Raw genomic sequence first — 141,180 nt, 5'->3', positions numbered from 1 at the left:
TACTTTTTTTCTGCATATATACCTTAGAAAGGTAGAAATAGGTTGTTTCTTGTTCATTTCAAAAGTAATTATCATAGCAGATGTTATTTCAAAGTCAAATGTACATTTACATATCCTACATGTAATCTTAATGCAGACAATTAAATAGAGGGGGGAGGGAGGGATTTTTCAATTATGTAAACACATCTAAATATCTTTATGAAATAAAAAAATAAAGGAAACATAATTGCATACTTTTATTGAAAAACAAATTTTCACAGCAATTATGAATTTCTTTAAACAGCCTTAATTTTGTTTTCATAATTTCTTATCAAACACAAACAACAACATGGCATGATGCTTTCTTCAAGTTCCATTATTGTTCATGCATTATTGGATTTAATTTGAATTACCGGTAAATAGTCTGTAGAACACAAGGAATATGCATGTGGATAGAGGTGACAGGTTAATCTCAGGAGCTGACCCACAAGAATCAACAGGTACCGGTAAAAGCCATGTGGTAACAAGAGTCTGTTTTCAGCTGAAATAAAAAAAAAAATAATTAGCTGTGTTTACATACATGTACTAGTAATAGCTGTGTTTACATTAACATATGCATAGTATTTCTGTAAAAAATACACTGACCATGCAGTGTAATAAGTATGACATATCCCAATACATGATATAACATTTAGGCAGTACAAGATCAAAAATTTGCATATCAAGTCATAATATAATATTAAAAAATTTTCATAGGTATAAACACTTATCAAATTGAGAGAGAGAGAGAGTTTGAGAGAGAGTTTATTATGGTACCGTACTTGTAGTGCAACAGTCAATATTTCAATTCGTAAATTACAAACGAATATTACCCACCGAACAGCGTCAAAGTACATGTACTGGTATTAGCTTCTGGTATACCATTTTTTATCAATTCTACTGTGTTTTTTTTTTTTGGCAAATAAATTTAGCGAGGGTTTTTGTTTATTTTCTTATAAATTACATGTTTTAAAAACAATACTATGTGTAATAAGCATAAAACATGTATGAGTAAACTTAATGAAGAATTTTTAATAAATTATTTTTCACAGAATGTGGTACATTACATGTATGTCAATCTTTATAAAACTAGCGTATATTTCGTGCGCCATAAATTGCAAGTTTTTTGTAAATATCATTTACTTGCATGATAGGTATATATGGCTAACCAAAATTTTCTTCATAAAGCTACAGCTGTATGTACCACATATATGTTTTGTCACAAGTATACATTTAAAAAAAAAATACCCAAATTCCAACAGATGAAATAAACTCAACTCATTCTCTGATAAGTTCATTGTGTTTTGTGCGTGCACATCTTATTTGTCTGCTGCAACAGCAGCCAATCAGCGGTAAGCTGAATCCACAAAAAGAAAGTTTGTGTTTTAGGAGCGGGTAAATTGTTTATGCGACACTGTCAAGAAAACCACACCAAATAATAACAAGAAACATAAATATTCACTTAAATGTATTTTGTTGTAAAGTAAAGGTTTTTAACACTTATTGCATCTTGCAAAACATGTGATGACCCTTAATCATCTGTCATATATCTGATATACATGTATATGTAAAAGATGGGAGAAATAACGATGGAACAAACTGGGATTCGAACCTGGCCCTCTGAATCTCTAGTCAAGTGCTCTACCAACTGAGCTACATGTATCTGGCACCGGTATTCAAACCAGTCTGACTGTCACATTCCTCCCCCCTTAAATGATCTTCACCCTCGAAGATCACCCCTGGCAGGATCGAGTTAACCTGTTAGTTCCAGGGGTTGGTCACAACACCAATATTGTAACAGGATGGGAGAAATAATGAAGGACCAAACCGGGATTTGAACCTGGGCCCCCTGAATCTCTAGTCAGGTGCTCTGCCAACTGAGCTATCTGGCACTGGTATTCAAACCGGTCTGATCGTCACATATATAAAGAATTATATTAAACAATGTTGTTCAATAAAAAATAACACTCGAACCTTCAGTTTTTGTCTGTAATTAATCAATATTGGCGTGCGATCAGTTCTCGCCGAGTACCATTTCTCACCAGTGCATTGTTACGTCATTTTATCAACACATAAAATTACATACGAAAATATGATGTAACAGTGCACCAGCGAGAAATGGTCCTCGGCGAGAACTGCTCGCACGCCAGTACTGCCAGTAGTCAGATTAAAAAAAGAGAATAAAAAATTACATTTAAAACATTAACAAAGACAATTTAAGTACACATCATAACTGCTAAACAAGAAAAATTATGTGAACTGGTAGAATGGTACGCATAGTTCTATAACTTGTAACCTACATGTAGAAGTACATGTACCGGGTACCTGTTGGTCTGCTAAACCTCTCTAATGATACAATGATTGGCATCATAAAGATATTAAAGTCATGTTTTAACTCTGAAGTCTGAAGTATACAATTTTATTTACTTGAAGTTATGTCTACAGGGTATTCATGACTACATTTGGAGTCTTCTGCACAAGAATATATGATATGTTTCTAATTAGACCCTGCTTTGAATTTTGAGTTGAAAATTCACAATCTGTTATTTTTTTAAATAGATAAATTCAGTTACCCTTTCCAGTCCCCCATGAACCTCGAGCGAGTCTAAACATCCATGAAACATGTAAAAATTACACGTTAGTAAACAAACACCCACATCATAACAAAAACATCTATAACAGTGTGCACGTACTTACATGTACATCCATACTATATACTAAATTTTAACCAGTTAACAAGAAACTTTAAAAGGAGTAAAAGCCTCACCTTCTTCAGTAACATCCACATAAATCACACACTTTAATGTCCATCTTTTCTCCTTTATTACTCGTAGCTTATCAACGGCTGATCGTCGACAGAAGTGTGGCTGTCAGAATTTCCTCGTAAACGATTCACACGAGAAAAATATCCTCCTTAAAACAAATATGTAGTATTGTTCCCTGTGCATGTTCATATGTTTCACAGTAAATTGAAAATGCATGTATACACCGAAAGAATACACAACTTCTCTTCTGCATTACGGCTCTCTCTTTTCTACAATGCCGTTCGTTACTGTTTACATTCGGCGCGCGCGCGGGGGTTACATACAGGGGCGCCCCGACAAAAAGTTGCACATAGAACGTTTAAATAATGTGTGTTCATTGAATTCATAAATGATATAGATGAAAAAAATGAAATTGAATCACAACAATTTATCTAAGACGCAACACAACGTAATGCAGTAAATGCCTGGGCCTTAAAGTGGCATTTGTTCGCTTGTGTGTCTATGTAGACATATTAACTCGTTCATGTACGATTCTCACATATTTGTTTTATGAAATTTGAAAAAAAATATAGTACAGAACTTGTTTAATTTGATACCAAATGACATTATTTAATATATTAACAATAACTGAATTCATTTTTTTTCATTAAATGATAATGATTTTTGCTATCAGAAAAATACGTGTATGAGCTGCTGACCCCTAATTATAGGGGCCAGCCCTTTTTTCTTAATTTTAAATGAAAGCTCTCGTTATTCTAAACAACTTTTGCTCTATATGTATTAACAAAATATTTTTAGTTTAAAGGTTATTATACAAAAAACAACAAAATTTCAGACCCCCCAAAACCTTATACTTTACCGGCAAATAGCTTAAAAACTAAAAAACATTTTGCCAAACTTTTCATGCCAGCAAAACTATAAAATGTTACCAACAATTCTTCTAAATTTCATGCAACTATCTTTTGTAGTTCCCGAGATCAACTCTGGACAAAAGACCCCTCAATTTTCCATTAAAGGGCAATAACTCATAACCGGAAGTGAATTTTAAAAATGTGAAAAAAACGTCCCGAGATATTAACATTGTCTACATACCCTGAAAGTTTTATAACAATCAGACAACAAATGTACGAGAAATGGCCTACACAAAATTTGCGGATAAAAAAAAAAAATAATAATAAGAAACAGTAGAATAATAGAAGGGTTTTCCGTTGAAAAACGGAAAACCCTAATAATAATAAAAAACATTACAATCACTAGAAGGTCTTCCGTTGTAACGGAAGACCTTAAAAACATTACAATCACTAGAAGGTCTTCCGTTGTAACGGAAGACCTTAATGAACAGTTCCAAAGTTTCTATTCACTAGCGCTTTCTGGAATTACATCCTTCTTCAGGTGAACGTACATAATATATATATATATATATATAAATTAAAGACACGCATATCAGTAATATTTAAGGCTGATACTACTTTATCAATATGTCTGCGAGTGGTTTTTAATGTAATGTAATTACGCTAATAATAATAAATGTAACTAGAGCAAAGCTCGTTGCAAAGCAACGAGTGGGTTTTCCGCTAATGTCGAAAGCAACGCTAGAAGTACGTCTAAGAAGCAGAGTTCTTAATCTAGTAACAAAGAAACCTAAGTACAAAAAGATGAAAAAAAATCGAATGATTCTTGGTACAACTTAACATGATCCGAATGTTTTTAAGTACGACTTAACCAAAAACCCTTAACCATTTCAAGAACGACTTAACAAAAAAAACCAATGTGTTTAAGTACGACTTAACAAATTTGACTTCATTTTAGGTACAAGTTTACTTTACCTTGAACTAACATCTTTTTTCTTAACCCAGAATGCAAAATTAAAATTTATGTAAAAAATCAATTTTGTTTAAAACATACCTCTTCACTGCTTTTAAAAAGGTTGACCTTTCGTACTGTGTGCTCGTTGCGTCATTAATTGTCAGAAACTTATCGATGTTAAGTTTACTTTACTGTACTTCTGTGAATATTTTCTATGTAAAATTACTATGAACCAGACAACATTGAAATGGTGAACATTTCAAAGGGCCCCGCTTATGTTATTTCAGAGAATTCTGCTTTGACCTTGACCTATAACTTGAAATTTTTCCAGCTATCATAGAACTTTTAATTCAATTTCATTCCCCCTAACATACATGCATTTTTGTTCAATCTGACCAAGATTAAGCATATTTGGAAAATAATCTACTATTTAAAACTAATTTTAAAAAGATCTGTTATGACCTTCACATTGACAGACTTGGTTCAAGGTCACTGCACGCCATTAACCAATAAACTCTGTAAAGGTAAAATTTTAGCCAAATAGGGGCTAAAAGGAGAGTATATCTATGCTCTTAAAATATGGATTTTTGTGTGATCTGATATGACCTTGACTCTTCATCTACAAATATCATTCGAGGTCATTGCATATATTTTGAACAAAGGCATCATGTGGGTAAAGTATGAGGCTGAATGGAGCAAAGGGAGAGAAGATATACTCCGGACAAGGATTTTTAAAAACATAATTCTGATATGACCTTCACAGTTTCTTTTCACTGAAAATAGGTTCAAGGTCACTACACACCCTTTCACCCTTTACTCAAAAGCTCTGCTTATGTGAAGTCTGAGCCAAATAGGGGTTAGTAGAAATTATATATGCTCTCAAAAAAGGATTTTTGCATGATCCGATATGATCTTCACCCGTTACCTAGAAATTTCATGCAAGGTCACTGCACATCGTTTAACCATAGAGACACTCTGTGAGTATTAGCCAGATTGGACCAAAGGGAAAAAAGATATGCCCCAGACAAGGATTTTATATATATAATTCTGCTATGACCTTAACCTTATACCTAAAAACATGGTTCAAGGTCACCGCACATCCTTCAACCAAAGGAACCCTGTGGATGAGGTATGAGCCAGATTGGGCCAAGGGGAGAGAAGCTATGCTCCTGTCAAGCCATCTCGGATGGACAGACCGACAAATTGATCACTAGAAGGCGCCCGCAAAAACATGCCTTTTTATCTAAAATAGTATCCATGCTATCTGCCCATGGTGAATAGTCATCAAAACCATTCATTAGCAGAATTTGATTTCCCTCCTTTTTAAGGTGGTATGGGACATCTGTCGATATTAATGTGGATTAAAGTACTATATAATTGAAAACTTTTCACCGGTTTAGAATTTTCAAATTTTACAATATTTAACCAAAAAATAGCTTTTAAAAATATTTGAAAAGGTAAAAATTGTAAAAACCCCAGCGGGATTCGAACTCATGACTTACAGGTTCCTAGTAAACCCTCTAACCCACAGTGCTAAGGAGTTAGGTGACCATTTTTGAGAAGAAACTTCATGTACTTATATAATTACACTTTATTTTATTGTTTATTTCGATAAACAATACGTCACAACATGGAAGTGTCCCATATCACCTTAAACTCGGAACACCTCTGACCTAATAAGATCGCGCATTAAATACAAAGTTTGATTTAACTCTAATTTGTTTATCATCAAGAAATTCTGCATCGCTGACAAATAAAGTTTTCTTCTGTATAATGAAATACCAATTAACTGACTATTCCGACAATAGCAAGTTTATTGTCCCATTCCACAGCAACTATTTCCCTTGGCTTTGCCTCATTAAATATTTGCTGTCTTGGGGGACAATAAACTTGCTATTGTCCTCATACCCAGTAAATACTAAATAGGCATATAATATCCCATCCACCTACATTTCATGTTATATAACCTCCCGTTTGTAACCTTCAATTTCACTGTAAAGTCAACATATCTGTCATAGCCGCAAGTTTCACAGTTTATTTCTGCTTCTCATGTACTTAAAATTAGGGGCCTTAATATTGCTTACCAATTCCAACAAGAGACATCCCTCTAACTATTGATAATCATTAAAATTCATTTCATGAATCTACGCAACAATGATAAACCTTCAAGTACAGTCACTCTCAATTTTACAAAAATATTGACGGTACTTTATCCGAAACTGTTCCTTGTATCTTTAACTTAGTACACTAACATTTTTATGAAAAGATGGTTTGTCTTAGAATAAGAAAGCTAATGCAATTCTGAGAAAAAGAATACCACATATTGCCAATTCCATTGAGGTTTAATAAAAATATGGCCATTTAAGTGAACCCACCATTTCCAATTTCCTTTAGTAAACACAGATTTACAGGGTTCTCCATAGTAAAACATCTTTATCTGACCTTTTAGAGGTCAACTTTTGTTCAACCACCTTTAAAAAGAAACCTTATTCAATACAACATATGCCTACATGATATAATCATGATAAAAGCTTCACATCACTTAGAAATACCCTTACATGTATACCCCCCCCCCCCAATCTTTTGATTTTCATAAAAAGTCATGGTTTGAAATGTTTTACCTAATTTTATGAAACATGTGGCAATTTCCTTGAGTCATTTCTCACACATATTTGAAAACAATCATCAATGATTCTAAAATGTGATCTTTATTTGTTTATTGTATGATTTGTACCATTTTAATTAACAAATAGACAGCTGTCCTGCTTGTGATTTCTTGTTTTCATGAAAAAAGTAAGCTAACAATCATATTTAGTGAATATCTAATCTATTCTGATTTCTAGTCTTCTTCTAACCATGCTAAAACAGTAAGTTACAACCTACAAGTTAGACATCTGCCTTATATTAGAATTAAATTCAAACACACCCAGGTAGCTGGAGACAGAGTTGATTTCAATGAAAAATGTTCAAATTTGACATGTTTTTCTAATTTTTTATGCATATATACCTTAGAAAGGTAGAAATAGGTTGTTTCTTGTTCATTTCAAAAGTAATTATCATAGCAGATGTTATTTCAAAGTCAAATGTACATTTACATATCCTACATGTAATCTTAATGCAGACAATTGGATGGGGTGGGGGGGGGGTTTCAATTATGTAAACACATCTAAATATCTTTATGAAATAAAAAATAAAGGAAACATAATTGTATACTTTTATTGAAAAACAAATTTTCACAGCAATTATGAATTTCTTTAAACAACCTTAATTTTGTTATCATAATTTCTTATCAAACACAAACCACAACATGGCATGATGCTTTCTTAAAGTTCCATTATTGTTCATGCATTATCGGATTTAATTTGAATTACCAGTAAATAGTCTGTAGAACACAAGGAATATGCATGTGGATAGAGGTGACAGGTTAATCTCAGGAGCTGACCCACAAGAATCAACAGGTACCGGTAAAAGCCATGTGGTAACAAGAGTCTGTTTTGAGCTGAAATAAATAAAAAAAATAATTAGCTGTGTTTACATACATGTACTAGTAATAGCTGTGTTTACATTAACATATGCATAGTATTTCTGTAAAAAATACACTGACCATGCAGTGTAATAAGTGTGACATATCCCAATACATGACATAACATTTAGGCAGTACAAGATCAAAAATTTGCATATCAAGTCATAATATAATATTAAAAAATTTTCATAGGTATAAACACTTATCACATTGAGAAAGAGAGAGAGTTTGAGAGAGAGAGAGTTTATTACCATACTTGTAGTGCAACAGTCAATATTTCAATTCGTAAATTACAAACGAATATTACCCACCGAACAGCGTCAAAGTACATGTACTGGTATTAGCTTCTGGTATACCATTTTTTATCAATTCTACTGTGTATTTTTTGTTTGCAAATAAATTTAGCGAGGGTTTTTGTTTATTTTCTTATAAATTACATGTTTTAAAAACAATACTACGTGTAATAAGCATAAAACATGTATGAGTAAACTTAATGAATAATTTTTAATAGATTATTTTTCAAAGAATGTGGTACATTACATGTATGTTAATCTTTATAAAACTAGCGTATATTTTGTGCGCCATAAATTGCATGTTTTTTGTAAATATCATTTACTTGCATGATAGGTATATATGGTCTAACCAAAATTTTCTTCATAAAGCTACAGCTGTATGTACCACATATATGTTTTGTCACAAGTATACATTTTAAAAAAAATACCCAAATTCCAACAGTTTAAATAAACTCAACTCATTCTCTGATAAGTTCATTGTGTTTTGTGCGTGCATATCTTATTTGCCTGCTGCAACAGCAGCCAATCAGCGGTAAGCTGAATCCACAAAAAGAAAGTTTGTGTTTTAGGAGCGGGTAAATTGTTTATGCGACACTGTCAAGAAAACCACACCAAATAATAACAAGAAACATAAATATTCACTTAAATGTATTCTGTTGTAAAGTAAAGGTTTTTAACACTTATTGCATCTTGCAAAACATGTGATGACCTTAATCATCTGTCATATATCTGATATACATGTATATGTAAAAGATGGGAGAAATAACGACGGAACAAAGTGGGATTCGAACCTGGCCCTCTGAATCTCTAGTCAAGTGCTCTACCAACTGAGCTACATGTATCTGGCACCGGTATTCAAAACCAGTCTGACCGTCACATTCCTCCCCCTTAAATGATCTTCACCCTCGAAGATCATCCCTGGCAGGATCGAGTTAACCTGTTAGTTCCAGGGGTTGGTCACAACACCAATATTGTAACAGGATGGGAGAAATAATGAAGGGATTTGAACCTGGGCCTCCTGAATCTCTAGTCAGGTGCTCTACCAACTGAGCTATCTGGCACTGGTATTCAAACCGGTCTGATCGTCACATATATAAAGAATTATTTTAAACAATGTTGTTCAATTAAAAATAACACTCGCAACCTTCAGTTTTTGTCTGTAATTAATCAATATTGGCGTGCGATCAGTTCTCGCCGAGTACCATTTCTCACCAGTGCATTGTTACGTCAGTTTATCAACACATAAAATTATATACGAAAATATGATGTAACAGTGCACCAGCGAGAAATGGTCCTCGGCGAGAACTGCTCGCACGCCAGTACTGCCAGTAGTCAGATTAAAAAAAGAGAATAAAAAATTACATTTAAAACATTAACAAGGACAATTTAAGTACACATCATAACTGCTAAACAAGAATAATTATGTGAACTGGTAGAATGGTAGGCATAGTTCTAACTTGTAACCTACATGTACAAGTACATGTACCGGGTACCCGTTGGTCTGCTATACCTCTTTAATGATACAATGATCGGCATCATAAAGATATTAAAGTCATGTTTTAACTCTGAAGTCTGAATTAACAATTTTATTTACTTGAAGTTATGTCTACAGGGTATTCATGACTACATTTGGAGTCCTCTGCACACGAATATATGATATGTTTCTAATTAGACCCTGCTTTGAATTTTGAGTTGAAAATTCACAATCTGTTATTTTTTTAAATAGATAAATTCAGTTACCCTTTCCAGTCCCCCATGAACCTCGAGCGAGTCTAAACACCCATGAAACATGTAAAAATTACACGTTAGTAAACAAACACTCACACCATAACAAAAACATCTAACAGTGTGCACGTACTTACATGTACATCTATACTATATACTAAATTTTAACCAGTTAACAAGAAACTTTAAAAGGAGTAAAAGCCTCACCTTCTTCAGTAACATCCACATAAATCACACACTTTAATGTCCATCTTTTCTCCTTTATTACTCGTAGCTTATCAACGGCTGATCGTCGACAGAAGTGTGGCTGTCAGAATTTCCTCGTTAACGATTCACACGAGAAAAATATCCTCCTTAAACAAATATGTAGTATTGTTCCCTGTGCATGTTCATATGTTTCACAGCAAATTGAAAATGCATGTGTACACCGAAAGAATACACAACTTCTCTTCTGCATTACAACTCTCTCTTTTCTACAATGCCGTTCGTTACTGTTTACATTCGGCGCGCGCGCGCGGGGGTCACAAACAGGGGCGCCCCGACAAATAGTTGCACATAGAACGTTTAAATAATGTGTGTTCATTGAATTCATAAATGATATAGATGAAAAAAATGAAATTGAATCACAACAATTTATCTAAGACGCAACACAACGTAATGCAGTAAATGCCTGGGCCTTAATGTGGCATTTGTTCGCTTGTGTGTCTATGTAGACATATTAACTCGTTCATGTACGATTCTCACATATTTGTTTTATGAAATTTGAAAAAAAAATATAGGACAGAACTTGTTTAATTTGATACCAAATGACATTATTTAATATATTAACAATAACTAAATTAATTTTTTTTCATAAAATGATAACGATTTTTGCTATCAGAAAAATACGTGTATGAGCTGCTGACCCCTAATTATAGGGGCCAGCCCTTTTTTCTTAATTTTAAATGAAAGCTCTCGTTATTCTTAACAACTTTTGTTCTATATGTATTAACAAAATATTTTTAGTTTAAAGGTTATAATACAAAAAGCAACAAAATTTCAGCCCTGAAAAAATCTTAAACTTTGGCGACAAATAGCTCAAAAACTAACAAAGAAATTACCAAAATTTTCATGCCAGCAAAATTATAAAATGTTACCGACAATTTCGCCAAATTTCATGCATCTATCATCTGTAGTTCCTGAGATCAACTCTGGACAAAAGACCCCACAATTTTCAATTAAAGGGCAATAACTCATAACCGGAAGTGAATTTTAAAAATTTGAAAAAAACGTCTAGAGATATTAATATCATCTACATACCCTGAAAGTTTCATAGCAATCAGACAAAAAATGTTCGAGAAATCTCGTGCACAAAATTTGCGGGAAAAAAAAAATAACTAGAGCAAAGCTCGTTGCAAAGCAACGAGTGGGTCTTCCGTTAATGTTGAAAGTAAAGCTGGAAGTTCCTGTAAGAAGCAGAGCTCTTAAACCAATAACAAGAGTAACTAAAATAAAAAGATGAAAAAAATCGAATTATTCCTGGTACGACTTAACAAAATCCGAATGATTTTAAGAACGACTTAACAAAAACCTTTCTGATTTCAAGAACGACTTAACAAAAAAACCAATGTGTTTAAGTACGACTTAACAAATTTGACTTCATATAAGGTACAAGTTTACTTTACCTTGAACTAACATTTTTTTTCTTAACCCAGAATACAAAATCAAAATTTATGTAAAAAATCAATTTTGTTTAAAACATAATTCTGAGCAACTTTTCCTCTTCACTGCTTTTCAAAAGGTTGACCTTTCGTACTGTGTGCTCGTTGCGTCATTAATTGTCAGAAACTTATCGATGTTAAGTTTACTTTACTGTACTTCTGTGAATATTTTCTATGTAAAATTACTATGAACCAGACAACATTGAAATGGTGAACATTTCAAAGGGCCCCGCTTATGTTATTTCAGAGAATTCTGCTTTGACCTTGACCTATAACTTGAAAATTTTCCAGCTGGCATAGAACTTTTGATTCAATTTCATTCCCCCTAACATATATGCATTTTTGTTCAATCTGACCAAGATTAAGCATATTTGGAAAATAATCTACTATTTAAAACTAATTTTAAAAAGATCTGCTATGACCTTCACATTGACAGACTTGGTTCAAGGTCACTGCACGCCATTAACCAATAAACTCTGTAAAGGTAAAATATTAGCCAAATAGGGGCTAAAAGGAGAGTATATGTATGCTCTTAAAATATGGATTTTTGTGTGATCTGATATGACCTTGACTCTTCATCTACAAATATCATTCGAGGTCATTGCATATATTTTGAACAAAGGCATCATGTGGGTAAAGTATGAGGCTGAATGGAGCAAAGGGAGAGAAGATATACTCCGGACAAGGATTTTTAAAAATATAATTCTGATATGACCTTCACAGTTTCTTTTCACTGAAAATAGGTTCAAGGTCACTACACACCCTTTCACCCTTTACTCAAAAGCTCTGCTTGTGTGAAGTCTGAGCCAAATAGGGGTTAGTAGAAATTATATATGCTCTCAAAAAAGGATTTTTGCATGATCCGATATGATCTTCACCCGTTACCTAGAAATTTCATGCAAGGTCACTGCACATCGTTTAACCATAGAGACACTCTGTGAGTATTAGCCAGATTGGACCAAAGGGAAAAAAGATATGCCCCAGACAAGGATTTTATATATAAAATTCTGCTATGACCTTAACCTTATACCTAAAAACATGGTTCAAGGTCACTGCACATCCTTCAACCAAAGGAACCCTGTGGATGAGGTATGAGCCAGATTGGGCCAAGGGGAGAGAAGCTATGCTCCTGTCAAGCCATCTCGGATGGACAGACCGACAAATTGATCACTAGAAGGCGCCCGCATAAACATGCCTTTTTATCTAAAATAGTATCCATGCTATCTGCCCATGGTGAATAGTCATCAAAACCATTCATTAGCAGAATTTGATTTCCCTCCTTTTTAAGGTGGTATGGGACATCTGTCGATATTAATGTGGATTAAAGTACTATATAATTGAAAACTTTTCACCGGTTTAGAATTTTCAAATTTTACAATATTTATCCAAAAAATAGCTTTTAAAAATATTTGAAAAGGTAAAAATTGTAAAAACCCCAGCGGGATTCGAACTCATGACTTATAGGTTCCTAGTAAACCCTCTAACCCACTGTGCTAAGGAGTTAAGTGACCATTTTTGAGAAGAAACTACATGTACTTATATAATTACACTTTATTTCATTGTTTATTTCGATAAACAATACGTCACAACATGGAAGTGTCCCATATCACCTTAAACTCGGAACACCTCTGACCTAATAAGATCGCCGCATTAAATACAAAGTTTGATTTAACTCTAATTTGTTTATCATCAAGAAATTCTGCATCGCTGACAAATAAAGTTTTCTTCTGTATAATGAAATACCAATTAACTGACTATTCGGACAATAGCAAGTTTATTGTCCCATTCAACAGTTACTATTTCCCTTGGCTTTGCCTCATTAAATATTTGCTGTCTTGGGGGACAATAAACTTGCTATTGTCCTCATACCCAGTAAATACTAAATAGGCATTTATATCCTATCCACCTACATTTCATGTTATATAACCTCCCGTTTGTAACCTTCAATTTCACTGTAAAGTCAACATATCTGTCATAGCCGCAAGTTTCACAATTTATTTTTGCTTCTCATGTACTTAAAATTAGGGGCCTTAATATTGCTTACCAATTCCAACAAGAGACATCCCTCTAACTATTGGTAATCATTAAAATTCATTTCATGAATCTACGCAACAATGATAAACCTTCAAGTACAGTCACTCTCAATTTTACAAAAATATTGACGGTACTTTATCCGAAACTGTTCCTTGTATCTTTAACTTAGTACACTAACATTTTTATGAAAAGACGGTTTGTCTTAGAATAAGAAAGCTAATGCAATTCTGAGAAAAAGAATACCACATATTGCCAATTCCATTGAGGTTTAATAAAAATATGGCCATTTAAGTGAACCCACCATTTCCAATTTCCTTTAGTAAACACAGATTTACAGGGTTCTCCATAGTAAAACATCTTTATCTGACCTTTTAGAGGTCAACTTTTGTTCAACCACCTTTAAAAAGAAACCTTATTCAATACAACATATGCCTACATGATATAATCATGATAAAAGCTTCACATCACTTAGAAATACCCTTACATGTATACCCCCCACCCCCAAATCTTTTGATTTTCATAAAAAGTCATGGTTTGAAATGTTTTACCTAATTTTATGAAACATGTGGCAATTTCCTTGAGTCATTTCTCACACATATTTGAAAACAATCATCAATGATTCTAAAATGTGATCTTTATTTGTTTATTGTATGATTTGTACCATTTTAATTAACAAATAGACAGCTGTCCTGCTTGTGATTTCTTGTTTTCATGAAAAAAGTAAGCTAACAATCATATTTAGTGAATATCTAATCTATTCTGATTTCTAGTCTTCTTCTAACCATGCTAAAACAGTAAGTTACAACCTACAAGTTAGACATCTGCCTTAAATTAGAATTAAATTCAAACACACCCAGGTAGCTGGAGACAGAGTTGATTTCAATGAAAAATGTTCAAATTTGACATGTTTTTCTACTTTTTTATGCATATATACCTTAGAAAGGTAGAAATAGGTTGTTTCTTGTTCATTTCAAAAGTAATTATCATAGCAGATGTTATTTCAAAGTCAAATGTACATTTACATATCCTACATGTAATCTTTATGCAGACAATTAAATAGAGGGGGGGGGGGTTTCAATTATGTAAACACATCTAAATATCTTTATGAAATAAAAAATAAAGGAAACATAATTGTATACTTTTATTGAAAAACAAATTTTCACAGCAATTATGAATTTCTTTAAACAGCCTTAATTTTGTTTTCATAATTTCTTATCAAACACAAACCACAACATGGCATGATGCTTTCTTCAAGTTCCATTATTGTTCATGCATTATCGGATTTAATTTGAATTACCAGTAAATAGTCTGTAGAACACAAGGAATATGCATGTGGATAAAGGTGACAGGTTAATCTCAGGAGCTGACCCACAAGAATCAACAGGTACCAGTAAAAGCCATGTGGTAACAAGAGTCTGTTTTGAGCTGAAATAAATAAAAAAAATAATTAGCTGTGTTTACATACATGTACTGGTAATAGCTGTGTTTACATTAACATATGCATAGTATTTCTGTAAAAAATACACTGACCATGCAGTGTAATAAGTATGACATATCCCAATACATGACATAACATTTAGGCAGTACAAGATCAAAAATTTGCATATCAAGTCATAATATAATATTAAAAAATTTTCATAGGTATAAACACTTATCAAATTGAGAAAGAGAGAGAGTTTGAGAGAGAGAGAGTTTATTACCATACTTGTAGTGCAACAGTCAATATTTCAATTCGTAAATTACAAACGAATATTACCCACCGAACAGCGTCAAAGTACATGTACTGGTATTAGCTTCTGGTATACCATTTTTTATCAATTCTACTGTGTATTTTTTGTTTGCAAATAAATTTAGCGAGGGTTTTTGTTTATTTTCTTATAAATTACATGTTTTAAAAACAATACTACGTGTAATAAGCATAAAACATGTATGAGTAAACTTAATGAAGAATTTTTAATAGATTATTTTTCAAAGAATGTGGTACATTACATGTATGTCAATCTTTATAAAACTAGCGTATATTTCGTGCGCCATAAATTGCAAGTTTTTTGTAAATATCATTTACTTGCATGATAGGTATATATGGTCTAACCAAAATTTTCTTCATAAAGCTACAGCTGTATGTACCACATATATGTTTTGTCACAAGTATACATTTTAAAAAAAAATACCCAAATTCCAACAGTTTAAATAAACTCAACTCATTCTCTGATAAGTTCATTGTGTTTTGTGCGTGCATATCTTATTTGTCTGCTGCAACAGCAGCCAATCAGCGGTAAGCTGAATCCACAAAAAGAAAGTTTGTGTTTTAGGAGCGGGTAAATTGTTTATGCGACACTGTCAAGAAAACCACACCAAATAATAACAAGAAACATAAATATTCACTTAAATGTATTCTGTTGTAAAGTAAAGGTTTTTAACACTTATTGCATCTTGCAAAACATGTGATGACCTTAATCATCTGTCATATATCTGATATACATGTATATGTAAAAGATGGGAGAAATAACGACGGAACAAAGTGGGATTCGAACCTGGCCCTCTGAATCTCTAGTCAAGTGCTCTACCAACTGAGCTACATGTATCTGGCACCGGTATTCAAACCAGTCTGACCGTCACATTCCTCCCCCTTAAATGATCTTCACCCTCGAAGATCATCCCTGGCAGGATCGAGTTAACCTGTTAGTTCCAGGGGTTGGTCACAACACCAATATTGTAACAGGATGGGAGAAATAATGAAGGGATTTGAACCTGGGCCCCCTGAATCTCTAGTCAGGTGCTCTACCAACTGAGCTATCTCAAACCGGTCTGATCGTCACATATATAAAGAATTATTTTAAACAATATTGTTCAATTAAAAATAACACTCGCAACCTTCAGTTTTTGTCTGTAATTAATCAATATTGGCGTGCGATCAGTTCTCGCCGAGTACCATTTCTCACCAGTGCATTGTTACGTCATTTTATCAACACATAAAATTATATACGAAAATATGATGTAACAGTGCACCAGCGAGAAATGGTCCTCGGCGAGAACTGCTCGCACGCCAGTACTGCCAGTAGTCAGATTAAAAAAAGAGAATAAAAAATTACATTTAAAACATTAACAAGGACAATTTAAGTACACATCATAACTGCTAAACAAGAAAAATTATGTGAACTGGTAGAATGGTAGGCATAGTTCTAACTTGTAACCTACATGTACCGGGTACCCGTTGGTCTGCTAAGGCCTAACAAAAAAATATGTTTGTTTACGGTTTCCCGACCGACCCTATATTAAATCGCCGACCCTAATTGTTTTTATCCATCGTTAGAAATCCGGAAGTCACACGTGGGTACGTTTAACTTTTATATTCATCTTAATCGGTCAAGCGTTTGAAATCGAAATCGAAAGTGAAAAAAAAACCAAGGTGATTATATCTATGTCCACATGTTCTCTGCAGTTTGAAGAATGCGCACACATAAAGCAAATGCAGTTAATAACGGCATTGCCAAATAACATGACATTTACCCAGGTGTTCGATCTATAACATGGGGGAAATGAAAAGGTTCCCGATTTTGAAGTACGAGGCAAACAACATGGAGGCAGGATAGTTTTGACCACAGGAGTCGGCAATTTTATCAATTTCTTGAAAATAAATGAGAGACTGGCAAAATCCTACCAGTGAGCGTAGCGAGCGAAGCGACAGGATGGCAACGAGTTTTCTAGATTTTCTTTATTTCGCTATCCAACCGATATTAAACACCAGACATCCGTGGTGTTATCTTTCAATTTCTTGAATTTATTTCCCTAAAATTATCCTCAAAAATCATTTTAAATCCATTTTTGCACATCTCTATCATGGCCATGTTTGATGCTTGTGATGTGCAATATCATGTTTTTTTTTTTAAAAATAATGGGTGTCTGTTTTGTATAAAAACTTAGCATATCGAGCCATTTTCAAGGAACATTCTGCATAAAAATATATAGTCTGTTGCTCTACTGATACTATTACTAGGTCAGGCGCAAATCGAAAATTAATCCCCAGGGGAGTTCTCTACTTAGCATGTTAATTGTTGCAACAGCAGACATAAACTATTTTTTTTGTATTGTCTTATTTATTTCTAGAACACATTTTATCCACCAATTAATGAAGATAAAGTTTAAGATCAATAAACCTCTAGATTTTATATTTGATAACAAGTACCTAGATTCTATGAAATAGACTATAAATACGAGGCACGATTTTTACTACGAAACTGAAAGGGTCAAATAAAACCACGTGGTCTAAAATTTAAATGACAATAACATTCACAGGGGTGCATGCATGTGGCAAACAAAAGTAAGCATGACACAATGGCAAAACAGTTTAGTATTATCAGTTTACGAGGGTTGTTCGGAAATTATTGAGACATTTTCTCTTATTCTTTTAGGAAAAGAAATAAACCTTTGAAATTTCACCAAAATGTAAATCATAATAGAGTTTATCAATGTAAAACTTTTCTTTTCCATGGCATGAATAGATCATTTTTGGTAAGTGGATCAACGTGCCTGCGTCCAGTGACCCAGCGCAACCGCAAACTTTTCGCAACGTCATTTTAACGCTTCTCATTGCTCCTGTGTTTAAACACCTTACAAATGACCGGAAATAAGAATTATTTTTTATTTCTCATATTTTGTTTTGATTTCAAGATGTCATCATTTACATTTTCTCTCATTCTTGATTTTTATTTTGAGTTCTGTTTACCCTAAAATCAAATTACTGTGAATGTCTCCTGCTTGTTTTTATTTTAGAACTGTTAACAACAGTTAGTGTGTAAACAGTACTGGATATTTAGTCTATTTGTCTTAATTCTAGTTAAACAATCAGTGAAAAAATATGATAAACTGAAGCTCTGTATCCCTGGTTATCGTATAATTTTGGTTTAAGGAATTGCGTGGCCTTAAAGGTCTTCTTCTGAGATTTCCACAAGTTTGATGTACGGGTATGTTCGCTGTGCCGTCTTGAGGTCATAATTCAATGTAATGTCGTCATATTTTCTATTGCTTGGTAAATATGTTTGTACCATATCCGTATTTCACCTCGAAAATTAGTGAAACGTAATCAAAAGTTAGTCGCAAAATATAGCAAAACATATTTAACATGAACATATTTAATTTGATTTCTTTTAACATTAACTGTAATTCTACTGACACTTTGAAATTTTTTTAGTTTTTTAGTCTCCGAGATTATGCCTGCGCCAGGTACCCCGTTTTTCTACCGTCATAAACAAAATATTTAATTAACTTTCAATATTACTTTGTTTAATTATTTGTTTGGGATTCCTCAATGTTTATGCCAATTTTCGTAAAAATTTGTCACTTAGAAAGTGATATATTCGAGTTGTCTCAATAATTTCATGTATGTGACATTTCTGAAGTTGTGTAAAAAAAAAAAAAAATAAATAAAATAAAAAAAAAATCCTACCTACCGACCCTATTTTTTTTCAGCATGTAACAGTAAACAAACATATTTTTTTGTTTGGCCTAAACCTCTTTAATGATACAATGATCGGCATCATAAAGATATTAAAGTCATGTTTTAACTCTGAAGTCTGAAGTATACAATTTTATTTACTTGAAGTTATGTCTACAGGGTATTCATGACTACATTTGGAGTCTTCTGCACACGAATATATGATATGTTTCTAATTAGACCCTGCTTTGAATTTTGAGTTGAAAATTCACAATCTGTTATTTTTTTAAATAGATAAATTCAGTTACCCTTTCCAGTCCCCCATGAACCTTGAGCGAGTCTAAACACCCATGAAACATGTAAAAATTACACGTTAGTAAACAAACACCCACACCATAACAAAAACATCTAACAGTGTGCACGTACTTACATGTACATCTATACTATATACTAAATTTTAACCAGTTAACAAGAAACTTTAAAAGGAGTAAAAGCCTCACCTTCTTCAGTAACATCCACATAAATCACACACTTTAATGTCCATCTTTTCTCCTTTATTACTCGTAGCTTATCAACGGCTGATCGTCGACAGAAGTGTGGCTGTCAGAATTTCCTCGTAAACGATTCACACGAGAAAAATATCCTCCTTAAACAAATATGTAGTATTGTTCCCTGTGCATGTTCATATGTTTCACAGCAAATTGAAAATGCATGTGTACACCGAAAGCATACACAACTTCTCTTCTGCATTACGGCTCTCTCTTTTCTACAATGCCGTTCGTTACTGTTTACATTCGGCGCGCGCGCGCGGGGGTCACAAACAGGGGCGCCCCGACAAATAGTTGCACATAGAACGTTTAAATAATGTGTGTTCATTGAATTCATAAATGATATAGATGAAAAAAAATGAAATTGAATCACAACAATTTATCTAAGACGCAACACAACGTAATGCAGTAAATGCCTGGGCCTTAATGTGGCATTTGTTCGCTTGTGTGTCTATGGAGACATATTAACTCGTTCATGTACGATTCTCACATATTTGTTTTATGAAATTTGAAAAAATATATAGGACAGAACTTGTTTAATTTGATACCAAATGACATTATTTAATATATTAACAATAACTAAATTAATTTTTTTTCATAAAATGATAACGATTTTTGCTATCAGAAAAATACGTGTATGAGCTGCTGACCCCTAATTATAGGGGCCAGCCCTTTTTTCTTAATTTTAAATGAAAGCTCTCGTTATTCTAAACAACTTTTGTTCTATATGTATTAACAAAATATTTTTAGTTTAAAGGTTATAATACAAAAAGCAACAAAATTTCAGCCCCGAAAAAATCTTAAACTTTGGCGACAAATAGCTCAAAAACTAACAAAGAAATTACCAAAATTTTCATGCCAGCAAAATTATAAAATGTTACCGACAATTTCGCAAAATTTCATGCATCTATCATCTGTAGTCCCCGAGATCAACTCTGGACAAAAGACCCCCCAATTTTCAATTAAAGGGCAATAACTCATTACCGGAAGTGAATTTTAAAAATTTGAAAAAAACGTCTAGAGATATTTATATCATCTACGTACCCTGAAAGTTTCATAGCAATCAGACAAAAAATGTTCGAGAAATCTCGTGCACAAAATTTGCGGGAAAAAAAAAAATAACTAGAGCAAAGCTCGTTGCAAAGCAACGAGTGGGTTTTCCGCTGATGTCGAAAGTAATGCTAGAAGTACCTCTAAGAAGCAGTGTTCTTAATCTAATGACAAAAGTAACTTAAGTCCAAAAAAAGATTTTAAAAATCGAATGATTCTTGGTATGACTTAACAAAATCCGAATGGTTTTAAGTACAAATTAACAAAAAACATAACCATTTCAAGACCGAGTTAACAAAAAAATCAGAATGTGTTTAAGTACGACTTAACAAATTTGACTTCATTTTAGGTAAAAGTTAACTTTATCTGGAACTAACATCTAATTTCTTGACCCAGAATGCAAAATTAAAATTTCCGTAAAAAATCAATTCTGTTTAAAACATAATTCCGAGCAACATTTCCTCTACACTGCTTTTCAAAGGGTTGACCTTTCGTACTATGCGCTTGTTGCATCATCAATTGTCAGAAACTTATCGATGTATAGTTTACTTAATTTTATTATTCCTCTGTGAATATTTTTATTTAAAATTACTATGAACCAGACAACATTGAAATGGTGAACATTTCAAAGGGCCCCGCTGGTGTTATTTTAGAGAATTTTGCTTTGACCTTGACCTATAACTTGAAATTATTCCAGCTGGCATAGAACTTCTAATTCAATTTCATTGCCCCTAACATATAGGCATTTTTGTTCAATCTGACCAAGATTAAGCATATCCGGGAAATATTCTACTGTCTAAAACTAATTTTATTAAGATCTGCTATGACCTTCACATTGACATGGTTCAAGGTCACTGCACGCCATTAACCAATAAGCTCTGTTTAGGCAAAATATTAGCCAATTAGGGGCTAAAAGGAGAGTATATATATGCTCTTAAAATATGGATTTTTGTGTGATCTGATATGACTTTGACACTTGATCTACAAATATCATTAGAGGTCATTGCATATCCTTTGATCAAAGGCATCATGTGGGTGAAGTATGAGCCTGATTGGAGCAAAGGGAGAGAAGATGTACTCCAGACAAGGATTTTTTAAATATAATTCTGCTATGACCTTCACAGTTTACCTTGAAAATAGGTTCAAGGTCACTACACACCCTTTACTCAAAAGCTCTGCTTATGTGAAGTCTGAGCCCTATAGGGGTTAGTAGAAAGTATATATGTTCTGAAAAAAGGATTTTTGCATGATCCGATATGATATTTCACCCTTTACCTAGAAATTTCATGCAAGGTCACTGCACATCGATTAACAATAGAGACAGTCTGTGAGTATTAGCCAGATTGGACCAAAGGGAGAGAAGATATGTCCCAGACAAGGATTTTATATATGTAATTCTACTATGACCTTAACCTTATACCTAACAACATGGTTCAAGGTCACTGCACATCCTTAACCCAAAGGAACCCTGTGGATGAGGTATGAGCCAGATTGGGCCAAGGGGAGAGAAGCTATGCTCCGGTCAAGCGATCTCGGATGGACAGACGGACAAACTGATCACTAGAAGGCGCCCACACAAACTTGCTTTCTATCTAATTTGAAATAGTATCCATGGTATCTGCCCATGGTGAATAGTCATCAAAACCATTCATCAGCAGAATTTGATTTCCCTCCTTTTTAAACTCGGAACACCTCTGACCTAATCAGATCACCGCATTAAATACAAAGTTTGATAACTCTAATTTGTTTATCATCAAGAAATTCTGCATCGCTGACAAATAAAGTTTTCTTCGGTACAATAATATACCAATTAACTGACTATCTGGACAATAGCAAGTTTATTGTCCCACCCCACAGCAACTATTTCCCTTGGCTTTGCCTCATGAAATAGTTGCTGTCTTGAGGGACAATAAACTTGCTATTGTCCTCATACCCAGTAGATACTAAATAGGCATATAATATCCCATCCACCTCCATTTCATGTTATATAACCTCCAGTTTGTAACCTTCAATTTCACTGTGTAAAGGCAACACAACAGTCAAAGCCGCAAGTTTCACAATTTATTACTGCTTCTCATGTACTTAAAATTAGGGGCCTTAATATTGCTTAGGCCTAAAAAAAAAAAGTTGTGTGTTTCGGGTAACCCGACCTAACCTACAAAAATGGCCCGATCCTCCCATTTTTAGATGCCTGATTTTATCCGACTGTGAATTTTATCTTATTTCCAATAAAAAATACGTTTTTAAATATGAAACAAACAAACATTCTTAGGATTCAGGCAAAAAAAATAGATAAAATAAAAAAAAATCCCCACCTACCTAACCTAATTTTTTCATTAGTGTTACCCTAAACACACTATTTTTTTTTTAGGCCTTACCAATTCCAACAAGAGACATCCCATTAACTATTGATAAACATTAAAATTCATTTCATGAATCTACGCAACACTGGTAAATCTTCAAGTACAGTCACTATCAATTTTACAAAAATATTGACGGTTCTTTATCCGAAACTATTCCTTGTACATGTACCTTTAACTGCAATTAGTACACTAACATTTTATGAAAAGATGGTTTGTCTTAGAATAAGAAAGCTAATGCAATTCTGAGAAAAAGAATACCACATATTGCAAATTCCATTGAGGTTTAATAAAAATATGGCCATTTAAGTGAACCCCCCATTTCCAATTTCCATTAGTAAACACAGATTTACAGGGTTCTCCATAGTAAAACATCTTTACCTGACCTTTTAGAGGTCAATTGTTGTTCAACCACCTTTGAAAAGAAACCTTATTCAATACAACATGCATCTACATTATATAATCATGATAAAAGCTTCACATCACTTAGAAATATCCTTACATGTATACCCCCCCCCCCCCATCTTTTGATTTTCATAAAAAGTCATGGTTAAAAATGTTTTACCTAATTTTATGAAACTTATGGCAATTTCCTTGAGTCATATCTCACACATATTTGAAAACAATCATCGATGATTCTAAAATTTGATCCTAATTATTTGTTTATTTTATGATTTACACCATTTTAATTAACAAATAGACAGCTGTCCTGCTTGTGATTTCTTGTGTTTACGAAAAAAAGTAAGCTAACAATCATATTTAGTGAATATCTAATCTATTTTGATTTCTAGTCTCCTTCTAACCATGCTAAAACAGTAAGATACAACCTACAAGTTAGATATCTGCCTTAAATTAAAATAAAATTCAAACACCCAGGTAGGTGGAGACAGAGTTGATTTCCATGAAAAATGTTCAAAATTTGACATGTTTTTTTCCTTTTTTATGCATATATACCTTAGAAAGGTAGAAATAGGTTGTTTCCTGTTCATTTCAAAAGTAATTATCATAGCAGATGTTATTTCAAAGTCAAATGTACATTTACATATCCTAAATGTAATCTTAATGCAGACAATTGGATGGGGTGGGGTGGGGGGGGGGGGTTCAATTATGTAAACACATCTAAATACCTTTATAAAATAAAAAATAAAGGAAACATAATTGCATACTTTTATTGAAAAACAAATTTTCACAACAATTATGAATTTCTTTAAATAGCCTTAATTTTGTTTTTCATAATTTCTTATCAAACACAAACCACAACATGGGATGATGCTTTCATAAAGTTCCATTATTGTTCATGCATTATCCGATTTAATTTGAATTACCGGTAAAAAGTCTGTAGAACACAAGGAATATGCATGTGGATAGAGGTGACAGGTTAATCTCAAGAGTTGACCCACAAGAATCAACAGGTAAAAGCAATGTGGTGCCATGTCGGAACAAGAGTTCGTTTTGAGCTGAAATAAAAAAAAAAATAATTAGCTGTTTTTACATACATGTACTAGTAATAGCTGTGTTTACATTAAGATATGCATATTATTTCTGGAAAAAATACACTGACCATGCAGTGTAATAAGTATTACATATCCCAATACATGACATAACATTTAGGCAGTACAGGATCAAAAATTTGCATATCAAGTCATAATATAATATTAAAAAAAATTCTTAGGTATAGACACTTATTAGATTGAGAGAGAGTTTGAGAGAGAGAGAGAGCTGAGTTTATTTCTTGTAGTGCAACAGTCAAGCATTTCAATTCGAAAATTACAAAGGAATATTACCATCTGAACAGCGTCAAAGTACATGTATTTCCTTCTGGTATACCATGTTTTATCAATTCTACCGGGTTTTTATTTTGCAAATAAATTTGGCGAGGGTTTTGGTTTCTTTTCTTTTAAATTACATTTTTTTAAAACAATACTATGTGTAATAAGCATAAAACATGTATGAGTAAACTTAATGAAGAATTTTTAATAGATTATTTTTCACAGAATGTGTTACATTACATGTATGTCAATCTTTATAAAAGTAGCGTATATTTCGTGCGTCATAAATTGGAAGTTTTAGTAAATATCATTTACTTGCATGGTAGATATATATGTCTAACCCAAATTTTCTTCATAAAGCTACAGCTGTATGTACCACATAATCATATGTTTTGTCACAAGTATACATTTATAAAAAATACCCAAATTCCAACAGTTGAAAGTAACTCGATGAATTTTTCATTCTCTGATATGTTCATTGTGTTTTGTGCGTGCATATATTATAAGTCTGCTGCAACAGCAGCCAATCAGCGGTAAGCTGAATCCACTAATAAGAAAGTTTGTGGTTTAGGAGCGGGTAAAATTGTTTATGCATAATGTAGCTGACACTGACTTGAATAGATCTGATATATATGTACAAGATGGGAGAAATAATGACAGAACAGACTGGGATTCGAACCTTGCCCTCTGAATCTCTAGTCAAGTGCTCTACCAACTGAGCTACATGTATCTGGCACCGGTATTCAAACCAGTCTGACCGTCACATCCCCCCCCCTTTAAATGATCTTCACCCTCAAAGATCACCCCTGGCTCTTCCCCTGGCAGGAGTTAACCTGTCAGTTCCAGAGGTTGGTTACAACACCAATATTGTATAGGGATGGAATGATCCACCGATGCACCACGGTATTTATTTTGACGATATTTGGATTGTTACATTTACCATTAATACGTTACGATACCTATGCGGACTTTTTTTTATTTTCCAAAAATATCTGAGCTTCATATATCGGCTATTTTTAGTCTGCGCGCCTAATATGAAAGTACAAAGATGGCGGAAAACCTCGTAAAGTTGTCAAACCTGTTAGGAAGCTAAATCTGGAGTGTGGACAACTTTTGGATTACTTGTTAATGAAAAAATAGTGTATATGAGACTTAAGTAATTTGTAAATTGTGCAACGCTCATTTTAAATATATCAAAATAACTTTGGACATGCGGTAATACATCGACAGATTGAATAAATTTTTAACCCTTATTCATGTTTTCATTTAGTTGCAATGTATCGTGATATGTATCGTATCGCATCTCATGTATAGTGATATGTACCGAATCGGCTAAGTACAGAAACGTCCAAGCCTTAATATTGTAACAGGATGGGAGAAATAATGAAGGACCAAACCAGGAATTAAACCTGGTCCCCCTGAATCTCTAGTCAGGTGCTCTACCAACTGAACACTGGTATTTAAACCGGTCTGACCGTCACATATATAAAAAGTTATTTTAAACAATGGTGTTCAATAAAAAATAACACTTGCAACCTTCAGTTTTTGTCTGTAATTAATCAATATTGGCTTGCGATCAGTTATCGTTGAGTACCATTTTTCATCAGTGCATTGTTACGTCATTTTATCAACACATAAAATTATATACGAAAATATGATGTAACATTGCACCAGCGAGAAATGGTCCTTGACAAGAACTGCTGGCATGCCAGTACTGCCAGTAGTCAGATTAAAAAAAAGAGAATATAAATGAAAAATTACATTTTAAACATTAACAAGGACAATTCAAGTACATATCAAAACTGCTAAACAAGAAAAATTATGTGAACTGGTAGAGTGGTACGCATAGTTCTAACTTGTAAACTACATGTACAAGTACATGTACCGGTTACCTGTTGGTCTGCTAAACCTCTCTAATGATACATTGATCGGCATCATAAAAATATTAAAGACTTTTTAGTCATGTTTTAACTCTGAAGTCTGAAGTATACAATTTTATTTACTTGATGTTACATGTATGTCTACAGGGTATTTATGTCTACATTTGGAGTCTTCCGCACAAGAATATGATCATATGTTTCTAATTAGACCCTGCTTTGAATTTTGAGTTGAAAATTCACAATCTAATTTTTTTTTAAATAGATAAATTTGGTCATCCTTTCCAGTCACCAATGAACCTCGAGCAAGTCTAAACATCCAGTAAACAATGTAAAAATTACACGTTAGTAAACAAACACCCACACCATAACAAAACATCTAACTCTGTAATTCTTATAAAATTCTTAACCCAGCAGATGTTTAATCATCAAGATATATTTGTAAATTCATACGCGATGGACATATCATAAGAAAATCTATGTACAGTACCAACTACATGTATATTTGTATACTGTATGTATGACTTTCGCCACATGTGGATTTTGTCAATAAATTGAATTGTAATTTACACAAAATTCTGGTAAAAAGGAGAAAAAAACAAGTGAAAGGTACAACATTTGGGATTCAATTCTGTTAAAAGGATTTATATTGTCTGGACTAGAAAAATAACATACATCAGTGACAGTGTGCACGTACTTACATGTACATCTATAGACTAAATGTTAACCAGTTAACATGCTGACATTTTAACCACTATAGACAAGAAACTTTAAAAGGAATAAAAAGCCTCACCTTCTTCAGTAACATCCACATAGATCACACACTTTAATGTCCATCTTTTCCCCTTTATTACTCGTAGCTTATCAACGGCTGATCAATGGAAACATAAACATCCGTCGACATGGTCGACAGAAGTGTGGCTGTCAGAATTGGGTCCTCGTAAACGATTCACACGAGAATATATCCCTCCTTATACAAATATGTAGTATTGTTCCCTGTGCATGTTCATCTGTTTCACAGTAACTTGAAAATGCATGTGTAAACCGAAAAATGCACAACTTATCTTCTGCATTACGCTCTCTCTTTTCTACAATGCCGTTCGTTACTGTTTACATTCGCGGGTCCGCGACAAACATTGCAAACATTTGTTCTGCGTGGCCGATTAGAACGTGTTAAAAAAGTAGTTGAATTCATAAATGATATAGCCTAGATGAAAAAAAAATGAAATTGAATCACAACAATTTATCTAAGACGCAACACAATGTAATGCAGTAAATGCCTGGGCCTTAAAACGGCATTTGTTCGCTTGTGTGTCTATGTAGACAAATTAACTCGTTCATGTACGATTCACACATATTTGTTTTATGAAATTTGAAAAAAATAGGGCACAGAACTTTTTAAATTTGATACCAAATGACATTATTTAATATATTAACAATAACTGAATTAATTTTTTTTCATAAAATGATAACGATTTTTGCTATCAGAAAAATACGTGTATGAGCTGCTGACCCCTAATTATAGGGGCCAGCCCTTTTTTCTTAATTTTAAATGAAAGCTCTCGTTATTCTTAACAACTTTTGCTCTATATGTATTAACAAATTATTTTTAGTTTAAAGGTTATTATACAAAAAGCAACAAAATTTCAGACCCCCCAAAACCTTAAACTTTACCGGCAAATAGCTCAAAAACTAAAAAACATTTTGCCAAAATTTTCATGCCAGCAAAACTATAAAATGTTACCAACAATTCTGCTAAATTTCATGCAACTATCTTTTGTAGTTCCCGAGATCAACTCTGGACAAAAGACCCCCCAATTTTCAATTAAAGGGCAATAACTCATAACCGGAAGTGAATTTTAAAAATTTGAAAAAAACGTCCCTAGATATTAACATTGTCTACATACCCTGAAAGTTTCATAACAATCAGACAACAAATGTACGAGAAATGGCCTACACAAAATTTGCGGATAAAAAAAAAAATAATAATAAGAAACAGTAGAATAACAGAAGGGTTTTCCGTTGAAAAACGGAAAACCCTAATAATAAGAAACAGTAGAATAACAGAAGGGTTTTCCGTTGAAAAACGGAAAACCCTAATAATAAGAAACAGTAGAATAACAGAAGGGTTTTCCGTTGAAAAACGGAAAACCCTAATAACGTCTAACGTATCTTAGACATTTTTTTGTCATTAAAATGGTTTGCGTCCGTATTTCGGACGCTTGTGTAAATTTGTTTAAAGTTGATTTATGTTATATCAGTGCCGCATACGAATTTGATAATATCTTGCCATCTCTGCTATCTAGCTTTTTCCATACATGCATGCTCTATTTGTGGATTTATATTACTTTATTTAAAGCAAATCTTTAAATTGTCTTGCTTGCAGCCAAAACAATACAAAACAACACACTATTTCATGTTTATTGGCATTTTCTCACAATAATACCAAAAAAATCATAGTGTTAAAAAATATAAAGCATTATTTTATCTTTGGTCTACAATAAATTTTAAACTTTTTCAAACCTAACACTGTAACAATTTAACCCAGTAAACAAAATGTTAGTGTTGCATTGCATCTTAATTACCACTCTAGTACGTCGTACTTTATGAATAAACACTCATTTGGCAAATATGCTTCCTAAACTTTCAACAATATAGATTTCTTAAAATATTTCATTCAATTTATTGAGTCGCCAACCATGTTGGCTCCCAACCATGGTTCATGGAACAAAAGCAGTGCAATCAAATTACAAAACAAGGACACACCTAAAATTAATCTAGGAAATCTATGAAGGTCATCATTTATCATTTAGCATTAAAGCAATCTGCGTGGTGATCAAATAAAAAAGAATATAAAAAAGAGATGGTATTTAGAAAACAGACGATATCCGGCATTCATGGTGAACTATAGCAATGTGATATGTAATTTACTAAATTAGGCTTAACACACTAACAATTATCCTGTTACACCTTGTAAATAACAATGAACCTGGTATACTAATAAGCTGTTCTGTATTCCATGGTAATATGTGGATACGAGTAAATGTATAGGACAAATTACAGTAATTTCAATGATAAATTTCTAGTACCCAGTGGATTTAATCCAATAAAACCAAAATAGCTGTATAATAGATTTGATCTTGCCCCAACCACAGCGAACACCTTCTCATATTCAAAAAGCGATTTTTTTTTCAGCAATTGTATATGTACCTATTAAATTGATAACATTTCTACGCTATTATCTTTTCGTATACAGGCATTTCATGCATACTCTTTTCAATATTATACTATGCAATTTAATTGATATGCTATATGTTTATGCAATGCAATGAGAAAATAAAATAAAGGGTTTAATGTTATGGCATGATATGCTATTTTATTGTATGCTATCAGATTTGAGCAAAAACTCCTCCTTATAGAGCAGGGTTTAAAACATTTTGAAGTAGAATGATTAAAAGCAAAATTTTACCACTAATATAACACTGTGCCGGATAATTATGCCAGTGCCAAGGTGGCATTTTTGCGCCCGCTTAAGGCGCATTTCTCTAAAATTTCATTTATGTCATATGATAGACCATAGCCTAGAGAATTAATAACCACCTTTGACTCAGGTATATCTCACCTGACAGGTGAGATATTTACCTTTAAACATAAATATCCCATAGGAAAAAAAAATTCCCCTAGGAGAAATCATGTTCCTGTGGGAATTTTACAAAATCCTATAGGATAAAGACATTTCCTACAGGATTTTTAAGTTATCCTGTAGGAAATATTTCTCCTGTAGGAAAATATTAAATCCTATAGGAAGTTTAAAAAAAATAATTTCCTATAGGATATTAAAATATTCCTGTAGGAAAATAATTTCCTCTAGGAATTTTATTTTCTCCTAAGGGATTTTTTTTCTCCCATAGGAAAAATATTATCCTGTAGGAGTAAATTCTCCCTTAGGAAATTAAAAATTCCTATAGGAATTATTATACTAGCCAACGATGTACATGGTTAATTTATACATCCTTAGCATGACTTAGTCCTAAATTGGACAATTTATATATCTCATTGAAGTTTTTGTCTAAATGTAGTCTGTAGTGTTGCAATAAAAAAGTATGCTGGCAATTAAATAAAGAAGACAATATTTCTAAAGGAAAACACTTTTTTTTAATCCTAAAAGAAACTGGGTCAATTATGCAATGTTCAACTACAGCATACCCATAGTCAGATACTAGTAGTTAGTCCGAAATATCTTACATTTTCCTGGCTTTTTTATTTCAATAGTCAGGAATACCTGGAAAGTAAATTTCAACTTCGTCAAAAAGGCCAGGTAAACAACAGATATTTCGGAATTACTCATAGTGTCTGAGATTTTCTGTCCATCAAGATGATGAACCCATGATATTATGAGAATGAACTACGAAACCAAGTTTCTCCAATCCTTCAAGCAAAGTTTGCAAATTATTCAGTACACAGCAGCACACAGGTGTCTTACATTTACAATACCAAAGATCCAAAATACTTACAGCAAATGAGTTATATTTGGCGATGTTTAGAGAACTGATTCACGACATCGAAAATTAAATTCTCGGAAAATCATCAACACGAGAAACAATTTACAAATGCATGATTCAGTCCAAACAGTGTGTCAGAGGATTGCATCGTGTTTGTTTCAGATCGTTCTTTCCAGACTAATAATAACGTAACAGTAAGCGCTTAAAAGACTACGACAGGTGTTGACTAAAATCCGAACATTTAATTGGGGGAGCTAATGCACGATACTATCTGTTTTGCTGTTATTTCGTTTTTTAAAATATCATAATAATCAATCAACAAATTGTCACGAGCAGCGGCGTTCGTCGTCTTCATAATGAAAAACAGTTGTTTTTTTTTTTCAATTTTATTAATTTTTTTTTTTTCATAAATTACATGTGCCGTTTATTAGAATACTATTGCAGTGTATTCATTGTTCAGGGCTGGAGCAGCAAAATGCGATTATGAACTCTGTTGTATACACAAACGTGAAGAGGGAGTTATACTTGGTTAGCGTATGTTGACAATTAACCTGGTATTTTACACATTGGGTATATCTTAGCAATAACTGCACTCGTGCAATTCTGTTATTTGATCAGGTGTAAAATTTTCTCTTACTTTTTAGCAAGAGGTTACAACTTTAAAACCCTGTTTTACGTACTTTCCACTCTAGTGTAAGTGCATGTATTTATACCAAAGTTAAAAGGAAATAGGAAAACCCCAATGAAAATATTTAAAGCCCCCCCCCCCCCCATTCCAAATCGCCAGCGCCCCCCCCCCCCCCCCAATCCAAATCTCCAGCTACCATGGCTACTGGGGTGTGTTTGAGTTTTAATTGAATTAAGTACTAGAAACCAGAGTTTAGATGGATAACATATCCAATAAATATGATTGTTGGCTCACCTTTCATGGAATATATATTTTTCACTGAAAATGCTACAAATCATCCAATTTATTAAAAATTTATGGTAAATTTTTAGTATTGATGATCATATTCAAAAATGTGTGAGAACTGACTCAAGGAAACTAATTGCCATAGGTTTTATGATACTATATGTGAAAGATTTTTAACCATGTTTAAACTGCACTTTATGAAAATCAAAAGATACAGGGAGGGTATTCATGCAAGGGTATTTCTTTGTGATGTGATGCTTTTATCATAATGATATCATGAAGATACTTGCAGTATTGCAGGTTTCTTATTAGAGGAGACTCAACGGCAATTGACCTCTTAACGATTATTAATTAAAAATGTTTTACTGAAGGAAAGCCTCATGAATCTGTGTTTATATATACTAGTGAAGTGGAGATGGTGGGTTCACTTAAATGGTTATATTTTTTCTTAAACCTCAATGAAATTGGCATTATGGTGTTTACTTTTTCTTAGAACTGCATATGCTTTCTTATTCTATTCAAAATTCCCTTTTATAGGATGTTAGTGTAAGGTAAAGGTAGCAAGGGTCAGTTTCGGATTATTTATACATGTTAATGACTGTATTTGGTGAAGTATAAGTGTTGCTAAAAGTCATGAAATAGTTTTTAATGATTATAATTAGTTAGAGTGATGTCTTCTGTTGAAATTGGTATGCAACATATGGGTCCCTAATGACTAATATTAAGTTCATGAGAATCCTGAAAGTACCGGAAAACTTTTCATCTTGCAGCTATGACTGTTGTGTTGGCTTTACACAGTGACATTGCAATTAAATTACAGACAAGGGGTAAAATATAACATGAAACATTTCATTTGAAGGGGAATAGTCAATGTTTTTACATTTTTACAGGAATTTACGCTTTCTTGATATAACTGATTGTAATAAAAATGACTTTTGAATAATTAAAAGTGGTCATTATTATCCTGAAAACCTTACAGAAACAGTTTAATTATTACAAGGTGATTGGTTCAGCCGGGAATTGGGGTGTTACTAAATCAGAATTAAATTAACTTTTTTATTTTTCAATTAAGTATGATCAAATTTAAAAATTTCTACTTTAAATTACACAACCTAGCTTTCTGATTGTAAAGTGTTTTTGTGAGAAATAAACTTCCAGACTAAATGTCAAAGGTGGCAGTGGATATTTATAGTTTTGTGTGAAAGACCGGTCAAATTTTTGAAAAAGGGGGGAGGGGGACCTGACATTTGAATGGTTACTTTAGGGGCATATATAGTCAGAATAATTATTGTTCAGTACAGTTCATTTATTCGCTCAAAACCATTTCAAACATATGGTACATGAAGAAAAAAATAACATTAAAACATACATATAAATTGAAATTGCAATCATTTGTTGGGGAGTGGGGCACATGTCCATTGTTGATCAATATACCAGTATAATTACACTTTAGTATTGGTAGTTTTTTTTATCAAATAGGGAAAGAAAATGCTACTGTAACAATGTTGTCAAAATTTTCACTTCTGGATTTGTGCTTGAAAAAGAGGATGCATGGGTCCCCTCAAATAATCGATAGGTTTTTGCATGGGTAGACAATATCCAGAGAACAGTTGCTTCTAGCAGTTGCTTGGGGCTTGTTCATGCCTGCCAGTGAAAAGGTAAAAAATGTAAAATTTTAAGAAAAAAAATTGAGATGGGGCTCTTCTAGTAAATGTAATCATATGGAAATCTTAAGAGTCAGGACTATGTTTACCTTTGCATGCAGAACAATTTTAACAAATTTTAACAACCCTGCCCCCCAACCCACATGTAAGAAATACACTACCCGGGCCACTACGTGTATATCTAATTGACATTTCTTTATTCAACAGAAAAAACTGTCACAGTGGTATTTAGAAAATTTACATACATTGTATCTCAATATGCATGTATGATGTATGTGATAAAATTATACCTGTATTAAAAAAGTACAACTAGTTCCAAATACTTGTATAGTTACATGTAGATTGCTTCAGACAACCCTTTATATTCTTTAATATATTATGAGGTGTAATTATATTTAAATTATCAAATACAACTTAACTGATCAAGAACTTCTAAAACCAGTAGTCACAAATTTCAATCTTCGTACTAAAAAAATGAAGTACCTTAAATTGATTGGTATTAATACAATTAAAAAGATTGATAAAAAAAGCTAGCCACTATGTCATTGAATGTATTTTCCTTCTCCTTGACATTTACATGTATGTTTACTTAATGAATAAAACCATGCATAGTCATTATTTGAATTTCATTATCTAGTAATCCTACTGGTATGAATCAGGAATATCAATTTTATAAATCTGAGTGACAAGTATTCAGTTGATTGTGAAATTCTATTGTGATAATACATGTACATGTTCATCTACATGTACCATCCAAATTCACCAATAGCCTGTTACTGATTACCTGACATAATAGCATATAGGAGGTTTTGTTTATTGCAAAAAGTATGTGTTTAATTATGATCTCCAATTTTGTGTGACCCAAATAAAGCTAAAGATACATGCAAATCTTAGTTAATTATAGCTGATCAAGTTTATAGACTTTTGAAAATTTAACTTGGTCAGTTTAGTATTATATATAAATAATTAGATTATGAAAATATTAATAATTTTAAGAAATAACCTCATCACTACAAATTAATGCATTGTATGATAGCATATACATGTTTCAAAGATGACAAAAAAATATCATGGTTTTTAAATTTCTGTAAGCTCTGGTTATATTTTTGGAAAAGCCATTAAGAAGCCTTAATTGGAGCAAAATTGAATTATTGTCGCCCTGTACAAAATTGCTCGGCCATATATATTCCTTATAAGTGAAATATTTCTCCTGACAAAAATTAATGATATTCACAAATCTTATCTATCATAAAAGTTTAAGTTACAGGCAGACTTATTATACTAACAGGTTTTTGCAGTAAAATAAATCTCTAAAAAATACAGCTCATATTGCTTTAAATATATAGTCTAATATTCTAATAATCTAAGATTTTCTATCATTGAAAAGTGGACCTAGGTGAAATTAACGTGCAGAATTTGGCGTTTGTACCTTTATAATATCTAAATAATTAGAGTAAACAAGTTAAAAAAAATCCGTAGACCCTTCCCAAATGAAGGAAAATGCAGCAAAGAAATAGCTCCATGTGCGTTTTAATAATTTTACATTTGTCTTTCAATACTGTGTTTGATTGAATAATTTAATTAGTAGCCCTGGGTGTTTTTGTTACGTAGATGAGAGTGGGCTTGCCTGAGATAAGCCAAGGAGACACACTGTGTATACCTCATTAGTACCTATTGTTCTTTCACAGACCTTGCAATTAACTAAGAATTCTTAAGTGTCTTTGTAACGGGCACGTTCTGTGTATACCAATTAACCACCCTATTGTTCTCCTAATGCTACAATCAACAGAGCAAAGGTACATACACACGACTCGTGAGAACAGGTGTCCGATCGAGCAGTGCACACGTGAAAGCAGGAACGAAGTAATCGAAGGGGGGGGGGGGGGGGTCTGCCATTACTCTGGATGTCAAACAACACCCTTTTGTAAAAAAAGAATGATTTATACACTTCTATTGAATTAATTGTTGTACATATATAAACGGAAAAAAGAGAAAGTGACCACCTTCTTCCAAATTTAATTTACTACATGTAAGTCACAATCACATTCTTGCAGTGTGCGTACCATAATTATGTCATCATCACCAATTTATTTATCAGGCACGTAGCATGGGGGGGGGCACTTTTTCTCGCAGCAAAGATTTTGTTAAAATTGAATTATCATGGAGTTGCCCCCCGCCCCCTCCCCCACTTTTTTTTGGGAGTATGTTAATCATTGAATATACATGTAGGTAGACTACGCGCTACCGCCCCCCCCCCCCTCCCCCACGGATTAAGATTTTCGTGATTTTGGGTAGTTTATAATGGACTTCTAGCTTTTGATATCTCAGGCATGAAAAGGGCGACGCATTCTAGACTTGCATTCATAATGGATATTAAAATATATGCACACTTGGACCTTTTCATATAATCTTGATTTGTGAACAAATCCAAACGGCTCTGATCAGTAAGCATATCACTTCTGAATTGGGGATTGGGATTTAAGGTGGAATAACACATCGTCATAAAATGGCTGACCTCTGATCAAAACGACATGTTGTTTTATTAAAAGGATTTTATCGACGGCAACATGTAACCTACTTCACAGCCGAGTGGATAAAGTGTCGGGCTTGTGATCCGTACATACCGAGTTCGAATCCCGCAGCTAGGGGCTTTTGTTGTTACTTACTGAATTGATTTTTTAAGATATTCCTTTTTTTATCCCCAATTTGCAAATTTTTCGCTTATTTGACATATGTATAGTTTATTTATCATTATATCTTTCATAATCAAAGAATTTAAAGTTAATTCGAAAGACTTTTTCAAGGTGTGTTATTCCACCTTAAGGCAATGGGGGTTGGAAGTAGATTTAAATATTAAAATAATTTTGTACTTGGTACAAGTATGCGATTGAAATTAATTCCAGTGTTTATTTAGTTGAACTTCTTCTCCTTTTGGTCACCCTCTTGATATAGGGACTATAAAAAGAGCGATATTTGAATGGTTGAACGACATGTTATGTTGATCATCTATTGTATGGCCTTCGTCGGATTTTTTCTGCAAAGATGTATCGCTGTTGACCAGTGCACCCATTTCCTCTAAAAAATAATTCGGCACTCAGAGCCATTATTTAATTAATTTATGTCTTTTTAATTGTTGGATCTCACAAAATATTCATACAAGTATAGGCACGTACTCGTAGCATCGTTATTGAAAATCGGGGCAGACTCATCCAGAAAACCTTAACAAGCAAAAAGAATACAGAATATATGCATGCATTTCCAGTCAAATTCGGTTTAACCCCCCCCCCCTAAAATTTACCGCCCGGGTATGAATACATGTGCCTTCCGACGCCCCTGGGTAATTAAACGAGAAACGATTATAAAATGATAAATCATAACTGATGAGTATAAAAATAGGTAAGGGGATTTTAAAATCTGCTAGTTAAAAAAACCCAACAACATTCATTTTTTCAATAATCAGTTAATGGTCCTTTATAATATCATTCAAATATCTAATTACATGTGCCATAATAAAGTGCGCCGTAGCGCATATGGTAGCGCGTGCGCCTACGGACCCAAGGGTCGTAGGTTCGGTTCTCATTGCCAGCGTTAATTTTTCTCCAAATTTTCCTTCGGTATAATGCCACAAAAATCAGAATTATATCAATCCAGCAATGCCCAGTAACAGTTCCCAATTCTCGGCTCGATACAAATTTGACAAATAAATTCAAGCATGCATTGAAATATGTAGTATACACAGACTTCCGTTGATATATATATATATATATATATATATATAAATATATACACATGAGGGTTGTTAGTTCGCAGACAAGTTCTTAATCTAAATCATGCAAAGTAAAAATCGCTTAATCTTTTGGAAAAAAAAATAAAGTGTGAAAAAATTCGTGTGATTTTTTGCAGACTTTTTTTTTTCATTTGGTAGTCAGTTCATAAAACATACTTCATCCTGTACACAGTAATTTTGCCGTAAATTACTTTGTCCACGAACTTCTCTAACAATCCTTGTAAAGATATACACGTGTTGAAATTAAATTGTCACACGCCTCGGATCGGCTTTGTCCACGAACTTCTCTAACAATCCTTGTAAAGATATACACGTGTTGAAATTAAATTGTCACACGCCTCGGATCGGCTTTGTTTCTTTGCTTCACCTCTGTATATAAGTAATTTTTTTCAGCCATGATATCTTTTTTTTTCACTTCAAACATTTTATATTCAAAGTAATATATTTATTATCGGTTCTGAGCATTCTATTATCTATTTTCACATCGTAACACTCTAATGAAAAGCAAAAATCCATCAAGTAATTAAGTACCCCCCCCCCCCCCCACACACACACCCTTTCCCCGATAATTCAACATAATTATACCGATATTTATACCTTAATATTGCCGCGGACGCCATGTAACAACCTCCTGCTAAAGTCAATTAGAACTAAATATTGGTTTTACTATAAAGATGTATGAAGCATTACACACTCTGGTACTGCATGTAACGTTATAATGCTATTTTAAAGCACCCCCCCCCCCCCGATCTACCCCTAATCCATCGTGTTCATAATTATAGATGTAAAATTGATAATATTACGGTGTTCATATGGACAAAGAAAGTAACTCTTCAGATTTTCAAGTTTTTTGAATGGCATTATTCTTATAGTACACCACAGATCGACTGTTCTAACCGAAACGTTTGTGCCCCGATTTGTCTGTAATAATAAATAATTACATCCGGTTTTCAACTCGGGCAAACTTGTGTTGCTAAGTTTGTATTTCTGTCCAGTTTTAAAGGTAATTCAACTGATTGCAACTCAGTTGCACTTAAAATCTAAAATACATCTTTTTGTTCTTTATTGATTGCTAGATGAAAAATAGATACTTATAGTAAAAAAAGCGAGATTTATTTGTTGTCCGAATTTTCTCGAATTACAGTGTCGGAGAGCTGTCTAATAGATTTAATGTGTAATCTCAAGTTTATGATCGCATATAGATCTATCGTAATTTTATGTCTTATTTAATAAGATTATATAATGTTGGTATATACAAACAATACTTTTGTTTTTAAACAGTTAATTATTTGTCAATTTTATATACAACCTGTCAGTTTTTGAAGAGTTGTGCACTAAGCAGGACAAGGATCGTGTTTAATTCAGATATTACTTCTTAATATGATTTACCTACAAAATTTCTATAATATTTTAGGCACACTAAAGAGACAGTGCATACTTTTTTGTGCTGACTGTCACACTTGTCATAAGAAAAAGAGATGTTTTTGGAAGACAATGCCACCATCAATGGATTTTTCTTCAATGCAGGTTGGAGAAAATCTAGAGACATTGAACTAATGCAAACATTCATAAGTCAGTCTCGAGTAACTTATCATTGAGAATCTGATTTATGTGCTTGAATTAGTTTAGTTAACACCACCTTAAATTGTCAGCATTGTGAGTATTTTAATTGAAAGGCAAAATATTAATAATTTTTCCTTTAAATAAATGGTGTAAATACCCTATATCATTATAAATCTCATGGCATTGTCTTTATAAAAAAATAAATAATTGCCACATCAAAATGAAATTTGGAAATAATATATTTGTTGAAGATTTTTGTGAATTATAGAGGCTAATATATCTTGTAGAGTAAAACAGCCTGACAAATATATCAATAATTAATGTTTTATAAAAAGTCCCATGGGAGTTTTCTTTTCCTATAGGAGTACAGAAAAATGTTACTGTGGCCAACTAATTCCTGTAGGAGAGAAAAAAATCCTAGAGGAAATATTAAAGAGGATTTTTTTCCTACAGGAAATTATAATATCCTATAGGATTTCTTTTTCCCATGGGAGATTTTCTTTATCCTATAGGATTTTTTCTTCCCATAGGAAATATAAATATCCCACAGGAGGAAAATTTCCTACAGGAAAACTTTGAAATCCTGTAGGAATTGTCTTTATCCTATAGGATTTTGTAAAATTCCCACAGGAACATGATTTCTCCTAGGGGAATTTTTTTTTTCCTATGGGATATTTATGTTTAAAGGTGAATATCTCACCTGTCAGGTGAGATACACCTGAGTCAAAGGTGGTTATTAACTCTCTAGGCTATGGTCTATCATTTGACATAAATGAAATTTTAGAGAAATGCGCCTTAAGCGGGCGCAAAAATGCCACCTTGGCACTGGCATAATTATCCGGCACAGTGTTATATGCAAAATGAACGTTTATTCTAATTAAGATCGATTAAAACCGGGTTGAAATTGTGTTGTATGCCACGAAATAACAAATGAGATTCTATGAGATCGTATGCTATGTACGAGATTTCAATGCTATGATTGATATTTAAATGTCATGCTATGCTGTATGTTGTAAAAGGTGTGTTCGAACTGACTGCGTTTATGCGGATCCCGCTTACACCCCCCCCCCTATAATAAGTAATTTGCATCATTGATGAAATGTCTTATACGTTACAAATTTGATTTGTAGTGTTATCACAGAAAGACTCTAGAAAATATAAATATATAAAAATGTTCATTGTTACAGTCACCCTAATAAAATTACATATCTATCATAAAAAATTATCATCATGTCACAAACAGGCTGGTATAATCTTTTCAAACATTTTTAGTACTAGTCTATGTGATCGCATCTCATTTTGGTTTAAATACAGCAATCTCTGCACAAAATGACTACGTCAACAAAATTATCCATGGCACAAGCTTTCTTTTAACAACATAGAATTTTGATTTCCTGAAGTTGCTTTAAATAGTTTGACAACTAATATTCAAACTTTGTTTGGTCATAGGAAATACATTGATAGAGTACTGTAAACATTACAAATTAAAATATTTAAAATTACAAAACTACAAAACTTAAAAAACGCTCAAACCATAATAAAATGTTATTTCTGAAATAAATAACATTCATAAAACCTTATATCTATCACAAAATAAAAAATCAACTCATGGTGTTTCTAAAAATATTAAAATCTATAAACTCAGGTAAAGGTCTTGCAGTGAATAAGCAGATATCAGAAATAAATAACAATACAACTTGACCAAACAAGTTTGACAATTATCCAAAGCTAAATATAACAACACCAGCTGATATCAGAAATAAATAACAATACAAATTGACCAAACAAGTCTGACAATTATCCATAGCTAAATATAACAACACCAGCTGATATCGGAAATAAATAACAATACAAATTGGCTAAACAGGTTTGACAATTATCCAAAGCAAATATAACAACACCAGCTGATATCAGAAATAAATAACAATACAAATTGGCTAAACAGGTTTGACAATTATCCAAAGCTAAATATAACAACACCAGCTGATATTAGAAATAAATAACAATAGAAATTGACCAAACAAGTTTGACAATTACCCAGGCTAGATATAACAACACCAGCTGATATCAGAAATAAATAACAATACAAATTGACCAAACAAGTTTGACAATTATCCATGGCTAAATATAACATCACCAGCTGATATCAGAGATAAATAACAATACAAATTGACCAAACAAGTTTGACAATTATCAATGGCTAAATATAACAACACCAGCTGATATTAGAAATAAATAATAATACAAATTAACCAAACAAGTTTGACAATTATCAATGGCTAAATATAACAACACCAGCTGATATCGGAAATAAATAACTATGCAAATTGATCAAACAAGTTTGACAATTATCAATGGCTAAATATAACAACACCAGCTGATATCAGAAATAAATAACAATACAAATTGACCAAAAAAGTTTGACAATTATCAACGGCTAAATATAACAACACCAGCTGATATCAGAAATAAAAAACAATACAAATTGACCAAACAAGTTTGACAATTATCCTTGGCTAAATATAACAACACCAGCTGATATCGGAAATAAATAACTATGCAAATTGATCAAACCATTTGACTTAATATAACAATACCAGCTGATATCAGAGAAAAATAACAATACAAATTGACCAAACAAGTTAGACAATTATCAAAAGCTAAATATAACAACACCAGCTGATATTAGAAATAAATAACAATACAAATTGACCAAACAAGTTTGACAATTATCCAAAGCTAAATATAACAACACCAGCTGATATCAGAAATAAATAACAATACAAATTGACCAAACAAGTTTGACAATTATCCAAAGCTAAATATAACAACACCAGCTGATATCAGAAATAAATAACAATACAAATTGACCAAACAAGTTTGACAATTATCCAAAGCTAAATATAACGACACCAGCTGATATCAGAAATAAATAACAATACGAATTGATCAAACAAGTTTGACAATTATCAATGGCCAAATATAACAACACCAGCTGATATCTGAGATAGATAACAAAACAAATTGGCTAAACAGGTTTGACAATTATCCAAAGCTAAATATAACAACACCAGCTGATATCAGAAATAAATAACAATACAAATTGACCAAACAAGTTAGACAATTATCAAAAGCTAAGTACAACATCAGCTGATATAAAAAAAAATAACAATACAGATTGGATTAACAATTTTGACAATTATCCATGGCTAAATAGCATCAGAGGCATAGGGGCCACATCACTCACTTGAGCAACTATAGCCTTAACTCTGATCAAATTAGCGTTACAGTTTTAAAATCAAAATATTTTGACAACTAAGTACAGTACATCATGCTAAAAAAAAATTAAAATCTAAATACCAAGCCCCTTTTGTTCTTGTACGTGGAAGATGATTTTTCTCTATTCCAATTCCCCCCCCACCCCCCCCCACCCTCATTTTGCAGCCCCACTTTTCTCTAGGGAGTCGTGGTTTAATCAAACTTTAATCTGCACAACCTGTGCTTTCACACAAGTTACTGCTTTTTGGACTGAAAACTTTCACAGAATATTTTTAAAGATTTTCTCTATATATTTCTATGTAAAAATTCATCCCCATTGCAGCCCCGCCCTACCCCCAGGGGCTATGATTTAGCAAACTTGAGTTTACACTACCTGAAGATGCGTCCACAAAAGTTTAAGCTTCTCTGGCTTATTAATATTAGTTTTTAAAAAGAATATTTTTAAAGATTTTCTCTATATATTCCTATATAAAAATTCACCCCCCATTGCAGCCCTGTCCTACCCATGGGGAATATGATTTAAACAAACTTGAATCTATACGATGATATCTGAGAATGTTTAGCTTTCCTGGCCTAATAGTTTTTAAAAGAAGATTTTTAAAGATTTTTTTTGTATATATTCCTATATAAAAATTTATGCCCACATTGTGGCCCTGCCCTACCCCCTGGACCCTGATTTGCACAAACATGAATCTACACTATCTGAGGATGCTTCCAATTAAATTTGAGCTTGTTTGGCGAAATAGTTTTTGAGAAGAAAATGTTTAAAGATTTTCTCTATACATTCTTATGTAAAAATCCATTTCCCCCATTGTGGCCCCACCCTACCCCCAGGGACCATGATTTGAACAAACTTGAACCTACACTACCTGAAGATGCTTCCATATAAGTAACAACTTTCCTAGCCTAATAGTTTTTGAGAAGAAGATTTTTGAAAAATACCAACAAATTTTCAAAAATTCTAAATTATCTCCCCTTTAAAAAGGGCATGGCCCTTCATTTGAACAAACTTGAATCCCCTTCACCCAATGATGCTTTGTGCTAAGTTTAGTTGAAATCTGCCCAGTGGTTATGGAGAGTAAGATGAAAATGTAAAAAGTTTACAATGACAGACAGCGGAAAATTTTTGATAAGAAAATCTCAGGTGAGCTAAAACACCAACTGATATCAGAAATAAATAACAATACAAATTGACCAAACAAGTTTGACAATTATCCAAAGCTAAATATAACAACACCAGCTGATATCAGAAATAAATAACAATACAAATTGACCAAACAAGTTTGACAATTATCCAAAGCTAAATATAACAACACCAGCTGATATCAGAAATAAATAACAATACAAATTGACCAAACAAGTTTGACAATTATCCAAAGCTAAATATAACGACACCAGCTGATATCAGAAATAAATAACAATACGAATTGATCAAACAAGTTTGACAATTATCAATGGCCAAATATAACAACACCAGCTGATATCAGAGATAGATAACAAAACAAATTGGCTAAACAGGTTTGACAATTATCCAAAGCTAAATATAACAACACCAGCTGATATCAGAAATAAATAACAATACAAATTGACCAAACAAGTTTGACATTTATCCAGGCTAAATATAACAACATCAGCAGATATCAGAAATAAATAACAATACAAATTGACCAAACAAGTTTGACAATCATCCACAACTACAATTTAACAACACACATAACAACATAGCAATGTTAATGAACTCTCAATAATAAACACAGTTGGTAATGCGGTAGATTTTCTACAAAAATCCAATTTTGTTAATGCATTGTTTGGACCTCCTTGCATCAAAATGTATTGATTGCATAGTCAATCGCTGATACGTATAATAATTCTTACAAAAAAATATAATCTGATAAGAAATATAATAGATTAATTGGATAATGGAATTATGATATGACAAACATTGGCACAGTTTGAATGTGGCACCAGGAATGCTAGATATACGAAAATTGCTGCTTTTTACAAAATTAACAGCATTGTTTATTTTTTATTTTATCTAGAAAGGCTTTTTACAATTGGACCCAAAAAGGCTGCAATTTTATGCAAAGAAGGTTTTGACAGTGCCAGTGACTAACTCCCTACATATCAGACATTTCCTAATGGCATGAGCACAGTCCTCACAGCAGGCGAGATGTCCACAGGGCAGGAAGGCAATGGACACGTTCTTCTCCATACAGATCTTACACATATTCTGAATCTTATCCTTAAGGCTCGTGTTCTCTTGTTTCAGTGAAGTCAATTCTGTCCAAAAATAAAGATGTATAGTTATATGAACTTTATGTAACAATTTCACTAATGTATCAGGATATCTTCCACTTTTTAAAAAATCCAGACAAAGGGACTAAGAATATAGCCTGATTTTCTTATATTTGCCATCTCATAACTTCATTGATATATATATAAAAAAACATTGCGAAATTTTCAAACATACTTCAAATATTTGTATAAATATAGAATTTATTTATTGCTTTTATTGCTGTTTTATTTGCTATGCAATGAGAAGATACATGTACAAGTGTACATTAAGTATGGAGGAGTTACCCCTCTTGAAATTTCAAACCACATCAGAACATTACTGTGGAATCATTTAAATTCGTGGGGGCCAATTTTTGCGGATTGTTGCTACACTTACCTACAGTTAGGGCTGTAGTATTAGTCTGATACACTTACCTACAGTTAGGGCTGTGGTATTGGTCTGCTACACTTACCTACAGTTAGGGCTGTGGTATTGGTCCAATACACTTACCTACAGTTAGGGCTGTGGTATTGGTCTGATACACTTACCTACAGTAAGGGCTGTGGTATTGGTCTGATACACTTACCTACAGTTAGGGGTGTGGTATTGGTCTGCTACACTTACCAACAGTTAGGGCTGTGGTATTGGTCTGATACACTTACCTACAGTTAGGACTGTGGTATTGGTCTGCTACACTTACCTACAGTTAGGGCTGTGGTATTGGTCTGCTACACTTACCTACAGTTAGGGCTGTGGTATTGGTCTGATACACTTACCTACAGTTAGGGCTGTGGTATTGGTCTGCTACACTTACCTACAGTTAGGGCTGTGGTATTGGTCTGATACACTTACCTACAGTTAGGCCTGTGGTATTGGTCTGATACACTTACCTACAGTTAGGCCTGTGGTATTGGTCTGCTACACTTACCTACAGTTAGGGCTGTGGTATTGGTCTGCTACACTTACCTACAGTTAGGGCTGTGGTATAGGTCTGATACAGTTACCTACAGTTAGGGGTGTGGTATTGGTCTGATACACTTACCTACAGTTAGGGCTGTGGTATTGGTCTGCTACACTTACCTACAGTTAGGGCTGTGGTATTGGTCTGCTACACTTACCTACAGTTAGGGGTGTGGTATTGGTCTGCTACACTTACCTACAGTTAGGGGTGTGGTATTGGTCTGATACAATTACCTACAGTTAGGGCTGTGGTATTGGTCTGCTACACTTACCTACAGTTGGGGCTGTGGTATTGGTCTGCTACACTTACCTACAGTTGGGGCTGTGGTATTGGTCGGCTACACTTACCTACAGTTAGGGATGTGGTATTGGTCTGATACACTTACCTACAGTTTGGGTTGTGGTATTGGTGTGCTACACTTACCTACAGTTAGGGCTGTGGTATTGGTCTGATACACTTACCTACAGTTGGGGCTGTGGTATTGGTCTGCTACACTTACCTACAGTTAGGGCTGTGGTATTGGTCGGCTACACTTACCTACAGTTAGGGCTGTGGTATTGGTCTGCTACACTTACCTACAGTTAGGGCTGTGGTATAAGTCTGATACACTTACCTACAGTTAGGGCTGTGGTATTGGTCTGATACACTTACCTACAGTTAGGGCTGTGGTATTGGTCTGATACACTTACCTACAGTTAGGCCTGTGGTATTGGTGTGCTACACTTACCTACAGTTAGGCCTGTGGTATTGGTCTGATACACTTACAGACAGTTAGGGCTGTGGTATTGGTCTGCTACACTTACCTAGAGTTAGGGCTGTGGTATTGGTCTGATACACTTACCTACAGTTGGGGCTGTGGTATTGGTCTGATACACTTACCTACAGTTAGGGCTGGGGTATTGGTGTGCTACACTTACCTACAGTTAGGGCTGTGGTATTGGTCTGCTACACTTACCTACAGTTAGGGCTGTGGTATTGGTCTGATACACTTACCTACAGTTAGGGCTGTGGTATTGGTGTGCTACACTTACCTACAGTTAGGGCTGGGGTATTGGTGTGCTACACTTACCTACAGTTAGGGCTGTGGTATTGGTCTGCTACACTTACCTACAGTTAGGGCTGTGGTATTGGTCTGATACACTTACCTACAGTTAGGGCTGTGGTATTGGTCTGATACACTTACCTACAGTTAGGGCTGGGGTATTGGTGTGCTACACTTACCTACAGTTAGGGCTGTGGTATTGGTCTGCTACACTTACCTACAGTTAAGGCTGTGGTATTGGTCCAATACACTTACCTACAGTTAGGGCTGTGGTATTGGTCTGCTACACTTACCTACAGTTAGGGCTGTGGTATAGGCCTGATACACTTACCTACAGTTAGGGCTGTGGTATTGGTCTGATACACTTACCTACAGTTAGGGCTGTGGTATTGGTCTGATACACTTACCTACAGTTAGGGCTGTGGTATTTGTTGGCTACACTTACCTACAGTTAGGGCTGTGGTATTGGTCGGCTACACTTACCTTCAGTTTGGGCTGTGGTATTGGTCTGATACACTTACCTACAGTTGGGGCTGTGGTATTGGTCTGCTACACTTACCTACAGTTGGGGCTGTGGTATTGGTCTGCTACACTTACCTACAGTTAGGGCTGTGGTATTGGTCGGCTACACTTACCTACAGTTAGGGCTGTGGTATTGGTCTGCTACACTTACCTACAGTTAGGACTGTGATATTGGTCTGATACACTTACCTACAGTTAGGGCTGTGGTATTGGTGTGCTACACTTACCTACAGTTAGGACTGTGGTATTGGTCCAATACACTTTCCTACAGTTAGGGCTGTGGTATTGGTCTGCTACACTTACCTACAGTTAGGGCTGTGGTATAGGTCTGATACACTTACCTACAGTTAGGGCTGTAGTATTAGTCTCACAGGGCGAAAAACCTTCCTAAGCAAGTCCTTAAAGGTGGCTTAAAGGTGACTTAAAGGAGCTTAAAGGCTATACAACCTTTAAGCCGCCTTTAAGTCACCTTTAAGCAAGTGCTTATAGGTCCTTAATGTCCAAACTTCTTTAAGCTACCTTTAAGCCACCTTTAAGCATCTTTAAGTGGCATTTACGCTCTCTTTACACTGCCTTTACACTGTCTTTAAGTGGCCTTTAAGTCAATATTGATCAAGCTGAACAATAAAAACATATATTAAATGCAAAAGCTCTTTTATAGAGATGGGAGGGGGTCATCCGAGTGATAATATAATTTCCAAGGAAGGGGGGGGGGGGTGTTCCAGGCGGTTTTAATCGTCGCTCCATTAAACACAGATCGCTATCATCAGCACCGCTCTGATGGACACAGATTGCCGTTATAAAATACTTTATAATTTTTTGGGGGTTTCAGAATTATTGTATGTATGAGCGCAGTCTCTGCATCTTACTATGTGCATAAAACTAATTAAAGTATGTTTGTTTCCTATTATAAATTAATCGGTGAAAAAAATCTCTCTCTCTCTCTCTCTCTCTCTCTCTCTCAGTTCATCCGGTTATTAAACAAAATAAAGATAATGAACCAAAAATGCATGATTTAATTTGTGAATCGGTTTAAGGTTTGTATTTTTTTTTCAATTTTCATTATTTCTAACTCTAGATCTGCTAGATACATGTTAAAGATGAAAAGACTCTCAACTGCCTTTGTTATATCGGGCAGGATATTACTGCTTTGTTTGTCTAGACATAGTTTTGTTAGTTTGTGTATATCTAATTAAGGTCTTCCGTTTCCAACGGAAGACCTTTCTATTATTGTGCGGGTTAAGATTATTAGGGTCTTCCGTTTCCGACGGAAGACCCTCTTGTTATTCTATTGTTTCTTTTCCTTATTATTAAGGTCTTCCGTTTCCAACGGAAGACCTTATACTGATTCTGTTGGAAATTCTTCATTATTATTAGGGTCTTCCGTCTTCAGCGGAAGACCCTTCTATTATTCTATTGTTTCTTTTTCACTTTTCTTATTATTATTCTTTTTTTTTCTTACCGATTTTGTGCAGACGATTTCTCAGAGATGGCTCAACGGATTTCATTCAAATTTTCAAGATTAACGTGACTTTATCTGAAGTTTATTGTTTTTTATCCATTTTTGAAAATACACTTCCGGTCGGAAGTTATCGTCCGTTTACGATTTTTAAAAGTCAATTTTGTCTGTCGGGTTTCTCAAAAACGAGTAAAGATAAAAAGCTGAAAATTTCAGAGATGATAGATCTACCGTTTTTCTGGTGCACCTCAGTCAAAAGAATGTCCGCCGTCACTTCTAATCGTCACCGGAAGGAAATTTGAAAAATTTAATTTTTCGACTTTTTTATTTTTTAATATTTTTCTTTGAAATTTTTATACCTTATAGTGACCCTTTTACTGATTAAGAATATGTAATTAGTTTTAAAATCGATCAAGGCATTCTCGAGAAATTAAGCGTCAAAGTTCTGAAGCGGAGTCCGAGTAGCTCAGTCGTTATAGTCGTGGACATGGCCCAGGCGACCCGGGTTCAAGCCTCGAGTGCCGCAAATTTTTTTTCTCTTTTTTTCGCTAAGATCTATGATTTTATCTTTGAATTGATAAGTTTAATCTTATCTATTCAAAAATTGGACGGAAGACCCACTCGTTGCTCGCAACGAGATCGAGTCTAGTTTTTCTTCTTCTTTTTCTTCTAGACGTTTCTTTAAACTGTAATATCTCGCTTGTTTGTCATTAAATTTTATTCAAATTTTCAGGGTTTATTGGCAATGACAATAGCTTACTATAGCACAAAAAAATTTGAAATCGCTATTTCCGGTTTTGAGTTATTCCCCTTTGAATATTTTTTTAGTGGGTCTCGTGTACCTGCAAAGGCTCCGAGTTGATCCGTAGCAAGTAGTTTTAATTTACAAATCCTTAATGTAAACATCTTGAACGTTGTCCTCCTAGTTTTAAAAATTTGATTAACCCACGTATACTTCTTAAAAAATTACATCGAAATTAATGTTTCAAAAAATGTTAAATTTTGCTTATATCTTTGCTCAATAACTTTTTAGTTGTAAATTTTTTCTAGACACATATAGAACAAAAGTTGTGCAGAATATTAAGAGCTTTCATTTGATACCATAAAAAAGGGGCTAGCCCCTAAAATGAGGGGTCTAGATCCCTTAAAAGTCTTTGCTTCATAACTCTAAAACGGTAAGTTTTTCGATATGGGCGTCGCTGCAAAAAATGTTGTTTGTGACTTTATTGATCTCATAAAACTGTTTTTGTGTTCGGGTATTGCATAATATGAGGGAAAGGGTAATACGTGTTGACCAGTACTCGCGGCAAGTTGGCCAAGTTAACGAAACTCCCCTCGCCCGTGGCCGAGAAAATCGGTCACCATGGTCGCGGCTGGGCTACCTAGCGGTCAGCGGATATCTAATACACGAAAGTTGCGTCTCTCATATACGAGTATATTTAGCCACCAACTCAAGAATTGTTTTAGTTTTGATTACACATAAAAGTTTATCGACTAAACGATTCGGTGTCAATTAAGAAATTGTTCAGTTAATTAATAAAAGCAATGTCATTCTCAATCTAAAGCAATATTAGACATAGATCAATTGTGGGTTTTAAGTTTAAAATAAAGAACTTTTATTTGATAGAATATGGTCATTATACTGCAAACTTTTCAAATCGCCCTGGTTCTGAGCTGTGCGTGTCTGTGCGTTGAACCTTTACGTAATCTATCCTTCGTCCACGGCCGAGGACATGAGTCACGGCTGCACTACCTAGCGGTAAGCGGTTATCTAATACACAAGATTCGCACACCGCGATGCACACTTAGATGAATAAGAATGTGTTTGAGTTTATATAGCCGTAAATACAAGAACTGTTTTAATGTTATGTTATAAAAGTTTGTCCATCTTGTATTTATTTAATTAAACATTTGAGTGAAAATGAAAATTAATGAACGATATTACTCCAAATCGGAAACATTGTCAGACATAAATTAATGGCTGGTTTGTATATCTAAAAAAATTTACCCCCCCCCCCCCCCCAATATCAAATGATGATCATCCCTCGCACATGGCCGAGGAGATATAGCGCGAGTGGACAAGTGATCCGCAGTCGGTTCGTGTTCTTCTACATGTACCTTATTACGCGTTCATGTTTCATATTTTGCACGGACAGAACTATACTTATTATGTTTTCAACTATTATATAGGATTAAGATGAAAAGATAAATTTATTTTGCTTGTACAGCTGATTGAGCATTGATTTAATTATACTATAGCGTACAAGGTAGTTTAAAAATCAACTCAAATTATAATCAAAGTTCCATGTTACATGTTTGTGGTAGGTGCTAGCACGATAAAAGAATGTCCTGAATTGTCCTGAATTGAGGCATTTGATGATTATTTGAAAGAATATTCACATGAGTTTTAAACAATTGAAGATTAGATTCTATCGGTCCCATATCAATCACTCTGTAGTTTTTCTAATACATGGTTGTTCGTTTGAGTGTGGAAGCGAATTCATTGCTGCGTCCCCACCCCCTCCTCCCGCCCCGCTGACAAGTGCTCGCGCTGGATTTTTTTTAAATTGGCGAAAAGATATCCAGATCTGTCGAAAATCATTTTTGGTGACTTCTTCTTATGTGTAACATTTTCTATTCAACGTGTTTCACTTTCCCACCCGATTGTTTATTCAGTCAGTCTGTGTTAATTCAATCGCCACGTGCGACCGAAAATCTTGTGTCGCTTTAGCACACACAACTCAGAACATATGTAATTGAGTAACAGTTGGAAGGTGCTTTTATTAACAATAAGACTATTATTCGAAGTCAATCATCTTTACATTAAAGATGTGGAATCGTAACCTGAGAGTGTGGCTAATAAATTAACCCGTTAAACACGCTAAACTTCTATAGTTATGAACAGAATAATTCATAATATATTATAATTGAAAGTTGGAAGTCAAAGGAAATTTTGTTCTTTAGAAATACGACTACATTATGCAATGCAGTCGATCGCCATAGAAATCATCAAAGTACTGCAAGTGTCGACAGATTTCTTATTTCTTTGAAAGACCATAATTGTTCACTTGACTTGCAGACTATAATATAGCGACATATCTGCCTCCAAAAAATATATGCGCTTCTCAAAGTTACACTTAAGTGCGTTATTGGGGATTTTATTTATTGCTAATTGTATGAAAATTGATATAAAAAAAATTAATTGAAGTTGTGTATTATGAGGTTGTAATGCAACTTAATTTACTTACAAGGTTAGCTACAGCCGGTGGAATAATACTTTTAGGTGAACAATGAATACCCAATATATTAAAATACAAGATAAATAGTTTCCAGAACTATAATACTATGCATGTGTATATGAAGGTTGCACCCTTATTTGTATGGATGTAGGTGAGAAGGTAAAGGTGTATCGATATACATACAATGTATGACTGCACATACGGATTCCAGACCGTGGCTACAAGACGATACACATAATAGTTTTTAATACATCAATGCGCAGTTTGATCTAGAAACTGACCGGTTTCATATACTTCTTCGAATTTCTCTAACACGGACTGTCTAATTCCTTCCCAGAATTCCAATTTACGCAAGCGCAATTGAAGTTTTTTTTTTCAATTTTATAAATCAACACACTGACATGAAAATAAGGATTTTGCATATTATTACATCGTCGAGAGAGGTACTATTCATTCTGTAAATAAGGTTATTTAATTACATTACGTTACATAGCGGTGTCTTTATGAAACAGAACCATCTGGTGTAAAATTGAGATGCTCGCTTTTTCATAAATTCTCCCGCTGCTCTTTTTTTTTTAGCTGATTATATATTATTTTGAATGTCCAAGTCTACTCGTATCATTAAATGATATCAGACGACACACATTTCCCTATAGAAAAGTTCAGAGATGCCATCAATTTTGACTAATTACTAAATTTTGTCCGCACGTAACAATTCTAAACTTGCATATAGTCTTCAAAAATTTAGAAAGATTTGAATAAAGGAGTTATCTTAGAGAAAAGGTTACGTGTTTTGTAGGCGTGTTCGGTTTTAAAAGAAAAATACAATTCCTGACATGAGTCATGAGTACATACTGTTTATAACAATGCTTGCTACCCTTTGAAAACTTAACTCGCCATATAACATGATGTCTCATTTTTTAAAGAATTTTTGAAATGATTACACAAACTGTTCGACAAATAGTTTTCATACAGCATTTTCTTCTTTTCTTTTCAAAACATGTTTTATATACAGGCTTTCAATCACAACACGTTTTTATAACAAAAGCAGAACTGAAAGTTTAGTCATTATAGTCGTTTGACACCATATCACATATATTTTCAACCCGCAGCAACCACGGAAGACCTACTCGTGGCTTTGCCACGAGCTCTGCTCTAGTTATTTTATTTTTTATTTTTTTTCTGGCTTTTTTCGAACGCTATTTCTCGTGAACTACATAACCGATTTGCATGAAATTTACAGGACACATTGAGCATCAAATATACTTGATATTATAAAATTTCTGGCTTATGACGTCACTTCCGGTTCGAGATTTTGAGGATTTAGTGAATTTTTAAGGACCATTTTGTCCACGTAACTTCTCAAAAACTACTTGCGATAGAAACGTGAAACTTTCAGGGATAGTAAATGAATGTCTGTAGATGATCCTATTTATTTGATATTTTGAAAAATGCGCAAGGCGGCGAAGCTCGCCCGAGCTCAAAAATAGGAACCAATTTTTTTCACGAAATTTTCGCACATTTTCGGCCCTAGCTTATAATGTGTAAATATTTTGTTAAGACATGTAATGCAAAAGTTGTTCAGATTAACTAGGACTTGCGTTTGATTTCAAGAAAAAGGGGCTGGCCCCTCAAATAAGGGGCCAAAATGGCTCTTAAGTCTTTTTGCAATAACTCTTTTCTGAAAAATAATTTGTTATCAATTATAGAACCAAAAATGTTCATTGTATATCTGTTTATTTATACAGTACCATGCTTAAGTCATATGTTACGTAATTAGGGGTTTAAAGGGGCCAGAAGTTCAAAACTTTGATCTTTAGTATCTAGAAAAGGAGAAATATTTTGATAAGCATTATAGAACAAAAAATGCTTAGAATAATGTTCTTAACAATATGCTACCTTAATAGTTTTTGTTGGTGGCCCCAGTAAGGATTTTAAGGGTCAGCCCCTAAAACACAATTGTTCAGATATCTTTAGAACGGTCAACAATTTCTGAACACTTGTTGAGCAAAATGTGTTTATATTTATAAGACCTTTTATTTGATATCAAGGAATAAGGGCTGGCCCTTCAAATAAGGGGCCAAGAGGGCTCTAAAGTCTTTTTATAATAACTCTTTACTGAAAAATAATTTGTTATCAATTATAGAACCAAACATGTTCATTGTACATCTGTTTATCTATACGGTACCATACCTAAGACATATGATACGTTATTAGGGGTTTCAAGGGGCCAGATGTCTAAAAATTTGGTCATTAATATCTAGAAAAGGAGAAATATTTTGAAAAGCCTTGTAGAAGAAAAGTTGCTCAAAATAATGTTCTAAACGATATGGGATCTAAAAATATTTTTTTGGTGGACCTGGTAAGGAGTTTAAGGGTCGGCCCCTAAAACACAGTTGTAAGGATATCTCTAGAACGGTTAACAATTCGTGAATACTTGTGTTACAAAATATGTTTATATTTACAAGACCTTTCATTTGATATCAAGAAAAAGGGGCCAGCCCCCAAATAAGGGGCCAAAAGGGCTACAAATTCTTTTCATAATAACTTATTTTTAAGCGATAATTAGTAATTAATCACAAGGCAGAAAATAAGAGCTTATTATTCATAATTCAAAACTGAAATCCGTTTTAAAATCGGACGATGCAATACAGAGATAAAGAGTTTTAAAAATTGATTTTTCCGGAAATTTTGATTCCACATTCTTGGTTAAGAAAATAGTTTTATGTTCAGAGTTAAATTAACTCGTACCTAAAATTAATCGATAATTGTTAAATCGTACTTTTACAGATTCGGATTTGTATTTGCTATGTCGTTCTTGAAATCGATAAGGTTTGTTAATTCGTACTTGGTATCATTCGGATTTTGTTAACTCGTGCCAAGAATAATTCGATTTTTTTTGGTCTTAGTTTCTTATGTTTGTTAGTTTAAAAACCCTGCTTCTTACAGGAACTTCTAGCTTTACTTCCAACATTACCGGAAGACCCACTCGTTGCTTTGCAACGAGCTTTGCTCTAGTTCTTATTTTTCTTTTTTTTTTTTTTCTTCCTAGACGCGAACTTTGAGGCTTCATATCGTGCTCATTTCTGAACGGTTTTTGCTCAAATTTTCAGGGCTAATGGACTTTACAAAACACTATCTTCATCAGTTCATAAAAGTTAGAATTCCCTTTCCGTTAACGAGTTATTTCCCTTTTAAAAATTTTTGGGGCCTTTGGTTTCCAGACAAAGGCTCCGAGACTATGATAGCAGGGAATGGGAATCCAACGAATTTGAATAACAAAGACATTGAAGTTGTATACATCGGTTTTTGTTTTTTGATTACGTTCCTTATTTAGGAAAAGGTAGGGGGTTAAAAAACAGGATTCGGAAAAGTGCGAAAATTTAGTCATATTTTCCTTTGTATCTTTTAAACAAAAAATAATTTGTTAAAACATGTAGAATAAAAGTTGTGCAGAATATCAAGGGCTCTCATTTGATACCAATAAAAAAGGGCTGGCCCCTTAAATTAAGGACTAATGGCCCCTAAAAGTTTTTGCTTAATAACTCAAAAACGGTTAGGATTTTGATATGGCTGTCGCTGGAAAAGTTGTTTGTTGGGATCTCATAAAGGTCGTTACAATGTTATTTTGTAAGTGATTTGTGTAGTATGAGTGTAACAAGCTTTACATGTTAACATGTACCTGTTTTCATTTGACAAGTTAACGAAAGTCTTTGCGCGTACAACTGGCATAAAGTTACTGCAGAAAGTATGCTGGTTTATACAAACGGCATTAATTCATAAGAATTTTTTTTTTTAGAATACGTGCTTTTTTTTTTTTAGGAGTTTAAGTCATTGTTGTTAATTTTTTATAATGCACAATCCTTAAAAACGGGATTTGGAAAACAAATCATTGTTAACTTTTTCTTTTCTAGTAAACCACAAAATATGGAATTAAAAACATCTATGTATGCATTACATTTTAGTTATAAACTCCATGCATTTAAAATCTACCTTGAATCAGAGCTGTGTGTGTGTACCATTACGTAAGCTCTCCCTCGCCAGCGGCCGAGAAAATCGGTCACCATGGTCGCGGCTGGACTACCTAGCGGTCAGCGGTTATCTAATACACGAGAGTTGCGTCTCTCATATATGTGTTTATTTATCCGCAAACTCAAGAATTGTTTTCGTTTTGATTACACATATTTATGGATTAAACGATTGGGTGTCAATTAAGAAATCGTTCAGTTAATTAATAAAAGCAATGACATTCTCAATCTAAAGCAATAATAGACATAGATCAATTGTGGGTTTTAAGTTTAAAATAAATAACTTCTATTTGATAGAGTAAGGTCATTATACCGCAATCTTTTCAAAGCTTCCTGGGTTATGAGCTGTGCGGGTCTGTGCGTTGTACCTTTACGTAATCTATCGTTCGCCCACGGCCGAGGATCTCAGCCACGGCTGCACTACATAGCGGTTATTTAATACACAAGATTCGCACACCGAGACGCACACTTCCATGCATATGAACGTGTTTGAGTAAATATAGCCGTAAATACAAGAACTGTTTTAATTTTATGTTATAAAAGTTTGTCCATTTTGTATTTAATTAAATTTGAGTGTAAATGAATATTAATGAACGATATTACTCCAAATCGGAAACATCGTCAGACATAAATTAATGGTTGGTTTGTTTATGTAAAATATTTTATAAACTATTCAAATAATGTTTTTAATCAACAACAACAACAACAACCCCCCCCCCCAAATATTAAACATTTAAATGATGATCATCCATCGCACATGGCTGAGGAGATCCGGCGCGAGTGGACAAGTGATCCGCGGTCGGTTCGTGATCTTCTACATGTACCTTATCACGCGTTCATGTTTCATATTTTGCACGGATTATTATGTTTTCAACTATTATATTGGTTTAAGATGAAAAGATAAATTTATTTTACTTGTACAGTTGATTAAGCATTGATGTATACGAGAGCGTACAAGGTGGTTTAAAAATCAAATCAAATTATAATCAATGTTTGCTGTATGTGCTAGCACGATAAAAGAATGTCCAGAGTTGAGGCATTCGATGAATATTTAAAAGAATATTCACATGAGTTTTAAACAACTTTGGATTAGATTCTATCGGTCACATATTAATCACTTCTGTAGTTTTTCTACATGTATACGTTTCATTGTGGAAGCGGACTCATTGCTGCCCCCCCCCCCCCCCTCCTCCCGGCCCGCTGACAGGAGCTCGCGCTGGTATTTTTTTTTTTTTGATTGGCGAAACGATATAAAGATCTGTCGAAAATCATTTTTAGTGGCTTCTTCTTATGTGTAACATTTTGTTTCACTTTCCCACCCGTTTGTTCATTCGGTCAGTCTGTGTTTAAACTTGAATCGCCACGTGCGACCGAGAATCTTGTGTCGCTACAGCTCAGAACATATATAGCACCGGGTCATCAATTCTTATGTAATTGAGTAACAGTTGGAATGGTGCTTTTACTACATAAAATAATAAATTAAAAAAATCATCCACAAAAAATGTTACCGTAACTCAATAGTCAATACCAAAAATAAAATCCGTATGATTACAAACTGAAATCGGTTTTTCAGTATTCGGCGGGATTTGATTTTTCTTCTAACATTAGTATTTTTATTGGTTTTAGAGGTAACGATGTAAAAATACAAACAGTAAATAAATCTGATATTATTAACATTCATAATGTTGAAAAATATTTAAAATTAAATTAGTCACATTCGTTAGGAAACAATGTTATACAAACATCCGATAATTTTTTTTCTATGTCGTATCATTCGCGTAAATAAATATGTCCTTTACATACTCATGTACCTCAGAAAAAATTCAAATGATTAAACAAAAAAGAAAGTTGTAATTACTATTTCGGATTTTTTTTCAAAGTAATTTAACATTGTATTGAAAAGAACAAGAAATAAAAATGATTTAAATTTTTGACTCAATCTTCGTATTTATTACCGGCGCTCCTTACATGTATAACGGCGTACAGTGTATAGATTATCATGATCTATTTGAATTAAGTACCATACGTAAAGATTCCCATAATAATTAATTGCATGACTGTGTACATTGTAGGCAAATCCCTGTGCGTTAATTACTTTTAAGACCTCTTGTTTTCCGTCAACAGTGGTTTAAATAATTAAAATGATTACTTGTAAAAATATCTATAATCGGGATTCCAAAGAATTTACTTCCCGCAATTCATAGAAATGATCAGTATGTTAATTCTATGTTTACATTTAATTTTGTTCAAATAATTAATAAATTTACTATCATTTAAATTGTGTGCTTCATCAAATGCTGCTTCCGAATACCTTGAAGTCATAAATTTTCCATTGGCTATTTGACAAAAAAAGAGACGCTTGACCATCCAATGAAAACAAATACACAGAGTTTGATTGACAGGTTCAGCCAGGTGCAGGTCTCACCCGATGTCCGAGGTTATGTGTGCCGCTTGCGCAAAGCCGAATGGTCTCAGTAAGAGTTATCGATGTCAATAAATAAAAAAAAAAATACATGCTTATCAAACCATGCTCGTGTAACTTAAAGTTGATTACGGCTTGTTCCAACAGAAATCATGTTTTGCTAACCGTATTTAATATTTTTTAATATAGCGAATTTTAATATTGTACAGTCATTTTACCGGTAACGAATCAGCATGCGGTTTCGTCGTGCATGCAACTATTATTATCGGAATTACAAATGTTTTTATTTTTTGTTTAAATCGCGTTTCTTTGTCCTTCTAAATTGTAGTATAAAACTTCCGAAAATATAAAGGATGAATTACGGAGACAGTAATTTCAACACCCCCTCCATTTTCCTAGTTTCGAATTTGTTTCCTAGTATCGAATTAAGCGCCCTTTATCACTTCTGGCCGAATATTTTGAGGCGAATTAATTTCCAAAATATACTAGAGGTACATGGACTTATAAATGAAGAAGGAAAACAATTGTGGGAATATGTCATTTAAACAAATAACATGCTCGTTATTTTCATCATACCGTTTTCCCGTCAAATTGAAACCGGACTTGAACAGTTTTCATTTGCGTTACTTTACAATATTGAATTTTCATAAAAACACTTTATAATAGTAATTGATGATAAGTAGTTGCCATTTTCCTTTGTTTTTCCCGTATATCTATCAATATATGCAGCCAAATAATACTTCTGTCGCAAAGAACCGAAACTATATAGGAAAACTACACGTGGTTCTATTTGAAGTCGTAATTTCATTCAAAGCTCCATTATAATTTGATATGATGCATTATCTTTTTAAATGAATTATATTTACTAATTATCCACTTAATAGGGATCAATAACAAACTTATTTTCATAGTAAGGCTTAATTGTTTTCACACTTTCGTTTTTTCTGCTTTGAACTTCCGGCAGCTCATATGTGGGTCACATTTTTAAATTGTAAACAATTCGGTAAATAATCGTACAAATGGCAAACAACTTCACGCACTGATAGAATATTTATTTCTGTTTTATAATTACCTAGCTAGGATTTTTTAAAACCTCAACTTCGTCTTCAACCAATAATTTTTCTAAAAATTATTCGATATTGGCAAATATTCGTTACCGGTAAAACGACTGTACATGTACCAGTACTGAAACATCGTATAACAAGAGGCCCATGGGCCACATCGCTCACCTGAGGAACAATAGGTATGATAAAATCAGCTTAATGGAGTCATAATACAAACTATCTGGACAATGTACAATAATACATGATGATCCTGTATAAATAAAATCCATTTTCCCCTGGATATTCTTATGTTTATAATCATTAGTCCCTTTTCTAACAGGACGATTTTATAGTCATATCATATGTTGAGTATTGCAGTTCTCAAAAAGATCCTTAACAATTGTTTATATATGGGATATAAACGTACATATACTCTGAACCTTCTTGTGAGGCCAAAGAATTGTCCTGGGGCCAAAGTCTTAACAATTATAAAGAATCATCTGGCTGATTAGTTTCTGAGAAGATTTTTAAAGATTTACCATATATATTCCTTTGTTAAACTTTGAACCCCCATTGTGGCCCCACCCTACCCCTGGGGATCATGATTTTCACAACTTTGAATTTACACTACCTGAGGACGCTTCCACACAAGTTTAAGCTTTCCTAGCTGATTAGTTTCTGAGAAGAAGATTTTTAAAGATTTACTTTATATATTCCTATGTAAAACTTTGACCTTCCATTGTGGCCCCAACCTACCCCCGGGGGTCATGATTTTCACAACTATGAATCTACACTACCTGATGATGCTTCCACACAAGTGTCAGCTTTCCTGGCTGATTAGTTTCTGAGAAGAAGATTATTAAAGATTTACTCTATATATTCCTATGTAAAACTTCGATCCCCCATTGTGGCCCCACCCTACCCCCGGGGGTCATGATTTTCACAACTTTGAATCTACACTACCTGAGGATGCTTCCACACAAGTGTCAGCTTTCCTGGCTGATTAGTTTCTGAGAAGAAGATTTTTAAAGATTTACTCTATATATTCCTATGTAATAAAACTTCGACACCTCATTGTGGCCCCACCCAACCCCTGGGGATCATGAATTTCACAACTATGAATTTACACTACCTGAGGATGCTTCCACACAAGTTTCAGCTTTCCTGGTCTTATGGTTCATGAGGAGAAGATTTTTAAAGATTTACCCTATATATTCCTATGTTAAATTTCGACCCCCAATTGTGGCCCCACCCTACCCCCGGGGGTCATGATTTTCACAAATTAGAATTTACACTACCTGAGGATGCTTCCACACAAGTTTCAGCTTTCCTGGTCTTATGGTTCATGAGAAGAAGATTTTTAAAGATTTACTCTATATATTCCTATGTAAAACTTTGACCCCCCCATTTTGGCCCCACCCTACCCTCGAGGGTCATGATTTTCACAAATAAGAATTTACACTACCTGAGGATGCTTCCACACAAGTTTCAGCTTTCCTGGTCTTATGGTTCATGAGAAGAAGATTTTTAAAGATTTACCCTATATATTCCTATGTTAAATTTCGACCCCCCATTGTGGCCCCACCCTACCCTCGGGGGTCATGATTTTCACAAATTAGAATTTACACTACCTGAGGATGCTTCCACACAAGTTTCAGCTTTCCTGGTCTTATGGTTCATGAGAAGAAGATTTTCAAAGATTTACTCTGTATTTTCCTATGTAAAACTTCGACCCCCCATTGTGGCCCCACCCTACCCCCGGGGATCATGATTTTCACAAATTAGAATCTACACTTCCAGATGATGCTTCCACACAAGTTTCAGCTTTCCTGGTCTTATGGTTCATGAGAAGAAGATTTTTGAAAATTTCTCGAAAATTTTCATAAATTCCTAATTATCTCCCTTTGCAAAAGGGCGTGATCCTTAATTTTCACAAATTTAAATCCCCTTAGGCTAAGGATGCTTTGTACCAAGTTTGGTTGAAATTGGCCCAGTGGTTCTTGAGAAGATGTTGAAAATGTGAAAAGTTTACAGACAGACGGACAGACGGACAGACGGACGGACAGACAGACAGACAGACGGACGACAGACAAAATGTGATCAGAATAGCTCACTTGAGCTTTCAGCTCGGTGAGCTAAAAACGTTATATATACATGTACTCTGTAACTAGTCGTCTTTTAATACATATACCTTTCTTTTGTTTGTTAAAAATAAATTAAATTTTGTAAAATGATAAGTATATCATTTCTTCTAGATTTTTTTTCATGAAAATACCTACAAAAGAGTTTTGCCAATCACAAACAGTTTAAAGTACATGTAATGTAAAACACGGGCGCCATTTTGAAACAAATTGTCAGAGAGTTCCGAATAAAATCTGATGAACGTTTCACATGGTTCTCGCACGCTTTGCTCGAAACGATTTACACGCTTTGACCGAAACTCTGCACGCTTTGTCCGAAACGCTAAACGGTTTACACGAAACGCTTCACGATTCACACGAAACGCTAAACGGTTAACACGAAACGTTTCTCGCACGTAAGTCGCACGCTTTTTTGGTGTAGTAGTACGTTTCAGGGTCTGTAAATTTTGTCAGCACGCAACAATTCTAAATTGCACATTGTCTTCATAAATTTAGAAATATTTAAATAAAGAAGTTATCTTAGAGTAAAGGTTACGTGTTTTGTAAACGGGCTCGGTTTAAAAAAAAACCACAATTCCTGACATGACACATGAGTACATACTGTTTATAACAATGCTTGCTATTCTCTGAAAATGTAACTCGCCATTAAATATCTCATTTTTTAAATAATGTTTGTTACGATTACATAAACTGTGTGCGACAAATAGTATTCCTAAAACATTTTCTTTTTCAAAACACGTTTTATATGCAGGCTTTCAATCACAACACGTTTTTATAACAAAAGCAGAACTGAAAGTTAAGTAATTATAATCGTTTGACACCATATCACATATATTTTCAACTCACAGCAACAACGGAAGACCTACTCGTGGCTTTGCCACGAGCTCTGCTCTAGTTAAAGTCTATTGTTTGTCCAACTTAGGAAAACCCCTGGAACTAACACAGAATATACAAGATATACACAACAGGTGTGTCGTGTGCCCAGGTGCACGTCAGGGTTTCTAAAGGCGTTGAATCTTAGTATGTACGAGTATACGATAAGTCTAGTGAATAAAAGTTAATTTACATTTGTAATTCATTTTCAAAGTATTATTTCCTAGCTCTGGGTTTCAAAGATGTTACGTCTACAAATTAACGATACATGTATGTAAAAGTAAAATCTTGAGGCTAATTAATTAATGTACCGGTGATCATAAATAGGGGTTGATTATTTAAATATATGTATAAGGGTAAATATGTCAAATATACCCGGCCTGGCACATCATACAATTGTATGTACAAGTCATTTGCAATTGCCACATGCAGTAAATACGTCACCGGTAATTGGTAATTTTGTTTGTTATAGAATTGATAGACTAGTTTAAAAATCATGTACATGTACATACAATTACATGTAAATATTTAAACATATTGGAACGGCGCCGCGATCATGAAATCCGGGAAATTGCGGGAAATTGAACAAGTACCCTAATAGTATCAATGCATTTTCATGATTTCATTTTCTTTCTTACATTTTTATAGCTATAAATTAGATGAACGTATATCTACTCGGTTTAAATTTATTAACTAAGAAAGCCTACTATAGTGAACCTAACGGTTTCCATTTAGGTATAATATATTTTTGTTCACTGAAGACCAAGTTCCGTATTTCATTCTAAATACATGCATGCATGTAATTTATAAATTAGATATAATTGATTGTTACAAACTGAATGGTTTGTCAAAATCTTTTCAAGTAAACACATTCAATACAGTGATTCAATATCCATTGATATATAGAATATAAAAACGCTCATATATATGTAAGTTGCCGTGGCGCAGAGGATGTGTGGTGATGCTAGTAAACTAAGGGTCCCGGGTTCAATTCTCGCCGTGGCCGTTTTTTTTTTTTGTTTTCTTTTTTTATTTTTCTTTCTAGAACAAAAACCGTTTTAATACCTTTTCTTTCATAAAGTTAATACATTTTGTTGGAAATTAAGCACAATATCGAATTAATTTTTTTTTTAATGGCTTAAAGGTGGCTTAAAGGTGGCTTAAAGGTAGCTTAAAGGTGGCTTAAAGGTGGCTTAAAGAAGTTTGGACATTAAGGACCTATAAGTTGTCCTTAAAGGTGGCTTAAAGGTGGCTTAAAGATAGTCTTTAAGCTGCCTTTAAGCCATCTTTACGCTTTCTTTAAGCCACCTTTAAGCAATACTTATAGCTTAAAGGTAGCTTAAAGGTGGCTTAAAGATCGTCTTTAAGCTACCTTTAAACACCTTTAAGCTATCTTTAAGGAGGACTTAAAGATGGTCATTCATCCTGTGTCTGCTACACTTACCTTCAGTTTGGGCTGTGGTATTGGTCTGATACACTTACCTACAGTTGGGGCTGTGGTATCGGTCTGCTACACTTACCTACAGTTGGGGCTGTGGTATTGGTCCAATACACTTACCTACAATTAGGGCTGTGGTATTGGTCCAATACACTTACCTACAGTTAGGGCTGTGGTATAGGTCTGATACACTTACCTACAGTTAGGGCTGTGGTATTGGTCTGATACACTTACCTACAGTTAGGGCTGTGGTATTGGTCTGATACACTTACCTACAGTTAGGGCTGTGGTATTGGTCCAATACACTTACCTACAGTTTGGGCTGTAGTATTGGTCCAATACACTTACCTACAGTTTGGGCTGTAGTATTAGTCTGATACACTTACCTACAGTTGGGGCTGTGGTATTGGTCCAATACACTTACCTACAATTAGGGCTGTGGTATTGGTCCAATACACTTACCTACAGTTTGGGCTGTAGTATTAGTCTGATACACTTACCTACAGTTAGGGATGTGGTATTGGTCTGCTACACTTACCTACAGTTGGGGCTGTGGTATTGGTCTGATACACTTACAGACAGTTAGGGCTGTGGTATTGGTCTGATACAATTACCTACAGTTAGGGCTGTGGTATTGGTGTGCTACACTTACCTACAGTTAGGGCTGGGGTATTGGTGTGCTACACTTACCTACAGTTAGGGCTGTGGTATCGGTCTGCTACACTTACCTACAGTTGGGGCTGTGGTATTGGTCCAATACACTTACCTACAATTAGGGCTGTGGTATTGGTCCAATACACTTACCTACAGTTAGGGCTGTGGTATTGGTGTGCTACACTTACCTACAGTTAGGGCTGGGGTATTGGTGTGCTACACTTACCTACAGTTAGGGCTGTGGTATCGGTCTGCTACACTTACCTACAGTTGGGGCTGTGGTATCGGTCTGCTACACTTACCTACAGTTAGGGCTGTGGTATTGGTCCAATACACTTACCTACAGTTAGGGCTGTGGTATTGGTCCAATACACTTACCTACAATTAGGGCTGTGGTATTGGTCCAATACACTTACCTACAGTTAGGGCTGTGGTATAGGTCTGATACACTTACCTACAGTTAGGGCTGTGGTATTGGTCTGATACACTTACCTACAGTTAGGGATGTGGCATTGGTCTGATACACTTACCTACAGTTAGGGCTGTGGTATTGGTCTGATACACTTACCTACAGTTAGGGCTGTGGTATTGGTCTGATACACTTACCTACAGTTAGGGATGTGGCATTGGTCTGATACACTTACCTACAGTTAGGGCTGTGGCATTGGTCTGATACACTTACCTACAGTTAGGGCTGTGGTATTGGTCTGATACATTTACCTACAGTTAAGGCTGTGGTATTGGTCTGCTACACTTATAAACAGTTAGGGCTGTGGTATTAGTCTGATACACTTACCTACAGTTGGGGCTGTGGTATTGGTCCAATACACTTACCTACAATTAGGGCTGTGGTATTGGTCCAATAAACTTACCTACAGTTAGGGCTGTGGTATAGGTCTGATACACTTACCTACAGTTAGGGCTGTGGTATTGGTCTGATACACTTACCTACAGTTAGGGCTGTGGTATTGGTCTGATACACTTACCTACAGTTAGGGCTGTGGTATTGGTCCAATACACTTACCTACAGTTTGGGCTGTAGTATTAGTCTGATACACTTACCTACAGTTGGGGCTGTGGTATTGGTCCAATACACTTACCTACAATTAGGGCTGTGGTATTGGTCCAATACACTTACCTACAGTTTGGGCTGTAGTATTAGTCTGATACACTTACCTACAGTTAGGGCTGTGGTATCGGTCTGCTACACTTACCTACAGTTGGGGCTGTGGTATTGGTCCAATACACTTACCTACAATTAGGGCTGTGGTATTGGTCCAATACACTTACCTACAGTTAGGGCTGTGGTATTGGTCTGCTACACTTACCTACAGTTAGGGATGTGGCATTGGTCTGATACACTTACCTACAGTTAGGGCTGTGGTATTGGTCTGATACACTTACCTACAGTTAGGGCTGTGGTATTGGTCTGATACACTTACCTACAGTTAGGGATGTGGCATTGGTCTGATACACTTACCTACAGTTAGGGCTGTGGTATTGGTCTGATACACTTACCTACAGTTAGGGCTGTGGTATTGGTCTGATACATTTACCTACAGTTAAGGCTGTGGTATTGGTCTGCTACACTTATAGACAGTTAGGGCTGTGGTATTGGTCTGATACACTTACCTACAGTTAGGGCTGTGGTATTGGTCTGCTACACTTACAGACAGTTAGGGCTGTGGTATTGGTCTGCTACACTTACCTACAGTTAGGGCTGTGGTATAGGTCTGATACACTTACCTACAGTTACGGATGTGGTATTGGTCTGATACACTTACCTACGGTTAGGGCTGTGGTATTGGTCTGATACACTTACCTACAGTTGTTAGGGCTGTGGTATTGGTCTGCTACACTTACAGATAGTTAGGGCTGTGGTATTGGTCTGCTACACTTACCTACAGTTAGGGCTGTGGTATTGGTCTGCTACACTTACCTACAGTTAGGGCTGTGGTATTGGTCTGATACACTTACCTACAGTTAGGGCTGTGGTATTGGTCTGATACACTTACCTACAGTTAGAGCTGTGGTATTGGTCTGATACACTTATCTACAGTTAGGGCTGTGGTATTGGTCTGATACACTTACCTACAGTTAGGGCTGTGGTATTGGTCTGCTACACCTACGTACAGTAAGGGCTGTGGTATTGGTCCGATACATTTACCTACAGTTAGGACTGTGGTATTGGTCTGCTACACTTACCTACAGTTAGGGCTGTGGTATTGGTCTGCTACACTTACCGACAGTTAGGGCTGTGGTATAGGTCTGCTACACTTACCGACAGTTATGGATGTGGTATTGGTCTGCTACACTTACCTACAGAATTAGGGCTGTAGTATTGGTCTGCTACACTTACCTACAGTTAGGACTGTGGAATTGGTCTGGGTCGTCACCAATCCTCCATCCCTCATGGACAACATGACAGCTGTAACAGCAAGCTCTATCTCCCTCTCCCAGCGAAACCCAACCATTCCGGGCAAGCCTGGTAGAGAAGATGGATGTCAGGGGCCATTCAGAGAATGTCCTTAGGCGGATCCATTCGTTGGCAAAAGCCTCGCTGTCTTCTGATGATATGCTGCTGAAGTTACTGCTGGGAGTACTAGCTGACATTGACATCAGAGACGTGAAGGGCGTGAAGTTTGACACTGAACTCTCAGTATCCCCTGCATCTATTGGTTGGGATGGGTTGTCATCTGCTATCACATTATCATGTACCTGAGGTTCATGTTGCATCCTAAGTGCACCATTATTGTCATCTACCGTAGTATTCTGATGTACCTGAGGTTCATGTTGCATCCTAAGTGCACCATTATTGTCATCTACCGTAGTATTCTGATGTACCTGAGGTTCATGTTGCATCTTAAGGGCACCATTTATCTCGAGACCAGTCTGAGTAGTCAGTCTAACTGGTCCGACATTTTGTAGCTCGGTTTCAGCTACCTGATCATCTAATACTCCTCTGCTGTCCTCGTAATTACTGGCACTCTAGACAAAATTCATGTCATGTCAAATAAATGAACCATGAATATTTCCGATTTGCTTTTTTCAGTTCGTATTCACCAAAAAATGTTTTATCCTCTTATTTCAAAATTAAATTGCTATTCCTATTTCATTCTATCAAGTGAACCTAAAATAATTTTTTAAAATGAAGTTCAACCTCAAAGTGAAGAAAAGGGAGGCAATTGTGTCTAAACTTCTATTAAATAAATTATTCAATTTTTAACGTTTTTTAGCCAAAAGAAAATTTCGTAATGTTTTCAGTAATAATGCTTGTGATTTTTTTTATTGTATGATCATGTCAATATTGATGTCAATGTCAATATTAATATTAATGCTTGCCAACTATGAGGTATTGGTTATGGAATCCTCATTGTTCGTGGGATACCAATGTTTGTGGCTTTTGTGGCTTGCCCACAAATGTACAACCCCACGAACGTATATTGTTAGACTGAATCTATCATGATACATGTACATGATATTTCAGAAATACTATGAGATACACAACATAGGAGAACTTACCACATTTTCTTCTGCTACTGAGCTATTTCTGTACTCCGACTGACCAGTGTGTTCCATTTGAATGGAGGGGAGTTGCTCTCTGAAACAGAAACTGTAGCCTGAAACATCCACTCATATTTTATAAATTACCAAAATCATCACGGATGAAAGGTCACGGAGGAAATGTCAGAATTGTAAAAATTAAGTTAATTGACAGACAGACAGACAGACAGATGGACAATGAACACACAAATTCATATATACATTAACAAAGGTGATCTTTAAAATAAGTATGTTGACCATGCATGTCTGCCAGATAGAAAAGCGTAATATTATATATCATGTTAAATACATTATAAAGTCTACCGCAAAGCAATTAGCAGAACAAAACACTTCAGCCATTAACATGATTAAGGTGGCAAAACACATCATCACAAAAAAGCTGACTGCTGATCCAAACAGCATTTTGTTTTATCAAAAGGATTTTATGGACTGAAACATGTAACTAACTCCATAGCCGAATGGATAAAGTGTTGGACTTGTGATCCGTACATCCCGAGTTTGAATCCCGCAGGGGTTTTTGTTGTTAATAACTGGGATAATTATTTTAGATATTCATTTTTTATCCCCAAACTGCAAATTTTTTGCTTATTTGACATTTGTACAGTTTATTTATCATTATACAGCCTACTCCAGATATATTGAAATTCAGGGGACCATGCAAATTATCTCAATATATCCATATTTTAATATAAGCGAAATTGACTGACGTGAAGCCGCCATTTTTGAAAGTTCAGTCCTGATGTAAGCATAGAAAAGCAAACCTGAACAAATTATTTGGTCATCATTTATCTATCACAGTGAACAGATAACATGAAATATTAGTCCTTCAAAGTTTGATTAAAATTATATCTATAAGTTTTGTAAGTTTCATCCGATCGCATTCTTTTACATTTACGAGAAAAATCACTAGACTCAAACGCTTAAAATTCTGCTGAACGCTGCTTGTATATCATCGTAAGCGTACTCGCGATAATCTCAAAATCCTTAGCTATTTTGAATTTAGGCTTTGTCCTTTTATCAATAGCCATAACTACATGTAGTTCGTATTTAGTGTCCGAAGATAAGGTTTTTCTTTTCCGTGGGGTTTCCATAATACGTCTAACCTCAATACATCCGTATATGTAAAAACAAAAATTCAACAGTGAATAAATTTTACTTTTCAAAAGAAGTATAAAAAAAACACATGATGAGAACTTATCAATAAACACCTTTGTATATCATTAACCGGGCAGTCTGGCATAATTATTGTCACCAACCGTGACTACAGCCGCCTGGGAGTACTTCAATATAACCGTTATGAAAACATCTGATTATCACCTATGGGGACTGATCAGTGGTTTCAATATAAGCGATATTTCAAAATAACCGATTTCATTTTATCCGTTAAATCAATGCAAAGAAAATGAGAGGCAAAAACTGGGGATTTATTTCTTTTTCAAAATAAGCGGAATTTCAAAATAAGCGATTTCAATATAAGTGGAGTAAGCTGTATCTTTAATTATCAAAAAATTTCCTGTTAATTTGAGTGACTTTTTCCAGGTGTGTTATTCCACCTTAAGGTCAGATGCAACCTATCTCCCATTTTTTCTACTTTTTCCTATCTCCACAATGTGAAGATCTCTACTTAGAAGTTTCATAATTATATATGTATTCCAATGCATTTAGCATGCTATTTTAAGGAAAATTCGACATATCTAGCTCCGAAAAATGCCTGGTTATGAACCCTGAATTTTTGGGAATTAACAGATTTAAATGTTAATATATAAGGAATAAAATATCAAGGAAAATTATATAAAAACGAGGAACGTCTCGTGTATCCTTAAGTACTATTTGGATGGTAGCTATTTTTCTGAGTCAGTTGAATTCAGTTACATGTACTTACATTCTTATTGTTCTGATACGTAACTGTTCTGATAGGGTTTGTGCTCTGTCATCTTGGTGTCCGTTCTGTGCTGATGTTTCTGACAGAATGTCAATGCTCAATACTTGTTGGTGGACTTCGTCAGCTTCTATGTCAGACTCAGTCAATGAGTTCAACTGAACATTCTCAAGTCTGTCTCCCTCTACACTCTCCTCGTGTGTCCCAACAATTTCAATATTAAGATCTCGTAGAGAATCTAATTGTAAAGGGTCCACCTGTAGTGCCTCCTGAATGAATTCTTCTGTTGTGAATTGAACAGCAAAACATTGCATAGTTTCATTGCGAATTCTTTTCCTTGACGGGAATTGTAGATGGTAAGGCGTTTCCTTTTTTTGCTCATCAGGTTCATATGGCTCCCTTTTGTTTTCAATAGGTGGTTTAAAAACCAAAACCGTGTTGTCATTAAATAGAGTCTGCTTTCTTAATCTGTCCTGTTTTGCAATGTCCACTAAAAATACAATGAATGTTTCATTGCTACTGTACATATTAATATTTTTATAGAATGTTGTCCACTAAAAAACAGGAATGGGTTTTCAACTTAAATTTAACACAGTACATGAGTAGTACACAGTTTTAAGAATGTATCACAGTGAAATGTTTTTAAGTTATCATGATTATGGTAACTTGACAAGTTATCTTTGATAATTGTTCAGATATGCTATGAAGGAAGCATGGTTATATGTTTATTCATTAACTGCTAAGTTTGATGATGTTAACTCTACAATATTAAAAAAAAAATTATTTTACTAGCAAAACAAACCCTCTAATGATACATGTACAATATCTATTAATTATACCTTGCTCTTGAGCAAATGTCCTTATGAGCAATGACAGAAGAAATCTCAGGAACCAAAAAGACAAACCAACCAGAAATCTAGATTTAAGTAAAGTAGTGATTAGACAAAGTTTTAAAACAAGCATCAATCATAATAACCCATTAAAAAAATTCATTTACCAGGTAGTCAAAAAATGAAAACAAAAAGTTAATAAATACTGTGTATGTGCACGTTTGTGTGTATCAACTTTAAATTATATAATTGTATGCATGGTATATATAATGAATTCAATTTCTATCAACATTATAAAATAATACATAACCTAGGGTAGCTTCCAAGTTTTATAAATAACTACTAAACTGTTCCAATTAAATCATGTTATCAACACTAAGTACAATATAAACCAAGTATTTAAGAAATTACCGGTATACATATTCCTAATACATAAAAACACTTTAAAAAGGGTCTTAAATTTTTGCCCAATTTTAATGAAACGTACGTCATTATGTTTTGCAAGTGAGTCATATTACAAAGATGAATTTGTCAAGATAGTAGCCAATCATACATAAGGCATTACTCTATCATTCTTTCTTTGCAGGTTTGTAAGCAAGTACATGAGTTGATGTTCATTAAACAAGAAAGCATATCACTTACATGTACAGAATAAAGTTGAAACAGTCCATCATCTTTTGTTACTGCATCTTCTAATGAATCAGTACCTGCTGAACACAATAAAAAAAATTAATAAGTTTTAAGAACAGTCATTCTAAATTCTAATCAAAAAGTTTATTTTCTGATCTAGCATTTAATGTATGTATGATGAAACTAATGTTCCAGTCTGTATGTTATAGAGATAATAAATCTGCATGATCATGATGATTTATAATTAATTTTGCAATCTAGATCAGATAATTAACTTAACTCATGTCAGTTGACCCACAAAAGCATGTAAGTTCAGCCATGCAAAGCAAGCTCTATGGAAATGGCAAATGATATATACAATTCCAACATGGTTTTGATGTGAATTGTTATATCTGATATATACAGTACATTGCAAATTATTTAGTCATCATCAGTGGCATAGCTAGACCAGAAACGAAGTGCATGCTTAAAATGGCAGGGGGTGTGGGGCTGCCATAAGACCCCCAGTGGGTCCAGGGTGAAGCCTTGTGGGGCCTTCGCCCCGGAAGCTCATGGATTCAGACGATTTGTAACACTAAAAATCATTGCAGAAATTGAAAGGAATGCTCACTTTTTAAGCATATTTTTAGGCGGTTAAAATTGTTTTGTTATAGTTTAAGCATAAAATAAAATCACAAAACTTATTTAAAGCTGCTAAAATAAGAAAAAAACTTTTGATGTCTGTTTTTTACCCACTCAAAGCTTTTATTTCAGTTCTTGAGTTCATTTTCACCTAGTTTATGGTAATGAATATCTCAATAAAGCTGTGATATTCTATGGGGGAAGTTTAAAATGATGTGTAAAACTAAGTTCAAATGCAAAATAAATCTTTGCTTTATCAGGTACATGCATTGTGTACTGTTTCTTTAATATGGTACTGTAAGACCACATTGCGTGTCTATATTTGGTATTTAAGACGTCTTTGTTTAGCATTGATTCCAGATAAAGTAGGACCGGGTGACGGAAACGGGTTGATGGAATAACTAGGTAATGACCTTAATACTTGATTTTTTTTCTTTATTAATTTTTTTTACCGAGTTTCTTCCTTTTTTTCCCCCAAATGATGTGCATGCTCAGGCATATAAGTGAGACGGTCAGACCGGTTCAAATACCGGCGCCAGATAGCTCAGTTGGTATAGCACCTGACTAGAGATTCAGGGGGCCCGGGTTCGAATCCCGGTCTGGTCCGTCATTATTTCTCCCATCCCGTTACATTTGGTGCCGTGACCGACCCCTGGAACTGACAGGTGAACTCCTGCCAGGGGAAGAGCCTGGGGTGATCTTCGGGGACAAAGATCATTTAAGGGGGGAGGAATGTGACGGTCAGACCGGTTCGAATACCGGCGCCAGATAGCTCAGTTGGTAGAGCACCTGACTAGAGATTCAGGGGGCCCGGGTTCGAATCCCGGTCTGGTCTGTCATTATTTCTCCCATCCCGTTACATAAGCATGCATGGTAGCTACGCCACTGATCATGATCATGCACATTGGATATTCAACAACAATGGACAGAAATAGGAGTCACGTGAACAACCTCATGTGTAAATTTATCAGCGATACGTCATATTTACAATAAGTGATGACATATCGCTGGTGACGTTCTCTGCTTGTTCATTAGTCAAGCTGTATTAGAGGCGTGTGCGAGGGGAATGAATGACAGTGGGGAGCCAGGCAACAATTGTAATTATGTTTTATTTGTTCAAATAAACTGTTGTATATACAATACGTGGTTATTCACTGTTTTCTAATACAGTGATATTCTTATAACCAACAGGCTGCGTCACTTACATTATGTTTTATTTGTTCTAATAAACTTGTATATATATAATATGTGGTTGTTCACTGTGACGTATGTTTCCATAAATGGGTAATTTAGGTGTTTATATCGATCATCAGGAATGTACTAAGCTGATGCCCTGGAGTTTAGATAACTAATGTAATGGGAATGTTGCTCAGCTTGGATCTCCAAACTTTACCTCCAAAATGGTAGGGGATTCTAATGGATAATTCGGATGTGTTGGGGATATGGGAGTGGGTCTCAGGTCCATGGCTGAGGAAATATTTTACGGTAAAATTTGCAACAATCTTTGTAAATTTTTAAAATGTTTGAATTTTTCTCTGGACACTTCTCTAGATATGTACATGGGAATACTTTAACAGATCAGGGTAAGTCATCTCAGTAGAGATAATACAGGGTCAGAGGTCATACACATTTGACATGGCATACATGTACATATATAAATTAGTTCCGATAATCATGTCAACTTGTTATATTTTCTTGTCAACTTGTCAGATATTTATGAAAACTGTCAGACCTTCATGACAAATTGTCAGGTGTTTATGACAACTTGTCAGATATTTATGTCGACTTGTCCGAGTCTTCTCAGAAAAAATTGACATCATATTAATAGTCAAGATCGACTGTGACCAAATGTTTATCTAAAGTGTGTCATCATCATATCTGATATACAAAATATATTTAAATAGAGATACGTTATATATATCACATTTGCCACTTAATTACATTCCTACCATGGTTATTTCATCTCTGCCAACCATGCACCGTTTCACGTTAAATTCCCTCTCACCTTTCACACACACACACACGATCCACAAGGGAGTCAACTTGTCGACCAATCAAAATGCACCACACGATTTTATGATGTCAACATCTCGACATAATCAGAATTTTTTTTCTTTACTTAATTTTACATTTTCTTTTATCTAGTTTTAAGAAATTTAGAACCACTGAAGAATATTTTATGCATTTTTTTAGATGGTGATCAATTTCCATAAAGGGACTACTTCTTCTAAGGCACATGCATACCGGCTTCCTGTTGAGTGTGCAGGTTGTTTACATACAAACCAAAAACACGTGGTTGGAGGTGGCTTCCAATTTTTTAAAAAAAAAAATCAGGCTCAATGGTCGACGCCTTTTTTAGACTGTTTTGATATCCTTTAGAAAAGCTCTATATAGAAATATAAGGAAATTACCCAAATTTCAAAGGTAAAATACAGGAATGTTTATTATAGTTTATAGCAACGCAAAATCATATATTATACAATTATTTAATGCTTTAGCAGTCAATAGACCAGAATATTTTTCCCGAGGTGCAGGGAACAGCTCAGTATGATCTATTGCCCGAGGCCGTTGGCCTCGGGCAATAGATCATACTGAGCTGTTCCCTGCACCAAGGGAAACAAATTCTGGTCTATTGACTGTTCAAGCGTTAAATAATTGTTTTATTACCTTATTCCTTTTAGTTTTCGGGGTTTACAATTTGCATATTGCAGATGGTTTTCGTGCCATTATGCAATATACTAAGATTTATTTTTCCATCTTTTACATGCACAAAAACCTGTTGCATGCATTACAACATCTCAATTTAATATTAGTTTACACAAAGAAGGGGGAATCTTCAACCCATTAGATTTTAAATACATGTAGTCTTTTACCTTATATGAGGCTTTAAAACTATTGATTATTTGATACTTCATTTTGATAACATTGAATTTGGTTTCAACAAGTACTAAAAAAGCGTTTATGTAAAGGAATATACATTCCATGAGAACTATCGTAAGGGTGTAACATTAACATACCCGCGTTCTGAAATACGTTGCCGGTCCAATAGATCGCAGTCTATTGACCGGCGGTTCAATAGATCGAAGTCTATTGACCGGCGGTCTAATAGATCGCAGTCTATTGACCGGCAGTTCAAAATAGACGCAAATATTTAATATGTAATAAAACAACAAAATCCCTTTGATTAGGTAATAAATATATATATACATGTATATACGTACTTGTATTAAAATTTAAGTAGGCCTAGAACTGAAGGTTAGTTTGTTAACCATGCAACCTCCTTAAAGCCAAAGAAAATTTGATACAGACACGTACATTGTAGCATCGTTTATGAAAGTGTACGTGTATTGGGGGGGGGGGGGGGACTCATCATCTAAACATGTTTGACAAGCAAAAACAAATATAAAAAAACCGCAATTTCACAAATTATGAAAATCTTATTCCGTGCATGTGCGGGGGAGGGGTGGATAACCAAATGTAACTTGTATTTCACTGTTAAATTCAATTCAATTCTTAATTGACATGTTCCTAAAAAGATGGGGGGTGGAGAAATCCATTCCAAATCATTTTTTAAGAAACATGTAAATATTCAAAAAATTGTGTCCTGCAAGAAAAAAAGGGGACAGTTAAGGAGTAGATTAATTAAAAACGTTTAACAGTATATCGGTAATACAACCATTTATTATTTATGATTGAAAAAAAAATCACACTTGGTAAAGCCACACATAAACTTTGACGCATTTAATTATATTCATCACAATCGGGAATTTATTTTAACTAAATGTGGTCATTGTAACTGAAAACATATAGATCTAGTCATAATTATACAGATTGGGTTAGTTAATAATAAGCATTTACGGAATGATCAATATATATAAAGTTTATGGTAAGTTAATTTACCAGTACCCAACCTACGTGGAGAGTACTGATGCAACGAATTCTCTCCGAGTTTATCAAGTGTTCATTCCTAAGGACTTTACAGCAATAAAATTTTAAAGAAAAAACATGTCAATTTTAAGCAAAATTGCATGAATATAAATATTAATAAATAAACCATTTAAAAAACATGATACATGTACTTAATTGTATTAGTATAAGACTATCTAAATAAATTGCATGGAAATTGGTGATTTAACTAAGGGGCACGGAGTAAAATGCGCGCATTCATCTTACATAGGATGTGTTTTACTCTCTCAAGCGTTTAAGTTGGTTAGGGACACTTCCATGTTGTGACGCACATTGTTCATCGAAATAAACAATAAAATGAAGTGTAATTATGTAAGTATTGTCACCTAACAGCGTAGCGCAGTACGTGGGGCTGAGGGTTATTTTTTTAAAAAGAGGGTTTACTACAAATCTCTATGTCATGAGCTCAAATCCCGGTGGAGTTTTTGTACAACTTTTACCTCTCCAAATATTTTTAAAAGCTATCTTTGGGTTTGTAATATTTGAAAATTCTAAACCGGTGAAAGCATTTAAATTATAATGTACTTTAATCCACATTAATATCGACATATGTTGCATATACCACTCTAAGCATGCGTGTATTATAAATAAATGTATTCTTAACCCCCCCCCCCCCCCCCCGAAAAAAAACCCCAGCCACATCTTCTTTTAAATTGTACCCCCCCCCCCCCCCCACACACACACACACCATCCCGAAAAACCTCCTCTCCAGTGAAAAAGGCCTGTGTCCAACAAATTATCCTGCTCGAGAATTAAGGTATATACTAGTATACTCGGCCATTTCCGCTGGCGAAAAATAAAAAGATTATTTTGGGCCGAGTAACACCCCAGTCGCGTTTATGATTGGGGTTTGGTCATCTTCGCTAGCCAAGGGTTTCCGATACACTACGCTTCCCATAAACTGAAGCGAAGTGTATCGAAAACCCTTGGCTAGCGAAGATGGGGTTTGATAAAACATGCGCATTGATTCGTACACTTTCAGTTTCGTATCTAAAAATAAAACAAAGTCAGAAAAATAACCAGATATATATTTAGCTCAAAACTTGTATAAAAGCCAACAGCCAGGTAAGATATTTCATTTATTTGATGTATTTAAAGCTGATAGTGTTGATTTTTTTAATATATTAATTATGGTGGATGAAATTTGGACTTTTTAAAACAAATTTTCTGTAAAACGAATTTAGTTACTACTGTGTATTTAATATTACTTTTAAATAAGACAGTGTAGGACTTTTTTTTACTTCCAGTTTCAAATTTCCAGCATTATCTGTCTTTATTTTTATATATTTACATTCGGTGTATACTTTCTTTATACAATGGGGCACTTTCAAAAGCACACACGGCATCTTAGTCCGAAATATCTGACGTTTTTCTGGCTTTTTTAACGATTTTGATATTTCCTGGCAAGTAAATATCAAAATCGTTAAAAAAGCCAGAAAATCGTCAGATATTTCGGACTAACGGCATCTACGCTCAGAGTTAATTGATGGACCGACATGCATGTATAATTATACCCTTTTTCGACATGATTTCACAAGAAGTATTCCTCCATATAATATCATTTGTCAGCTCTGTTATTGTAATGCGAAAGCATACAATAAACTTATATAACACAGTTTTGTTGATTTCCGAAATAGCAATGCATGAATTAGATTTACTTATACTAGGCGACTTTTACTTCCGAAAAATATTCTTACACAAATGTGAAGAAAAACGTGATTTAAATCTTTATGTATGTAATTGTATAAATGTCTTATTTTCGGGACAAACGCCCATGATAAGAGTAACGTTTTTAGTAATTCGCGTAATAAAGTAGTGCAAGGCGCAATGCGTGCGCAAATAGTAACATTTGCCGGATGTCTCATATAGACACAACTGTGATCAGCCGCAGTCGATCACAAAAAGAGGAAGATTTTTTTCTGCTCACATTGCAATATATATATATGGGTCATTATCAAAATATGCAGCCTTTTGCGTCAGTGTCAATTTCAAGGGGGAAAAATAATGTTCTGGGGAATATATACAGTACCATTGGATTTTAGAAACTTAAACCTATATCGTTGAACAAATAAATTGACAATTTTACTGCTTAAAGTATAAAAAAAATATTATTTGTTATGAGATTTCAGTGAATTTATATTGTCATTAAATTTTTCCAACGTCTTTAACCTACAATATCTTCAATAATATTGATGTTTTATTCCAAATTCAACGTTAATTTTCAAAACAACATTCATATATTAATTTCTGCTATGCTCCTTAACAATTTCTCTTTTAAAAACAATGAATTTGATGAGATATATGCTTGTACAAAAAATTTTTGTCATTGGTGTTACAAGGCAAATTAAATAAAAATATCTTAAAATACATCAAGTAAATAATATTGTACTACAATTGGAATCCCTCAGATCATAGTGACATCATTCCCTGCTACTAAAAAGATAAATGTATCAGTGATGACATCATTGTAATAAAAAATATGGCAGAAAATGTTAGCATGCTCAGAAAAATACAATGTAAACTGTGTCAGTGGGATAACGTGCTATTTAAGGTTTTCTATTATGAAAGAACAAAAAAGTTTTTCACATAAATGATGAATGTTTATCACATTATAACATAGGCTATGTAGCTTTATGTAGTATTTGTTCTCTTGGGTCATACAGTTACTGCTACATTTACTATGGATACATCAGTGGTATAACGGTCAGTGGTGTAACCAAAAATTGTTGTTACACCACTGACAAAACTGTTACACCACATGACATTATTTAATTATTTTACTTTTTCTTCCATTTCATTTATATTTTGAGCATTTTGAAAAATTGATATTTATCAATTTTGCAAGTAAGACACTGTCACAATAAAGAAAGCTTGACTATTTAATTGCAATTGTGTTTTCTTAATCTGGAAAATGAGACCTGTTACACCATTGACATTATTTGAAACACCATTGACATTTTGTATGCTCTAATTATGTTTTACCCATTTAAATACTTGATTAAAAAATAGAAGTAAAAAGAAATTTATTCTAATAAAGAAATGAAATAATCCACATTTTATATTTTATTAAAAAATCAATTTTTTTATTGACTTATAGTGTATTATAAGATATGTTATTCCACTGACATTTCAAGTTCCCTATTATGTTATACTAGAATCTTTCAAATGCTAAAAGGTAACAAATGCTAGCTGAGCTTCAAAAAACATATATAAACAAAGAGGAAGTGTATATGAGTTGTATGCATAGATTTTGGAGAAAATTGGAGAAATTTCAATTTTATAATCCAAAATGTATGATTGATATGAGCTGGTATAGTATTGACGATGTTGTTTGTGAGATTGATGAGCCAAAGAAAGTTCGAACTCGGTACAAGGTGGATAAACGTGTGTGGATGCCAATAGTATGAAATATAACATCAAAGAATCAGTGAATTCATGTAAAAAACATCTACATGCCATTTTTGTGTCAGTGGTGTAACACTGATTATAAGTGGTGTAACAGTGTGTCTATCTTCTGATTATGAAAGAATGAGGTTCGAAAACTTTTATTTAAGATCAAATTTATCATGTTTTAAATGCAATCAAAAATAGAGATTAGTTTATTTTACAAAATTTAATACACTTATCTCATATTTATTATCGCTAGGTCAGTGGTGTAACTTTAAGTCATTGGTAAAACATAATAATCAGTGGTGTAACATGTACATTTTTCTCCAAATAAAGTTAACTGGCAATGATACATGTATATTTGAAAACACCAGTGCATTTATAGTAATGTCTTTTTTATGCTCCATTAAAAGAAAAATCCAGTTGTGTTCTTTTTAATGCTCAAATTAAAAATTTGTTGAGTAACATCAAGACTTTGTCTCAAATGTTATGTTGGTCACTCTGTAAATGTGTCAAATATTTTCTGTTATCTAATTCTGATAACTTTAAATGAAGTTTGTTGATATAAACTTTATGTCCATCATTTTAAAAGAATTATTTTATTTTATTTAAGAATTTTTTCCTATACTATATGCCTGTTACACCACTGACAAAATTTTCACAGTTCATAATATTTTAGTCTAATTATCAACTAAATGGTAGATTCCAATGTTTGCAAATTTTTAGATGTTATACTTCATTGTTTGTTAAATGTGTTTTTTGCAATCAAAGTAATTTTTTCAGCAATAATTTTCTCATGTTTTAAACATCAAATTTTACAAATGAGCCAAGTTGATAAAATCTGTTTCAATATATGTCAAAAAGTGCAAATTGGATCTCCTTTAATAATCAATATAGATTTCTTCAAAATCAAACAAAAAATAAGTAAGAGAACTTTTTTTTTTAAATATGATTTTTTTTTTTTATTAAATATACAGGGAAAAAGAAAATAATACATACTTTTGGCACCTGAGTGTATCCAAACACAATTGATATAAATTAAAAAAGTCTCTCTTTTTGGTGAACAAATTTATATTGGTGTGTCTGGCTTATAGAGAAGACTTCTTGCAAAAAAAAAATTTGCACATCATTCACCTGTACTTCCAACTGTCAATGTACTATAACACCAGTATGCCTCATATATATATTTATCACATGTTTATCCCAATATACGGTGGATATCACTCATGGGATAAATTTTTGATATTCCACTGTGTGTTCTTACGCCACGTGACGTCATAGTTAATCATTACGTAGGTTTAGGCGGTTGATTGACGTAGAATGAAAAAGTAAATAATTAATTCAGTTGAGGGGTGTTGAGATGTAAATTTGAAACATATAATGTTGTTACAGTTATTTTTCATGAATTCATCAAAAAATGTTCGAAAATGAAATGTCTGTTTGTTAAACTTCAAGGAACTTTTTTTTCCATGCGTAACGTTGTTGACGTGTTGTAAATAGTGTGTTGTGTGGCTCACAATTACAATTTTTACAGAAAAAGTTGAGATTAACAAAATACTTGGTAAAACATGTGATAAAAAGAATCTCTCATGATTTACGATGGTATATGATTTTTATCCAACTCGTTGTGTGTTTTCTATCCCCTCGCCAATGCTCGGGGATAGAAAACACACAACTCGTTGGATAAAAATCATATACCATCGCAAATCATGAGAGATCCTATATATAACACCATCATGCCTCATATATACTAGTGTATGAGATTAATGGGACTTGGAGGATCCCATGTCGTATTCATTAAATCACTAAGATTGCTCATTAGATATAAAGATGTGCTTGATAAGCAGAAAAAATATTTTCACGCAAAAAAAAAAGAAAATAAGAAAAAAAATCCACGAAATTCAAAAGCTTTCTTGTGTTATGAAGTGCGAAAGTGGATATGAAATTTGCCGCATGCGCAATAAAAAGTTCTTGTTTGTGCTCATGAAGCAATGTGCTGCATCGTTATCTGATTTTCTATGACTTTTTTTTTTTTTGATTTAGCTAATTAAAAGTACACTGTGATCAAAATACATTCACAGGTGCAGCATTTTCCAATATTTGACAAACAAATATGTTTTAAAACTTTAGAGTAGCTAAGATTATAAAAGCCCAAGAGAGATTCGAACTCTCGATTTACAAATTCGAAGTCAGCGTTCCAAGCCGTTGCTCAACACTGTTAGGTATTATTATGCCTTCTGTCAGTTTGTCACTATACATTCAATACTCATCTATTTTCGCATAGTATCAAAGGATTTATATAGCGTAAGCATATAGCGTATAGCTTAAGCATACTATGCCGAGATAGAGCACGGCAAATATTTACAACGAAAATCTTGAATGCGCCGACAGCGGGATTCGAACTCACGACGCTAAAATCATTCCAGCCTAAAGCCCAACGCGTTACCGCTACGCTAGATTAGCCGTTATCATAACAAACGGTATTTATATTTATAAAACGTAGATGTATTCCACTGACATCAAGCAATTAGAATTATTCATTTTTCCAAAAACACTTCATTATATAATTATTGACGGTAATTTTAAAGTTTAAGTTTCCTATAAACTTTTGATCAAATTGATTGAACAATTTTCAAAGAAATTCTACATGAGAATCACGAAAACGCTTTTTTAAATGACGCTTGATAAAGAATGTTCAAGAAAAAAAATTCAATGAGATTTCGTCTGCTAAACATTTCGAGTTTTCTCGGAAAGGCCAAACGTCTCATTTCTTGAAAAGAACATAAACCTTTGTTGACTTTTTATTGTACAACAACTTGTTGATTAAATAAACAATCAAATCAATTAATCAACTGATCAATCAACTGATTAATTTGAAAAAAAAAACAAACGCTTGCTTTTCCAGTGATTATTGTAAGGGAATTGTCAACATTCGAACGTCACAGCTACTTATAGCAAAGTACGTCAGTATATTCAACAGTCGGCATAATAATAACAATAGTGTTGTGTTGTGCATGTACTATGCCTAAATAGTAGTCAGGGTTTGATACATAGTGCACGGAGGCGAGTGCACTATGTATCAAACCCTGACTACTATTTAAGCATAGTACATGCACAACACAACACTATTATATAAATAGCAATGTACAATACTGAGGTGTCCCATCTTAAGCAAATGAGTAATAAATTAGCATCTATAAATAAGAAAAATCATTTCTTTGTGAGTCGTGTTGATTAAGGTGCTAAATTAAGGACAATGCATTTTTGGGAGTTGATTTTAATCAACTCTCCTATGCAGTTACTCTGGCAAACCGAAAATGAAACAGTGTTTGGACCTTAGCACAAATCATCACCGCTGACAAGACTTAGATCTTGAAAATAATAGATAAATTCTGTGTACTGTATGCTGTACCATTGTTTCTCAAGGAAACGTATTTATAGATACCTTGAAAATAGTCAGATTTTAAATAGTACGAATAATTTAGATATTTTTTGTAGTCGTATGTATTCCTAAGCCAGAGTTCAATATAGTCTCGTTCAACCAGACGCTCGGCTGTCTCCATAAATCTCCGACAAGCTGAGAGTCTCTCTTGGTAGTCGGATATTAACGGAGACAGCCGAGCGTCCTGGTTGAACGAGACTAGAGTTTAATCTTGCTCAGATCCAGACGTGTACAATTTTTAGTTCAAAAAATTTCGATTACTAATACACAGTTTGATGGAATTAATTCTACCTTTAAATATTACACATCATGATTCATATGGGGTTTTCTCGAAATTCTTGTCGGAAAAGTTCGAGAATTTAGTATAAAAATGTGCGTAATTCAAATACAGATTAAAAACTACTTGCCATGCAAAATAACATATCGGTGATTTTAAAATTGATAATAATCGATAAAATCAACTCCCGACAGTACTTCAGTACTTTTATTTGATAACGTAAGATTCTATTTCTAGATCCACTGCAAAACTACACCAAATCACTACGGCATATATCTACATTTGTGAAACAAAAGTTTGACTGAATGTGATGTAAAATGATTTGGGTCATGATTATGATGATTAATAGCATTATCCTGGCAGGGGTAAGTAAAGTTGTTACATTAAACATTTAAGAACTTGATTGACCAAATCTCGTAAAGCCTGAATGGCTAAATAATTCCAAGTCATTGATTGCCTTTCAAAATTAAATTCAAACAGAGATAAGAAAGTTCATTGGGATATATATGTATATGGCCTTGATTGAAATGTGATCAAATCTTCTCAGAAGATGAAGGACTTCAAGGAATTTAATCACATGACCAACTATGATATGATCTTGGTGAACATTTTAACACTGCTGTTTAACATTTATGTGTTATTCATTTATTCATTTGATAAAGTCGAATCGCTCAGAGTTATAACTATACCCATTTATCTGTATCAATAATATTTTAAAGTTCAACTGTAAGCCCGTGTGATGGTCACTATGGTTTGTTTAAGGAATTAATTCAATATTTAGTTTTATACGATATAAAATGGTTTGGGGCAGTTTTACGCTTTGGTCTTATTATGACGTAGGCAACATTCTTTTAAAAATATAAAATAATTTTTCAGCCAATCAGAAAGTGCATAACAACAAGAATTAAGTTATATATACCAATATTAGAGCATTTTTTTTATTTCTGATTTCATCTCCACAGCCTCCTGACATGCCAAACAATGGTTATGGTAAAGCTGAATATTTGTATAGAGTCCCAAATTCCGGTAAAATGATAATTTATATAAAGCTTTTTTAAATTATTTATCTATCAATTCAATTTTATAAGAAACCTTGTAAAAGTATAAGCAACACAGTGTATTTAAACTCCTTTAGTTCTATATGGAACAGAATGGACATTTCCAACATTTCCAAACCCATTGCGTCGGATGCCTCATTGGAATCAGGAAACGGTTTCCACTCGAATTTTATTGAAGGAATATCACGCCCGCAGATTTATGTATCATATTCTGAGTGATTTCCTTGACGAATTCTTTATTCACGATTCCAGTCCAGAAAAAAATATCAGGTTAGTTTTATTATGAGACATAATCTCGTATAATGATCATATTTCATTTTTATAGCATAGGTACATGTAAAAATAAATTTGCACTGATATGAATTCATTTTCTATTATAATAACCATTGATTTTTAAAGATCTAGAGTATTATTTAAAAGGAGAAGACAACCAACAACAATATCTACGTTTAAAACATTGGTTCATCTTTCTCAAGAATTGGGTGCGTACATCTTTGTAAATTTTTATAACTACATTGATCAATATATGATTTAATTTTAAATTTTTAGGAAATGTAAAGTGACTACTAAGCGTATTATGTGGCTATTTTCCAGAGAATAAAATAGAAACACATGGCAGCATCGCTTTTAAGGAGGGCGGTGTAGTTTTCTCCTTTCATTCTAGTTTTGAATACTACAATGAACATTATAATTATACAAGTTTTCAAAAAAACAAAGAACATTCATACATAGCGATTGACGACATGACATCGCTAAACGTTATGAACAGGAAAAGAGCCACTATCGATACGTTTAAACAAGGTGAATATCTTATTGACATGTTGACAAGTTGGAGAACGATCAGATGTATGCGATATTACTGGGATTTTGAAGACATATTTTGGAATCATATCTGTATTAACAAAACAAAATCCCCTACATCAGCTGTTTTAAATAAATACGTGTGCTATGTAGGCCGTATATGTGTCGACGATTGGGAAAGTTATAATTGTGTAAGAGAATTATACATAAACAGTGAAAAATATCAGAGTTGTTCAATTGATCCAAGTGTGAACATTGTTTTTTACAATGTGTTTAAGAAGGAATACAGTGATAGTTTTCATTCTGGGATTTATACTCATGCAAACTTTCATATAAAATCACACTTCCTATATTTTGACACAATTAGTCAAGAACAAAGACGTTTTTGGAGTACAGAAGATAAGTTAAAGAAGGGTATGGTTAGCAAATGGAACATGTAAGTGTCTTATGTGACAGTATCAAAGAATCTAAACAGTTATAACAATTTAGAAAAGACCTCATATTAAAGATAATATTGCATCATTTATTATTACCAGACTTGTTCATTTTTAAAGATATTTGTATAATTAAGGAATAAAAATAATAATTTTCTGTAAAAATGATCTTTTCAGAACCATCATTTTAACAGTTGGTAAGTGTGAAACCTTTTTATTTTTGATAAGGAATGAAGAAGTTAATATGATTAAGTGAATATTATTATTGCAATATATTATAATAAGCATAACATTTTCTGTTTAGTCGATATCATAATGTGCAGTTGTATGATGATATTGTCATGCTTCAATTGGTTTCCATATTTTCGTCGCTGAATGTTTTCTTTAGCAAAAACCAATAGTGAACATTATATTCTATTTCAATTCTGTACAATAAAAAATGAAAAATACCCCAAAAAGAACAGTTAATGTTTTTAATCCTAAATAAGTGAAAAACTTTAAACAAACGGAATTAAATGCGCATGCATTCTATAAACATTAACCATTTCTAAAAAAAAAAAAATATCCATTAAATTAAGTAAATGATTAGAAAATCGTTTTAGGTATATCAACAGAGTGTTGCAAAAGGTTCGCAGATATCAGCGTTGGAAGGAAATCACATGTGTGTTTAATAGTTTGTCATCATTCTAAAAAATAAACTAATCTTTAAGGAGACTATAAGGCGGTTTCGTATTTCATGATAAAATGTAAAGACAAAAGATTTCACAAGACTGATTCATCTTTATCTTTTTTATTATAAGGTATTGAAGAAAAGGCGGACTGGAAAGAAAAATATAAACAATCTTAGCAGTATTCCCGAGGTCTTATCTAACTGTCAACACCTAGTCGATTCGACCAACAAAAATGCCGAATTGATTAAAACCCATTCTAGTGTTGGAAGAATTATTAGGAGTAACGAGGAGCACACTGTGAGGAAAAACGCATCATTATCTTTCAACACCTCGACGTCCATTCTATCATCTGTCAATGAAATGTTTAGTACAATATTAATTTATTTTGAAACATGCCAATATTTCATTCGTGACTTTATTCACGAGTCCTTTTATAATCGATCAACGTCTACAATTGATAACACAAGAAATTACAAATATGCTCAAACTTTAGAATTATTTTACGGAGAAAACTACGAACACACGTCGAGTAAGTACTTTTTCAGCCATATTTTATCATAGGAATATACGATTATTGGTCAGTTATAATATTCACATAATTTATTCTTTATTTTCAGGATATATTGATATATGGAACGTATTCAGTATAATTATATACCTTGAATTTGCATTGATCCACATTTTGTAAGTAAAACAGTTCGGTTTATCGCATCAATTTGACTTTAAAATGTTTTTCTTATACTATAACTATATATTAGAACTGCTTGATCTTTTTTTTTTAATTTGGTTTCTTCTAAATGAAAAAGAACCCTTAATTAAACACTTAATAATCAATTGGCATTGGCTAAAATAATAAGATAACCTGATCTTGATTTTTTGTTTACATCTTTTGATCTATTTTCTCATTGCTTAACAAATTTCTATATCGTTTTTGCCAGCCTTCTTGGGTATAAATTGAAAGTAAAACCGATATTCACATTTGTTACCAATCAAATAATGAATCTGAGCGGGGATTCTAGTCATTGTCAAAGAGGGTGTGAAAATATGAAGACGCAATCGAAACACGAGGCTAAAGCAACTGAAATGGCCGGTAGTAAAAGTGTGGTGAAGGAATTAGATTGTGACCTGACTAAATCTTCACAATTAGCTGTTAATAGCGATACCTATGAAAACCATCATATTACTTGTCAAAGATTACAGGCTAAATATGCTGAAGAAGAAAAAGAGACACATTGTCCTTTGATACATCAAGCTAGAATAAAAACAGATACGACATCCGTTAAACGTGTATTTGGTCAAAATAAGGAACATGTTTTATTATCCTCATCTGTATTGCCTTCAGATGATGATGAAAGTGAAGAAACAAGTGTCAAGTCATTCCATGAACAAGAGGAAAACAACGCGTTTATGGTTGAAAACAACGACGATGAAACAAATTCCAATACAAAAAACAGATTTTCAATGCAAGAAACATTAAATGATAAATTAATTGTAAATGATAGCAAGAAGCATTGGGAAATAATGAATCAAAATGTTTCTGTGTTTCCTGACGACAGTTTCGCTGAAACACAATCGAACTCGTTTGGAATGACTACACATGATGAAACATTTAAGTCATCGATGAGTTTCCAAAGTTCTACAAAAAATGGAGAATATTGGTCTTCACTGTTACCTGTATCCTATACAACTATTAACGAAGTTTGTTCTTCAAAACTGCGTAAATCACTGACTCCTATAGAAAACGATGAATCCCATTTCGTAAAAGATGTTTTTGGAAATTGCGATAGTGAAGTGTCAAGAAGAATTCTGGAAAAAGAACGACATCTAACATCAGGCTCAATGAAAACAACAACACGTTATCTGGCTGAAAAGGAATGCTCATTAAAGATAAAGAAATTAAGACGACGACACGCATTGTTTGCTAAGCACGTCAGAAGATTCTTTAAAAAACAAGAGAGGAAAAGTTTAAAACATAACAAAAGAAGAATTTTAAGAAGAATATGCCCACGCTACTCTAACATACATCACAATACAGAAAGGCTTTCTGTTTGTTGTCCCGCAATCTCCAGACAATTATCCCAAAATTTACCACAGCAGGAAAGTGTAACTCCAACCAGTCACGTTTTGCAAGAAAACCACTCACCTTATTCACACACATCGGATCAAATGAACAGCACAGGTACATTGTCATCTATTTTTAATCATATTTCTATTGAATCGTCACGTGATGATCGTAGTTACCATTCGGAATGGATGAGACTGGCTTCTTTTGGATGCTTTGAATCGGATGATGTACATGCTTTGAGACTTGCTAGAAGTGGTTGGTATAGCACTGGGCTGGGGGACCAGACTGTCTGTTTCAGTTGTCAAAGACTGCATCAAAACTGGAGGAGAAATGATAACCCAGATAACTTTCATGATGCGAACTGCAGGTATAACGTTCGGATTAAAAAAAATACACATGTAATTAGATATCTGCATTATATCCGTTGTGATGTTTTGAAACTGAACTCATTTAACAAAATAGAATGTTTCGATGAACGAAATATATTTCTTAACTATTCTTTCGCTAAAGCATAATCTTCCTAAATACGTTTATTTTTTGTTAATCATAACAGTTATGTCAACCTACGGTCAAATAACATACCTATACCACGTGAGACCTCCATTGCTAGTGATGGCGTTAGATTCGAAGAAAGTCAAAATACTGGTCACACGGTAATCATTCTTTTGATAATATGTTTTGGTTGAGTGATATGTAATTTCAGAAATCTTACAAATTTTTATATAAATGAATGTTCGTGTTCACAAATGACTTCAAAGTGTGTGTTTTATGTATAAAACGAAAAAAACAGTATTAAAAATGTTTTGCCTCTGCATTGAAATAGGAGTAATTTATCATTTTAGAATACGTTCTTTTAATGCAAATACATATTTGAATCGAAACTTTAACCAGTCACATTATTTTGATATCCATACTATTACCCATTTACAGTTTTATCGTGATCATGCTACGAACAACACTCGGTTTCCACGCAGTCAGGGTGAAAATCTAACAACAGAAAGACTTTCCGCACAAAATGTAGCATCGTCGTCTGACTCAAATTCGTCGGCTATTCCATCAACGTCAGACCTGCGTTCTTCAAGCAATACGAGTGTTCCTGAAAGCACAGACCAAGCGGCGGCTTCATTGGAGGACACAAAGCGAGCTCAGTTAGAAGCCCTGAAAAGAGACCCTATGGGGATAAACTTCGATCGCCCGAAATACCCGTCGTATGCTATTCTATCTGAAAGAGTTAAGTCGTTTTCTGATTGGCCAGCCAGTATGACCCAAAAACCACGTGACATGGCGTTGGCTGGTTTCTTCTATGCGGGATATGGAGACTATGCACGTTGCTTTTTCTGTGGCGGAGGACTCAGAAATTGGGAGGCCGGTGATGATCCATGCGTGAGTCAATCTACAAATTAATATAAGTATTTTTTTCTCTATGAAATCAATATTTTGGATCCCCTGATTCGAATATAAGTACGAGCATTTTTAATTTAAACGCGTTCATCTGTTAAACGTCTTATCGTCGGTAGGTTTGTGTTACTGTAATATATTTTTATATATCTCAATATATTTTTCTGAATTAGGCCAATATTAAAGCAACATTGGCACTTATTGTTTTATAAATAAATATAGTAAGAATGATAGTTTACAAAATAATAAAAAAAATAATGTTTTATATTAGAGATAATTCAGAAAAGATGAGTTGTGTTTAAAAAAATCTCATTGTCTAGATTATCTAATAATGAAGAAATAAAAAAAAAACTGAGTAGAATTTATTGTAAGAATGAGAGTCAAGGGGTCATATTTCGAAGAAGGTATTAATACAATTTTTGTACGATATTGAGTTAATTCTATTAAGCTTGTGAATGGTCATTTAAATCCAAAAAAGTATATATCCCTTTCATATACAAGTCGTGGCTTGTGTTCTTAACCAAGGAACCCAATTGTCAGAAAACTATAAACTTAAAAAGGTATTTTAAAGAAAAACAGCTTTAAATGAGTTAATTATTTTCAGGTTGAACATGCGCGTTGGTTCAGTAAATGTGCTTTTGTGAGACAGAACAAAGGTCAAGGATTTATTGATCAAGTTTTACAGAGAGCTGCAGAATTGGTGAGTTAGTCAATATTTATTAAAATTTTATTTATGTAAATGCCTTAGTTAACACGATGAATAATGATCCACGTTAAATTGCGAGAATCACCCCAGCTGATTTTAAAACCTCACAATAATTTTTTGAGAGATGAGAACTACAAGAAATTAGGATGAACCACTAGCTTGCACGATTTAATGTGTAAGGTTTTGAAACAGAACGCGGAAACGCGAAGTTAAATGCTCGGTAAAAATAAGAAATCTAGAGTACTTGTTTTAATATGAAATGTTATCAACCTTTAGAAATATATTCATAACTTTGCCTCTTTTGTCTTTAGGAAAGACAGGAAAATCCAACAAAAGGTATTTTTTCGATGAAACGTGAGGGTTTTTTTCAAAGAAGATAAATTGAGTTAGAATGTAAAATAATGAAATGATTAATAACAGAATACTTTAACAAATAGCACACTCCTTTTGTTTCACATAATTATATACATACAACCAATTGTTTTTTTTTTTTATATGATTCATCTTCGAATTACCCATTATTTTTTAATGAAGAAGTCAGAATATAAACACCATCGGAATATTTTATACCGTTCATGACGTTTATTTTTATTAATTCGAAGCTGATGTATGATAATTTCCAATACTGTAGAATTACAATGAAATTGAATATGAATGTTGCAATCTAATAGAAGATGATAAAAAAGCCAAAGAAGAAAAAGTGATGCAGTCTGAAGCTGTACTCTGTATCAAACGTATGGGCTATACTGACGAAATCATCAGATCTGCCATTGATACCATGAAGACCCGCCTACCCAGAGGTATTTAATATACTCCAACTTCAAATGGGTGATATCACAATTTTGGTATAAAAATATTTTCCGTTTTTAATATAATGTTTTAGTAAAGCATTTCTAATAGTCAAGTAAAATGAGTGCCAATCTTCTAAACTCACAGTTCTTTGTTATTTAAACAAAACTCAAGGCCATGTTCTTGTAAACATTTTGAATGTTGAAAAGAAAACTCGAAGTTTAGACATATATATATATATATATATATATATATATATATATATATATATATATATATATATATATATATATATTTATATATACGGACTGATATATACACACAAAATAAGCCGTGTAACGGCACAAGCCTTGTTTACATTAAAAAGAGTTGTGAACTCTCTATCTTGCTTTTGACTCTACGACTGACACTAAAGTTTTGGTTAATCATTACTAATGCATTTCTAAAGCATTGTAAATGATAACTTTAGAAAAATAAAAAAAAATATTGCAATTGTGACCATCATTCTTTAACATAATCAACAAGTTTCATCGTATATCCATCAATTTTAAATTCTTATTAATATTTTTTTTGCAAAAACGACGCATATATTTAAAATGTAAACGATCGTTTTACTCTATTTAGAGGAATTCTCATTATGTATTTTATTTGAAGGCATTATATTGGTGTAATAGATGCATTGATGATGGTATTGTTCTTATCTAATTGTGCTTATTAATGTTTTCCATTTCATCTTATCTGATTATGCAATTGGCAGGAAAACATAAGGTTTCGGCACAGGAAATATTAGAAGTTGTTTTTGAGCTATCTTCATCACAACAAACTGTTAAGGAAGAGCGAGATCTTAACACTGATGTAGGATCAACGGAAGTCCCGCAAACATCAGGTACATATTCCGGTAAAATTTCTTGATAGAGAAAAATATAATATCACAATTGATGTGATTAGTAAAAATGTGCAGAATATTGTGCATTGTTCTCAAGAGTAAATACAAAAAACGGAAACTCACACAGGATGAAGCTCTGCCATTCAGTCAATTGAAATATGACTGAATGGTAACTGAAAGGTGACTGAATGGCATATGTGTGCCATTCAGTCACCTTTTCAGACCATTCGGCTACCATTCAGTTGACTGAATGGCAGATATTCATCCCGTGTCAACTTTCGATGTAAACCTTATTTATTTTATAGGATTATTATAATATCACTTTTGAATATTTTCATTTTTGTACAGTTGATATGAAAAATAAAATAATGCAATGCTCTGGAGCACTTTTTTGGCTGTATCTGAATCTGTAATTTTTTGTTTTGCAAAGTATCATCTTTGTCATGAATAATGTGAGAACATTGTTACTAATGTTCTACAGCATTTTATACAAGTTACAGGGTTATGTAACGAACATAGACAAAGGATGTGAAATAAAATTTAACCCTATACATGTATAAGTTAGAAAACAAAATAATACAAGTAAACTTTGCATTTAAAGAAGTCGGGATAATTCAAACTTCAAACTTTTTGTAGGTGATGATAATTCTGAGATGGGAGCATCTTGTTTAGACACCATACAGAATGATGGTAAATTATTTGACAAGAAAATTGTATTATTGATAACAAAAAATGATGTGTATAATGTATTTTAAAACAAATTGCAATGTATGAAAGGACAGCTGTCTCGTGATTTTTTATTATTTAACATTTTATTTGTTCTTCTTTCAGTTTTACTAGCTTTATTCTACTTTTGCAAATTATTTCAGATCTTATTAAGAGTTTTGTGTTCTGTCAAAGATAAAAGAAATCATACTTTCTTTTTTCATTTAACTTAGTTTTTGGCAATTTTAATTTTAATTTTCTTTAAAAATGACCAAAAATATGAAAATAAGTGAATAGATATATTTAAAAAAGAGTGTTTTCTTAATATCTAAGAGTTTGTGTTTGTAGAATTAACTTCACTTGAGCTTGAAAACCGGAATCTAAAGGGACAGCTGATGTGTATGATATGTACGGAGAGAAACGTGTCGATTGCCTTCCTTCCGTGTGGTCACTTGACCTGCTGTGAAGACTGCGCACCTGCCATGAGGAAATGTCCGATTTGTAAAGAATTGGTCAGGGGCACTGTCAAAACCTTCCTCGTTTAAAAAAATATCTTATGGGACCCGAATCTAAACAACACGTGAATTTAGTTATTTTGCTTTAATACTTTGTATGTACGTGGTTTGTTTTTTCTTTTTAAATTTGTTTTTGTTTGTTTGAATGTTTGTTTTTGCACAGGTATGATAAGGCAATTCTCAGCGATAAATTGAGCAGAAATTCCTCGATAAACTTAATAGAGAAGATCAATGTAGGGAATGCAGTGTTACCAATGCCGAAATAAGACTTATTCAATAAGATACCCAAAATTAAGATGAGTGTCATTTAGGATATAATCAGAATAATACAGGCATGAATAATTTGTTTTATTAGAGAGTGATATGAGGTAAGAAAATAGATATTTATATGGCTCGACAGGCCTTTCCTCTGTCATTGTGTACAAAAAAAGGCAAAAGTGTAACACTACCCCGAATATTTTGTAAGATGAATTTGGCAAGTATCAAAAGTATTTGACGTAAAATACCTGAAAAGTGCGGCTAGAATCCTTTGCTACGTTGTTAGAAACGAAAAATACACAGTATTTTCAATGAAATTGAAGAAGTTCAGAGAGTTTCTTCTTCCTATTCTGTGCTGACCTCGATATTGAGTGTTAGTAGCGCGTCGAAAACAGCTAAAAGCCTATTATTTACAAGATAAAGGCTGATTTAAAAAGAGAAATTTTGTAAAGTTTCTAAGTATGGCAGGAGGCAGCCATGGTGTTAATTAGCTGCTTCGATGGTACTGGTTGCTTTGACTTGGTCTGGCAGGCTGTTCCAGTTCCTGATGGTTCTGGAAAAAGGAAAACTTATACACGTCACGATAAGTTGATGGCTAAGTATTTACTACCTCTTGTCCGATTATCCATCGGTGTTAAGTACGATGTTCCTGGGATATTGATTAGTTCGTTGTTGATCTTGTACATCATGATAAGCCGTGATCTCAGCCGACGTATTTCAAGGGCCTCCTAATGTAATTCTTCTTTCATCGATGTTACACAGCCTGGTGGTGAAAATCCATTTGCCATTCTCTTCCCATTTCTTAAATGACTTCAGAACTCGCTGGAGTTGCTTGGCATCTGCTATGGAGTTGATTTTTCAATAGAACAGGCAGTCATCAGCGATTAGTCTCACATCGGAAGGTTGATAAAGAGAAGAAATAGTAATGGTTCCATCACCGTCCCCTGGAGACTGCCGAAATGACATTAGCTCTGGTAGAGGATTGGCCCTTTAGGGTGACTTGCTGCGTCCGTTTTGCCAGGAAGTCCTTTTCCCAGTTCCATGTGTTTCTTCTGACGCCATAAAAGTGGAGTTTGTGTAGGAGTCGTTGATGTGACACTTTGTCCAAGGCCTTGGAAAAATCAGCACTATGTCTACCTGTTCTCCAAGGGCCTCTGACTTGGCCACCTCGTCAACTGTAAGCAATAGGTGCAACTCACATGATCGTCTTCGTCGGAAGCCGTGTTGTCGGTCTGCCTGTAAAAAGTTGCCGTCATAATGAACCATAATCTGGCTGTGACCTATATGTTCCAATAACTTGCATGATATGAATGGTAAGGAGACTGGAAGGTAGCTGGAAGCTAGGTGTCACTCTCCTTTCTTAAATATGGGAACAATTGATGCTTCTCGCCAGTCGTCTGGCACTTCCAATATCAAGTGAAAGTTGGAATAGTTTGGTCATGATTGGTGCTAGTTCCAAAGCAAAGTCGTGTAGAAATCTTGTTGGGACTGCATCTGGTCGTGCAGCTTTGTGTACATTTAGGCCCGTCAGTAGCTTATACAATATGTACAAACCGTTGCTTCTTACATGGATGTTCTTCATGTTTTGGTGTGGGCTGTCCCTTTTAGATGGCTTATCTGAAAGAATCTTTGTTGTATAAACTAAGTGGAACTGGTTATTTAGGAATTCTGCCTTGGACAATGTGTTTCCAAAACAAAATTGACAATATTTATTTTATGCGATTACCAATGTGATTCTAGCAGTAAAACTAGTAAAAATGAACTAATTTCCGATCGAATTATTGTATCATACATGAAAATGAACTTCGTGGTAGTGTTACACTTTTTAATTTTTTGTTAAGGTAAAAATGTGATCTATTTTTAACTGTCACGTGATACCATGGTAATGCAGCTTCAAAGATCGACTCGATTCTTAAGTAGAAATATGATATCTTGGTGAACACATTCACTTAGTATTAATATTCAGCACTGTTTTCATAAAAATAAACAATTTTTGAAATAACCATAATATCGACTGTCATTAAACTCGGAATTGCCTTAGCCTACCCGCGTGTTTTTTGGGGGTTTTTTTTGTTTTGGAGAGTGGGGTGGGGGTGTTTTTTGTTTTTTATTTAAGGGAGAGGGGATCTCTAGCCTACTTTGAATCCCATTTGTAAGCTGGGTTGACCTTATGAGTTAACAATTTTTTTTAGACTGATACCACTATTCCTAAAAGAAGAAAAATTAGCTAACTAATCAACTAATTTTTCTCTACATTCACAATAGCTTCGAAACATTAAAAGTTTTCTTAATAAGGAGATTCAGTCGATAAGCAGTTTTGGAATTTTATTTAGCAGTTTAGCAATTTGTTTTTATGTTATTTTTATTTTAATGAAGTACCTCTTATATCATTATTCTTTCGTTATTTGTTAAAATAAAGCGATCAATACAAATTACTATACATGTATAAATGAAACTCATAGTCATACCACTTACACATTTTACTTTAAATGAGAAAATATACTGTGGGATCATTAGATTTCGTGGTTGCTCAATTTTTGTGGAATTCGAGGGCACCGCTCACCCACGATTAACATCCTCTACGAATAAATAAATTAGGACTGTGAAGTCATATTTCATTTTGTAAGTATCTGAGAATACACGAAATTAAGTCCCAAAGAACCTATAAAATTGGAGCAATCCACAAACATTGCCCCTGCGAATTTGAATGATTCCACTGTAGTTCTCGTTGAGAAAAAAATTAATACAGTGAAAACAATATTAACGGATTTTGTTTTATATTGTATCCCAGTGTATTTAATGTAAAATAAAGATTTGTTGTGAATCAATTAATCAATTAATTGATAAAGCGGTTATGTCGACAAATTTATACGGATTGTAACTAGTTGCAGTGTTGTTCTGGCTAAATATTGTATCTCAGTTTATTTGATGTAAACTAAATCTTATCTTATTACGACAACTGTGCTTATTTGGGGCACATACAATTTGTGTATAAAATTATATCGTAATATTTAAGCACACTTTCAATATGTTGCGGGATAGACAACATGTTGGTTTAGATCATACTATAGTAAGAGTTACTGTGTTTTTCCTGATTCACCTTACATTGATTTTTGTGACTTTTTTTATACATAAATATTTTATAGAACTCACAGTGCTATTTTGTTCTTAATATATAGCAGATTAGCTTATACAAATCAATAATGGAATTTCATTCTCTGATGCTAGAATATTGCACAAACCGAGTGACATTCTTTTTTATGACATGATATTCGTAATCCAAAAAAATCACACAAAGATAGGGAAATTGCAATTTATTATAAAAGACCTAAAAAAAATTATAAGATATAAACAACTCAGTAAAGTATATAAATGCCCTTCCTTACAATAATGCATTAATATTTTTAAAATTCTACATATTATGAAGTAACATTCTCATATTACGATGAAGCAAAATATGTGTTTGTTGGTAGGAACAAAGAAATGTTAAAAACAAATTGATATGGATTGTAACCAGTTGATATGGATTGTAACCAGTTGCTGTTTTGTTTTGTTTGATCGTATCACTTTTTATTAAAAATATTTAATCCATTATTGTTTAATTTATAATTTGGTATTAAAAGTTCGCTAATGTATCAATGATATATAATGTTTTACTTTGTTAATTGTACAATTTCTAAAACAAAATAGCTGACATGAGGTACAATCGAGCATTTACTCTAATTACTGACTATCAGATATTGAGTAAGGTTGATTTGTTAAAGAGTCACACCAGCTTATATTTGTAACGCAAGCCTGATTTCTACTTTGCTACGTATAATGAATATGATTTTAAAGATAATTATTGAAAAACTTTCATTTTAAAAAATACATATATTTTATTCACGACATGGTACTCTATTTTCATAAGAAATGGTTTAAATACATATACAGTTATTGTCATACTAACATGCAGATTTGATTAATTTTAAAGTTATGTTTCATCAAAATGTTTTGGAGGTGTTTTTTATACAACTTTAAAAAAGATTGAAAATTTTGTGCGTATTCAATCACTGAATAACTATATATTTATTTATTTATTACATTAAACAAATTAAATTTAAAGTTGTGTTTAAGTCATTGTGAGCTGGTACATCAATAAGCACACTATAAACCACGCAACGCTAAACTTAATCTCAGTTCAATCTTAATTCCAGATTTACAAGAGTATTTCGCGTTGAATATAAAGCAGAAAAAGTGCCTCTTTCTTGACAAAAATCCAAATCGTATAAAACTACAAAAACTAAGCGAATAATTAAAGTGTATCGTTCTTGACTGTATAATCAATGGTGTATGTATTATTTAACTTAATATCCATCAAATATTTGCGAGTAGCCAAAACTCCTTACACTGATTCAATATGTATAGATGCTTTAGATGATATACTGAAATATAAATATTTTTTAAATATTAATGATTAATGCGAAAAATCATTTTTAATGAAATCATCGATCGTTAATTTGGCATGTTGTTGGTAAGTTGTGTCAAATTGAGAGATATTTTTGATAAAACCCTTTTTTTTCTTATTTCAATTTAGTTTGAATAAATAAAGCTTTTGTATAATGTTTTACTCTAATTATGATAAAGTTTTTGGACGCGCTTAATTTAATTTAAGTTGGTGTACACCAGTGTAAACATTTTGTATCATATATCAAATACATGCAAGTGATGTAATGCACGTTGTACACCAGTGTAAACATTTTGTATCATATATATCAAATGCATTCAAGTGGTGTAGTGCACGTTATGCAGGGAAGGTAAAAATAAATATGGCGGGAAAGGGTGCAGTTTTAACAGATAATTTATGTTTCAAGACAATCCCAGGTTATTTCTTACTGATATAAATGTAATACAAATTAAATTTCTTTTATACAAAAAAATCACTCACTTAAATTCATTTGTAAAGTTTTCATTGTATAGATTCACCAAAATAAAGTGTATGCGTGTGTGTATAATAAGAAGATCATGGTTGAGCATTTTACACTTACACAATATATTTTTTTACATATTTTCATGTTTTTCTATCAACGATTAAAAACCTGGGGTTTGACTTTTCAAATAAGAAATAAAAATATTATAATAGGACTCACAACCTTTGATAGTGATAAGTATTTAATGTTTGTTAAGATTATGCAACATCAAGTGACATCTACGTTATATCAAGTGACATTTATGTATTGCCTTGATTATATATTAATCATATCAAGAGCGGATGTTGTTTCGAACCCACTTAGTATTACTTACTTCTTCAAGCCTGACGGCCGGAAGATATGAAACACATCCGTTTACAGAAGTATTCATAGAAAACACTTCCTAGTTGTACTGTCGTTCCCAGAAACTCTTGAGATTGCAATACAGAAGGAAAAACCTTTATCCTACATAAACTGCGGGATAATATGTTTCAAACATTTCTATGCGTATTAAAGTCAATATCTAAAAAATGGTAGGTCCAAGAAATTTAGGAAATACATTTCTCATTGATGCTTCATTGCAATAGCTTTGTTTGATAGCATGTACCGGGGCTTTACTTTTGTTGCTGAACACAATGAGAAAACATGTTATAAGCTGTCATTTTTAATACAATATGGAAGAAATTAGTTCGGAGTTTTGTCCATTTTGAATAAGGAAATATATCTAAAATCTGTCTATCTAAAATCGGAATTAAACACGATCTTGACCTCCTTGGTCAAGTGGGATTACTTTTTCCCTGATTTGATATTAAATAGTAGGATACTGTTTCATTTTCTAAATAATTCCTTGCACTGAAAGCTGAAGATCAAACCAACTATGACGTAATATTGATTCTAGCACAAAAAATGACGTTCTGGAATCATTAACTAGATTTTGACCTTAAGTTATTTTTAATTTTTTTCTCAACAGCATTACAAGGAAGCGTTTTCTATCATGCAGAGTTTGCCCTTGATTTATGCAGAAGGTCGACGTAATGATGATAGACTTTATTGTCTGTTCAAAGATTTTTTTACAGCACGTTTGGACGATTTTTAATAAAAAATACACATACCTTAACACTGATTTCCGACGGAGATTTATAATGAAGAATGTTGATATCACTCGTTCATTTTCACCGTTATCATGTTCGATAAACAATCCCTCTAAACATCACATTTTTAACCGTGTATTGAATCCTGATAGGCTTAAGAGGGTGTTTCAAAAGAGACATCTTAGAAATGTTTCATACTTTTAAAAGAACATCGTTTGAACCCTGAGGTATTTATGAATATCGAGTAATTTAGAAAAATGTGTATCGGAATCTTGGGGCAGAGTATACATATATTCATTTAAACAGAAATCAAACACCGGTTAAAGAGGTTAGCTTTTTCTTCTTTTTCGGAACTTAATATTCTACATAATGTTTCATAAATTACTCTCGCAGTTTGATTACCATTTTAATGTACATGTATATTATTAACGCTGATTTTTCAAATTTGATGAGCAAATAATGCCCGTCGTTCCAAGAGACAACATGGCGACAAAAATCTAAAACAACCATTAGAGGTGCAAATATCCACGAACCTCGAGGTATGTATGTAAGAATTTCAGGGGAAGTGAATGGGATAAAATATCTTTTTTTAACAAGCGTGTACCTGATTATAAAAACTTTATTTAAAACACTGGTCCCAATGTAATCACTTTGATTTATCTCAAACTTTACAGTGTGACCGTTACAAGAACTATCTAATAATGGTATACATTTGGTGACTGTAAGTCCTTGTCAAAAGTATTGATAACAAATTGTAAAATTATCAAATTGAAGAGCTATTTGTTAAATACAAGCAATGCTTCTAGTTATAAAGATGAGATAAAATGAAGTTTGGGGGCAAGGGTCAAATGCCCATGGATGTATTTAAACAAGGAAGGAAGGGTTTTTTTTAGCCGTTAAGTGTTTTTCAAGTATCTTCCGTTTTAAGTTAAACATATAAAGAGAGACATTAGTGTTAATTGTACACGTTGGATACTAGTAACACAGTAAGTATGATGGCACAATTTGATGTAATAGATTTAACATAAGGTTATGACAAATTTTGGAGATAAGGGCATTCGTCATTTTGTGTAGTACATTTTTATGAAATAAGGAAGAAAAATGATTCTTTAAGCAATAATGCATACATGTATATCATTTCTAAAAAACGAAAATTCGTAATAAACATGATTAACTTCAACAAATTAGCAATTTCTTTAATATCTATAATTTCAGTATTTACAACGTCATAAGAAAACAGATAATATGCTTTAAATGTTGAGAACAATGTTAACATGGATCCTAATATATATTTGATCAAACCGACAGTTTTATATAACACAAGTTGAATCTCTTTTTCTTTTTGTTTTGAAAGAGAATCTAGCATGTTTTATATTTTTCGCTTTATATTGTTAGGATTTATATGGAATAAACTTAAACATTGTCTCTCTCTCTCTCTCTCTCTCTCTCTCTCTCTCTCTCTCTCTCTGTTGAAATATAAAAAAGTCTACAAAGAATTCGTAGGATATAGCTTTTTATTTCATTTTCCGCATTGAAATTTGGGTTAACATTACAACAATTAAAATACTAAAAACTTGCCTGTTGCCTAAAATTTAATTTTTTTATGTTTGCAACAGTTTTAAGGATATTAATACTCTATACGTGGTGGAAATAGTGAACTTTTGTTGATCCAAGATTTATATGACGGGCGTCATTTTAATTGGTATTTAAAACATTATTGATTTAAGTTCAAAGTAGTTAAAGAATGTTTCCAGAAACCCTAATGCATGTAATTAAAAGTTAGCTGTAAATCATTAGCAAAATTTTAACAAAGGTGTGTTTTTACAATATGAAGCTAAATCGACTGGTTTTAGATTCATTATAATAAAAATAAATGTTATAATCAATTTTTTGCAATTTGGTTTCAATACGATTCTCAGGCACTACGGGCGATGCTCTCAATTTTTTATGTGTATCTTGTCACGTGTAACCTAATGAACTAAACTGATTCAACCGATTTTGATTTTTTAGTCATCGTTGCTACGATACTTAATTTTGAATACAATTATATTTCAGGCACTACGTACAAATATGAATGCATCATTGAAACTACCATTTTTATGCCTGACTTTCACAGTGTGTGCCTCTCTAGGTAGGTGATAGTCTATTCATCATATAATTCTAGGACAAAATACGATTTTGTAAAATTAATACATTGTTTCCCTTATCAAAAGTGTATAGATGGAAATCCCAGGCTGAGTAATGTTTCTCAATGAGAAGTAAACCATAAGGCACTGTAGATTTTATGTAGGCCTTTCACGATTTTATATTTGAATTCTATTGTACTTAGAGTTTATGTTTAGAATTTTAAACAAAAAGACATTCATAAGTTAATTTTCAACAACATATGGATATATATATTTCTTTCAGCAACGAGGAACATCTTGTATGAAAGCTCATCAAACTGTCTCCAACTGTCTCTTTTCTATTAAAATTCCATGGTGCGAAGTCAGATTTGTTTTCCGGCAAAATGCGTCTGTATTGAAAAACTCTGAAAATGAAAGTAAAAGTGGGGAATTTCACAGTTTGGGAAAGGGTGTATATTAAACAATTTCAATTCTTTTCTTCAATTCATAATCCAATTCTAAATGTTATATAGGTATAGGATTGTATAGGAACTATTTTGCTTAAAGGCACTACTTTGTTGTCGTACCGATTCTAAAAATAATTAGAGGGATATCTAAAATGACGAGTCATTAAACAAAAGCTATAGCATGTGTATCGTGGCTGGCTAAAACAATGAACAAAACACATCATCATTTTTTTTTCAAAACAGATTAATAATTATTATTCTATAACGTATCCTATAATGAATGCCTGAAGATAAAAGAAATATCTCTAAAACTTTCATTTATGGGGCCTTGGACACGATTTGAGATCAAAAATTTTATTTTTATTTTTTATGTATTAAATGGTTTACTGGTGCATTTTAAATGATTGACCAAAATATTAAATGTTCAAGTCAAGTTATAAGCGAGATACAGAGGTAAGAATTGATTGTTATGTAAACAAAGCTCGAGTCTTATAGTTGTTTACAAAATTGTAATGTAGAGAATAACCATGTCATGGACAATATGACATGTAAAAAACAATTTAAACTAATTCAATATCTTCATAAAAACTTTTATCAACAAAAAAGATACATTTGAGTGAAGCTTACACCAATACAACACATTTGAAAAAAAATAATGACAATATTTGAGCTTTGTTTACAAAACAAAGAATTATGAACTCTGTATCTTGCTTATAACTTGATATTTGACTTTCAAATTTTGACATAGCATTTGAAACTTCTATATTTATCAGTATAAACATTGAAAATGGAAAAATAAAATTTGAAAATTTTAAGTCAAATCGTGTCCAAGTCCCTTTAGGATTGTCATTCTACTTTATTAAAATATCAAAAATCATACTGCACATAAGAATAAGATTAAATTTCTTGACAGTTTTTGGAGGTGAAATTAAATTAATTTTCAACATCTTAAGCGATTGGTCAGTTATGTTAAGAAATGAATAATAAAGATATCGATATCCACAATTCTATTTGCATATACATGTACTTACAGGAGGTAACTTCACGCTGCATCGTACGAAGAGAGATTTAACCACACAATTTTGGGATAAGCACGTGACGTTTGTATATGAAGGAACACCAATAACATTCAATTTTCTTAAACAGGAGTTGGCAGATTTTGCAAATGATAAAAAAAGAGTCTGGCATACTTTCATTATCGTCTTTTACAACAAACCTGAGAACAAAGGAAAACAAATGACGTCATTTAAGACAATGTTAAACACTGTCATGTCGAAAAAGATAAGATCAAATATGTGTGTTGAAAGCACAAAGGATATCCCACACGTATGCAAAAAAAACATTAAGAAAAATAAGGAATTCAGTAATTTCTCTGGGTATCGTTTCTGTCGAGTCAAGTTGGAAGATTTGGGACCCAAAACGTATATGGCTAATTTCAATCCTCAAAACAAAAATGCTCGCTGTGAGTATTCAGCGCAAGGTATGTTTTACTTAGGGGTTCGACCAGTGAAATACAAAAAACAAAGCGACAAAAACACAGACTGGTTTATTGTGAACCATTTGGAAAAATCAGAAATGTATGGCGAGGTATTGGATTGCAAGAAATAAATCACGGAAATGTTAAACGTATGGATATACACCACCAACAAAATACTGAAAGATGGATATTGTAATATGTAGTTTCACTATATCATTGTTATTAACATATTACATTTATTTTTTTATACTGTAAGATGACATATTGGAGATAGTTATTTTTGTGAAATATTGCCTATAAAATTCATTGTTTTCTTTCTGTTTTCTATATTGTAACTTTCGTCTTTCATTTGATATGTAGCATTTTCCTTTTTGTATGATATCCTGTCAAGTCAATAAAATGTGCATGGAATGCAAACTGTCTTACAACACTAATAATAACATACATAGCGCATGTACAGATACGTAGGATTTTGTTCGAAATAAATCAACATAATGATCATCGTAAATTTATGGTTTGTTCTGTTTACATCGTTCACATGGTCGAAACCCTGAATTTCAGGTGCTGTAGAAGGCACTTTTCAATCAATATTACAACATATCATAAGAAATACGATGATAATTGAAATCAATTTCAAATCAGGCCAAAAATCAAAACATTACAATTTCGATAATATTGACATTGGCAATAAGGAAGATTCAGTACATGCAACAATACACAACTCGTAATTTCATCAAGCTGTCGATCTTGCAGTGTAGACAATATTGATGCGATGAAGACAAAAGAGAAAACAGAATCAATGTATAAGATGATAGCTCTATATCACTGACATTTCATTTTCTGTATCGCGACAGTATATCGACAGCGTTGACCTAGAATTAGAATTGATAAATTGTTATTAAGTACAAATTCGAGTTTTCATCAAAATTGTCGACTTGCCATGTCAATATTGTCTTCAAGAAAGGAGCAATAACAATGTATTATTTAAATCATATTCCTATCATATCTCCAATATCAATTTTTTTAACAATGTTGACGATATCGAATTATTAAAGTGATTTTGACATAAATCTGATATTGTATAGCAAATCTGTTTAAAGGGAAAACCGTTTAGCTCACTGAATATGGGATTTTGATGCCATTGTTTATAAACCTTTCAAATTTGTCAGTCGTTGTAAAACATTATTTTCTACACATTTCAACCTTCGATCGTTTTTGTTTTTGTTCTCTTTTTTTTTTTTTGGGGGGGGGGGGGGGGTTAGTAGATGAGTTAGCTATCTTGCACTAACCTTTCGGAATCCAAGATCTTTCTTTAAATTCTAAAATACTGTCCCCGATTAAATGCTTACCAAATTTGCTATTTGATTAATGGTTAATCGACCATCATTAGTAATGATGATTTGCAAGTATTGCATCCGTTGTAGCCGTGCAGGATGCTCCAATATATCAATATATTGCTTATTTTTAAGGTCTGTTTAGCCATTTTGGAATCCAATGACTTACCAGTAAACTTGTCTCAATGACCTACACTTGTTACCATACACATCACACAATTATCTAAAAAATTATTTTGTGTCTTTACCTATTTTGACACAGGCTTTTATGTAGCATCTACTTTTAGCCTTTTTGGATGGTGACTTGCCAGTTATATTTTCATATAGTGTCTCGAAAATGGTTATATATTAGCTTTTGAAAGAAGTTTTCGTTGATAAAACGTGGTCAAATAAACAGTCATAAATAGAATATGAACCAATCCATGCATACAAAAAGAAAATCAAAAGTCAATTGAACACTGTATTTATGAAATCTTATTAGTGACACTATTTATTTAACGCCCCCTGTGCTGTTAAACTGTTCCTTGAAAATATGTGTTTTGAGTTTAGTTTATTATTTATGTTATAAGATGGAAAAAAATGTCAATAACAAACCGCCATCCATCTCAAAAATCCATAAAACGAAATATAAATTCAAAGCGAAACCTCCAGAAAGATAAAGGTAGGATCAGGTGCCTGGGAGGATTGAGCATCCTCTGCCGACCGGTCACACCGCCCAGTGTCATATCGGTAAAAATGTCACTTTTGGGGAAATTGTCGTAATTTGAGAAAAATTTCATGATTGGGATAAACGGATAAAAATCTGTCAACAATTCGGTAATATTTGAAAACAGAGCAACACGGACATCTAAAAAGGTAGAGGTAGGATCAGGTGCCTAGGAGGAAGAATTCATTCTTCATCTTGCCATACTACAAAATAATTCGTTTAGGTAATTTTAAGAAAAACTGTAACTTCGATAACACAACGATACACGTGACTTTTCCGACCAATGAAACACCAAATCAGCACCAAAATTCAAGTCGTTTCAGAATTAAGTTGAAGCATATACCATTGAACGGTCACAAATGACCAATTCGATAACCCAATAGTGTAACGTGGGTGTATGAATTATCCAGTGTGTTGAATACAATCATATTTATTTTAAAGTGCATTCATATATTTATATTGGAATTAAAGAGGTTGTCAATGGTGAAAACGAAAGTACAATGTAAGTATACCATTTTGCATGAAAACAATTAATCGTTAATTAAGTCAGATTACTTATGACATGCCCTAATCTATTGTAAAAAAATCAAAAAAAATCTGCCGTGTTAATATCATTACTTACAACTATATGAACATGGGAAAAAGCAATTTATAGGTGTTATAGCTATATACATGTAAAATATCTTCCTTTTACATGTATGTTTTTCTTTGCAAATAGACAATTAAATCGGTGTCATTTGCATGTAAACTTTAACTGTAAATTTCAGTCAGTAATTTTTCGATCTCTTACAACCTAGCAAGCTTTTTTGCTGGTTAAGTATCTTCCCGTGTTCCGTTGGAAAAAAAGGTTACATTTGTTACCTGTTAAAAACCAATATTTTGTTTAATTAAACTTTTCGACATTTTTGTACAGAAATCAATTAATGTTAATGAATGAACCCAAAGTAAAATGTTGTAATGAGTATTAGTAATGGTTAAATATAGAGTAGGGTTTTCTCCAGCTGTTTTTAGACTAATGTAATTCAGAAAATATGCAATACATTTAACAACAAATATAGGCGAACAAAATTATGATTTGAACATCTACTCGCAAGAATTACAAAGAAATAGCAATCAAATTTTATATTCTGGTAAACTTCTCTGTCCCATGATTTCATTCTAATATCCAAAAATCTTCCAATTAAAATAAATATCTTTGATGCCTGTATTGGTTTTTTTTTATTGGAATTGTTAGTTGATTAATCATTGGTCAAAATAAGGTTGTACAAAACACTTGTGAAATTAAATATTTGAATTATTGCCTCAAATCCATAAATTGCTTAATATTTTTAAAAAGTTAATATCAATCCATTATCTTTCTTAAAGTTTTTAATCATTCCCATCATTTACTTGATACAAAAGACATCGAGGTTGAGCGCATAGAAAACCTGCATTTGGATAATAAGGAGGTTGAAATGGTAGATTTGAGCCGATGTGGGCAAACATTTTGGGGTGGATTTCTATAAACTTTGAATATTTATAGGTTTTATTCCAAAAAAAACGAGGTATGAAATATTTTTAAAAATTGGATTATTTTAAAATTATGCTAGTCGTTTTTGTACTATTTGAATGTTCATATGACCTCAACTCAACTTTCAAGACATCCATTTTAAAAACTTTATATGGTTTGAGCCTAAACTCGCCCCTTAAATGAACAGCATCATTATACTGTAATTCTTTGTTTTCTTTGTAAAGATATACATTTGAAGTTTATTCATAATTTTCATTTTGTATTAACTGCCCACAATTTAAAAATATGGCATAATAAAGTTAACTTTTTCCCGCCATTTTCGCATTTTAGCATAAAACAGCTGGTTTTCAAGCAGTTTTTCTTTAATAAAAGATTGAGCGATTGCTTGATGTATCTATTCAGTACTTATTAGTTACAAAAAGTTTGTTCTTGTTCAAAGTGTCGCTTTATATTTCCCATTCAAAAATTGGTAAAAAAAAAAATGTCAAATAATGACTGATTTTGATTGAATTATAAAAAAGCGTCCTTTTTGCCGCCATATACTGCAAGTGACTGCAAATAAATCAAACAAATAGGTAAAAAATATAACTTATATCAACTCCTCTAAATATAACACAACAATCTAATGTACCCGCAATCGCAAATTATGGGGGCCAAATGTGTCTAATATCACATTGAAATATCTACAAATATTTATCAACATCAAAAATGCTATTGTAAAATAAAAATAACTTTTAGAGATACCATATCATGTAAAGAGATCTTATGTGTGTCTTATATTTGGCTTTTTATGTTCAATTCATAATTAAGTTCTTTCCTAAAACTGGCCGGGATGCGTTATTCACTCTTTATTATATTTTTTTCTATTTGATAAAGTATTACTTTTTTCGTGCTTTTTATACATTTAGAAATTTATTGGCTTTTTTCACGTTTTGCAAAAAGTAATGAAATTAGCCGGATAACATCATCGATTAAGTTAGAAGCTAACATTAACTCTCTATCTTATGTCTCTCTTTTGACCATATACTCAACTATAATATAAGGCATGTGTTTGTACAATCTTAAAGCCAATCTGTAGGCTGTATTTAATTTAAGTAAAAATTAAAAACCGTTTTTGGTGTTTAATTTGTATCAGTCAAAACAAAAATGCATTGTTTTTTTTAGAGAGACAGAAATCATTACAAAGATAAGTAACGTCAACAGTAATATTCTCTACAAATGATTCATATTAACTATTATTCAAAATCTTGTCATGAGTTGTTTTCAAAACTTAGATGTAAAAAAATTAAGCTTGTCAATTGTTGATAGCGCGGTGTATTACATATAGATATCATGTATACAGGCATTTAAACATAAAATGTAATACATACGAATGTTTTATTAATTAACAACAGTCTTATGTCTGTTGTGTTTTGATATAACATTTGATTAAAAGTTTCAATAAATCTCCCCCAACTTTGAGCAGTATGATTCTCTTATATATTTAGACGTATAATCATCATAAATGTTAGTTAACTTTGTTTATTAGCCCATCTGATTTTTTCATGAAATTCAAAACTTCAAATTTTTTCATTTCAAATATGACTGTGCAGAAAAACAAAAAGTTTGCCACCGGGTTTTTAATGTTTAGGGCACCTTTTTGCTGCGGTATAAATATGGTTGTGATAAATTATGTAAGCAAATATGATAAAACAGGCGCCTTGTAAGTCAGCTATGGTAACAGAAGAGGGTCTATCAAAAATGTCCAGTCAGCAATTGTAGGAAGAGCAATTATGTGTTGTCCAAAATGTTCAACACATGTCAAGTCAGTTAATTGGATGTACAAGTTTTCCTTTTAATCCATATAATTAAAACTGTGTCTTATTTAATGAATAAATGAATTTTTTTTCTTTATTAATATTTAATTAATTTATTCTTTTAAAACCATATAAATGATAGAAAAGGTACAGGTAAAATATTTACATATACAATTGAACAAACAGTCTAGATGGGCATAGTTAGACCATTATGTTTGTAGAGAACAATCTAATAATTATAATTATACGAATATATTTAAGTGCTTCAGAATTTATATTTGACAGTACATTACAAAATCTTAAAGCATGTTGTTGAACGTAATTATGCTCGTGCTAAAGAATCGTTTCAAATCAAATACAATATGTAATTTTGTACAAAAACACAGACATATCAACTCATTTAGATGGCCAGAACTCACAATAAGAATATGAGATGAAAACTAAAGACAATGTAGCCAACGTTTTAAATAACATCAGAAGCCACCAAAAGGTAATACATTATTGAAAATGTACAACGGTATTTAAATACAGTTGTAACAATATAATTTATAGCTTTTCAAAGCAGTTTATTTTTTAAAAAAAGACAGATAAACTACTTGAATAATTACTATTGGCAACATACGTGTCAATTATCAACTCATAACATCAACGAATAAATAATATATGTCTAAATTTATTCTGCAGTAAATTACAGTTAATAGATGTACAATCACCTGTTGCACAGAATAGGAAATTATTTATAAAAAACATTTTGTCTTAAAAAAATATACATGTAAATAGCTGTTTTAATACCTCTTGCAATACATTCACATTACTCTAATTCCCAACATCCTATTAAAATGAGTATGGATCACAAAACATTCGTTTTTCACTAAATGGTTCAATGCAGGTGTAATGTAAAAAATGTTTTTGAAAAAAAAACTACAAATGATGTTACACAGATATTATTAGTCGTCTTTTGCCGATTCTTTGCTTTTGTCATCTTTATTAGTAAGATTCGATGCCCCTTTAATGGCTGACTGTTTTTGATCTGTTGGATAACTGTCAGGTTGCTGTGTTGTAGTACTGCTAGGAGTACGTGATACGACAATGTTGTTTTGAGTATCTTCATTGGAATGTGTACTTTTTTTAAAGTTTAATGCATGGAATATACATGAAGAGACAAATATGAAGTGCAAATATCAAGATGATTTAACAATTGAAATGAATGTACTCTCAAAAATCCAAAAATGTTCAACTGATTTGCTAAGTATCATCATGTTAGAAATCGAACCTCTGGTATTCCTCTTTTTGAGTCATTGACTTCATTTCTCATTCCTTTTTTCATTAAAGCGCCGTTCCTGTATATCTATCTTTGGACCAGACCTCACTACTTTCTCTAGATCAGCTTTTGTAAGTTTACCTTCCAAATTAGGTTTTTGTAGAATTTTGTAGACAACGAGTGTATAGTATTAAAAGGATACATAGGCTGCCATTCCATCATTATCAAAAGAAGTAAATTATGCTCTGTTATATGTATTTACCTGTTGCTTTTGGGAGCTGATCTAGTACCTAAAATATCACATTATGGAATATTTAAATGAATATTGATGCATTTTACCAAAATTAAACTGATGTCAGTCTAATAATAACAAGTAAATTACTTTACAACTTTTACATTTAAAAAAAAATTAAACTTACATATAAAAAAACGCTCTTATTTGAGTATTAGTATGGAATATGTTGATTCTTTGCGGTCATTTTCTCTGGACATTGGCGCATTGTGTAACACACTATGGCTTAGTCTAGAATATAAATCAAAGCGGAAATAAACTAAGAAAATAAAGAAATGAATGAAAAGACTGTATGTCTCGAATGATTGCAGACTATTTCATTTAATTAAAAAGTTAAAGATATAACCTTTTGCTCACTCCATTGGAATTTAAACCTTTTATTTCCCTATATCTGTTGTGATTTAGAGTAGGACACAGTCACTGTAAAAGTCACATCAAGTCAAAGGTTTAAACATTAAACATCATACGTAAGTTTTTGTAATGACAATGATATTTTTTAGAATTGTAATGGTCTGTATTTGTCTTTGAAATAACAGGTAAATCTTAAAATGTGCGTGGAGAATTAAGTCATTTGAGTAGAGTATAAGTTCTGTTTGAAGTAGTCATTAAATTATCACTATATTTCTTTCCATTTTTTCTCTCTTCTATACACCCACTAATGTTTATTGAATACTAATGAACTCACTAAATGCCCTGTTTCATTCGAAGTCGGTTCATCCGAATCTTCCATTTCTGTTACACGAGGTAGGTAAAAGGGCCACATATTTCTTTTTAAAATAGAAATGATATATTAGCAACACTCTTTTAAAATTATTAATTTTGAAGTTCATAACCCAACACCGTTTGAATATTGCCAACGACACTCAATGAGGTTTTAGTTAAAATAAAAGTAAAACATGATAAAACAGATATTTAGACATGAAAACAAGAGGTTAAGTAACACTCAAACTATTTTTGCAGGGCTAGGGTGACCGAATGGGTTTTAAACAAAATATTCTAAGATTAAAAAATAACTTATAGAAAAAAAATGATGTATATTAGGACATAATAAACCTTAAAGTTCCAAGTCGTAGTTGGTCTGCTAAAGTCTGATCAGGTTCAGCTTGGGATCTATGACTACCCGTGTCTGAACAAGTCTGGACCTGGGTATCATCAGTAGTTTGGGTTCGGCCAGCTTCTAGGGGTTCATGGTCAATCGAATCTACTGAAGTGTTTATTTGATCATTTCCAGGTCCAACGTTCTGTGAAGGGTCTTCTTGGATGTGGTTAGTTGGTAAGCGTCCTGAGTTGTTTAACTGACTATCGTTTGTCACTGATGTCTGGCCTGTCTCTTCACTGGTTCCATTAGTAGTTATGTCTGTAGAATTATCACCGCTCACTGAGAAACCATGTGCAGTCTGTTCTTGAACTCCGTGAGAAGAAGTGTAAGATGAAGTATTCAACATAGTGTTGCCGAGATGTATACCTGTTTCGGACGCATTTTGTGGAATTGGAACTGCGTATATTAAAACTGTCTGAAAGTAAATTTCTGGCTGGGGTAGATCAAGTTTAAATATATTCTGATTGAGCTGATGAGATTCATAAATACTTTTGTTGTCCTCATCAACAGCTGCCGCCATTAACTTGTAGATGGAGGAATTATTTACAATCGGCTTAGCAGAAAAATATTCCAAATGAAAACCTGTTTCGAAAATAATGGTATAAGAATTTGAAATACTGTTTTTTGCTATAAGAGAACGATCGTTGTAATGTTTCAAAAATCAATATTTATCATTGAGCTAGTAAAGACAACACATTTGCATTATCATTATTATTTTTACAAATACAAGTTAAATGATTACAAAAATAGCTCTTTCATCAAGGTTATTTGTATCTAGTTTTTATAACCTCTGATAAATCTCAATATAGATGAAAAAATACCGTGGCTGGGTACATTATATTCCCATGCAATATGGTTTATGAGTACCACAACAAAATATGCGATTGGAAAAATCCTTGAGCAGAACCTAAAACGGAAAATGGTTAAATAATATGATATGTGTATTTATTAACCACCATTTTTTTCAAATCTGTGTGAACAAAGAAAAAATATTCTTTTTTATAATTTGTGCATACTAAACTTTGAAATGGTTTGATATCTTACATTACAAATAATTATGACTATTGTTTGTTTTTTAAAATGGCATTTATGCTATTTGAGCAGTAGAACAAAGTTCGCCACTTACAAAATCAGCATAAAGAGCCATAAAGTGTACGTCTTCTGTGGCGGTGACATTTCAAATTAATCTATAACAATTAAAAATATCAATCTGAATAAAATCAGCAGTGTTGACACGCTACCGCTCTATATAATGTGACCTATCTAGGAACAAAATGGTTCATTAATGAAACATAGCGTTTGTTTTTATCAACATATCAATTAACAGTTATAAATAAATGTAAGCAGTATGTGTTTCCTCTAGAGTTAAAGACCACGGATGTAGAATGAATGTTTAAATGCAAACCACTCATCTACTCTTGAGCTAAAAATATAATTTAGGATTTCTTTTTTTTGTTTGGGTATGTGTCATGTGACGTGTTTAAAATAAAATACATATAAAAAAATTCAATTAGCTGCGATACTCCTCTCAATATTTAGCCACGAAGTTGTGTTTTTATTTCAATTCAAACGGAAATTCCCAGTATATATAAAAACTCTTTACTACTTAATCAAACGATATTATTTCATTGCAAGCATATATTTTGATGCAAATTTCCACCAACTTGGATCCGTCAAAGCGTGTCCTCCACTCCACTACCTTTCTCTTTTCTTTTGTTTATGCTATTTCGAGCTAGTTACCGAAATGAAAGTAGCTCTTTAATTGATTTTACAGTAACTACGTATCAGGTGAAATTCAATTATAGCTTACTCTGGTTTAGACATGTTTGAGTTTATTGGCAAAATGTTTAGATATGCAGAGGTTTGGCTTACTATACTACCTAAAAGATGCACTAAACCCATACATATTTGCTTCTCACGTTAGTGATTATGATAGTATTATCTTTATAACAATTCCGAAAGTGCAATAATTTCAAGGATATGAAAATAAACTGCTTGAATTAGATTTGGATTTCCCAAGATAATTATAGAATATCATGGGTTTAAATAGAATTTTATGTTTATTTCGATACATATATGATAATAAACAAACTGCTTACCTTGTAAATAAAAAAGCTACAAAAGGTGGGCAGGAATGTTGAACAAGGTACGTTTATATATATGCCACATTTTAAATATACATATTCTAGCTCATTCACACGTTTGTAAGTAAACGGGAAGTATTTCCAATTCTTTGGAATATATATTAATTGGTTCTTTATTGCTTCCTATTATAGAAATAGATAAATCGAACATCGAAAATAGTGAATTTAACATTTCGACAATTCCTATCACCCTTTTGAATTATGAATTTCCTTCAATATATGACTTTAGTTTTGATGATCAATCTTGCCTTTTGTAACAATGTCCTTATAAACTATAATGCAATATAAATCGATTGAGTGTAGCTGTGTTTATAATCTCTAAACTGTTTTTTCTTGTTGTTAAACACATAATTGGTAAAGGTCCAGTATTATTACATAATTGTTTTCATAATCTCCGCAAAGTGTATGCAATTATGGTTTTAAAAAAACATTAATCAGAATTCAACAGATTCAAGTTTGTTTAAATCATAGTCCCCGGGGGTAGGGTGGGGCCACAATTGGGGGATCAAGTTTTACATAGGAATATATAGAGAAAATGTTTAAAAATCTTCTTCTCAAAAACTATTAGGCCAGGACAGCTCAAATTTAAGAGGAAGCATCCTCAGATAGTGTAAATTCACATTTGTTCAAATCATGGTCCCCGGGGGTAGGGTGGGGCTACAATTGGGGGATACATTTTTACACAGGAATATATAGAGATAATCTATATAAAAAAAATTCTTTAAAAAACTATTTGGCCAAGAAAGCTCAAATTGGCGTGTCAGTATCCTCAGATAATGTAGATTCAAGTTTGTTTAAATCATGGTCCCTGGGGGTAGGGCGGGCCACAATGGGGGATAAATTTTATATAGAGAGAAAATGTTTAAAAATCTCCTTCTCAAAACTATTAGGCCTGGAAAGCCCAAATTTGAGTGGAAGCATTCCCAGATCGTATAGATTAAGGTTTGTTTAAATAATAGTCCAGAGGTAGGGTGAGGCCACAATGGGAGATGAATTTTTACATAGGAATATATAGCGAAAATCTTTAAAAATCTTCTCTTTAAAGACTGTTTGGCCAGAAAAGCTTTAACTTGTGTAGGGGCATCCTCGGGAAGTGTAAATTCAAGTTTGCAAAATCACAGTCCCTAGTGGTTGGGCGGGGCCGTGATGGCGGTTTGAATTTTTTATCGGAATATATAGAGAAAATCTTTAAAAATATTCTGGGAAAGTTTTCGGTTTTAAAAGGGTGTTATTTTGCATGGTTTAATTCTTGATTTCTAAAGTATGGTATAAAACTACAGGTAATGTTTTCTCCAATGTTACGTGCATTTGATGGATCAAAATCATAATGCCGGTTACTGGCAAAATATATACAGGTCCTATACATATTTCACTTGGTCACGGCAAACAATGGCATAAATTATTATTTTCGACGTTCTATAAAATAAAACACTCATTTTAAATTTCAGTTTTTACTTTTTACTTCATAACACTAGACTATATTAGGCACTATAGGAAGTTTTTGATGCAGTTTCAACTGATTCCTGATGACCTGAAACCGACCAAAAAACTAGACCTAGATCAAAAGAGAGTGTTATCATTATCAAAGCATTGTATATAGTATTATGTCGCAGCTAATTAAAAGTTACAAATAATTTATAAATAGAGTTTGAATTAAAGACAGAGATTTTTTGCAATTCTAAAGAACAAGATAATCGTGGTAAAGGATGATTGAGGTCGAAGGTTATACAAAATGCATTTGAATTTTATTAGATAATAAAATAGACAAAACTTGATATGTCATTTTCATTTATCACTTTTTAAAACGATGTTTGAGAAAAACACAAAAAGGTAATAAATATTCAAAACAAGATCATAACTTAAATGCGACTACAAAAACAACGTATCAATAACGTCAAAAATAATTTAAAACATCTGTCAAAAATTAAGACTTTGCATTGTGGTCAATTAATGCATTTTTTTAAGAGTATATATATAAATAATGTACATACATAAAAGTAAAATGATCGTGATATTGTTTCCACCAGATTATTAATTTACACAAGAAAGGGTTAGAATTCTCCCATTGCTTAGTATTATCTTTTTTTTAGCAAATGTCCATGTTCAAAATGTAAATGTACTTCACAATTTTAATTGATGAAGTGTTTGACTCTGCAAAGTTCTTAGTAAGACGGCTGTTTTACGGAAGTAAGATATATTAACTAATGACAGAGGCACTGTTTTAAGTCCAGTAAGGCAAAAAACAACGTTCATTTCGTACATATCCTACACAAGATTTGGTCCTTCTAACATGCATTATTTGGCTTTGTTTAAGTCCATTCAACACTTAACAAAACGTTTCGCCCTATAAGATGAAATTTCAAAGTTATGTAATAGAATCACTTAAAAATTTTAAAATGGTGTACCCAACATGTCTTCTTAACAACAGCACTGATAAAATAATATCGACTTAAATCGATAACCAGTGATATTTAAGTTTAATAAAATAATAATTTCATCTTCGACATTGTTCAAAATAATATAAAATCTTTATTAAAAGGAAGTTTGGGATAATTTTCCATTACTTACCAGTGTTAAATTATTATCATGGGAAAAAAATCTGAATAACTTTTCGAAATTCAACCAAACCTGAAGTAATATCTCAAGTGCCAGCTTTCGTTTCTCAATTGGAACATTGTTCTTATTAACTTAAGAAATAGATGGAATTTAGCTATTTGCTTGCTGTAAAATAATATAATGCACTTCGCCGGTTTTCATACAGTATCCATGTAAACAAATATTATTGGGCTGACATTAGAACTGAGGTTAAATGTATGCAAACATCAGGATGCTTTTGTTTTGACAGTCCCTCTGACAAACTCTCTACAGATAGGACATCTCCTCATGGCGGGGGCACAGTCCTCACAGCAGGTGAAGTGACCACAAGGCAGGAAGACAATGGACACTTTCTCCTCCACACAGATCACACACAGAGTCTGATTCTTCAGGATCGTGTTCTCTTGTCTGAGTGAAGTCATATCTGTCAAAAAGACATTAATAGTTTTTCAGCTTGGTGTTTCTAACTGTAAGATTCCACACCTTTGCTTTTTTTAAACACCACATTTGTGTATTACCAAGTGCAGATAATTCATCATAACCATCATTATATATCATACACTAAAGTGTTTATAAACATAATTCATATTCATATCACGTTCCTTTTTAGGCTTACCGTCAAAAGTTGATGAAGAGGATGCATTTGAACATGTATCTATTTGATCATTTTTTGATGTCTCTTCTGTAGGGTGTGTAATGTAAAAAAACTCTCTTTTAATCAAATAGCTAAGACAACAAAATATCTTGATTTAAGTTGAGAATATTTAAGTATTCCATTCCAAACATATGTTCTCCTAATAGTCACTAGTTTTCATTTTCAGAAAATAAATGAAATGTGATTTTTTTGTTGCACGCATCTATTATGACCAAGAACATAATAAATATGTGGCCATTTTATATCGGCGAGGTAATTATCATGGTTTTGTAGTTTATTGGAGCTATATTTCAAAAATGTTTTCTGATAAAAAAAGGAATGGATACATTTCGTAACTTAATGATGGTGTAAGCAAGGGTGACGGGTACCCGTAAAATCCATGAACTATGACTTAGCATACTTTTAATGATTTTACAGAATATGGAAAATTGATAAAATGTCATTAAAACTTACAATTATCAAAACAGGTTTATGTACTAATGTTCTTTGTAAAGTAAAATAAGAATAGTTACTACATCCCTAGAATTTGATCTCACTGGCATTGGACATTTATGCAGCATAAAATAAGTAAATTTAAAAATGAATTCAAGAATTTCAAAAAAGTCATTCGTGAAAGTAATTTTCAACCCTCATTATTGATATCTGGAATTGTAATCAACCTGTACTCGAAGCCTCTGCTGCTATGTCAGGCTCGTTTGTAGAAAGGATTTTTCCCTCTTCAGAAAGAGTTGGATAGCGCATATAATATGTGGTGTTTTCAATCACAGATTCTGATATAGTGGTATCATACAAAGAATGTTCTTTTCGAAGACTGTCGGATGCACCGGATCCATTCAATTCGAAAATTACTTCCAGGATTTCTTTGGCTGAGACTCTGTGCTTTCCTAAAACCCATTTCCAAAGTTTGAAATCATAATTTTTTTACCGATCTAGAGTTGTGACTCTGATACTGTCTTACTCCATTATGCAACTTTTATTTCAATCATTCACTTTAAGTTAACTAACTGCATCAAGCCATCAATCTTTACAAACTACGCAAATGATATAAATGTTTTGTTATAATTTTTGTATCGATTATTTGGTTGTATATTATTACAGATCAGTGGTTAAACAATAAGTTTGTGAACTGCAGACCATGAGTTAAAATAAATAAAATTATTGATGAACATTTTCTTAATCAAATTTCATGTTGATAAAAGCTGCCTTACCTCTTGGTAGCCTGCTTTTGATTTTGTTAATTGCTGCTTTGATCTTGTCTTCGCTGTATCCCATCTCTTTAATGCTAGTTACTGCTGGTGACATCATCACCTTCTCTTCGTCCTCCTGGGCTGTCGTCGAATCTCCTGTGTCATGCAAAACAGAAAATGTGATGTCACCGAAACGAAACACATGTCTACAGGGTATTTCAAGATTAAATATATGACTCAATACTATTTATTACATCACATTGTGCAATCGACATATTCCCATTGTTTTGTGTCTACTTAACAAATACGCCATCTAAGTATGAAAGAGATTTTAAGCTATCATTTCAAATTCTTTTATCATATGTATCTTTAACTATCTATTTTAAAGACACAAACATGTATATTTATGTAAAGTCCCATTTACTTCCTGATGTTCTTGGCCATTCTGAATAAAAAAAATTAGGACTTTTTAATTCATAACAATTGAGTAGGTTTAAGATATTGATTATAAACAGAAAAAATGTACCAATTAATTTGTAGGCAACCCCATACCAAATTAGCTGTTCGTTTCTTGGCCAAATTAATGAACTCTTGTTCTTGAATTTGTTGAGCAAATGCGCAGTCATGAAAGTGTCTTGCATGTTCAATCTGAAGAAAAAGTAAACCTGTGTCTTAAAAAAATTGTTTTACTAATTTTTTGTTTATATAAGTATCAGAGAATGTATATGAAATTTGCATTTTCAACTTTTATTTTTTAGCCTTTTTATCTTTCTCATGTCTATTTTGTTTAGTCGTTATCGTGAAGGAAAGCACACTTTTTGGCAGTAGGTTTGAAGCCGTTCATACGAATCTTAGACAAATTCATTACTGGAAAACGGAAAACGGGCCAATCGAGTATTGCACATAATATAATATTTTAATGTTGCAATGCCTCATTTTATCAGTTGCCCTATATTTTTTTTCCTTTGGTCAGTATTGTATTTTTTTCCTTTGGTCAGTATTGTGTAAAAGTATTACATTTGGTTGGGCATTATAAAGCGGCTTACGCTAAGTCAAATACATATCCGCCAAAGATCGTACCATGGAGTACGTTTACATCACCTTTGTTGTATAAGTGGTCACTCAGGTATGACAGGTGAATGCAAGTTTAAAATGTCGTCTTTTTCTATTTTTCTGGAAGGCTCGACGTCATATTGGTCAAATTTTGTTCTGTGCGGGTTTTTTTCGATGAGAGTTTTTTGTAGCAAAATGGATTAAACGTATCGAGTGGAAGAGAGTCATGTGGTTCTAGCACCAAAAACAGTCTTGGCATAAAACAATTTATACTTTACAAGTTAAGAAACTCAAACTCTGTTTAAAAGTCATTAAAACTTTTCACATATATGGTTTGTTCTATTTCTATCACTCCTCAGGCTACTCACCAAAGGATTGTCCTCAGCCTCCCAATCTTTAAGTACTCCTCCACAGAAGAAGCATTGTGTAAAATCTCCATAACCCTTATAAAAGAAACCTGCCGATGCCATTTCGTGCGGTGTCTGAGTCTTATGACTGGGCCAGTTTGAGAATGATCTCAATCGATCGAATAGAGATTCAAACATAGGATATGATGGGGCACTCGATGTAATTTCCTGAGAATTTTCCATTTCTGGTCGTTCGTTACTTTCGTAAAAAGGATTTGTTGTTGATGAGATTTCCCATGTAGATTTAACATCACTACCTTGCATACTAAGACCTGTTTGAAGTGGATCATTTGATGATGGGTTGGCTATTTCATCTGCTGCGTCAATCAAGGATAATGTTGGTTCAGCTTGTAAACTGGATTGCTACAAATGATTTGGAAAATAAATAAATAAATAATTTTATTTGCATTATTATTAAAACAATAAGAATTAATTTTAGAGTATGTTATATTAGAACAAATAAGAAAGATTTTTTAAAGGTTACTTCCATTTCGTAAAGAACGTTTAATCACCGTTCAAATAACCTGAATGATGCTGAAAACATTTCGTTTTGTTTAAGTTACCTGTAACGAAATGTTTTCATAGCGATTCATTTTAAATACACAAATGTCAAAGTGTATGCAACATAGCTCAGAAAAGCGGATACTGCTCCTTCCTTTTGTTTAATATGTTGTTGGTGTTTCTGGTTATTGTTTTGTGAGAAGATATGGATGATGTACTTCTCATAGAACCTAATTTTGAAGATCATTCATAATTTCAATATTTTTTTTAATCGGAACTCTCGGCAATTATTTTAACTTTCACATTCAGATAGTATTTAGATCAAGAATGTTGCATTGAAAAACATTTAATTACGGTGGTTGTATTGGTACTTAGCAAGGGAGTTAACACAAAATGTTGTTTTCTTTTATGCAGTTTAAGTACTGCACAATATAGTATCTCATGTTTACAAAAACATTATACAAATCATCAATATTTAATGATTTATTTCTTTATTTTAGAAAACCTCAAAAAACATCACTTAAATTGGTAATGTTGTTAATGGCTGTGTGGTAGATCTAAGAACTAAACAACGTATTTTTGATAGTACCGATAGGTCATGCATGGGAAATTACAAGTTATTTCTATCTAATTTTCTTTTTCAGGAACATTTCTTCGAATGCAATGTTTACGTGTAATTATTTTTATCAAAAAAATCCTGCCCCTGGTGAAAATGTATGTTTCTTTCCTTGCTAGTATAAATATCTAAAATATGCAGTGACTTTTGATTTTAATCTAACAATAACAACATTAGAGAAAACTTTTGATTAGCTGATTGAATTTTGTATCAAATAATAGAGTTTCATTTTATAGTTTTATCATTTAATCATTTAAGATTAGTTGTTAAAAGGGGAAAACAGTTTGTGGTATATGCATTTAAAAGTAAATATGAACCGAATGCTAGGTCATATTCTTTTTATCTTACACGTTGTACCCGAGTAATATCAGCTGAAGGATTTATGGGATTTCTTCTTGGTTATCTCTTATAATCGGTAGGACAACAAAAAAGTACCATACAAAATAAAAGTTCCAGACTACATTTAATACTAGTAGACTAATTGTAGAGGTCTTTTTACCTCAACATTTTTAATGAGTTGATAGATTGCTCTATAAGGTATACAGAAAATTATTATGCCTATGCTATGTGTTGAACTATGAAATTGGAAAACCACAAAGACATAAATTATTTTTAAAGAGATTTTTTTTTAATTTCAAGCAATGTCTTTAAGAATCCTTTTTTTATATTGCAAACATCTATTAAATTACTTTTCTGAATTTTTTTTCCACTTACATGTACTCTGAACAAAATTGAGCCAAGTGAATATTCTTTACACCAGCATATAAACAGAAAACTTAACAATAGACGAGAGTGTTCTAGAGGCTAGCCGTCTTTGTACAAAATGAATGGGCTGACTGTAAAAACAGGTTCCACTTGAGTAACCACAGGACTTGCTGTGATTCCTGGCTGACCCAATTGAATACCTTGTTGCGCTATCCAGCGAGCTATTGAAACCCTCACTATAATTCTTCATTTCAAAAGATATGTAAATTCTTACAATAACAGATTTCTAAATGACCTTGACCTTTGATCTTTATGTCATTTTGTTCGGCCAAAAAAGACGCTCCCATCCCAAGTAGTCCGAAGTCTCTATAATAGATAGTAAAAAGGTTGGAAGTGGTTTTATCGAAGTTTCAATACTTTAAGGGGCAATAACTGCTAGAAGGGGGGCCTCAGATCATATAGGTATGAATAGATTGAAGAACCCTCTTATTATACTCAAGACATTGGTAAAAGTCCCAAGTCTGTATCTCTTATGGTTTTAGAAGAGTTGCGTTAGCAACCATTTCGTACAATAGGGGGAATAACTCTGTATTTGTTTCAAATTAGGAGCTGGAGGGTTATATCTTTAAATGTCTTAAGACGTTCTACTTCGTCCATGAAAAAAAAATTCTACCACCCTAAACAAAAGAGATATAAAAACTCATTAAATAACGAATTTCCAAATAACCTTGACCTTTGACCTTTATGTCATTTTGTTCGGCCAAAACAAACGCTTCCATCCCAAGTGGTCCAAAGTCTCTATGATAAGTATTAAAAAAGTTGGAAGTAATTTCATGGAAATTTAAAAACTTTCAGGGGCAATAACCACTACAAGGGGGCCTCAGATCCTTTCAGTATGAATAGATTGAAGAACCCTCTAAGTGTACTAAAGACATTGGTAAAAGTTCCAACCCTCTATCTCTGGATAACCCTAATAACAAAAAAGTGACCCGGAGGTAAAAAAAAAAAAAAAGAAGAATAAAAAACATAAAGAAAACAACACATTTTAATAATTTGAAAAAAAATTATCTTTCTTTTTTAATCTTTAGTCAATTCACTTTATCTTACCTGCCTACTTTCATCTCTTGTCACTTCACTGTCTTCGGAATAACTATCATCTGAACTGCTGCTAGATATTTCTTCAAAGGAATCCGATGCACTGTTTTTCAAATGAATATAAATGCATTCAAATAAATCTCTAAAAATTTCTATTGTTTTGAACTAGCTATCTGCGAAGTGTTTTTTTTTAATGAAAACTATTCGTTGAAAGATTTTTAATTGCACATACATTACCTCTGGTTTCTAGTCTAACATTATCATCTAAGTTTAAAAATGAAAGCATATTGCCTGCTTGTCTTACAATATGTTTACAAGCATATAGATTGTCTTCCAGATTTTGTAAAATTAGTTAATATCATGGTGAATAGTTTTACCTTACAACTTGTATCATCCGTAATTGACCAATTAAAATCGGGTTGCTACTGCCAACTGGTTCTTGAGTATTTTCAGGTCCTGTGAGTTCTGTATCAGTGTCATTAATCTGAACCTCCTCAGAGGGAATACTTGGGCGAGGCGGCATCGTAACAATACAGCAATAGAGATCATTTTGAACGGAAATATCGCCATTTATAATGTATTCTAAGTATGAATTTTCTATGAAAATGAATTTGTTTAATATCACAATAATTGACATGGATCGTTTGTAAGAGACGTGCCTCATCGTAGAAACGATGAGAATTGTTTCTGCTCCCCTTAACTTTAAGGTGATTTCATATTCTCTGTCCTCCTCTTCTTTAAACAAATCTTGAAAAAAAATTAATGTTATATATAAAGAGCATAATATTTAATTACCTTTTGATCAAATCATTTAAACTCGGCTTTTGGTAAACAGAAGTTTTTGTTTTACCGAAACATATGTGCCAGCCAGGGCCGAGGAGAATATTGTCATTCATCACGAGTTTCGTGACACTTAAAATCTTTCAATAGCATTAAAATTAATTTTTGTAGATATCGATAGTAACATGAATACCATTTTAAAACATCTTCATGCAGCAAATTAAATTAGGCAAATTACAATCACATGCTCAATATATCTTTATTGTGATATATTATGTTGCATGTATATATATATTTACAGATATTGAATAATCACGAATATTTGTTCAATTATTCAACCAACATTATTTTAAAAAGAAGTATATTTGTTCACGTACTGTTGACATACCTCTTCTTTCAAAACATAGTTAATTTCGTCAATGAATAAAAAGTAAAACAGAAGCAAAATGAACAATTATTAATGATATTAACACATCGCAAAACTGCTTTTACAGCACAACAGTCAGTAATTATAGTATGATTGTATATAATATTTTATATCAATAAGAATTTTCGTAGACTTTGTTTATATTTTTTTGCTACTTACTTTCGTTTTACCTCGGTGCGCCATTAAAAGAAATACCCTTCTGGTTTTCCAAAGGTATATTTAGGTCCATGTAATCCATATCTCAGTGTATTATACAAAAGTTTATAACAAGTAAGAATAGGATAGAACTTTAAAATCTTAACGATTGACACAACCTACCTTCATATTAATTCAATCCATTTGAAATGTTTTTACCAGATCCGTTTTTTTATTATCATTGTTTCGTAATATCAATCAAATTCTTTAAGTTAAACATGAGCAATCTCTTGACACGAACACATGACCTCTTTAATTATAGATAGATAGGGTGTGATGTAATAGACTATAATAGCAATTGTTTGATTCATCTTTCTTTAATCATCATTCATTTATTATGTAGCTTCCATTCCCATTCAATCCCAGTAAAATGTTATCAGACAATATGTAGCACGTCAGGTTATGCATTTGATTATATAACTTTTATAAATTTATAACTTTATGATTAGAGAGTTAGGCCGTATACTTACATAGGGCGTTGCTTAAACGTGGAATGGAAAACAAAACGGAACCGAAAACAAAAAAAGGATATAGTTATTTACTTCATAACCGGAAAATAAAGCATGAAATGAAATACTCAAATTTTTATGCATGGTTTATCTTTTAAAATTATTTAAATCATGTATGAATTGTTTTCTTAGACTAAAAGGTGCATTTGATGTAAAAGGCATAACATCAAATCTTCAGATTTCTGTTAGCATCGTAAAGCAAACATGGTTCTTATAACCATGAAGACAAAATTAAATATACGCAGGTAGGTTAATGAAGCATATGGGCAATTTACAATGTAGCACCTTATTTTAACTGTAATTGATAGATGCCACTGCAATAAAATCGGGTAGTACATTACTGCCACCTCGGTGCATTATCACGTGATAGCTACAACTAGCTTTTATTTATTCCTGAATATGAAATGATATAGAACAAAACAAACCCGCAGTTTCCACAAAGCAATACACAAATCAAGTACAGGAAACACATCTCTGTTGTATAAAAACTGCTGCTAAAATCCTATATTTTCCTCTTATGAGTTATACGTCTAGTTCTTTTAAAACTCTCCCAAGATTTTGCCAGGAAAATAGCTAGCTAAATCAAAGTGACCAATAACATTGGATTCTAGCAGCACTTTTCAAGTTAAGCATTGTTCAAAATTGGTACGTGTTTAATGTGAAGTTCAAAGTATACGAGTTAGTGTTGCTTTAGTCGAATGTGTATATATCGTAAACAACAACAGACGAAACCCAGCCGATAAATAAAAGCATAATAACTAACCTTTTAGCGAATATTTGATAAAGTTATCAAATGTTCCAGCATTCTTTTGTTAAATTTTCAAAAGATCACACCAACATTATCAGAGTCCCTATATTTTAAATAGTTTTACAATGCTTTCCGGTCAAATAAACACGACATTCTACTTCCAGTCATAACGTCATCTATGTGTAAATCTACGCACTACAATCTAATTTTTGAAGAAAAAAATTATCTCTGATGTTTTTTTTTTTAATTGGTCTATGTTTTGCTGTTTTGATATTTAATTAGGTATTTAAAAATTAAGATTTGTTATTTTGCGTAATTATATGTACATGTATTCTTGATTCCATATGCTTTAACACCCCTGCGTGATCATTTCTAAAACAAAGTAAAAAAATATGTTAAATGATTGATTTATGATTGATTTTAAACGATCAAGAATTAAGAAACCATACTTACAACAAGGAAGAAAAGTTATACTTTGAGTGTTTTTTTTTCTTTAATATACATCTTGCATTAAAATATAGATTTTTAATTAACGGATTGACAAAAACCCAACCTCAATTGTTTGAACAAATGCACCAAAATCAATCTCCGAAAAGCTGCCAAGTGTGATTAATGGATAAGTACATCTGACTATTTTAATGTACAAGATAATAAATTGATGATGTAATCATTTCTATTATCATAATAATTGGTCGGTTTGCATGACACAGCAAAGCTCCGGGTAATTCAAGATGTTGCTCGATAATTACTAATGTTTAACATTTTAAGGGTTTTTTTTAGAATCACTTGACATTAATAAGCATAGCAGTAGATAGGAAAATTGTAATATTCCCCAAACTAACTATGCATTATATTAATCTATCGTCTAAACAAATAGCAGAATAGAAAAGAACATGGTATCTGTCTATTCAGTAGTTCATTTTAGCTTTTTTTTTATTGTACATATATATACTTTAGTTCGCGGGAAAAAATTCTTCGTGACAACCTTGTCAACAAATCTAGTCCTTACCGTATTAGTCTCTGCGATTCAGTTTTTCTCTAGACGATTGCGAAATAAAGTCGCCTTGAATAAAAATGGTTAACAGTTATGTGCAATGAATTAATGAACGGAGCACATGAATTCTTCAATCATATTATTTTCATTCTTTGTTATCATTTTCAATCGATTATGATTTTGCCTTGGTTAAATTTTACCATCGGTATATTTTAAAATAAAAGGCAATGTTTTTTAATAAAATTTTAATTTACTATAAATACTACTTGATTCTTTTTTGTTAGAAATTGTTTATGTGAGTGCAAATTTACAAAAACCTGGTCCATCGAAACATCCATTGAAGTATTTTTTTTAAAAATCATTCCAAATAGCTTTCATACTAAAATATTTAAATCAACGGGTTTGCTGTTTAAATATGGCTGATAAAATTCCAGTTTTATTTTTAAACAGTTTTCGTCTGATCTGTCGTTAAGTATACAAATGGAATCATCCATGGTAGGAATATAGAGAGGTTACTCTCAACAGTTTGGAAAACACTACAAGGTAGGCATTGCAATTTGCATAAATTATTTTTAGAATATCATTTAAACAAATTATAAATTAGCTCATTTTTTATTGTTAATACAAGATATACAGATAAGTTTTATCTACACTGAAATATTGGATATTATATACTTAAATGATAAAGGCGTCAGAACCCCCACTTTTTCTCGCAGCAAAGATACATGTAATTGTTTCTTAATTTACCTTGAAAGATTTAGAAGTTTGAGGTATCCCCCCCCCCCTCACACGGATTAGGATTTTCATGATTTTGGAAATTAGTTTTTTTCCTCAATATTTCTGAGGATTAGTCCAGCCCCCCTCCACTTTCAATTTGCTTCCGACGCCAGTGCATGATTTTTTCACGTTTTTAGCAGCATGCAGCATGCATTGTGAAACGAATGAATAAATAAATTATTATGAAAAACCAGAACAGTTTTAAGATGTCACTCATCCAAATACTCAGTAGCATGCAATTCTTTTTTTGTTTGCAAAAGAACTGGTTTGGTTATCTATGTTGGTAATCTATGTTCAAAGTTCATAATTCAAAATAACTAAATTGCTCAAATTTGATAAATAAAATATACAAGTATCAAGTTTTATACCAGATAAAATCAAACTTTGTAATAGAAAATGTGTTATTTTAATATGATCTGAAAAAAAAGTCAAACAAGATTAAAATGTATGACTGCATGTAACGTGTGTATGACATCTCACACATTTGTATCATTTGAATTATCAACGAAATTCAATCAAATATTCCATTTTAATTTCAAATATGTCTGTGCAAGTTTGAATAAACTTTTGTCTATAATACACCGTCCTTGAAAAGCACAATGCATCGAGTGACTTTACCTTAAAACCACTATTGAAATAAATTATTTCAATAGTGGTTGAGAATGCATTTCATTAGAAAAATCACCCTGCAACCACTATTGAAATAAAACCACTATTGAAGTAAATAATTTTAATAGTGGTTGGGGAGGTATTTCATTAGAAAAATGACTTTGCAACCACTTTTGAAATACAACCACTATTGAAGTAATGATTTAATAGAGGTTGGGGATGTATTTCATGATAAGAACTACTTTACAGACACCATTAAATTTCATCTTCTATTAATTTTTTATTTAATTGTAGATGGGAATGAATTTCTTATGGCATCACTATTATGTAACACATTTGGAAAGAAAGAAGTTGTATTTCATTTTTGCAAACTATTTTGAAATGCAAGAAATCTAACGAGTAATATAAAATACATAAATATTGTACAATTTTCACTGCTGTGTAGAAGTAGATAACCAATTCTCGCAGATAAACATGCATATACATTTGTTTTTATTTAACAAACAATTGAAATACACAATTAAGGTACTAAAGACTTGCATATTTTATGGTAATAGTAATCAAGACTATGATATAAATGTACTTATTTTAGGATTTTCACTGTTGTGCAATAATAACCAATCCTTGCTGATTAACATATAGAATTGTTTTCATATTTTTTCTTTACCTTTCTCTCTCTCTATAGATATATCATGGTTTATGGAAATTGTAAACTATTTGTACTAGAAGACAACGTTGTAAATTGCCAGAATTTCTATTCAAAACCCCTGCATATTAAAGATAATTTATAGCTTATATATTATAGATTTATGTAAAATGAATATCACTATTAAGATAAATAATTTCAATAATGGTTGGGAATGTACTTCATTAAGACCAATATTGAATGAAATAGATTATTTCAATAGTGGTTGGGTATGCGTTTTATTTTATCCACTATTGAAATAAATTATTTCAATAGTGGTTAGGTATGCATTTCATTACAACCACTATTGAAATAATTTATTTCAATTGTGGTTCAGAATGTGGTTCATTACAACCATTATTGAAATAAAATATTTTAATAGTGGTAGGATGTTATTTTAATGCCTATTATTCCGACTGTGCATAACACTTTCGGGTCCAGATGACAGGTGGTATTGGAACATGACCATATAGAGGTAAATCAAAGAACATCATAATCAAAAAGGAATTCATCATCTCATAAGGCATACTTCTTTTCTTAAGAAACTCCGCTAGCAGAAAGGCAAGTGCTAAAAACAGACATAATAATAGACATAAAACTGAAATGCATAATCAACCACTATTGAAATACTTTATTTCAATAGTGGTTGAAATGAAAGGTATCCCCAACCACTATTGAAATAAATTATTTCAATAGTGGTTGAAATGAATCGCATCCTTAACCACTATTGAAATACTATATTTCAACAGTGAAGTAACCCCCAACCCCTATTGAAATAATTTATATTAATAGTGATATTCATAATAATATTTATCAATAAATAATTACTCAATATACAGGGGGTTTGAATAGAAGTTCTGGTAATTTACAAGATGTTCACACTTGTGCAAATAATATACAATATCATAGGACATGATATGTTTGTAGAAAGAGAAATATAAAGAAAAATTAATTTAAAAAAAATCATTCTAAGCTACGATTGAAAAAATAATTTTAATTGTAATTGTACATCAACGGTATCTGTAAATTGATTTTCAAAATGGAATACATCCTGGAATACTATTTAAATATTTTATTTTTATTTTAAATTAAATAATTTATTTCAATAGTGGTTTTATTTCAATAGTGGTTGCAAAGTGATTTTTCTAATGAAATGCATTCCCAACCACTATTGAAATAATTTATTTCAATAGTGGTTTTATTTCAATAGTGGTTGCAACAGACCATCCCTTGTAAAATATTTTTATCAGAAGCGTACCGACGTAAATTCCTATTTACCCTTAAGAGCAATTTAGTTTTGAAAAATAAATTTGGCATGATATACCCGTAAGTGTATACATAAATATATGAGATACCCACTGTTTGCAAAAACAAATGGCTGAACTTTGCATATTTAATAGGTAGCTTTTTGGAAACAACACTTTCAAAAATATATTTTTTTAAACTAATAAATAAAGACCCCAAAACTACATATATAATAATGTGGCTGGTATAGGATGTCTGTCAACATTCGCAATCATTATTTTAAATTGACTGAAGTTTCTTTTTCATATGTGTAACTTCATTGTACTTTGATTGATATAGGAAGGCTATAGCTAAGAATAGACTGGATTTTTCCCGCCCTTAAAATAGATGTTGTGTCTACTGATCAGAACTTTTTCAGGTTTTATGACATTAAAGAATATGGTACTCGATGTTGAGCTACAACATAAAAGCGCAAAGTTTAACCATGTTCTCATAAAAATGCTTTTCATGTGGACTCGTAAGACCACTGTTCATGATATTAAAGATTTAAAGATGTAAAGGCCAAGTCTTCAACTTGTGATCCTAATTAAGGGATAAAACAACACAAAAACCTCTTATTTATCTTAAAACAATAGTTCTGATCAGTTTTTGGCATTAACAAATCACTTCAAAAATGTATCCTTTTTTTGGTCCACATATGTATAAATTTACCGGACTACTGTATTAAATTGGTTAAAGCATCTACAATTGCAAACGGTAAACATTTTGCGTAAATTTTACATGCTGAACATATCTAAGATTAAACATATGGATTAAACTTATTTAGAAATTTATTTGATTCATTTTTTTTCACATGTCTACAATCAACTTAAAAATAATGCTCAGCATATGTTGCATTGTTTTTAGTTAGAAGTACATGTTTAAGAAAATGATATGTGTTGAAAATTTTTTTGCAATTTTACCTTTGAAAAACATATCCATTAAAGGGCATATGCTGTTTATCCTTGGTCAACTAAATGTATGTATATTTGTACGTGTTGATTTATTATTAACGATTTTTTTTATGATTTTTCGACATTAAATCTACAAAAAATAAAAAATAAAAAGATTTGAATGTTTAAATACATATTCAGTTAATTGAACTCAAAGATATCTAAATCTTCCAATTTTGATAAAAACAAAATGGGAACTAACAATAGTGATAACTCTAGATTTTAAATTGTGTTCCAAAATTTTATTGTTACAAACTATAACTAATTCACATAGAAAAATAAGTGTCTAATTTATTGTTCAAACATTGGTATTACAGATGATCTAAACTAACAGTAGTAATGAAATGCAAAACAAAATATAACACATTACGCAAAATAATTTTTTAAAAACCTTTTTCGTTTTCCTTTGTCATAAAAATATCTAATTCAGGGAGACTTAATTCTATGAGAGAACACATTTCAATAAGCAGCTGATGACAATTTTGGAAATAGTATATAAAATTAAAGTGGAAGTGATTATGAATCTAGTTGGCGTAATTGGATACCAATGTAACTGATGAAGAAATTGAATACAAAGTATTTAAAGCAGTCAAAATTTAAATAAAAACAGTTTTCTCCGTATTGCTCCTCTTTTTTGACAAACAAAACTGCTTGTTGAAATATCGAAACATGTTGTAATTATCATCAATTTGTCGACTAATACCATACTCATTATCACCGCCAATTCATATAGGCTTTATTGTTGTCTCTTCACTGTTATAATTAATAAGTACATATTGATATAACAAAAAAATTAATTTAGAAACATATATATTATTTCATTTGTGCAGACGATAACTTAAGGTTATTATTAACGTTTGGTGTAAAGGTAGAATACATTTCATGTATTCCAGTTTATCTTGCTTAATTTTTTATATCATGTTTTAGTTCTTTGTTTCATGACCAGAAGAATTCTATTTTTTTATTATTTCTTAGATTGGTTTATTTTTTAGCACATATATCCATTAATTTACTTTATCATTGGACAAAATTGTGTTATTACATTGAGTCAACAATAAAATGATAGAACTCTGTTTTCGTTAAAAAGGCTTCTCAAAAATTGATAAAGTGTGCCTATATTCAATAATTTTTACATTACCTTAGCATTTGAAGGCTGACAGTACACTAATCCAAAAATATAATTGTACTATGCGTATTAAGGAAACTTGTTTAAAAGAGGCAAGTCTCTCTAGGATAACATGTTCAAGCTCATAAACATCTTCATGGACGTAAAACAAAAATCACAATCAATATATTAGGTATAATTCCGTTAAAACATCAAAACCAAATTTCAGGTTCTTCGGTCTTGTGCTTTTGTATTTTAATTGAAGATTCTCTAAAAAGTGGCCAAACAAATGTGAAGCTAGTGACAAATACATTTATTATTGACTATGTTTTACTTATCAGTAGGAATACACTAATAGCTATTTCTGTGTCCAAAGAGAAGAAAACGTAAAGATAAACTCCTATTAAAGAATTGGTCTTCCTTGGATTGACTACTCAAAATTCTTAAAGTATATTAATATCATGTCAATTTGAATGTTATTTCATGAATATAAAAAACTATCCTTTTTTTTTTTTTTTCAAATAGATATATCGAATACATTTTAGATGTTGCAAGGCCTATATTTTGGAGGAGTAGTGTAGCTAAGAAAAAACAAGTTTGTTTAAAGTGTTTTGAAATTTAAGGGTCAACCAAATTCTAATAAAATCAGTACTGATATAATGATTGTTTTAGAAAGATAAAAATTGTCTCGATACCTCATTATAACGCAAGTGTTTTTAAGACCTTATATTTATCAGATCTTTTTAAGACGTTTTCCATATAACTTTGAGCCAGTAAGTTGAAATAAAAATGACAATTTTTTTTTAATTTGCAAACCTTCATAAAAGTGATAGTTTTACAATACCGATCAGACACAACTTAACACTAGAAAGAATACCAGTTAAACCTTGGATTTCCTTTAGCGTTTACTTGGGTTTACTCCGGGTTTACTTTTAAAATGATTGTGTCAAGATTGGGTTTATTTTGGGTCCACTCAGGGTTGACTTTGGGTTTACCTTTTATTTATTTATCTTACTGCCTGTAATTCCCTCCCCTTGCATATTCCAATTACACATGAAGCGTCTGCCTCAGGGGTCTACTTCTGATTGGTTTACTCTTGGTTGACTTGGGGTTTACTCTGGGTTCACTCTAGTAAACCCAGAGTAAATCCCGAAAGTAAACCCAAGGTCAGCCTGGGTTTACTTTCTGTTGGTTGGGTCTGATCGGTACTGCACTACCACCCAGTCGCATTTAACATTTGAAATGATTGATAATGAATCAAATGTTATTTATCCTTCAAAAACTTTTTTAAATCTCTATAAAAATACTGCAATCTCGAAGTGATATGATGGTTAGATAAATTCATTCACCTGACATACACAATTTCTCCCCAATTCCTTAACATTTGGGTCGGTCGACTTTGAAAACAGTAAAACAGTTGGCCTAAATAGTTTCTAAAAAAAAAACAGTTGAGTTTCCAATAGAAAACACAATAAGGCAGCCTTTTAATTTTCATATTGGTTTAAGTTTCATAAAAAAAACTTATTCTTTGTCTTCCAGCGTTTGAATCACATCACTTGAATTGTTATCTACAAAAGAAATAGGTCAAATAAAATGTATTCTCTGTAAATAACTATTATTTTTACTAAACTTTACATGACTTCTTGTTCTCGTTTAATTCTAGATCTAGAATAAATGAAAAATGACAATAACAAACTGTCAACCATCTCAAGTATCCATAAAACAAAATACAAATTAAAAGCAGAGCAACATGACCTCTTTAAAGATTGAGGTGGAATCAGGTGACCAGGAGGAATGAGCATCCCCTGTTGACCTGTCGCACCCGCCGTATGGTCATTCTCAAAATTTGGCATGTCATGATCGAAGTTAATGTCAAAATCAGGAAAATGTCATAATAAAAAAAACCCGAAACTTTGATGATAAAGTTTGATTGTGATGGTCACAAATTAATATGACAATAAGTAACACGAGTAATATCCAATTTGAATTGTTTATTTTTTTTTTCAAACGTAATAATTTAAAGAACAAAAGTACATAATGATGTTGATTTTTGTTTATGGAAATTGCATTTTATAAAAAAAAAAACAAAAAAACAAGAGGCCCATGGGCCACAGAGCTCACCAGCACAATAATAGCCATAATTAAATCAGATCTTGTGAGTCTTATACAAAATATTTGGGCATTATGCAGTATTGCTGCATAATAAGATTTACATTTTCCCTGGATATTCTTAATTAATTCATTTCAACAGAAATCCCCATTACCCAATAATGCTTGAGCCAAGTTTTGTTAATATTATTTCAATGGTCCTGGAGAAGTTGAAAGTGTAAAAAGTATTGAATCAGACAGACGGACAGACAGACAGAGGGGCACCGGACAAAATGTGATCAGAAAAACTCACTAGAGCTTTCGGCTCTGGTGAGCTATAAATTAAGTGAAACATCCCTTTCGATGCTTAGAAATTAAAAATGACAAATACCTGATATAGATCTAGATACTCTTCTATCTACGGTCATTCTTTGATCAATATTGTCAAACTCTGCAATTGCTAATGTGTTCTCTTCAGAAGGAGCATTTAAATTTCGTTCCGTAGCCACATTTGGTCTTTCAGATGAGACCACCCGCCTTCCTTCGACATTTTCTGGTTCCATTTCTAAAAAGAATTTGTTAAAGTGAATTGTAATCACAGGACTCCAAAACATGGACATATTTTGTTTTTTGTTGTTAAAGTTAATTTTAAAAAGATATCTGATATTCTTAGTGCGTAAGTTACCAAAAAAGAAGGATTCACTTTTTATTGTAAAAATATTATATCATACCGTTAGGTCGTGCATGGTTTGGCATACTACCTTCATCCTTAATCCCCTTTTCATTGAAGCGCTTCTCCTTCGTTGAAGTGGGTGGGTTTGACTTTGACTTCGTGTTTCTTGTGGAGCTGTTTTCCTTTTCTTAATGAAATATTATGATAATACTATTTTAAAGTAAGCTTCCTATTGTAAATCGTGCCTAATTGAGTACCTTCACCACATACGTTCTACCTAGATAGTTAATAAATACTCATTAAGAAACGTTCAGATTAATAGTAAATTTATATGACATATATTATAAAAACGTATTTAATATTTTTACGATTAGGGATAGACTTGTAAATTATATTGATTATTAAATGTTGGAAAAGTTTCTTTATAATATGATGCAAAAGTATGATAAAAATTATTTCTAATAAACAATACCTATTAAAGGTCTCAAATGTGCAGGATTTTCTCCTTTAATATTTACAGCAAGAAAGGATGTTAGTGCCTCTGCATTCGTTAATTCATCACCCCGAGAAGACTCCACACCAGATAGTTGCATAGCCGAGCCTGTCTGAGTGTTTGAGAGCTCAGTAGTGCACTCCTGCATATTTGTATCACAATCTGATGTCTTTTCTATAATGAATAGTAGAACTAAAAGTCCAGACATTTATTCATGAAAAATGAACACACTTCTCTGTATAACAAAATGTTATACGGAAACAAAGAGAGACTCATTTACAAATAAATTCAAAAATTTAAAAAAAATTCAAAAGAGAATTCAAATTTCAATAGAAATCTCTTGATGTCCCGTAGGGAATTTGATTCAAGTCAAAAAGAAGAAAAATTAAGTAGTTCATGTTAATGTATAAATAGCCTATAAACCATAATACTTCTCGTAAGTCATCTTACCGGTGCCTTTTGCCCTCTTACTCTGAGAACGCCGCTCCCTAATACTGATCACTGGCTCTGAATTTACCAACTTATGTGCTGAAGTCTTCTTTTTATCTTAAGAATATAAAAATTCAATATACAACTTTTGTCTGTTTACAACTGTAAAAAATAATATTATTTTAAAACCCAAATCTGTCAAACATTTGCTACATGTAATGATTTCGATGTTTTTTTTAAGACAGATTAAGGTTAATAGCATTGTTCGTAGATCAACCGTTATTTGTGCTTCAAGAATCCCATATTTTTTTTACAAAAAGAAATAAAATTGTTATCACCAGTTTTAGGTCCTGCTACTCTTTGTTGTTCCTGTAATATGTTTATTTTACAGTAAATATAAAGAAAACTGGGTTCTTTATCCATCACTTTAATTCATTTTTTAACAATTCAGTCCGCCTATAATTTAAACGTCAACATATATTCTAAAAAAAATAATTTCATTTTATTAAAATGGTGTACTAAAAGTTATAGTAAGGTATTTAAATAATGCATGCATTATTTGATACTGATTTTGAGGGTTGTTTTTCTATGGAATAACAACTTATGATAAGTTGGATCTCTCTCTCTCTCTCTCTCTCTCTCTCTCTCTCTCTTTATTATTATCATTTACCGGTGTATCATCAGAAGCTCCAACATTCCTTAGTTTTCCATGGCAAAAACGACAGTAGGAAGAGTTTCCATTATCTTTGTCAATGAATAAAAATGAAATAGTACTATTAGTTATCAGCGTTTGGTTACAATGAAATGATTTTGCATGAATTTCAATTATATCTAATCATAAAAATACCTTGATTTGAATGCAATTTGAAAGCCATCGTTGCTGGTACTGATGTTTTCTCTGTCTGCTGATTTGTTCCTAAATCATCGTCCTGTTGTAATGATGCACATGATTAAGATGTTTTAGTTTCCATTTTATGTGTCTGTTGTGCAGTTACATGTAATTGGCATTTCTAAAATTTATTTTATAAGATAAGTGTTTTTATCCCCCTTTTCAAAATATGAATCTTATGAGTTATTCGATAACGTTGACATAGAAAGCAGCAAAGCATTGCTTATTAATGTCTAGTCCATTTTAAATTCAAACATGGTGTGTTGCCTAATATAAGTAAGCGTATATACGTTTATATGAGAAAAGTATGTAAGAATCGAAATGTAACTCACTGATACCATTCTGCTATTCTCTCCTGAAATAGCGGGCGTCACTTCCTCGAATGGGATGTAGAAACTATTAGTGTGACAAAAAAACTTAAAATGATTATGAAAATATGTCCTTAAAAAATACCTGAAAGCTCATAGCGTACAAAATATTTTCTTTTCTTTTTTTCGATACAAAGTGATTGTAAAGATATTTTTTTTTGGAATTAACCTGTTGTTTAATTCAGTACTTATGTAATTGGAATTCGGCGATGGAAATGCCGATGACGGAAAACTTGGAAACCCTGGTATAGTTGAAACGTTTGATTCAGAAAGTGGGACAGAATGTTCCGAAAGTGGTCCTCCACATGCTTCATTTTCCTGTGAATATACAATTACATGAATATATTGGAGAGGTGTTAAAAGGTATTTGCTTGATATTCAAATGTTGATTTTTTTCGAATATATTAGAGCCGTGTGGTGAACATTAGATATATGCTAGATAATACTAATGTAAGTTAAAAAATATCACTGGGTTTTCTGCTCTCCTGTTGTTATCTATGTAAAGGGAACCGCCAATTGGGTATTCAGACTGATGCCCTTGACTGAAAAAAAAATTATAATCAGTTTAACGCTATAACTCTAAGATTTACATAAAGATGCCACTGCATAGTCAATAAAGCAGTGCAACGCGTAATGTGTGAGCAAATAGTTAAGTTTGTCGGATGCCTCATACTGATACAACAGTGATATATATATATATATATATATATATATATATATATATATATATATATATATATATATATATATATTGTTCGACAAAATTCTTTTTTAAAATAAATACTGTAAAATGAGTTAAACCTTTTGGAACCATTTTGTGCATATTTATTGATCTAATATAGATGATCAATGTTTTATTCGAGAATTAGATATAATTTTGTAAAGAAATGGGATTTTTATGTTTGAAGACTGATGTAAATTTGAATATAAGAGGTGCACACACGATTCACTAAATTTGGGATCTCAAGATTATCAAGACTTTTCAAGTTATAATAACATAATTTTGTTTTCATTCAAACTTGTTAACTCGATCATTGATAAGGCTGGAAACGATTGGCATATCTATATCTATCTGCTAACTGTAGGAAGAAGCCTTCTTTGAGTAACGTACCCAGTTATGTTACTTATGCGTAACAGATCTTCGATGTGTTGCTCTCTGTTTTCTTGAGATTCACTTCTTACAATTGGTGTGGAGTTATCTAATTGAGTTGTTCCTAGCCTAATTACCGGTCGCCAGGAGTTCTCGCGTGAGTCAGAAGTAAATGGAATAGCAAAACAATAGCAGTTTTGTGGACGTCTGTAAATACATAATCCGTTTTCCGTATATCTACATAATTTGTAAATATATTCTTTGATTCTCGGTCGTGCAATCCTGTTAACTCTTGTTGTTATATACACGTATTTTCTAGGGAACCTATGATATCGAATGTGCTTTAGTTTCTTCTTCTTTACTTTCTTATCACAGCCTAAAGAAACAAGTAGAAATTAATAATTGTTATGAATCAAAGTAGAAATCTATTCGGTAAATAATGTATATCACTTTAAATAATGATAAGATTTTTCCTATTGTTTGAATAATTATTAAGTGATAGCAGCTTGTCAATAACATAATAGCGAGCGCATACCGCCAGCGTGAAGCAATGGCAAGCAAAACGAGTTCTCCGGACAAGCGCGTTTGAAAAAAGAAGGACCTGCAGATTTGAGTTATGTCCAAAACACAATAAAGTATCGAAATCGATGATATCGACGATATTGTATCGATATCGATTTCTAATATCAATATCATAGAACTTAATTGCATATGTTCACAACTACACCTGTCCATATTTAACGTCCATATTAAAGGCATACTCTAAAACCTGGCCTGGCCTGGTTTGGCCCCATTGGCCTGGCCTGGCCTCAAAGTTGGCCTAGCCTCATTTTTGGCCTCAAAATTGGCCTGGCTCCAAATTTTGGCCTGGCCTCAAATTTTGGCCTGGCCCCTAATTTGGCCTCTACAAACATTTTTGGCCTCAAAGTTTAAAATTTTTCTTTTTCTCATTTTTTTAGATTTAGATTAAATTTTTATTGATTTCTTTTAGAAATTGAAAATTCAATGCTTTTTTGATGTTTAAAGAATAATCATATGAAAAAATATATACGACAAGTGACCGATTTTTCAAATTTGATTAATTTTAATCCATGTTTAAACACACAGACAATTCCTAAGGCATGCATGTACATCACTGCTCTTACTATTGTTAAGGAATAGATTATGCCAATACCAAAGCCATTAACTTTAAAACTAAGAGTTGCCACCCCCCTCCCCCTCTCATTTAAAAGTTAAACATCATTTTAAGAGACAGACCTGATTGATATCCAAAACATTGTAAACTGGTTCATAGCATTAAATTGTTATCACTGTGTAATGCACTTTAAAATTTGCAGCTTGTTTACATTACCTGTCAACACCGATCAAGCCCAAATTTTCCAGCCGAAATTCAATATCAATCTTTTCTGTCGCTAATCTGCTACATTGGGGTCAGATTCATTGCCTATCCTGACATTTAACATTTCACACGGTCTAATTTAATTAATGGCATTTGTGAATAACTGCAATATTGCATCCTCAGATACCTTGACTCAGCGAGGGTCATTAATCATCACCTCCTGGTTAGAGTAGAGTTAATGCATGTGTTGCTTGTATATTTAGGAAACAATGGGGAATTGTCATTATCAGAATTTGAACAAAGGAAAATATGTTACGACATTTGGTGTTGGTTAGAACAAATATTGGCCTCTTCCAATATTTTTTTTCTCAAACAGGTCGTTGGTTAAAGATGAGTTACATAGATTTTGTCTGATCCTGAGAGCAGTTTGATCTAAATACATTGCAAAAACATGCAATGGCAGGGTAAAAATCACATTCCTAAGTTCTTAAGAATTTCAAACAGGCTGAATAAAAATCAATTAGAATGGATTACTCGACATACCTTTTGTCATAAATATACACTGTTAGTACTATATTTTCAATTGTACCTAATATTTTTTAAAGACTTTCACTATAAGACACTAAAGCCACCAAGTTAGATGTTTAATATGGATTGAAAGTAAATCAATAAAAAAAAACAAATAAAAATCATCAAATATGTAAAGAAAATATAAGAATAACTTTGAGGCCAAAAACTTTTGCAGAGGCCAAATTTGAGGCCAGGCCAATTTTGAGGCCAGACCAAAATTTGGGGCCAAGCCAATTTTGAGGCCAAAAGTGAGGCCAGGCCAACTTTGAGGCCAGGCCAGGCCAGGCAAATGGGGCCAAGCCAGGCCAGGTTTTAGAGTATGCCCATATTAAACGTCTTGTACACAACTAAAGTTGTCCATATTCATGTCGATATCGATCATAACGTATCAGTATCGAGTCGCGTATGTACACAACTTCAGCTGTCCATATTCAAAGTTGATATATAATAGGCATTATGTCTGCTGTTCAATCCATTTCAATGTATCTATATACTTGAATAAAATACTTCTTAAATTAAATTTATGAAGATATTGAATTAGTTTAAATTGTTTTATACATGTCACTTCGTATAAGAAATGGTAATTCTCTACATTAATTTTTTTTGTAAACAACTATAAGACTCGAGCTTTGTTTACAAAACAATCAATTCTTTCCTCTGTATTTCACTTGTAACTTGACTTTAACATGCAATATTTTGGTCAATCATCTAAAATGCAATGTAAACCATTTTAGACATAAAAAATTAAAATAATTTTTTTGATCTAAAATCGTGTCCAAGTCCCTTTAAAGTGTCATGAGATACATTGATACAATTAATACTTAACTAGGATTTGACCCATGCATGCACGGGTTGAAATTGTAAGTGATATCGGACATTTACCAAATAGATACATCGACACCGTATTGTTGCCATTTACAAATGAGCGTTAAGCCTACAATAATGCTATTAATTTCACCACACTCTACTTAGTTAGAATAATCTAACTGTGTCTCGGGACAGGCCTATACCACAATTAAAATACCTCCCATATATACCCGTAATGTAGCAAATATTGCAGAATCGCTCCGAAACGATTTTGGAGAAAATTGATGAAGCTGCATTGAAAATAACAGCTAAATTATTCATAATAAACCATTTTGAGGCTGTAAATACCTTTCATCTAAATAAATAATTCATATTGATGAAGAATTCAACACTTTCTCAGGCAACGTTTTTCACTCGAGTTGACATTCGGAACCATCGGGATTTTTCATATTTTAAAAAATGCAGTGAGTTAGGGTTATCTCCTGTATTTTCTTTGATGAACAGAATATATATATGACAAATTCTTAATGAAAATTTACACTTATTTGTAATATCGTTTCTGGGTTTATCCATGCAAACATGATATTGTGGAAACAAAAACTAAAGAGCCTCCCGTGTTTTAGCGTAAATGTACCGCGCATGCGCAAGATTGTAAAATCCGAAAAATTCATATGTTTCCGGATTTTTTAAAGGAATTTTCGTTGATTATCAATCTTGAAGCTTGATTGAGGAAA

At 32.8% G+C, this 141,180-nt stretch overlaps 5 protein-coding genes, 3 long non-coding RNA genes and 1 other non-coding gene across 18 annotated transcripts in view; 3 read left to right on the top strand and 6 right to left on the bottom strand.

Moving 5' to 3' along the window:
- Nucleotides 1–14,991: 14,991 nt before the first annotated feature.
- Nucleotides 14,992–20,286, bottom strand: LOC128186223 (uncharacterized). Its single transcript, XR_008243906.1, has 2 exons — nt 19,799–20,286; nt 14,992–15,289 (listed from the first exon to the last, which is right to left on the bottom strand). It is a non-coding gene; the product is annotated as an uncharacterized LOC128186223 (long non-coding RNA).
- A 4,123-nt stretch (nt 20,287–24,409) lies between these two features.
- LOC128186222 (uncharacterized) lies at nt 24,410–27,834 on the bottom strand. Its single transcript, XR_008243905.1, has 2 exons — nt 27,696–27,834; nt 24,410–24,713 (listed from the first exon to the last, which is right to left on the bottom strand). It is a non-coding gene; the product is annotated as an uncharacterized LOC128186222 (long non-coding RNA).
- Nucleotides 27,835–44,733: 16,899 nt separating this feature from the next.
- Nucleotides 44,734–74,256, bottom strand: LOC128186198 (uncharacterized). Of its 2 annotated transcripts, XM_052855976.1 has the most exons (7): nt 74,181–74,256; nt 71,623–71,690; nt 70,990–71,066; nt 70,154–70,640; nt 68,230–68,308; nt 67,067–67,695; nt 44,734–44,890 (listed from the first exon to the last, which is right to left on the bottom strand). In XM_052855976.1, the coding sequence occupies exons 2-7, from the start codon at nt 71,652–71,654 to the stop codon at nt 44,854–44,856; spliced, it is 1,341 nt and encodes a 446-aa protein (XP_052711936.1). In that variant the 5' UTR covers nt 71,655–71,690; nt 74,181–74,256; the 3' UTR covers nt 44,734–44,853. The 2 variants fall into 2 exon arrangements, with proteins under 2 accessions (XP_052711936.1, XP_052711937.1); XM_052855977.1 differs by lacking the exon at nt 74,181–74,256 and having other exon boundaries at nt 71,623–72,075.
- On the top strand, nt 72,992–73,066 carry Trnas-aga (transfer RNA serine (anticodon AGA)). Its single transcript has one exon. It is a non-coding gene; the product is annotated as a tRNA-Ser (tRNA).
- A 2,889-nt stretch (nt 74,257–77,145) lies between the features above and the next one.
- LOC128186177 (uncharacterized) lies at nt 77,146–97,525 on the top strand. 6 transcript variants are annotated; one of them, XM_052855933.1, is made up of 19 exons: nt 77,146–77,262; nt 83,541–83,668; nt 84,266–84,329; nt 84,454–84,631; nt 84,761–84,843; nt 84,956–85,598; nt 85,774–85,793; nt 86,199–86,257; nt 86,397–86,796; nt 86,885–86,951; nt 87,206–88,699; nt 88,886–88,985; nt 89,263–89,715; nt 90,335–90,430; nt 90,748–90,772; nt 91,108–91,236; nt 91,983–92,111; nt 92,748–92,801; nt 93,165–97,525. In XM_052855933.1, exons 2-19 carry the CDS (start codon nt 83,621–83,623, stop codon nt 93,359–93,361), a joined length of 4,239 nt encoding a protein of 1,412 aa, XP_052711893.1. In that variant the 5' UTR covers nt 77,146–77,262; nt 83,541–83,620; the 3' UTR covers nt 93,362–97,525. The 6 variants fall into 6 exon arrangements, with proteins under 6 accessions (XP_052711893.1, XP_052711894.1, XP_052711892.1 ...); XM_052855934.1 differs by having other exon boundaries at nt 84,439–84,631; nt 84,782–84,843; XM_052855932.1 differs by having other exon boundaries at nt 84,439–84,631.
- A 3,071-nt stretch (nt 97,526–100,596) lies between these two features.
- Nucleotides 100,597–104,096, top strand: LOC128186221 (uncharacterized). Its single transcript, XR_008243904.1, has 3 exons — nt 100,597–100,615; nt 101,685–101,760; nt 103,235–104,096. It is a non-coding gene; the product is annotated as an uncharacterized LOC128186221 (long non-coding RNA).
- Nucleotides 104,097–109,233: 5,137 nt separating this feature from the next.
- LOC128186206 (uncharacterized) lies at nt 109,234–113,904 on the bottom strand. Of its 2 annotated transcripts, XR_008243902.1 has the most exons (9): nt 113,776–113,904; nt 112,803–112,863; nt 112,498–112,583; nt 111,631–112,258; nt 111,263–111,344; nt 110,924–110,997; nt 110,705–110,808; nt 110,548–110,575; nt 109,234–110,426 (listed from the first exon to the last, which is right to left on the bottom strand). XR_008243902.1 is itself a non-coding variant. In XM_052855992.1 (6 exons), exons 2-6 carry the CDS (start codon nt 112,850–112,852, stop codon nt 110,995–110,997), a joined length of 849 nt encoding a protein of 282 aa, XP_052711952.1. In that variant the 5' UTR covers nt 112,853–112,863; nt 113,776–113,904; the 3' UTR covers nt 109,234–110,994. The 2 variants fall into 2 exon arrangements, 1 of the variants encoding a protein (XP_052711952.1); XM_052855992.1 differs by having other exon boundaries at nt 109,234–110,997.
- Nucleotides 113,905–116,640: 2,736 nt separating this feature from the next.
- On the bottom strand, nt 116,641–125,704 carry LOC128186218 (baculoviral IAP repeat-containing protein 3-like). The gene is made up of 9 exons (XM_052856005.1): nt 123,012–125,704; nt 122,647–122,737; nt 119,679–120,080; nt 118,810–118,905; nt 118,661–118,702; nt 118,279–118,420; nt 117,730–117,954; nt 117,032–117,124; nt 116,641–116,839 (listed from the first exon to the last, which is right to left on the bottom strand). Exons 1-9 carry the CDS (start codon nt 123,296–123,298, stop codon nt 116,643–116,645), a joined length of 1,575 nt encoding a protein of 524 aa, XP_052711965.1. The 5' UTR covers nt 123,299–125,704; the 3' UTR covers nt 116,641–116,642.
- A 5,125-nt stretch (nt 125,705–130,829) lies between these two features.
- LOC128186196 (uncharacterized) overlaps nt 130,830–141,180 on the bottom strand; it is a 14,668-nt gene continuing 4,317 nt past the window's right edge. For 2 of the 3 annotated variants that reach the window (XM_052855972.1, XM_052855971.1), the window contains exons 4-15: nt 137,752–138,106; nt 137,110–137,182; nt 136,810–136,958; nt 136,605–136,668; nt 136,231–136,312; nt 136,054–136,127; nt 135,722–135,752; nt 135,405–135,500; nt 134,934–135,128; nt 134,520–134,648; nt 134,180–134,353; nt 130,830–133,268 (exon numbers count right to left, since the gene is read on the bottom strand). In XM_052855972.1, coding sequence (XP_052711932.1) covers nt 133,222–133,268; nt 134,180–134,353; nt 134,520–134,648; nt 134,934–135,128; nt 135,405–135,500; nt 135,722–135,752; nt 136,054–136,127; nt 136,231–136,312; nt 136,605–136,668; nt 136,810–136,958; nt 137,110–137,182; nt 137,752–138,106 — 1,469 coding nt within the window. In that variant the 3' untranslated portion in view covers nt 130,830–133,221. The remainder of the gene's footprint in view (nt 133,269–134,179; nt 134,354–134,519; nt 134,649–134,933; nt 135,129–135,404; nt 135,501–135,721; nt 135,753–136,053; nt 136,128–136,230; nt 136,313–136,604; nt 136,669–136,809; nt 136,959–137,109; nt 137,183–137,751; nt 138,107–141,180) is intronic. The other variant, XM_052855973.1, reaches the window with a different exon arrangement.

This window comes from Crassostrea angulata, chromosome 5 (genome assembly GCF_025612915.1).
Source record: "Crassostrea angulata isolate pt1a10 chromosome 5, ASM2561291v2, whole genome shotgun sequence".
NCBI classification, from domain to species: domain Eukaryota; kingdom Metazoa; phylum Mollusca; class Bivalvia; order Ostreida; family Ostreidae; genus Magallana; species Magallana angulata.
Note: the sequence above shows the minus strand (reverse complement) of the source record. Positions and strands in the feature narration are given on the sequence as shown.

Coding starts and splice junctions, on each gene's coding strand:
- LOC128186218 (XM_052856005.1), bottom strand. CDS start 123,298: ATGAGGCACGTCTCTTACAAACGATCCATGTCAATTATTGTGATATTA. Junction 120,081..122,646: donor CAAGAGATGAAAGTAGGCAG/GTAAGATAAAGT, acceptor AATCATTTGTAG/CAATCCAGTTTACAAGCTGA. Junction 117,125..117,729: donor AGCAGAGGCTTCGAGTACAG/GTTGATTACAAT, acceptor TGATTAAAAGAG/AGTTTTTTTACATTACACAC.
- LOC128186177 (XM_052855932.1), top strand. CDS start 83,621: ATGATTTGGGTCATGATTATGATGATTAATAGCATTATCCTGGCAGGG. Junction 83,669..84,265: donor ATAGCATTATCCTGGCAGGG/GTAAGTAAAGTT, acceptor TCATCTCCACAG/CCTCCTGACATGCCAAACAA. Junction 84,632..84,760: donor AGTCCAGAAAAAAATATCAG/GTTAGTTTTATT, acceptor TGATTTTTAAAG/ATCTAGAGTATTATTTAAAA.
- LOC128186206 (XM_052855992.1), bottom strand. CDS start 112,852: ATGTCACCGCCACAGAAGACGTACACTTTATGGCTCTTTATGCTGATT. Junction 112,259..112,497: donor ATATAATGTACCCAGCCACG/GTATTTTTTCAT, acceptor TTTTCGAAACAG/GTTTTCATTTGGAATATTTT. Junction 111,345..111,630: donor CTACGACTTGGAACTTTAAG/GTTTATTATGTC, acceptor TATTTTAAAAAG/AAATATGTGGCCCTTTTACC.
- LOC128186198 (XM_052855976.1), bottom strand. CDS start 71,654: ATGATGGACTGTTTCAACTTTATTCTGTACAT. Junction 70,641..70,989: donor GACATTTGCTCAAGAGCAAG/GTATAATTAATA, acceptor TTGTATTTTTAG/TGGACATTGCAAAACAGGAC. Junction 68,309..70,153: donor CGTATCAGAACAATAAGAAT/GTAAGTACATGT, acceptor TTTCTGTTTCAG/AGAGCAACTCCCCTCCATTC.